The sequence below is a fragment of the Talpa occidentalis genome, unplaced genomic scaffold, assembly GCF_014898055.3.
Source record: "Talpa occidentalis isolate TD23 unplaced genomic scaffold, MPIMG_talOcc4v2.1 talOcc4.4, whole genome shotgun sequence".
NCBI classification, from domain to species: domain Eukaryota; kingdom Metazoa; phylum Chordata; class Mammalia; order Eulipotyphla; family Talpidae; genus Talpa; species Talpa occidentalis.
The window spans coordinates 55,676,401-55,820,579 of record NW_023604295.1 but is presented as its reverse complement, the minus strand read 5'-3'; the positions used below and the strand labels follow the sequence as shown (position 1 = coordinate 55,820,579).

General features: G+C 39.7%; 1 protein-coding gene, 2 long non-coding RNA genes and 1 other non-coding gene across 10 annotated transcripts; 3 read left to right on the top strand and 1 right to left on the bottom strand.

Moving 5' to 3' along the window:
* The first annotated feature begins 43,223 nt into the window (after window positions 1–43,223).
* LOC119256831 (uncharacterized) lies at window positions 43,224–46,686 on the top strand. Its single transcript, XR_005127897.1, has 3 exons — window positions 43,224–43,387; window positions 44,913–45,046; window positions 46,661–46,686. It is a non-coding gene; the product is annotated as an uncharacterized LOC119256831 (long non-coding RNA).
* Window positions 46,687–50,465: 3,779 nt separating this feature from the next.
* CD47 (CD47 molecule) lies at window positions 50,466–108,789 on the bottom strand. Of its 5 annotated transcripts, XM_037525603.2 has the most exons (11): window positions 108,680–108,789; window positions 96,660–97,007; window positions 85,571–85,660; window positions 73,452–73,559; window positions 71,843–71,935; window positions 70,751–70,843; window positions 69,314–69,406; window positions 63,657–63,688; window positions 58,638–58,662; window positions 57,982–58,014; window positions 50,466–54,359 (listed from the first exon to the last, which is right to left on the bottom strand). In XM_037525603.2, the coding sequence occupies exons 1-11, from the start codon at window positions 108,723–108,725 to the stop codon at window positions 54,355–54,357; spliced, it is 966 nt and encodes a 321-aa protein (XP_037381500.1). In that variant the 5' UTR covers window positions 108,726–108,789; the 3' UTR covers window positions 50,466–54,354. The 5 variants fall into 5 exon arrangements, with proteins under 5 accessions (XP_037381500.1, XP_037381501.1, XP_037381502.1 ...); XM_037525604.2 differs by lacking the exon at window positions 57,982–58,014; XM_037525605.2 differs by lacking the exon at window positions 58,638–58,662.
* On the top strand, window positions 96,549–96,610 carry LOC119258339 (U7 small nuclear RNA). Its single transcript, XR_005128205.1, has one exon. It is a non-coding gene; the product is annotated as a U7 small nuclear RNA (small nuclear RNA).
* A 605-nt stretch (window positions 108,790–109,394) lies between the features above and the next one.
* On the top strand, window positions 109,395–122,507 carry LOC119257549 (uncharacterized). 3 transcript variants are annotated; one of them, XR_008553880.1, is made up of 5 exons: window positions 109,395–109,498; window positions 109,632–109,717; window positions 109,971–110,001; window positions 116,942–116,977; window positions 122,328–122,507. It is a non-coding gene; the product is annotated as an uncharacterized LOC119257549 (long non-coding RNA). The 3 variants fall into 3 exon arrangements; XR_005128059.2 differs by lacking the exon at window positions 122,328–122,507 and adding an exon at window positions 120,037–120,332; XR_005128058.2 differs by lacking the exons at window positions 116,942–116,977; window positions 122,328–122,507 and having other exon boundaries at window positions 109,397–109,498; window positions 109,971–110,215.
* The last annotated feature ends 21,672 nt before the right edge of the window (window positions 122,508–144,179 follow it).

Below are 144,179 nucleotides of genomic sequence, written 5' to 3'. Positions count from 1 at the left end.
CAGTCTAATAAATGGTCTCTGGAAATTTTCAAAGGGAAACATTGTAAAATTTTCTGTTAGAAGCGCAAACCAGCCCTAAAGGGAATTTCCTAGGCTGCCTTGTGACATCAGACCTTTTGGTGGGGGCAGAATCCTCACAAAGTTCACTAGGTATTTGTTTTGGAGACACCTTGGATAGTTACTAGGAATAGTTTCCTCTAAATTTGATCCTAGCTTGCTTGAAATAAAATGCTACTTCCTGGCTACTTAACCTGAATGGAGGTTTTGTGTATTGAAGAAAATGGGACAAAGAACAGATCTACCTAAGCTACAAGGAGTCAGACTTCACACAGGAGTCAGGAAGGGTTTGGGTGGAGTTACCACACAGCTTCTAGGCAACTCATGAAACAGAGATATAAAATACCTGTTTCGTCATTTTGTTTGAAGGGAATTCCCATAATTTCAGCCTCACCAAGATTCTTAAATAAGGCAGACACGCACTTAAAAAAAGAACAAATGGGGAATATAAAAATAAAATTTATTAATTAAAAAAAAAAAAAAAAAAGAACAAACCAAAAACGAACATGACCACCGTGTCTTCAAACTTCCCACCCTCTTGCTTCCTGCCATCACTGATGCAGTTATGGAAGAGTATGTCATTGTGCATATCTGCATCTTCTCGAATGTAGCCTGGTATGCAGTCTTGTGTCTTATTTTGGGCTCAATAAACCATATGAGCATGGGCCAGTTTCATGTTGGCTGTAAGCCACAGCTCTCATCTGCATGGTAGGGGCAGGGAAACCAGGATGGTCTGTCAAATCCCTTTTTACTCTTTATATACATTTGCAATTTTTCAAACTAAGTCTGAATTCCTTTAGAAACGTTGTCAAGAGCCGATGTCTGACCAAGCCTTTGGAGGATGATGGTGTTGCATTTAATCCAATTTTTCTAATTAAAATGAATTATTACTTTTATAATTATCAATGTGGGGTCTGTCTTCCTTGCTAGACATTAAACTGCTGGAAGACAGGGACAGTATCTTCTCTCTCAGCAATATCTCCCCAGTAACTAAAATAGTACCAGGTCCATTCTACATACTCCATAAGTATTTGTTGAACAAATGAATGTGGGCACCAGGGGCTTGATTCTTATCTGCTTAACAACAGCAAATTATGATGAAACCTGGCTAGGATGAGAACAAGCAATCTTCCAAACTTCCCTGACCTCAATGCAGATAACTGTGTGGATGCCTTCCAAGAGCTGAGGCTGCAAGTGCTGTCATACTCAGTCCATAAAACCTTCCTGACCAGGACTTCACACTCTGGGAACAGGGCAGGAGGGAAGAATGGGTGGGGGTGGGGAGGGGGGTGGAGTAATGCATCACTTGAGTAACTCTATGCTTATGTGGGCTGTCGCTGCAGAAATTCTGAGGGGGTGGGGGGTTCAGGATTTAGATGCCTGCTTTCATCTCTCCACTTTGGTTCAGGTCAACAGACCAATTCGGACTTCGCTTAAGAGTGCTCGCCCTCATCTTCCCAGCACCGGTACTTTCAGTGCAACCCCAGTGCAATTCAGCAAGCCAGAGCCACCATGTGGTCCAAGGATCAGTGGGACCTGCAAGTCCACCCAGGTTTCCCTCAGCAGTAGTGAGCTTTGCCTGGCCTGGGTTACTTTTGCCCACGAGATGGAGAGAAAAATATTCACAGTGGCATTAAACCAAACTGTGATTCAGAAGGATCATGTTTTAATGCTTTACACAACAGTAACCCTACTAGAAGCATCTTTTTTGTTTTCTTTTATCTCTGAAGAATTAATTGTCCTATATACACTGACTACATTTTAAATAAAAGCAAGATCTGAACTTTATGTAAATCATAGGACTTCTTGTGAAGGCCTCTGCCTTTGTGACAGCAGTCATCAGGCATCATTGAACTCTGACTTCCAGGCTTGACTCAGAGGAGGTGGAGAAGCCCTGAGGTCTGAGAAGGCTTCACTCCCCACTGCAGGTAGAACTGGGCACCCTACGGACAGAGGAGAACCATGCACCCCACAAATATATAGGTCTTCTCATTAGCACCAAGCAAGAGTTTTTCATCCAATGTCAGGTTAAACTTTAATATTAGTTTCAAATGTAAACACTTCTGTTATGATCTCTACAAGCATTTTATTTCACTCTTGAATTCTGTGATCTCCACTGAAATTGCCAAATATAATATTCAGAATCTAGAATAAGAGCATTTGGGGGCACACTCAGATTGAGTGGGGGAGGGACGGCTGTACTTTAACAGGCTCACTCTTTGTCAATCAGGCTTGTTTCCCAGGATGAAACTCGCTGATTAGCATGTAATTTTCTCGTAAACACCATCCACAGATTATGATCAAAGGTTGTGGGCACTTAAACAAAGATGTGTGAGAGAGGGATCATTTTCCCTTTTCCTTTGCTGAGTTTCAGATGCACAATCTTAAGCCCATGTCTTATTTGACAATGTCAGCAGCCATTTTCAAATGTCCAGCCATGACACATATTTCCTGAATGAAATGAAAACAAATGAATCTGTTTTGCAAATTGCTGAATAGATGACTTGAAATTATAACTGATATCTGAAATGCACGTTAAAATTTTTAACTCAGAAACTTCAGGAAAAGGAAATTGGATTTGAAATGCACGTGTGTGCATATGTGTGCATGTGTGCATGCAAATTCTGGAAAGGATGGGGAGGGCAAAAGGACAAGTGGTGGTGGAAAGTGTTTCACTTTTAATAATAAGCAACAGAAATGGAGATGATTTGGTACGGGAAGCTTCACTGTACTTCTGGGAAATCAATTGTATTTTGCTAAGTGATTTGCATACTGCTGGGGCCACTGAGGCCCTGTACGCTTCCCCCAGGCCTCTTCTTTCCTCCTGACTTCTTCCCTCTAAGAGGATGGTAATAATTAAGCTGGCAGGAAAACAGTGAGAACAAAAGGTGAGGTGGCAGGCCTTCAAAGTCACCTCTTCCTTTTAACTCTGCAAAGATCTAGGGACAGATATACTCTGTCAGCTGCTCAGGAGAAGAGTCAGACATTATTTTCTCCCATCTAGCAAGGAAACCCATTTGAGGGATTATGAATGTTACTCCATGTCTCTGTCAGAAGTTTAAATCTTTTCAAGCATGCAGTTATTAAGATGCCAAGTTGCCGCACTTAATTACAACCTTTATTATGGTATTGAATACTTTAAATGCACTATTTATCACACCTAAAGAGAAGAGCAGCTCTGCCTTAATGGACCACTCTCAGTGGGCCATCTATTGATTATCTTCTCTACTGAATTAATTCCTAGTAATCACCTAGTGAGCAGTCATAAAGAGAATGCCTCCTGCAAGTGCAGGGGTGGGGTTGGCGGGGTGAGATGGGCCACAGATAGCAGCTTTTGCCCCTTTGACTGCAATTTGAGCCCATGTTGTTAATGAAAGACCTTGAGACCAAGCTGGTGTCTTCACTATAGAATGACTTTACTGGCATCACATAATGACAGGGATACATGTTGTTAGGCTATTTTGCTATTGTGCAAATGATATAAAGTGCAATTACGCAAACGGATAATATAGCTTACGATGCACGTAGGGTATGTTGGGACCACTGTTGCACGTTCGGTCCCTCATTGAAAGGGGCTTACATGACTTTACGACAGGGGGCACCAGGCGCAGATGGACACATCAGTTTCTATTTTAAGAGTTTCTTCTAACTGAAGAAATTTTCTCACTTCCCCTCTGAAGTTCCCTCTGACATGCAACTCTGGTCTGTTGAAGAAGGCTCAACCCCCAGGGGGAATCACCAGGTGCTGGACTTTGTTGACTCATTTCACTGAGTTTGATTTAATTTTGTAGTTAGAAAAATGGCGTACTGGTGAGAGGGATGAGAAAGTGGAGTCCAGGACTGTTGCTTTACCTCTCCTGGTGGAGGAAGGCGGTCCCTGCAGACCAGCATCTCCCAGGTGGTCTTCCCTCTCCTGAACTTTAACAAACCCCATTCAGGGATCACTTAGAGCATTGGGCAGAGCCTGCTGCCACAGGCACCTCAATTTTTAATAAGTGGACTGTCTCCCACGTTTCAGTACCCAGTGGTCAAGGAGGTACATTTGCAAAACAAGAATTGGCTGACTGCCTGTCTTCAGACTTGTTTTTCCTGTTCCTAATCAGACTCAGGCAGTTTGCTCCCTCTCCTGACCTCTTCTTCTGGAAAAAGGGATCTTAAAAACCTAGAGACTGATGTCCCATAGACATCTGACTTATAGAAGACGGAAACTTCTTTCCTGAACACCCAGCTTCTGCCACACACTACTCCCTCCCTCTGGCCCCTGGAAGCCGTGCCTGTGCTCCTGCTGGACTCCCCACTCTGCGGCCTTTACCCACCCAAACCCTCAAGGGGACTCTCTTGTTCTGGGAAAGTTCTGGGGGCAGCATGCATTTCCCAATTGCAATTCCTCTGTTATACCCAAATAAATGTGATTTTTGGTAATTTAAGTCGGCCTCAGTTTACTTCTTTATTTACGCTGACACTACCACGTCACCACGTCAGGGTTCAGGTGTCCCACTGGGGTCATGCTAAGCTTAATGCAAAGCCCGGTGGAGTTAGATTTGCCACCTTAGAACACTTCTAGGTTTGTATTTATGACCTCCAGTCTCCCCTCCTTGCTTTCTTTAGTCTCCTGTGGTATTAATAACAATCACAATAATGATAATTCTAAAAATAACAAGCCTACCATATATTAAGTGCTTATTAAGGACCAGGCACGAGCCATTAAACATGTAGTGAGATATATATATATATTTAAAATTTCACTTAATCCTGACAACAAACCTCGTGACTAAATGGGGAGTCTGTGGTATGTAGTCGATAGCCCTAGCTGTACTGGATACATATTCATGAGGGTTTTTTTAGAAGGAGGCCCCAAGTTGATGGCTGTATCTGCCCTGGGGTGGAGTCTGAGAACTAATGGTCCTTAATAGCGGATATGCATTCAAACGACCAAGGGAGATTTAAAAACACGTTGTTTGGGGTTCTATTCCCACAGATCCTGACTTGTACGATCTGCAATGCTGTCTATGCACTGGGAGTTTTAAGTCTCCTCAGGCAAGTTTTATATGCTGAAATGGAGCCAGCAAGTACAGAGGGTAAGCTCTCATGCTCTCACCATTCAGCTTAGATTATGTGACTGGCAAGAGGAAGATTTCCACAAACTTCAGTGACAGCAAACTGCCCACCATTTCTGCCAAGAAGAAGCCACCCAACTCAGAACTCTCGCTCTCTGCCAGTGAACTTGTTTCAAACAACCCCCCGTGACTCCCTCCCATGACCTTATAAAAACTAGCCTCCATCTGTCTCTTTGGACTTGCCCAGGGTGTGCCAGTTTGCTTGGCCCAGGTTGCCATTCCTCTGGTCTTCCTGATCAGTGCCCCCTTTTAAAAACCATTTTGATTTGACTCAGCCTATTTCTTTATTTAAGCTGACTGTACAGCCAGGGTTGAGACTCACAGCACTTGTTTGTATACTTTGCCCAAGATGGACACAAGCTGGGGAATGAAGTTGGGATTTGAAGTGACTGCTCCCAACTTGTTCCTGAGTGTGACACTTCTCCTTTTGCCAGCCACCCCAACAGCCAGGAAAGACCTGTCCCTTATTTACACCTGTGGATGGCTCAGTTTTAGAGCAGATTAAGCTACCCTATCTGTAGAAATAAAACCAACATATTCCATGAGAAACATTTTTGGAAAGTTTTTTTTTGCTTTTGTTTTTGTTTTTTTTTTTTTAGAAGGAGGCCCCAAGTTGATGGCTGTATCTGCTGGATGGCTGTATCTCCCTGGAGCGGTGGAAGCGTTTTTGGAAGTTAAACGGAGGAGGAATCCTGCTATTGACTATCAGCACAGCCTTTATGCATTATTCCCATTTTGCGAGTGAGTCCTGAGGGCGGGTGTGTCCTGGCAGCAAGAACCAAAACAGGGACTCAGTGTGTCAGAACCACTTGTCCTTATCTTATTCTGACATCATGTTTGCTCTTGTTTTGCAACTTCATCTTTCCTTGCTAGGCTAAAAATGTTTTAATTCCAATATAGCTGGACTTAAAAGACAAGCTAAAACGACTTCTCAATGTTTTAATCTTTTGAAGATTTCCCCCTTGAGGTGGCTCTCCACTATCCCTGTGACCCCATGGTGTCACCCCTTGGCAATGGCTGTGCTGGAGCTACCCCAGCTGGGAGTAGGTGGGAGGCTCTGTCAATTCTCCTCAAGATCTGTGTGGGAAGAGCACATCTGTGGCAACCTTCTTACTAGGGTATGTGGGCCTTTCCCTGCCTAAAGAATCACCACTTACACAATTTGTGCATCATTGTTCTGAACCCCAACTGTAAGCACTCTGACCCCAGATAGCTCTCATTGTGGTTTCTGGGAATTCCCTGGGGGAATCCATCTTTACTCTAGAATGGGCCTACTCTGACCTGTTTCTCTTTTGCTTGGTGAATCTCAGGCAGCCCCATGGGGTGGTGGGTAAGAGGCACAGCTGGAGTCACACTTTGACAAAAGGGTACAACTGGGTAAAGATCAGGCTGGGGGTCCTACAGTGGTTTCAGTGGTAACTGTTCCCTTCCAACAGTTATTTACATCTGTTAATAGACTAAATTCAACTGAATACATTTTAAAGGTCTTATTTATTCAGTGATTCATGAATTGGGCAGTATCCAATCTAGTAGGTAGAAAGGAGCTCTGAGGAAGTACACAAAATGAAGGACTATTATAGACAGAAAGGAGAGGGATCTAGGAAATTTCTGGCAAAAAGTGGGTTGGTTATGACAAGGTTACTTTCCTCTGGGGTATAACAGGGGCCTACCAGAAAGGTACCTACCTCACTAGCGCTGATTACATGATTCATGGTTGACTGGCGTAAGGTGTACTTCCCATTTCTGAAGAAGTTGAAACTCTGATCAAGTTAACTTTGGATTAGGGTGTATGAAGCAGCATAAGTGACTCCATTTTGGCCTGTCGTCTTGTTTATCATGCATCCTTCTCTTTCTCTGGAACCTGGGCAGAAGTCAGTGGAGGTCTGGGCTGGAATGAAGCTGGGTGGTCAGAAACTGTGCATACTGACACCATCTATAACTAAGGACTGTTTCATTGTCTGGGGACAATTACTCTCTTTTCCCTTGGTGAATGTTCTTTTCTGAGGAATGTCTGAGTTCCTCAAATAGAGCTCTAGCTCCTACCCCTCCTCAGTTCCTCCACTGCAACACACACCCTGGTTTAGATTGATTGTAACTTGGGAAAATCCACAAATATACCACTGGGATTGCCCATGGCTAAAAAGATTGCTCATCTGTTAACTATGTCTCTATAAAAAAAAAAAAAAAAAGGCTGAAAAGTTTACTGAAAGAAGGTTTTGGATATAGAATACGTAGCAATGTCAGCTTGATCTTCCAGTTGTTTCTGATCAAACCTCTCCTTTCTCCCCCGCCCCATTACACTGGTTACCATCTCCAAAGGATTCTACCTTCAAAACACATCCAGGGTGTGACCATTTTCTTGCCACTGCTATGCTTCCAGATACCATCAACTCTTTTAACAGCTCCTGTCATCTCCTTTCTTCTTCCATGTTTGCTGCTCTGAGGTCTAAACAGCACAGCAAAGTGATTCTGCTAAAATAAAATAGGGCCACGTCAGTCCTTTGCTTCAAACTGTCACTCCAAAGACTTTCTACCTCACTTAAAGTCAAAGTCTTTACCAAGGCTACAGACCCTAGAAGATCTTGTTCCTTGGGATCTCTCCGAACAGCCTTCAACTACTTTATACAGACTCCTTCCGCTGCAGCCTGCGGGCCTTTGCATTTTTCTCTTCCCTTTCTGGGAACTCTGTTTCCACAGTACTTGCATGACTCAGAATCTGTCAGGCATTATTCAAATAATACATTTTCCATCACTCTGCATTGCACTGAATTCTAAATCTAGTTGTTTGACCTTAAGCCTCTATACTTCACTAATCAACTCAACCTGTACAGAAAAGACAGAGGGAAATTATCTAAAATCTGCACAGTCAACGTTCCCATCTCTCCACCCACTTTTTAAAAAGAGATGCTATCTGTCCATTGAGAAAACACAATTACACACACCCAGGAAACCCACAGCACCGATGCTGTTTTGTATGTATTTGGTCACATAAAGTCTCTATATTATGGCATTATGGAAGAAATCTGGCAATGCTGGAGTAAGTATATCTCAAGGGAGTTTCTAGATGAGTCCTGGGCAAGTCCTGACAACCATTTATGACCACCGGGAACCAACTGAAGTGTGAATTTACTTTGAAAAATGACCATTAGTAATGAAAATGTCAGGGGAACCCTGACTTTCTATAACCAGAGTAGATGGATTCCCCTTTTTACAAAGCTTCAGCACGTGAAACAGAGTCATGATCTTTCACCAGGATAAAGAACCTATTTGTGACTCAATTTGTGACTGTCTGTAGATTAATGGCTTATTTGTGATTAAGCAAGAAGATATTTTGAACATGCGGAAACAGTGCCAGCTTGAATTACAGGCCCTAAGTTAAAACAGAGTTTAAAATTCAGAGCAAAATGTCTTGGACTCAACCCACTTTTTATTCAGTAATTAAATATTGCAGTATGATTTTTAATGACATAGACCCTAAAAATCTATACTCTGAAAAGTCTTCAGGATTTGGTATCAGAATTTGAATATATGATGGTTTACTTTTATGTTCCAGGTGAGATTAAAACAACCAGCAGCTTGAATTACCATCTCCTGAAGTAATGAATAAACACTTGACTTAGTTTATCTCCCTGTAGTGAAACTATGACTACTCAGGTATTTCATCAGCTTACAAAACTGCACATTCAAAAGGAAGAGAACTTAAAGGGTTTCCACCTTTGTTTCATACCCTTCCTACCACATGTCCCTGTCCTTTGATACAGCAGTCATCTGCCACAGAGATTTCTTTGAGAAAAAAGACACACTGTCCTCTTTTGCATAAGCCACGTTAAACGAAAGGGCTAGTGGCTTGCCTCTGGCTGTGCCGAAGAGAGGAAATTTAAACTGCAATCTCATCTAATTATATATTTTCTCTTATTCTTATTAGCATTTTTGGGGTTTTACCTATTTCTTTTTTTTTTTTAAGATTTATTTATTTATTTATACAAGCACTGTGTATAGTCAGAAGCACAGGAGGGTGAGAGATTTCACCAGAGCCAAAGCGGAGAGCAGAACAGGCAGAGTGATGAAGTACACTGCTGAGGGGAGCAGCAGGTGCGGCAGGAGAGGTCTGTCCCGCCATGTGGGATGTTCACTGGTGGCTGGGGATAGAACCGGCGTTGCAGGGGCTGCGGGCAGCTTCGCAGCCAGCGCTCAACCGCTGCGCCACCAAGGGAGTCCCTGGTTTTACCTATTTCTTCCAAAGGGTGAAAAGTGGGAAGGTTCTAAGTAAGCTGGCAAATCAGAGATACTGAAAATCTGAAATTTGAAAGGAAAGAGAGCCTCCATGTAAGTACCATCTTTCAGATGATTTCTAAATGATTTCTGTGTTCTTCTTTCTAAATGATTTCTGCTTTTCTTTCAAATTCAATTAGCATCACCATTTCTGTCACCTGCCCTGTGCCCTGCAGGCTTACTGGTGGTCACTGGAGATGTTCCAAAAATGAAACAGACTCCCTCCCCTGAGGTGTGGTGTGGGGACACCACATGTAAGCATCATTACAACATGAGACATGTAAGCATCATTACAACATGAGAAATCACCCCAAAATTAAGTCTCTCCAATCCCCCTAGCTTTAAACATTTTATGTAGTGAGAAGTAAAATGACAATTTCTACCTGCTACTGAGAATTGCAAACCTTCAATGATTCCAGACTCTTTTTCTATGAATATGCAAATAAAAGTATGTATTCACTTGTTGGGGGTCCATAAGACCACCACCTCAAGTTCTAAGATTTCTAGGCCAACTCACAGCACTCAGCATGTGCTCAAACTCTTGGCTATGATTTTTTAAAGTGAAAGATAACAAAGCTCAAGAAGGGGAAGGGGCAGGGGCAGGTCTGGGAGCAAGCAGAGTCCTCTTCCCTGGGTCACACAGGACGCGCCTCATTCCCCAGCAAGGGGTTGTGATAACACACAAAATTGTTACCTACCAATGAAACTCATTAGAGACTCAATGTCAAGGACTATTGGGGGGTGGGGGGGAGCTGATCACACAGGAAGCCTCTAACTGCCAAAAGGAAAGCAACTGTTCAGCAACGAAACCGCACTGCAAACCATTTAGGCACAGAGCTACTTTTATTGCTTGGGAAAAGTGAAACTCTCCTGTATTCCAAGCTCCCGGATGCCAGTGAACGATCAAATGTGAAAGCAGTTTTTTCAAAGTATTATAGTCAGGCCCTCTGTCTTCACTCTTTCCCACACAATTCAGATACTGTTGCCAAACGCCATGCAAGCTTACTGTTGAGGATAATATTGTCACCGACACCTTTTCATGCCAGTTCATCTACTTCCTTGTCATAGTATTCTGTTGGCTTGTTGGAAAAGTGATGATGTATTTTTTCTGTTTTTCAAGCAAAAATGCATCATGATTTTTCTGACAACCCAATATTTTACAGACAAGCAATTTCTTTAACCATTCCTGTATAAATTAATATTTGGCTAGTTTCCAATTTTGGGTATTATAAATTGTGATGCAGTGAACATCCTTGAAAACATAGTCTTCATGTATTCATGACCTTTTTTTTCTGTTACCTAGGCTCCTAATTTCTTTTGCATAAGCTTTTAGAAATGGTACTCCTAATGTCATTCCATTTGGAAAGGTAGATCATATTGTTGAAATTTTAGGGGATGTATTAGAATGTAGAGAGATTGTTGGAAAAGAGAACAGTTAGAAACTATAGTAATATTCAGGGGACAGTTGATCAAAGCCCAAACTAAACTGTGGCAGGCAGCTTGGAGACGAGAAGAAATGGTGTAGATTTTGCTTGAAAGCAAACAATAGCCTCTGATGATGGATGGCTAGGAGGAAGTGAGTCAGGAGGAGTTGAAGGAGGCGCCCAGTTACATGATCTCGTGGCTGGCCGGCAACTAAGTGGAATGCCAGGAGAGCAATATGGAAGCAATTATAATCATTCAGGGAAGAAATGATGGTGTTCATATTTTCATGTGTTCATTCATTCGTACATATCCAGCATCTGCTGTGTACCAGGCACTCTGTTAGCTGTTAGCATTGTTGTAATTTGGAGGGGGGGGGGCAAAAACATTGAAATAGAAATTTAATGCAATAAAGAATTCAATTAATGTGGCCATTAATTAACTTCATTGCTATTGTTTTGTGAATGGCATGAAGCTTAATACATGCTGTGAGAAAGTGATGGTGAATCAAGTCCCAGATGCCTGTATAATTTGCACACACTTTAAAGTGAAAATATGAGGAAGGAGGAGAAAAGGAATCATTAGAGCAAATAAGATTTCTCTTGCAACTAGGATTTAAAGCAGACGCTCTCCCATGCACCCACTTCACACAAATGCCCAGTGAACGGGAGCAGGTGATGCTCTGCCCGAGAGAAACTTCTTTCCTGTGGAACCACTATAGGGGCATCAAGTGTGACGTGAAAGAGAGAAGCTAGCAAGCAGTTTTTCTACTCTTTTTGCTGATTTGCTGCTGCCTTCGCATTTGTCTCTACTTTCTACCCCAATAACCTCAAGCACAACTTCCCATCCTCTGAAGCCTAGACATATGTAAATTGCTATTTGAATGACAAGGGTTTTTTTTTTAAAGGGTTTTTATGCATCCTTCAATAAAAAAGTGATGTGTTTTTATGCATTTTATTTCACAACTTGTTTGAATTTATATTGGAATCTGCTCTCTGATTAAGTTGATTTGACTAGGCAGAAAAGTCCCATTCTGCCTTCATTTGCACCCAATACATATAAGACATGTGATTTCACACATTCTTAATTTTTTTTCATAGTTTCGGAAGTCCATATTGGGGAGGTCACTTTTCCCCCTTTCTACAGACTTAAGTCTCTTTAATCCCTGTAAAAATTCAAGTTACATTTTCTGAAGATCTATGAATGACCGATAAGCACAGGAACAGATGTTTAGCATCTAATCATTATGGAAATGCAAATCAAAACTACAATGAGATACCACTTCACAACCAATGGGATATATATTATATATATATATATATATATATATATATATATAAACCACACACACACACACACAGAGAGAGAGAGAGAGAAAATAGCCAGTGCTGGTGAGAATGTAGAGAAATTGGACTCTTTATGCTTTAATGGTGGGAATATAAAATGCTGCTGGCACTGTGAAAACAGTACGGGGGTTCCACAAAAGAAGATTAAACTTAGAATCACCATGAGGCCCAACAAGTATACTTCCAAATAGTTTTTCTACCCCAAAAAATCAGAAGCAGGGATTTGAGTAGATATTTGTACTTCAATGTTTATAGTGGTATTATTCATAAGAGCAAAACGATAGCAGCAACTCAAGTGTCCATTGACAGATGAGTAGGTGAACAAAATAAGCACTGGCTATAGTCAGAAGCACGGGAGGGTGAGAGAATTCACCAGAATCAGAGCAGGGAGTAGAACAGGCAGACTGACAAAAGACACTGCTGAGGGGAGCAGCGGACAGCAGGAGAGGTCTGTCGCACCCTGTGGGACCTGCGCCGGCAGCCGGGATCGAACTGGTGCTGCAGAGGCTGTGGGCAGCTTCGCAACCCAGAGCTCAACCACTGTGCCACAGGGGAGGCCCATATGTTCTAGAGGTACAGAATTCAAGTTTGGGAAGAAGTGAAATTTCTGGAGATAAATGGTGGTGATGGTTGCATGATAATGTGAGAATACTTAATGCCACTTAATTGGACACTTAAAAATGGTGAAAGTGGTCAATTCTATGTTATGCATATTTTATCACAATTTTTAAAATGAAAAACAAAGTCAAGTGATACCATAAAAGCTGCCTGGAGAAACTCTTCTTTCCCCACTGAGACTTCCTCCCACTTCTGAGAGACTCTATCTCCCCTAGCTCTCATCCTAGTTTCTTCTCCCTGAGTTAGACTTTTGACTCTCTTTCCTTCTGCCCCACTGACAAAACTTTCTCTAAAGGTAACCTGTGATGCAATCAATGATGCCCTATAGGTATTCCAGCCAATATGATAGACGTCTCTGGCATATTTTCATCTTCAGGCTTACCTTTAATTGCAAATGTAAGCTTCTATTTCCTGGTGAAGATGCTCTTTTGCCTCCGCACTGCACCTGCACCCCTCCCCCGCACCCCCCACTCTTTATAGTTTGGCTCTGCAAAGGAGTGATGTACCTATTACAGATTCAGTTGGGAAAATGGAAGCACTGTATATATTTCAAAAAAAGAGGGGTTTAACACAGGAAGTGAATTTTCCAAGTTGTTGGAGGGAAAACAGGGCGGGGAAAGGGAGGCTACCCAGAGGTCAAGCACTGCAGTCGAGCCCTGCAGCCCTGCAGGAACCTACTTGCCCTGAGCCCTGAGGACTCGTGCCCTACTGCCTACTCAGCTGCTATGGGAACCAGCAGGCGTCAGCCACTGCCCTTCCCATGCCTCTGCAGGAGACTTCTGCTCCCTAGCCTGGCGCCAGAGAAACAATCCCTACCCCCCTGCCTACTCCCCTCATCCCCTTGGCTCCAGTGCAAGTGCCCCACACCCCATCCTCATGTGCAGAACCTGAACTGGAACCTGGCTGGCAGGGGAGTCTGAGAAGTAAGATTTACAGGTCTCTAGTCCTCATGATTTAGGGAGCATAAAAAGGTAGGTGCTGAGCAGAGCAGGCAGCAGCTGGCACAGACCTGGTGGTGTGTGGGAGTTGAAAGGAACACTTTCACACAGAACCACCATCCCCACATGATAAGGTAGCCTCAGGCTCTGGAAGGGTCAAGGCTTCCAAGTCAGACAGACCTTTCTTCCCAGCTGTGAGATCTTGGGCAATAATAGCCCAGGGCATTTACCAGGTCCCCTTCAGGAAGTTGAGGGCTCTGTGAAGTGCTTAATCTTACACCAACATTGCCTGTAGGATGATTTCACAAATTTCATTTTAACAGATGGAGAAACAAGTTAGGGGAGAACACACAGCCTTTGAACTGGAGAGCTGGGATTCACTCCCAGGTCTGAGTCCAATTAGAATGCTGAACAACCTGAGCTTCCATTTCCAACTTGTTGGCATGCTGGGAGCTTCTGGATGTGAATCTCCCAGTATAGGTTCCTACTATCTGCAAGTGTGGACTTCACCTCTGCCACGGGCCCTGTTCAGTGAACACCTCTGGGGAGACAGCCCACTGCATTCTCGTTCCCTCTGAAACTCCAGACCAGGGTCCTCACAGAGTGGGTGCATAAGACACTCCTGCTGCTCCTGGCAAGTGACACAGTCCTGGACCTCACAGGGAAGTGAGGAGTCTCAGGCATTTTCAGCCCTGAGGTAACTTCTCCCCATTCTCTCAGAAACTGGCTGGCTTAAAACAACCAAATTTTATTCTCTCAAAGTTCTGGAGGGTAGAAGCCTGAAATCAAGGTGTTAGGGAATATTTCTTTACCTTTTCTAGCTTTTGGTAACTATAGATGTTCTTTCCCATAAGACCACAGAACTCTTAAATCTACCTCCATCTTCACATCGCCTTCTTTTCTTTTCTTTTTTTTTAAATAAATTTTATTTTTATATTCCCCATACAATTGCAACCCCCTTATTTTGACCCCAATCCCTCCCCTCCCGCCCCCTACCCCCCATAGAGTGTCTCTGGTTCATAGTTTTTTGTTGATTTTGATTTTCACTTTCTTATAGTTATTCATTTTCCTGGTCCCTTACTTAAGTTTTCTAGATTCCTGCTATGAGTGAGACCATCCGGTATTTTTCTTTTTCTTTCTGGCTTATTTTGCTGAGCATGATCCCTTCCAGCGCCATCCATGTTGCTGCAAATTGCATGTGTTTATCTTTTTTGAATGCTGAGTAATATTCCATGGTGTATATGTACCACATCTTCGTGATCCAGTCATCTATTTTTGGGCATTTGGGCTGTTTCCAAAGCTTAGCTATTGTAAATAGTGCTGCTATAAATATAGGGGTGCAGGTGCTCTTTGGAATTAATGTTTCTGTGTCCTTTGGGTAAATACCTAGGAGTGGAATTGCTGGATCATATGGAAGCTCTATGTTTAGTAGGTCTAGAAATCTCCACACAGCTCTCCATAGTGGTTGGACCAGTTTGCACTCCCACCAACAGTGCAGGAGAGTTCCTTTTTCTCCACACCCTCGCCAACATTTGTTGTTGCTAGTTTTTTTAATATGTGCCATTCTCACTGGTGTAAGATGGTATCTCATGGTAGTTTTGATTTGCATTTCCTTGATTACAAGTGATGTTGAACATTTTTTCATATGCCTGTTGGCCATTTGCATTTCCTCTTCAGAGAAGTTTCTTTTTAGCTCTTCTGCCCATTTTTTGACTGGATTATTTTCGTTGTTGTTGTTGAGTCTCATCAGCTCTTTGCAGATTTTTGTGATCAGTCCTTTATCATTAGTGTTGGGTGCAAAAATGTACTCCCAGTTGGTGGGGTTTCTCTTTGTTTTTGTTATTGTCTCTTTTGCTGTGCAGAAGCTCTTTAATTTGATGTAGTCCCAGCTGTTTATCTTTGCCTTCACTATCACTGCTTTGGGTGATGTGTCTGTAAAGATGTCTTTGATGTGAATATCACGTAGTGTTTCGCATATATTTCCTTCTATGTATTTTATGGTTTCAGGTCTTATGTCAAGTTCTTTAATCCATTTTGAGTTGATTTTTGTGTATGGTGTGAGGTAGTGGTCAAGCTTCATTCTTTTGCATGTAGCGACCCAGTTTTCCCAGCACCATTTATTGAACAAACTTTCTTTGTTCCAATGCATAGTCTTTGCTCCTTTTTTCAAAGATTAGTTGACCATAAATCTGGGTTTATTTCTGGATTTTCCATTCGATTCCATTGGTCTGTATGTCTGTTCTTGTCAGAAGCATTTTTAAAAGATCTCCTTTCTTTCTGTACTGTCTTTCCCCCAGATTCTCTGGGCAGTTCCACTTAAAAAAAATAGAAAGATTTGAGGTGCACAGTTGATAGGTGCATATTGACAAATGAAGCTACGTGGGTTTCTTCAGTTGGGCAAAATTAATAGACTCAGTCAGGACTTATTTCCTGCTCAGGCCAGACAATACTCCCTGTAGCTTCCAGGTCCCAAATGTCAAAAATGCCTTATGGTCTTTACCTCAAAGAAACCATACAAGCTCTCTTTCTCCTTTCTGGCCCGTGGACCTATACAAAACAGGAGAGAAGTTTCTCCTACCGACTTATTTCCTGCTGGTTTCTTCTTTTTTGACCTTATTTTACTAAAAAGCTTCTTCATTATGCCTTTAATTCTGAATCACTACACAAGAATACCTGACGTGGAATTAACACATTTCCTGTTTCCATTCTCTTGGATCTTTATTCCCTCCCCACCCTCAACTATTCACTACATTTTTACTTCTCTCTATCTTCCAGGCTGTCAATGATAAATGCATAAAACATAAGTGTGCACAACTTGATATTCTCCTGGTCCAGGAAGAAAGGGGGTGATTGCTTTTGATTCCCATGCAGGAAGGTGACCAGCAGGCTCAGTTCCCTGCTGTCTCCATCTGGAGCAAGCGGCTGAGTCAGCAGGCTCACCTCTACCTATGCAGGGTTGATCCATGTGTGAAAGGCCTTGAAGATTCTCACCTATCTTGGCTGCACCCTGAAGCATTGGCTCCTTGTGGCTCTTTCACAATCACTCTGTGCTTGGGCCTGGCCTCATCATTCCCATCCAGGGAAACACACTTGAATGCTTCCATTTGTACAGCACTTGGCTTTTGCAGAATTTTTCATATGGATTCTCATTTTATCCTCCAAGTAAACCAGGGAAGCACTTGGCTGGATATTATTAACCTCATTTGACAGTTTAAGAGACTATGTTTGTATGATTTGTACCAAGTCACCAGCTCATAAGTGGCAAAACTGGGGACCCCCACAGGACTTTGGGAATGTGGGGAGTCTGCTTTCTGCTCCTGCCTTTTCCTCTTCTCTCTCTCTCTTTCTCTCTCTCCCTCTCTCCTCCTTTCTCTTTTCATCTTCTCTATGCATCCTGACTTAGTTCCCTACTGTGTATCTTCCTCTTTAACCTAATTATTTTAGCCATTTTCAGATAAGTAAGTCTTTTTGACTAAATGTGTGATCTGGGGCACATTTCTTCACCTTTCTGAGCATCAATCTCCTCATTTGAAAACAGAGATGAGACAAACTTCTACACAAGGTTATGGTGGAGGTTTAATAAATTTATATCTATAATATATGTCTATTTTATATTTTGTTGTTTATATTGATATTAGCTATTATATATTTTATATACAGCTAGATATTAATTTGTGTGTGTATGTATGTGTACGTGCATATGTATGTGTGTGTATCTTCACTTACATGGCGAGAGAGACTGAGAGACAGGAGTAAAGAGTCTCTGGCTCTTGGTTGGCAGTCAACAGACATTTCCTTCCTCTACTTTTTTAACAGTGTGGACACATGGCTAAGGGTACACATTTTGTCCCCCCTTCACCTGTGTCATCCTTATCATAGAACTGTTGGATTTGATTTATCAGGAGACCCTGGCGGTGCCTCTGTGACTATGAGCCGTGGCCAAATGAGAAGCGCCTGATAGATGTGGCCGGAGTGATTAATCGCCGCCTGTCTCCCGAGCTCTGCGCGCGGCGAGTGAGACGCACGGCCCTGGCTCCACTTCTCATTCTGCACTGACACACACTGCTGTTTGGCCAAGCAGAGGTCTGTGTCCGCGGCACAGCATCTGGCTGCCAGCCCTGGATTTCCTGGGTCACCGAGACAGATTCTCTCACTGAAAAAGAAAATGATGCAGGGCACTGGTATTTACCTGGAGCAGGGCTTGAACACAGGGCGCTTGCGGGGCTGCCCCTGTCCCTGACTGATCTCATCTCTGGAGAAAGTGTGAGCCGGAGAAGGCACAGCAAAGACGTGCCTGTGCAGGCTTCTTCCCCACTCCTACAAAGCCATTATCTGTGTTTTCCCCATGAGAAATGCATCACCAGGACGGCAGGCCTGTGAATGGAGGAGTCCAGAGAGAGGATGTGTCTCATTTGGAGACATTCTAGCTCCTGACCTTGACTCAACTCCGGCAAATGAGATAGCATTATTTTGCAAATCCAGATATTTCTCTTCTCTTCTGCAGATATCTCACCGCCTTAACATCAGCAGGATTAAGCAGGCAAGAACTGTGGGATGTATCATTCTTACCTACTAAATTTAGGATTTTCCTCCCCCACCAACATGTCTCAAACATTGTTGTCAGAGGCTGGAAATAAATCTTGAGGCAGAGCATTTGCTGATACCATTCAAGAGAAAGCAACAGCGAATCTGTCTTAGTCTTCCCCAAGCCACTTATCAATTTCCTAAACAGTTCTTCTGGGACTGGAATCTGTCAGAAGTGGGGAAGCTGGTATCCTGGGTCTGCTGGGCCAGCCTCCTGATCTCAGCCTAGCAGTGGAGTTGGAGAAAAAACCTGCCTGCAGTTCCTGTTTAAATTATACAGTTGGATGATGTTTCTCTTGGCTGCAGCTATAAAGACTGGTGCCCAGAGCCAATTTTTGGCAAAACTAAGAAGTATGATTTTTCCTCCTCTAACATTCCCAGCATCTTTCTTAATCATTTTTCTCTTTATTCCTTTCCAAGCTCTCCAAGACTTTCCCCCGTCATCCACATGTGAAATCTGAATGTGTTACAGAGGCATCTCTGTGAAAAGGGGAGGGACATTGCAGAGCTCTGAAAGGGCACTATTTTTCCGCCCCACTTACATGCATCTGCCTTGGGTTACATGCAACTCCCAGTATGGCATGAACAGGGCTTACTTGAGCAGGAAGCAGGCAACTGGGCAGAGCTAAGCACACTGTATAACATGGAAGCCAGGCAGGTCTGCTCTCTTGCTTTTCTGGTTTAAACTTTCAGCCAGGGACTTGGAGGAGACACATGAGGAAAGATAGGTAGAGACTCTTGGAACAGATAGTTGGAAGAGGAATGTGAGGGAGAGACATGTGGGGAAGTTATTCCTTGTGCATGGCAGAGATAATGGCAGCCATTGTCCTGACTTCATGGTGGATTATTTGGTACATTTTTCATTCTGAACCTCTCCTTTATCCCTCCTCTCTGAGATCTGCCTAACCACTTTCGGGTGGTTCTCCACCAGAAGATACCTTAGATTTGTGGCACACATCCAGAGGCCCTGCTTTGCAATGACCCTGTTTGGCTGGGCATTTGCCCAAGAGGGGATGGGTAACTTTGGAATCTTACTGGAAAATTATTAGCAGAAATAGCCTTTCTTCTCTTCTCTCTTTATGCACACCAATTCTATTAACTGAATTCTGACACTATCTACCTGGAGATAACATCAAGTTTCACAAATTAAGGGTTCAGTCCCATGAGACAACCCCCACCCCTCCCCAAGTTGAGATGCTAATTGCAAATAGTCGGCCCCAGGTTACCCACCACTTCTAGCCCATTTGGTTATAAATCAGAAGTTCCCATGACTTTCTCCTTGGATTCAACTATTTGCTAGAACAGCTAACAGAATTCCTGGAAACACTAACTTATATATACCAATTTATTAAAAGATATTGATAAAAGGTGCAAGTGAACAGTCGATGGAAGAGATACATAGGCCAGCATCTGGGAGGGTCCTGAGCACAGGAGGTTTTGTCCCTGTAGCATTTGGGGTGCATCACCTTCCTGGGACCTGGGTATATTCACCTACCTGGGAGTTGGCTAAACCCCATACCACTTAGATTTTGTGGAAGTTTATTCATAGGTAAAATCAATTATGAATTCCATTTCTAACCTCTCTTTCCTATATGGAGGGAAGGGGTTGAAAAGTCAAAGCTTCCAGTCATAGTTTTGCCTCTGATGACCAGCTTCCATGCAGGTGCCATCCAAGAACCCACCCAGATGACTTATCTCATTAGAACAAATGATATTCCTAGTATTTTTATCACTTTGAAATTTACAAAGTTTTCAGGAGTCCAGTGTCAAAAACCAGGGATCTCTCTCTCTCTCTTCTCTTTCTCTAGTTATTTCACAAATAGCAAAGTCTTAAACTAATCCTAAGGGGAGAAAATGAGAATGAAAAAAATTTTCCCTTTTCTTCTTAGGGAAGTGTGTGTGTGTTTGTGTTCTGTTTCCCATACTTTCTAATATATTTTTGTGCTTTCTTCAGAGTGTGCAATATGATCAGCTTGCTTGAGCAACATTTTCAATTAACTGCTCATGTGTCATTTCTCATTGTTACTTAGCCATGAGAAATGTAATTCTCACCTTTAGAAACTTTCTTTTTCTCAAAAGATCCAGATATCTCATTTTGGTGAAGATCAGATTTAAATTAAGTTCTTTACAAATTGTGTTTATTGTGTTTGGGGGTGGAGTGAATAGGGAGGAATTCAGAAATGTGGTTAGGACACTACAGTTTTTCCATCTCTGCTAAGGAAGGAATGCCATGATGAGGTCTAAGAACCAAGCCAGGCGAGGTTCTAGTCAAAAATGGGATTCTTACAATCCAAGCCCTTTGTATTTCAGCAGCTCAAAGCTCTGAGCAAATCCAATTCCCGGTAGACAACAAAGCCATCCAGGACAGTGGTAACAACATTTAGGGCAGGGAGTGGATCCTTGGGACAGGTGCTGAAATCCCTGGAGAAAATAGAGGTGGGTAAGGCCCCAACTTCACAGGTTATTTTGAACAAGGAAGTAAGAAGCTCTTGGTCACATTTCTAGCTTTGCAGTGTTCATATTCAGGCCCCATCACCAGCTGGCCTCAGCAGCTCTGATGTCCCCAGGGAAGGAGACCATTTCTAAATTAACTAAGACTCAAATCAGAGACCTCATTCTACCATGATTGAAATGTTCCGAGTAATAGGATTTTGAATAAATTAGTTATTCATCATGAAAGAGGTATTATAGATAAATATCATACCTCATTGCTATTCTAAGCTGTCCATCAGTCATCTCCTTTAAGAAGAAAAATAGAAGAATTAATGTGGTTCTGAACAGCGATCTGCTTAATGATTTCAAGGTTTTTATCTGGAGAGGATTTCAATAAACTACTTTAAAAGAAGTGGAATGCAAGAAAAAATGTGTGAAGGGCTTGTGTAATTGCGGAAAGGTTGGTTCTCTAGGGCTAGAAATCAACGAAAAGGGTGAATGTTATGGAAAGATTTTTAAGTACTTATTCAGGAGAAACTAAATAGAAAATCAATCAGGAAAATAAAAAATTCATAAATCCAATTGCTTCTAATTGGCTCAGAACATAGCACAGAATTCAGAATGTTTGCCTATGAACAGTTCTGTCTCTTGAAATTATGACTCTTATCACAGGAAAGAGCATTTGGGTTACTTTCTTTTTCTATCAAAGAAAATTCATCAAGCCCAAAATAATCTTACAAATGACTCCAGCTGAGAAACTCTTCATTATGGCCATTTATGAAGAAATTCCTGCCACAGATTTTCTCAAACTAGTATGAAGGTATTTTCAAGTTTTTGAGCATTTATTAAGCCCCTACTATGTACACACTACTGAGCTGGGTCCCGTGGGGAACACAAAATGAATTAGGTATTCATCCCTGAGAATTCTGTTTGGAAAGGAAAAAAAGATGAATGTTTACTTAACTTAAGAACAAGTACTGACACAATGAAGATTTAACAATAAAGAGAGCATTAGATAGTTGGGGTTTCTGACTAAGGTGTTCTGCCAAGGTTTCTTGGGGAAGGGAAACTGTATACCAAAAGGCAGTAAGATGTTTCACACAGAGAGAACTTTGAGTAAATGTCCAGTGGAAATGCAAGGTAGGCTTGGAGATTGATGGATATTTTACAATGTCTTAGAAGATTTTATTCAAGGCAAAATCCTGAAGAGCATGACACTTATATTTAGTACTGTAATCTCTGCTGCTCTATCTCATATTTTCATGGGCACTCCTAATTTATGTGCTGACCTCATTTTTCTTGTTATGAAGAAAATATCCCCCTCCCCAACACCTACACTCTTTTTTTTTTAAGATTTATTTATTTATTTATACAAGCACTGGGTACAGTCAGAAGCGCGGGAGGGTGAGAGAATTCACCAGAGCCATAGCGGGGAGCAGAGCAGGCAGAAGGACCAAAGTACACTGCTGAGGGGAGCAGCGGGCGGCAGGAGAGGTCTGCGCGCCATGCGGGACCCTCCGGGATCGAACCGGCGCTGCAGAGGCTGTGGGCAGCTTCGCAACCCAGCGCTCAACCGCTGCGCCACCTGGGAGGCCCAACACCTACACTCTTAAGCGTTACTAACAAACAGGTTACCCCTCCACAGGAGTAGTTGCTTTTTGTAAAAAAAAAAAAAAAAAAAGAAAAAATGAATTGTATTTGCTTAAGTAGTATAGAAGAACCCAAGATATGAAAGTATTCATAATTTAAATAGTAAGGGTACTTTTAAAAACTTCTAGGCTCCTTTTCTTTATCGTAACCATTTTGAACATTCTGAATCTTGCTCAGTGTTTGTTTTAAAAATTGGAGCCCGGGAGAGAACCACATTTTGTTCCAAACTGGTGTCCTTTCTAGGGTGGAGGAATTTCAGGCACCTGAATGAAGATGCTGTTTTAAGGAGAAAAGATCCCTCCACAGTTACTGTGGAAGTGGGGAGCACAGAGGGTTTCAGAGAGAGCCCAGGGTCTCAATTCCACTTCTGCCTCAGGCACAAGCTGCTCTGCTTCTCAGAGACTAGACTTCAACCTGTGCAAACTCGAAGTCATTGCTGACCATCACCAAGTCCAGGTGGGGCAGAAAACCCTCCTCTTAGCAACAGGAGGGGCTGCTGATGTCACCTGAAGTGAAATCAACCCCTCCCCCTCTCCCCCCCCCCCCCCAGACTCAGCAGAAGTGAAAGCTCTGAAAGCTAGAGCAGCTGTGACTTAGGCCACTGGGGCCTTGTGGCTTCCGGCTCAGAAGAGCCCCAAGCCCTCTCATGGTCCTTGCTGACCCGCACCCCTTTCTCATGCTAGCCAGTTTCTCCTAGCCGAACTGGCTACCTCTCAGGTCTCAGAGGGAAGGTAAGTGTTTCTCCCAGGAAGCTTTTGCTCACCCTCCAGACCAAGTTGGGCCCAGTCTTTTCTTGTTCTCCTGGCAACTTCTAATTTACTAACATTCAGTGTCTATTCCTTGCTAGATGTAAGAAGCAGATCAATATGGTTTACTGCCTGTTATGTGGTAGAGGGTCTTAAATATTCTTGAGTGAATGAAGAAAGGAAAAGGAAAGTGAAAGGTGGAGGGAGAAAACGAAGGAGAAAGAGAGGGAGGGAGCGAGGGAGGGAGAAAGGGAGGAAGGACCCTGTTAACATTCATTCATTTTAATCAGATAGGCCATCCAGAGGATTGAAGGATGGTGTGTTCAGACTGACGTGGCAGCTGGTGAGGAAGAATTAGGAGTAGCTCCCATTAATATGCTCTGATCTTTCTGAAAGAACAGGAAGGCAGCACAGGGGCCCACTCATTCATACATATGTCAGCTTTTGCTTTCAGTGCTATTCTTGCTAACGTTTAAATGCCAACAGCATGACCCTGGGGCCTCATGAACTGCACACAATAAATTCCCAAGGACTGACAGTCTCCTGCTCACCAGAGAACCTTGCAATATCTTTCACCTGCTTTGCAAACTGGGCTTCTTCCACCAGTATGGCAGATAAATATTTTTAAAGTATCCTGCAAGAAAATATAGATTCTGTCAGAAAGCATTCTGCTTTTGTTTGTAATTCAAAATATTTTATGGGGGTCTGAGAATGGAGAATTTGAATTATTCCTCTCATTCTACACTTGCTTTCAGATGTGATCTAGGGCAAGAAGGAGAAGGAGATTGGAGAGAGGTAGGACACGATGATGGCAGGGTAGCTTTGGGACTTAGCATTCAGTTCACTACAAGGAACATCTAGTAAGCACATATCAGGTTGAGTGGTTCAAAATAATTCCAAGTGTGAGACACTGTGTTATAATAATTAAAATGCTTTATGCAATTATGGTGCCAGGTAATGAACTATCTCATTTAATTCTATCAACTCTATGACTGGTATTGTACTACTGCTATCTAAATTTTACAGATGAGGAAACAGGCACAGAAATGAATAAAAAATAATCACCTTTAAAGCCTTAAAACTCTTTGATCCCCCTGTATGTTAAATAAACCCCACTATTCTTATAAAAAAAATAATCCCACCCCACCAAAAAATTTCCCTCATATTAAACAAAGTCCAACCCTGTCCTGAGGCACATTAACATAAAGTGATTAGGCCAGAGGTCCAACATAGTGTCTGCTGCTCCAGCCTGTGCTCTGAGTGCCTCTGGGAGGGCCAGGCAGGGGGGACGGAAGGCAGAGATACAAGGAAGAGATACAGTTCTCATCACTGAGAAGTGTCCGGTCCATCCCTATGCTTTGTAGCAAGAACCCAGATTCTATCATAATTCTGATGCTTCTTTGTAGTCCCAGAATCTTCTTTTTGGAATCAGAGAGGTCTATTCTGCCTGTAGGGGTTACCTTCATCCCTGTAACCCCTTTGCTCATCTGACCCTGCCATCGTGGTCAGGGACCACAAATATAGAGGAAGGAAAGCTGATCAAAGAGCCTCTGAGATGTCCCTGAGTTAATATTTTCCAGGAATTGATGTGGTGGCTTGGGGGTTAGCGGGGAGAAAGAGAGAGAGGGGGAGAGCGTGCCAGGCAGAAAGAAGAGCAAGGGGCGAGCAAAGCTTGGTAAAGCATGTTATCTTGCCCTGAAGTCCATCATTTGGCGTTCTTTAAAACTTCCTTCTTTAAATATTAATCAACGTTCATTTAACTGTGAGGCAGAGCTCTGTGTGTGAAGGGCAGAAGAGGAAGCTGTGCTCATTTGCTCCACTGTTCAAACACAATCCAGCCACAGGTTCGAAGGTTCTAGGATCTTCCCATGTCATATTGTTCCACTCAACTGACCTCAGATCTCACTCCAGTCATCAACTATCATTCCCCTACATACCTCCTGGGGGTCTCATCTTTTCTCCAATGCTCTTGAGGATCACAATCCTCCTACTTGCCCCACCAAGTGTCTTAAGTTTTCCAAAATTGTGCAGTAATCTCTGAGAGGAGATAACTCTGTTAACAATTTGGTGCCCTGTTACATATTTTTTATAGAGCTTGCTCCAGTGAAATCTCCCCATGCCTGTCCTTAAGCTGTCTCTGAGTAAAGGACAGGTGAATTGGAGTGTCAAGCTCATGATCATACAGGGTGTTGACCTAAGGAGATTGGGAGCAACTGGAGGGTTTTAAATGGAATGGATGTGGCTTGTGTTCTAAGGAAACAGCCTTAGACTCTAAGATAATGGGCAGACTCCTGTGCAGGCAGAGTTGCTGGGTCTGGAGAACTGAGCATGGAGAGAGGAGAACAGGACATATTAGCACCTCTCAATAACAAATCTTCCCAAGTCCCCAGCTATGGTTTTCTTTTTAAAATAGTAATTATTGTGGTCACCTTCATTATCACCTGGTAGATTTATCTTCATTATCATAATTCATAGAGCCAAGAAGAAAATAAAAAATCAAAGTCCCTTATTTAAAAGCTATTAAGAGTTTCAAGACAATAACAGCCAAGTGCACAGGTCACACACCCACAGAGCCGCCCTGCTAGCTGGCACTCACACCTTTTCTGACCTACTATTTTCTAGGATTGTAATTCAGCCACTCCATTTCAATTTCTTCTTTGATTCTTTATTGGCTCAACTCTATAATTTCCACTGCTGTCTTCTTTCTGCATGTCATTTGGCCTCTGTCCTTGTTGCTGAATGATGATTTTCTCTGAGTATCTCATTTTCAGAGACTACAGAAGACAGTGTCTAATATGTTGAAATAGATACTTTCTAGTAGAGATAATTTTTGATGGGAAGAACCTCAGCCATAATTAATCTCAAGGTCTTAGATTGACCCTGACTCAGGTGTCCACTTCTCCCAGGCTGGCAAGGGCTTATGGATTATAAAGGACCTGGATAGGGCAGGCACAAGTATATAATGGACTCCTCTCTAGTAAAGAATGCAGGGTTGAATCCTTGCCCAGAACTAGAAAAAATAATAAGAAATAGGATAGAATTTCTCTCCTGCACTTCAAGGCTTAGAAACTTATTGGAGAAAAAGGACATTAAAAACCTAAGTCAGGCTGGAGGCATGTGGCAGGACTGTGATGTGAACACACCTGTGAGTTGGGCCCCTATGTCCTAGCCTCCCAGCAGTGGGAGTCAGATTACTGATGTTGCCTTCCTGGACCCACCTCTTGAACATGATGTGTCTTTGGGTGAAATCTTACTTCTCTGTGCCTTAGTGTTCACCTCTGTAAAATTGGGATAGTAAGAATACAGATCTCATCTCAAGGAGTTTTGTGAAATTGCATGAGATTACCTATTCCTGGCTCAGTCAATGATTTAAAGTAATATTTTCTACCATCAATCTCTTCCTTCATTCCTGAATTTTTCTCCCCATCTTGGACAGGCAAATCTTGTCCCTCTCTGTCCAGAGGCCCATTCTTCTTTTCTGCCCCCATAATTTTGATCAGAGTATTTTCACCATTAACGTGTCCTCTCTTTCAACCATTCCCCCCTACTCCCCTTATAAGTCTGATCTCTCTTCACAGCTCAGCTGATGTCCCTAGGCCCTCGTGGAACTTTTCCTGATTATTTTAACCCACATCTGAAGACTCAGAACATAAGAAAGTGTTAAAAGTCTTAGGCCTCAGATTGCAACCCTTCTTTACAGCTCAGGAAATTGAGACAGACAGAACCCAACCTCTCTTTCTTCATCTCTTTACATCATTCATCTTTGTCATCCATCATGGCACTTAACCATCCCTGCCTCTGTTTGCCCTGCTTCCTGTCTTCAGTGCTACTCATCTTAGCCTTCAGATCTCAGTTCAAATGACTTTCATAGCCTCTTTCTCCCCAGAATAGATCAATTGTACTGGTTACCATTCCTAACAGCTACTTGTTTTCCCCATTGGAATATTTTTTATCAAAAAGCAATTCAGGGGCCTCCCCGGTGGCGCAGTGGTTGAGCGCTGGGTTGCGAAGCTGCCCGCGGCCTCTGCGGCGCTGGTTCGATCCCTGGCTGCTCCCCGGCCACTGGAGGAGGGTCCCACATGGCGTGCAGACCTCTCCTGCCGCCCGCTGCTCCCCTCAGCAGTGTACTTCGGTCCTTCTGCCTGCTCTGCTCCCCGCTCTGGCTCTGGTGAATTCTCTCACCCTCCTGCGCTTCTGACTGTACCCAGTGCATGTATAAACAAACAAACAAACAAATAAATAAAAAACATGCCTCTATAAAAAAAAAAAAATCTTAAAAAAAAAAAAAAGCAATTCAGGAATTATACTATAATTACTCTATCTTCTCTATCCACTCCAGTGCACTATATCCACTCACTAGAACAAAGCTTTTTTTTTTTTTTTTAAATATTTACTGGGTGTGTCCTTGCACAAGGTAGTATGCTGGCTGTGGGGACTCAAAATAATAAACCAGACAAATTTGTCCCCTGCCTTCCTGGAGTTCACATAGAGCTACCACCTTGAGAAGGAAGATTCAGTTCCTAGAAGTTTTGGGAACTCTCAAGAACTAAGAGAAGCTAAAGAAAATGAACAGCACTAGAAAGTTTGCTCCCACTAAACTGAAATAGTGATGTTGTTTTTACAATCAAATATAAACCAATAGAAATATCCCAGGAGCTGTAGGTAGCACAACAACAACAGCAAAATATTTTGGAAATGAAATGCCACCTTTAGGCTAGATGCTTTTTTCAAAGGCTGAATCAATATTTACTGGAATCTCAGTTATCTAAACCATCTTAAGGCTTTGTTTTGTCCAACTATTTGTTTCACAAAAACAATGTGCCTGGTTATAAAGGTGATATGACCCGGAGCCCCTGGGCAACTATCTTCCTTTGTAAACTAATCTGAACACACACAGAGCCCCTCATTTGAAGGTCAAGAGTTTCCTTCATCCCATATTTGAAGGAACCAAACTCTTGTGAAATGGCACTAAATTATAAGCATCCATTCCATTTAGGGTGAGACTAGTAATTTTCCAGGCTTCAAATTGTCCATCTCTAGAAACCACCTTCTGTTAGTCTGTTTGAAAAATACTCTCCTTAGGGATTACAATGTTTGCAACCGCAGAGTGTTAGTAGGTTTCAATGGACTAATGGGCATCTGCGCTTAGCTGTCTCATAGGCAACTTAATATCAACAATTCCAAATTGAGTATTATCCGGTTAATCCCTTTTCTTTATTGTCACTACGTAGAGGGTTTTTTTTTTTGGCATTTGCTACCTGTGTCCAGGGACACTTAGTGCATGTTGTGCAGAAGGACAGTCCAATACAAGAATTTCTTGTCCCTCCCAAACGTTCACCAAAGTTGACTCCATCTTATATCACTACCATCTTAGGTCCATGACCAGTAATCGCCCCACCCTATGAAGAGAGCCAGTTTCCCTGTTATTTCTTTCATGCTTTTCTTTGAATCTGTAACCTGCGAACCATATACAAGTCTATTAACCATAGTAGAACAAGCGCAGGTGAGGCCTGTTCCCCTGTGTAAAACATTAATTTTATTAGTTTTATACAAGAATGATATCACATACTAAGCAAAGTATGAGAAGACTTGTCTGGGGCCAGGGTGGGGCGAGGTGGACCTGCTTGCACCCAAAGTCCTGTCCACTGGCTTTGGCACTGGGGATCCTGTATGTCACCCTTAATAAACTTTAAGTGTGATTAATGGATGAGACTGCTTTGTTCTTGAGACTCAAATTACCTTCTCAGTTTGAGGCAATGTATTTGTTCTCTCAGCCACACTGCCTCCTCTGAAATCCTGTCTCTGTTCTCTTATTCAAAGACAAATTCCTTAGTGATGATCATAAACTAGGATATATAGATGTTGGTTTATATTACTATACACCCGAAACCCTTCTAATATTATAAACCAATGTCCCTTCAATAAAAAATTAAATTAAATTAAAAAGTTGAAATATAGGAGAAAAGAATTTTGTTATCAGAGGGAATTAAGGACTATTGAGACAATAAAAAAATTATCATAAAAAGAATACCTAGCCCCAAATTGCAAATTCTTGCAATTTTTATCTAAACGTTTCAAATTTGCCTCCCAATTCCCCTCCCTGGCACTTACCCCTCCTGCCATCCCTCATTCTGCTGATGAAGATGCACCTTTGCTGTACTTGACCTTAGCTTCCTAATTTTTCTCAAGCCCTCACTCCTGTGTTTCTGAATCCTGCACTCCACGCATCACAACTATCTGCCCCTAATTCCCATCTTGTCACTTCCCTGTTCAATCCTCTTCAGGGGTTCTCTATTATCACCAGCAGCTTTTCTCAAGGCAGTGGGGCTCTTTTGAATGTTTGGGAGGCACAAGAAATTCTTGTATTGGACTTTCCATTTGCACAGCATACATTAAGTGTTCCTGGACACAGCTAGTAAATGCCAAAAAAACCTCTACATAGTGACAAGAAAGAAAAGTACATAAAGCTCTCAGACTAGTCCTGGTGCCACCCCAGCTGACAATCCCCTCGAAAGGAAAAGTCAGTGCTTTATATGGTCTACCACGTCCTCTCAGACCTGCCCCTGACCTAGACGCTGGCCTCCTGTGCTCCTACCACACACTCAGCTCTCTGTCGACAGTGACTGTCCGCGCTGCCTCCTGCCTGTGTCTCCTTCAGCCTCCTGGCCCAGATACCTCCTCCTTCTTTGCGACTCAGTTCAGGGGCTCCTCCTTTCAGAAGCCTTCCTGGAATATCCACCTCAATCTTGTCTCTCTAGTTTGCTTCCTTTTGCCTTATGCCCCACTCTGGCACCTGTTGGTCAGGTGCCTCACCTCTCAGTGTACCCCACTTCTGGGAATCCCACCCTAGTACTGATCATATCAAGGCATGTGACCCACTTATCCTTGACTGCTCTACTAATATTTTTGAGGTCAGGGTGGGAGAGAAATAAGCATTTTCAGGGTACCCCTTTAATGAAGTACTTGTTATCTCTCTAAGCTGCTGTGACAAATCACCAGATATCAGTTGGCTTAAATGACTCCAATGTGTTCTCACACAGTTCAGCCCAGAAGCCTGAAATGAAGGTTTCACCAGGGCTGTGCTTTCTCCAAGGCTCGAGAGGAGGACTTTTCCTTTTCTCTTCCAGTTTCAGGCAATTCCAGATGATCCTGGCTTATGGTTGCATAACTCCAGTCTCTGCATAACTTCCTTCTTCACAAGGCCTTCTCACTGTTGTTGGCTCTTCTGTCCTTTATATGGATACTTCTCTTTGGATTTTGGGCATATCCAGGTAACCTAGGATAATTTCTTTTATATTTTTTAAAGATTTATTTATTTATGCATACAAGAGCTGGGGTACAGGCCAGAGGTGTGGTGGGTGAGAAGATTCACGAGAGACAGAGTGGGGAGCATAACAGGCTGACTGACCGAAGTACACTGCTGAGGGGAGCAGTGGGCGAGACAGGAGAGGGCTGCTGTGCCATGTGGGTTGCTCCCTGGATGGCCGGGGATTGAACTTGTGCTACAGAGGCTGTGGACACCTTCATAGGATGCATCTTAACCCCTTGTACCACCAGGGAGGCCCTAGGATAATTTCTTCTCAAAATTCTTAACTACCTTCATAAATATTCTTCCCTAATAAGGTTATAACCTTAGGGGTTATGGGGCTTAGATGCTGGGTAAATCTTTATGGAAGGACCACTACTTCCCTCTCTACACTGACCACCCGGGGGAATATGTCCAGCGAATAGCCTTTAGTCATCAGTTCATTGGAGAGTCGTGTTAGGCCAAGCGACTGATGCTGGGAAATCGGGATGGGTCACTGAGAATCAGGTCGCCCTGTCACCTGGCCATGATTGGAAATATCTACAGACACATCCTTTCTTCTTTACTTTCATCTCCTTATAAATACCATGACCCACTTTTTCTGAGTTCCTTTCAATGCATTTGTTGAGAGGCTTTTAAACCCCTCACTGAGTGTGATGTTGAGGCTGCTACAGAAGAAGCCGAATAGATTCCCATATTCCCTTGGAGCCACACTTCCTAACAGGAACACAAGATGGGAAGGAATAAGGCCTCAGGCAGAAAGTAATTAAGTACCATGACGACAGGTAAAGAAAAGTGACGGCTTCAGAAAGGGAGAGAAGTTAGCTCTGTCAGCCTCAATTTCCTGAACTGTAAAAGGGGCTTGCATTCAGAGGTCTCGCCTTTCCACACTGGCATCTGCTGTGTGAGTTCAAATAATCAAGGAAATGTGGGTGAAAATAATCCAGGAAAGTTTTACAGAGTCTTGGAACTTATGTTGGGTGGGGAAAAGTAGGACAGGCTTAGACAAGGGGGATGATAATGGGGGACAGTCTAGACTGAAGACAAGCCTGGGGGCAGGAAACACAGCAAAAGGGTCAAGGGGATCTCGAGGGGGTGGGATAGGATTCAAAGCAGATCAGGGTGGGAGGTGTGAAGAAGTAGGCGGTAATGAGGTCAGATATGTGGACACGCAGCCTGCCGGCTGGACAGTCACAGAACCACTGAAGGATTCAGAAAAGGGAGGAGTCAGGGCTATAAAAGGTGTGTTTGTTCTTTATGAAATGTATTCAAGACACAGCAGAGGTACGAGAAGGTGAGAGACCAGGGGCAGAAGCCAAGTTAGGAGGCCATGTCGTTGCTCGGGTGTGTGACAGAGATGGGACTTGGGATGAACAGAGCAGTAATATCAGAAACCCAGATGGGTTGCTGGTTGATTAATTGGTGTGAACTATAATTGGCGTGAGCTAGAAAAAGTGAGGAATCTTTTTTTTTTTTTTTTAAAGATTTTGCTGTCTGATCTCCTTAACATTTTTTTTTTAAAGATTTATTTATTTATTTATACAAGCACTGGGTACAGTCAGAAGCTTGGGAGGGTGAGAGAATTCACCAGAGCCAGAGCGGGGAGCAGAGCAGGCAGAAGGACCAAAGTACACTGCTGAGGGGAGCAGCAGGTGGCAGGAGAGGTCTGCGAGCCATGCGGGACCCTCCTCCGGTGGCAGGGGAGCAGCCTGGAATCGAACCGGCACTGCAGAGGCTGCGGGCAGCTTCGCAACCCAGCGCTCAACCGCTGTGCCACCGAGGAGGCCCAAAAGTGAGGCATCTTAAATAATTCCCCAGTTAAAAGAAATAGCAAACTTTAACTAGGAAACCCCCAAATAGCAGACTTTACCCAGATAAGAAAGAATATGGTCTTGCTTCGAGACACGGTGAGTTGAGGTGATGTCAGGAAATTCAGATAGAAACGTCTGGCTGTTTGCTCTTTGTTGAGCTGCCTCCTCACAGCCCTGTCCCCGCTGCAGCCTTGTCCTGTCACCGCTGCCCTAATGGGCTGTCTCGCCCTTGCTCCTGGGAAGACAGCCTCCTGTTAACTCCACAAAGGCATTCTCTTTATTATCTTCAATGTGACCTTTCCCTTAATTTATAACATCTACTCCCACATCTCTCAGTGTACTAGCATCCATTTTCCCCTCACTAGTGATTGAGAAAGAGGTGAGTGGAGGACAGTGTCCAGCTATTTATCTGTTCGGCAGCTGTTTATTGAGCACCTGCTTTGTGTGATGGGCTGGGTATCTAAGAGTGAGTAAAACAAACCTGTTCTCTGTGGTGATAGATGCCAAACGAAGGTAGGGTGAGTGCAAGAAAGGGAAGGGTAGGATTCTTAGACCAGAAGACAGGAAGGAAGATCTGGTGAATCAGGGGTTATGGGAGGCTCTCCAAGAAGCAGTGGCTTTTAAGCACAACCCAGCAGGGCACTGGGGAGCCATTCAGAGCGGAGTCACACAGCAGGGGCTTCTTCCACACTAAACTCTGTGTGGCTGGCCCCCCGGAGATGTGCAGGACATGCATGGCCTGGATGAGAGCTGGCCAGGGTGGAGGGGTGGAGAGCAGGTGGTGGAGGGAGTCCTGAGCTGATCAGAGTCAGATATTGACTCATGCTAACTAAACTCATAAGGCATTAGTAAAAATAAACCAGCATAACTGTTTGCTAATTTCCCTGAGAAATTAGAGCATATAGCTGTCATGCAGACTGGAGATTGACAGCTCTGAAGTGCTGACTCATGCTAACTAAACTCCCAAGGCATTAATATATGCAAGCCAGCATGCCAGTTTGTTAATTTTTCATGAGGCACAGAGTTGATCTGTCAAGCCGACCAGAGATTGACAGCCTGTGCTCTCCATGTGTGGGGGGCTCCCTGGGAAGCCCAATTATCCCAGGGTTTCGTGGTAAGCCTGGAATCAGAGGCAGGAGCAAGTAGTTACATGACCTGAGGATTTAAGGATTTGGGGCTCTGTGTCTGATGTGTCCATCTCTCACGGGGGCAAGCAGGGGAGAGTGGAATGATAGAGGCTAGCCCCACCTTTACTTCCTTGTATGTCTCATATTATTCTAAATGTGTAAATGCTAATGGTCGCTTGGAATTAATTGATCATGGCATAACCAACCTCTTGTGTTGATTTTAATAATTTAACTCCAGGGACAGTCCTGTTGTTCAGATTCCTGGTGTCACAGTCCTGATATTCTCAATCCTATTTACATTTACAAGCGAACATGCAGAATTTGGCAATAACAGCTTCCTGTATGGCTTTAGGGAAAGTTGAATGCAAATCAACCTTTAGCCAAGTAAAAAGCAGGGTATGATGTAAGTCATCTTGACAAGATTAGAACTCACACCTCCTGACATCTGGTGCACCCTCGTGCTGGCACCTGTGTGGCATGGTAAAATACTGCTGTGTTGCTGGGCAGCAGGATGCCCAGGCTTGGGCTCTACTGAGACTCACACCTTCTTGGTCTGGATACTTAGCATAGAAGGCAGAATAATAACAACTTCTCCCCCAAAGATGTCAAAATCCTGATCCCTGGCACATGCGAGTATGTACTTTACGTAACCAAGGGACTTACACAGTTAAGGGTCTTGAAGTTGGAAAGAGTGTCATGGATTATCCAAATCTACTGTCATCACAAGGGTCCTTAGAGTGTAGTGTGTGCTCCTCGCCTAAGGGAAATAGACAGGACAGCGAGAGAAAGAGATGTAGAAATTTGAAGATCCTGTTCTGCTGCCTTTGAAGACAGAAGAAGAAGACACAAGCCAAGGAGCGTGGCAGCCTTTAGAAGCTGGAAAAGGCAAAGAAACAGTTGGTCCCCCAGAGTTTCAGAAGAAACACAGCCTTGTTGACATCTTGATCTTAGTGCATCTGAAATTGAGAACTGTGGGATAACAAGCTTGTGTTGTTTTATACTATGTTTGTGGTAATCTGTTTCAGCAGCAACAAGAAACTGAAACACTCCACTTTTCCTGTCTCCAGGACCTACCCAGCAATGCCCACCCTGCTCTCTAGAATCCCATCTCTCCAGACACATCAGAGGGCCTGGAGGTGGGAGACAAGGCACCCAGTGTTCATGCAGGGTGAGAGTTATGCTTCTCACAAATAATGCGCCATTAAATTCTCCAGCTCATTGCTGCCTACACATAAGTGGTGATTTTATGCCCTCGGCCAAATACACAGTGTCTGGCTGGCACGGCCCTCCTAAGGCACTGATGAAGATTCGGGTCTCCTTTGAAGCTAACTGTTCAGATCAGCTCTACAGGGGCCTTGAGCAAGATGAGAAATAGGTCCAAGATTCTCATCATGATGCAGAGTTCGTATCAAAAATGCACAATCAACTGACTGGAACAGGAAATAATTAATCAGGACATTACAGAGCAGTTAAGTATAATTAATTCATACAAAAGAATGTGAGTGTGCAGTTTTAGCTGCCAGAGTGATTTTATTTCCCTGCAAATTTAGTTCAAGATAAACAAACATCAGAATAATCTTTTCAGGTTTTTCATGACTCATGGGTTATTTCTTCCTTCCCAGTAACCAAAAATATTATTAAATTCATACACTAACACCTCTAAGTTGATCATATTCTGGAGAAAGAGCTCTCTCTGGCCCTGGTAAATTGGAAGTTAACCCTGATATAGAAATCACTTTCTATGTGTGTGTGTGGGGTGTGTGTGTATGCCTGGGTGTGTGTGAGAGAATACATGTGTGTGTGCATGTGAGTGTGTGTGTGTTGGGAGGGAGTGCTGAATAAAAGCCAGAGGGAAATTTGATTTCTATCCAAATACCTTAAAACTTAAGCAAAATGCATAAAAAATTTATGTTGTGAAAACACCATCTGAGAAAGTGACTTAATCTCAAGGGTAAATTTATTGATACTGTATAGGTTTTCTTTTCCTCTCATCTTTTTTTCCCCTAGAGCTGGAGTCTCTATAAGGAAAGAGGTGAACAATATAAGGTGATATGAGTGGATTGCAGGAGCAGCCTCCTTGCTCTTCAACCCAGCTCTCCTGTCACAGTGGGGACATTCAAAAGGCCCCCAAGACAAGCCCTGTAAGCAGGGCTTTATGTAGAGGTGGAAAAAGTCATCATGCAGGAGTGCTGAAGGGAATATTTTCTCCCCTTGTGGCTTCCTGAATGCACAGAATGCCCTGTTGAGCTAGAAAAATAGAATTGGGCTCACGTGATAGATGATTATTGTTTAGAAGTGCAGATCCATCACAGCAACAATAGGAGAGGCAGGGCTCCCGGATGGCTTTCGGTGCTGGTGGGTTCCTCTTTCCCTGATAGATTTACTCCCTAGATTAACCTGATCACATACTACGTCCAAGGTGCTGTCTGAACACCTAAGGCTGAAATAGTAATGTCCTGTTATGTGACAAATATAAACATGCTCTGATTTCTAATCCAATTCACAGTGTAATGAGACTCCAGTCTCTTATGAGTCTTTTGGCTTCAGTTTAATTCCCCAGAATTTTCCTTTGATGCTCTTCCATCTCTACTTTCACAGTAGGGTATGTTTTCAAGATGAAAGTTATGACCCATTAATGGATTTTGAAATGAATTTAGTGGGTCACAACCAGCATTTTTTCTTACAAAGAAGTGGAATAGAAAAGAAAATATCTACATGCATCACACAAAACAAGGATGACAGCGTTTGAGACTTTAGTTTGAGTGTGTGCCTATCTAGACATTTATATCGTAGCATATAAATGCTGTGTCCTCCACAGCCAATGCTTGTTTGCACACACTTGATCATGATGAAAGTTCATGAGCAATGGCCAACCATGTTTGAAAGCTTCTGCGATGTATATTGGGCATTCCACTGCCTGTCTCACCCTCAGAGATGAGCAGAGTAGAACATACTGGGGCAAGTCTATACTGGGCAGAGAAGTGGGCAGAATCAAAAAGGGCCAAACAGTCAGAGGTGCAGTATAGTTGCCTTGGACTCAGCAGAGGTTTCCAGGATGTTGACTCATATTTGGACCTTACCCTGAATCTTAGCCTGTAAGGTCCTTCCTTCCCATTCTGCTCTGTGTGACTCCAGCACTGAGTTTCCATATGGCAAATGGGACAGAATGTGATTGATTAGCTTGGGAAGGTGAGCCGACTCTTATGACCAATACAGAAATAAATCATGCTGGCTGAGGGGAAGACCTTTTGCTTAAATGGCACAACGCCCTCACTATGCTAAAAAGTAATAGAGATGTGTGAAAAGTGCTTCACTGGTGATGACCCAAGAGATGATTCTGGAGCAAGAGCAAGATGGAATTTCATGCTGTATGTTTATATGTGCATTTAAATGTTCTAGCTATGCTTAAAACTATAAACATTTATTTTGTTATAGCAATTCCAGCAGTCCCCAGGTCACTCATTTTTTAAACTGAAACAAAAGTTTGTGCAGCACTGTTTTTGTTAAGGTAAGGCTGCCGGCGTACAGAACTCTGCCATCATGGCAGAAAACTCTACTAGAGACTCCTGCTCTTTGGGGCTAACCCCTGGGGATCAGTCCTTCTTCCTTGTAATCAAAACAACCTAAGACTGAAAAGATAGCGTAGTTAAAACCTCAGGTTAGTTATACTTAGTGTGTATTTTCTGTGTAGTTTTAGTAAAGGGGGCGGTCATTTCAAAAGTGCAGGTTATGTCCTAAGTAATCATCGTCAATATCTAATAATACCCAAAGACAGAGGTGATGTACTTCATGATGTAAGTACAAAACACTCCAAACTTACGCGAGTCTCCAGCTCTAAATATGACTTTACAGAAAATAGAGGAGAAAAAGAATTAAACAACATCAGGGATTAAAACAATGAGCAGGGGCCTCCCTGGTGGAGCAGGGGTTAAAGACAGCCCTATTGAGCTATCGCCAGCCACTCCAGCACAAGTTCCATCCCCAGCCAGGGAGTAGCCCACACAGCGCAGCAGACCTCTCCTGTCTTGCCTGCTGTTCCCCTTGGCAGTTTATTTCAGTAGATCTGCTGTCTGCTCCCCACTTTCTTGTGAATCCTCTCACCCCCTGCACCTCTGGCTTGCACCCCAGTTCTTGCACCCCATACATAATACATAATTCATGCATTATGTATGCATAAAGATATAAATCTTTTTTAAAAATGGGGCAGGAAGAGTACAAGGGACTATCGTGATGGTTCATGGGTGACTTGGTGGTGGTACTACACCTGACAGGAGAAATCAAACATTGTACAAAAATGTACAATGATGTGATATATACTTGTGTGTGTGTATGTATATGTGTGTGTGAGTGTGTGTGTGTGTGGTGTGTATATATATATAAACAACACAAATTAAGATCTTGCCTTCAGTAGAAGCCAAGCTCTGTGAAACACTACCAAAGACACTGGCTCCTCCAATGAGAGCAGTAACACAGCCAACAGGGAAAGGGAATATGGACCTTATTTGGATCCTGTGGCAAGTAGACGATCACACACACAAATAAAGATAAAGACTATTTATAGAATGGGTGGGGAAATGCAATAGCTAAATGCAGAGTGGGTGATGTTAAGGAACTATTCATATTGATTTTAAGGAGGTGCCCTGATGATTTTACACGGGATCATAATGCTGCCTTTGATGTTTGTCAAATGGGTTGTCTTTGTCCTTTTCAGATACCCAAGAAACATTTACCAATAAAATGCCCTGGTACCTGGGATTTGCTTCAAAATCATGTGGGGCAGAGTAGGGGTTGTCAGAGAAAACAGTATTAGCCATGAGTTGAAAATGCGGAATTTGGGAGACAGGAGTTTATTATAAATGCATTCTGTACATTGGTATATGTTTGAAATTATCCCTAATGAAAAAAAATTTAGCATCTATCTTATTAAGGTATTTGTCCTTTGAACAAGCATGTTGAAATCAAATTGTATGCTAGGTATGAGGGAGATAAAAATAAATGAGTGTCCTCAGGCCAGAATTCTTATCGTTATTTCACATTTGCTTTTTTTTTTTTTAAGATCCTATTGATTATAAAATACACAATTGTTTGAATTGCAGCTTTTGAATTCTCCTGACTTGAAGGTCAAAGCTCACTTGGGCTGGGGGAGAAGAAAAAAAGTCTGCCTTATTAAAGTTATAGTGATTTTAAGATACATTCCCATTTCAGACTATCCAAACTGTACACCTTAAAATCAAGGGAGAACAGTAACTCTAATTTTCTCTTATGTTTGTAGTAATTATATAGTTGAAAAACCTGAGGTTTTCCTAAAAGAAAATATTGTGTTCAATGTAATGATGTTTTTTGAACTTTCCATACCATTTCCTGTCAGTGTGTCAGAATCCGGCCTCCACATTGAAATAGGTTAATCTGGTCTTATCACCAGCAAACATGCCTCAGTCCTCTGGAAGGTGGTACTGACACAAGAAGTAACCATAGGTATACTCTTTAGAAATGATATATGCAGCTGTTTGAAAAAATACTTCCAAAGATTCAAGGTGAATTCAACAGTGTGAGACCAAAAAAGTTTTCTCCAACCCGGGACTGGGGCTTTCAGCCAGAAAGAACTGGGTTGAAACCTGGTTGTATCAGTCACTGACTGGGTGACCTTGGATGTATTTCTTAACATCTCTGAGCCTCACATGCTCCCCGGGGCAAAATGTCTGCAGAGACCTACCGTTGAGTATTCTGAGACTTAAATAAAATAACAAACTTCATAAATGCACCCAATGCAGTGTTAGGGGATAGTAGAATCTCAAATTCTTACCATTTTTCTGGAACCTAAGTTAGATTTCATCAGCACATGCTCAGCCCATTTCATCAGCCCAATCTTTTGACTGGTTCCTTCGGTTAACCAGCCATTCTGCAAGATGAATATTTGGTAAGTTCATTGCCAAAGAATTGAGTTTGGGTGATAGCTTCATCACTTGGGCTGCCATAACAAAATACCACAACGTGGGGTGGCTTAAACAACAAACACTTCTTGCAGTTCTGGAGGCTGTGACATCCAAGATCGATGAGCCTGCAGATTCAGTTTCTGGTGAGAGCTGTTTCCTGGATTGCGGGCGCCATCCTTTTTCTGTCCATAAGGGCATTGCTCCTATCATTAACCACACTCACAATGCCTAACCTAGCCCTAGTCACCTTCCAATACCTGCCTGCAAATATCATCACAATGGATTGGAGAGTCAACATATGAACACAGGGGGACTCTGAGCAGGTGAGTTGGCTGCTTGCACACTGACTTGGAACTGCTGACACTGAGCCTGTACCACTTTCTTAAGATTTTCTCCATATCTGACTCATGCTCAGCAAATAAGTTCCTCTGGGATGACATGACCTTGATCAGGAATGCTGCAGAAATTGTGTCTAGGAATCTAGCAATTAGTAAGCGCTCATCAAATAAGGATTGAATGACTGTGACTGAAGGCCCCTCCCCCAGAGTCTCCATATGGGGCTATACTTCTGCTCCATCAATGCCAATGCTGTGGGATTGCTCTTTTTCTAGTATGTTTAGAAAACCTCCTTACATCATATTATTAGTATTGCTTCTCTCCATTCTGGCAGAGCAGTCTTAGATCCATTTCAGATCTAGGAGGAGTGTTTACCCCCTTCCCCATGTCCTCCGTGCTGGGAACCAGGCAGCACTGGGGCGCCTAGGCAGAGAATCCAGAGAGCTTCTGGCTTGTCCTTGTCTACATGCAGCCAGGGGCTCTGCTGGGGACTCCAGGAGGCAGCTCCTCAAGATCAGCCTCAGTTGACAGCGGCCATCCAGCAGGCAGCAGGCCACTGTGTGCGACACCAGCTGGCTCCTCTCCTTGCACCGCCCCATCTGCTCGATGAAGGTGCCACAGGAAGAGTCTGAGGGGAGCTGGCTAGCTCACAACCAAGGGCCAGTGTGTGCACATACTGCATGTGTGCTGAGAACATGGAAGGGCACCTTGCCCTCCGCAGGAAAAGAAGCAAAGAAAGGTTCTCCACCCAAACTCTCTTTTTTAGATCAGCTGAAAAATGAAATTCCATCTTTGCAAAGAGCAAGTTCCTTACCTGATTTGTACTGAATCTCTTCATGTGTATGAGAGATGGAAAAAATCATAATAGAAATTCGTGTATTAGTACTCTAAGCAAACAAGCCACAGATTAGTTTCCCAAATTCTTACCGGCCTGAAGTCTGATGAGTGAGATTTGTTAAATTTGCTGCAGGTGATGAAGCAAGCAAGGCATAAAGTCAAGAGAACTCCTGCCAAGATAAGTTGCCAAGACCATGCCAGCACGACCCTGGATAACGCTGGAGGAGGAGGGGCTGGAGGAAAGCTGCAGACCAGCTGATCTCCATCCTGCAAGTTTTCCAGGGAGAGCATATGAAATAAATAAGCCTTTCAGAGCCAGGCGTGAGTGGAGCATGCTAAGGGTTTGCACAGTAAACATTAACTCTATCCCTCACTTTCACAAAGATGCCTCCTCTATTTGCTGATAAAACAAGTCATCTTCTGGGTATATGTTTTATTATTGGAATAAAAAAGTAGAGTTGCTTTTCATGAATTCATATGCACAGGGAAATTATTTCTCTAATATAAAATTCTCAAAAACAGGCTGAAAATGCAACATGGAAGGAGCTGAGGGGCATTGGGGGGGCATATGTTCCACCCAGAGAGAGAGAAGCTGTGCACCCCATTAATGAGTGGGGCCTGGGAATGTAGACCCAGAGTGTATTGATCTTCTTATTTAATAGAAGCAGGAAATACAGATTTAAAAAAAATGCAGGATCTCTTCTTTATGATTCTTTTTCTTTAATAGTGCAACTTGATCAAAACTTTGTGTCTATCAGGTAAAGCCAATCCACCTTGGCCCATTTGCCTCCCATTTTTTATTATGTCATACTCTGAATGTTGAAGGATTCTTGCAGAATTCTTGCAGATTGTTATTCGAGGTCATTGTCCTTGTGCAGTGACTGGAAGTGCCACATCTTTGACCTTGTCATAGGCCTGTGTTCTCAGGGGATGTCAGGGAGCTGGCACAGGCTGGGCAGAGACACAATCTTCTTTATCTCAGCAAAATTGCTTTCTTGGGGTCTTTATATTACCCAAAGGTAGAAGAATGACTGGTGTCTCCTGCAGGCCATTTCCACACCTCTCTCTAGGTGGACATTAAAGAAGAAATACCAACCTTTTTTCCCTAGTGACTGCATGGGAGAGATGACAGACCAGTGGCTCTGGGGTAAGCCGCTGAGACATCCAGGCCATGCCTCTCACTTTACACTTGAAGAAGGTGAGAGGCAGAAAGCACTGGTGAGCTCTCTGGGGCCCACAGTTCATCAGAAACAGCTAATGGATGTGGGCCTAGGCCTCCTTCCACACCACATAGTGCCGTGTTTACAATGCCATACTACCCCTGCCTCCACCATGTACACCCAGACCCTGCAGCCTGGATATCTGGAGATTAAATGGGTATTGGAACTGCCTAAATGTCTGGAGTTCAGAGCTGAGGCTGGAGGAGAGGAAGGCCAGAGGGAAAAATGAGGTGGTGGAAATTTGGACCTCTCCCATTTTCCTCAGGATGTAGGAACTCATCTGAGTTCCATCCAGAAAAGGGTCCATTGCTTATTTTGTTGTCTGGGTCTGGGGTCAGGCCTGGAATCTTTTGGGCTAGGTCAGGAAGATTCGACTGTGGGCAGGCCAGGTGAAGGGACTCCAGCAGTTTCCACAGAGCTGCTCTGTAGGCTAGCGTGGGAGAGAAGCACTGGTGTCACAGTCACTTAGGCTTGCTTTATGTGAAGGATTTGCTTCCTCTGATGGAATATAACATCCAGGCAGGAAAAGCATGGCTTAAAGAATTGCTTATTCTATGATTTCTAACTTGTCCATTTAGTCTAATTAAATAGCTCATTCTTCTAAACTGAGATCTTCAAGTCTCTATCCAACAACAACCTTTAAAAAAAATTGTTAAGGAGTGGATAAATGTATGAATTTACATATTTTTCTTTTCCTGTTTATGAGTGGGACGTGTGAGGGAAAAGTAACAATTTTTGAGCTCCTAGTTATAGTCACTAAACACCTTTATATACCTGATATCATAAGCAGGACTCAAATCACTTCTAGGAGGTGTGATTTCTTTTTCGTTTTTTTAGGTAACAAATGTGAAGGCCCAAGACAGTAAGATACAGAATTATAGGCCCTTGCTTGGAGGGTCTGTCGCAGCCTCACCATGCTCACAAACCCTTGCATAGCACCCGGTGCAGAACCTGTGCTCAATAAATAGTTGCTGATAACGTTGTTTTCCAAGGTGAAAGTGCCAGTGAGTGATGAGACCTTCGTAAAAGATGAAAAAAGACCTTGTGGGATGAGGAAGAAAAGGCTTGCATAATTAATAGTGAAAAAAGAACTGACTTTGATTTATATGTCACAACATCTTTTTTCCAAGGATTTTGAGTTCTTTGACAGTTATTTCACTTGTCTTTTCACCAATTCTGACAAAATTCCTGGTGTGTGAGTGTACATGTGACATTAGAGGATTCAGTAATGGCCAAACTCGCAGCTCAGGGAATCCTCCACCACCCCCCCTCACCCCCACCCCCCTACCCCCCGCCGCAGGCTCCTGTCTCTGTGTGCCTCCTTCCTGTTTCCCAAGGGATCAGGGGAACTGGAGACTCTTCTCTACCTCCGGGGCAGGCCTTTCTGCCTCCGGCTCCACCCCCATCACTAGCAGGGATGTCATTGAACTCAGCAAGGAGGGTGAGCTCAGATTTCACTTCCTACTCTCAGAAGATGGAGAGAAAACAACTCAGAAAAATTGTGCTGAGGTATTTAGACGACGCAGATGGGGACAGCCCCCCAATCTGTCTTCTCTTCAAAACTCTGACCTTTAGTGTGTACGTGGATGCTTAGAACATGCAGAAAATTGAGCAGAAAAGAAGCAAAGTCACAAGTAAATATTTTACTGAGCATCTCTGTATTGCTTTTATTACCAGAAAAATGGCATAATAATAATTTTAGCTATAGTTTTAGAGACAAGCTTTGCCAGTATTAGCCTAATATGATATCTGGTCAAAATCATGGAGCGAAAGTTACAAGGAAAGTGGCTTTAGAGTCATAACACTTCTAGGAGGTTTCTGTGCCTAAACTGAAGCTCCACAGACCTGTGAACTGGAAGCCATAGGAAATTCACATGAGATGCCTAAGCATACGCTTGCCACAACCAGCCTTGAAAGCTTGTATGAGACGCAGAAGTCTTGATTAAATGCAGATGACAAGGTGTCCTGAGCTGATTTTCTCATTTAACATTAGACTCTCTTGATTTAAGCAGCTGAATAAGAAACGAGACATAATTGGGTCTGCTTATAATTAGACATATATATATATATATTTATTTACTAGTTCCACTGAGATATTGCTTAATTTTCATTAATGCCGCTGATCTTTTTCTTTTCATAGAACCACGTTCTTGTTAATCTTGCTTGGATGCAGTTAATGGCGCTATGTTTAGTTTATCTTTCTGTTTCACAGTTACTTCCAGTGTAGAACTGATTAATTTACATTTTTCATTGCTCAGGACATCCTTCTCAATGAAAATTCATTGATAATGTCATGATTCAGTATACTTTTGGGTCAAAAAAGCAAGGGATTCGTTCAGAGGAGGAAATGAAAGGAAGCTGCCTGTAAAATTTAGTAGCACAGAATAGTGTTGTTTCTAACGAAGGGCAAAAGCTCCCACTTCATGATATCATTATGAGTTACCATGGGCTCTCTTCATCACTCTCTGCTTCCTCAGAGGCAGATGACAGACTAAGAACACTCTGGTATAGTTAATTACATTTCTAAACAGCTAACAAACATAAACAGCGGAGCATCTTTTAATGGACTGTGACATATTGATTCCCCATACATCTCTGGGCAAGTTAGGAGTCAGAAGCTAAACCACTGACATATTAGGGCAGTGCAGTTCTTCCTCCTCTATGCAGAGTAAATAATATTGTAGGCATTAAAGACTTAACAGAAAACTGGGGCTTTAAGTGAATTTGAGGCTTTTAATCAAGCACTCGCTGAAGCAAGTTTTTGCACTTTGCCCAAAAGACTTAGGTCAGATGGCCCTGCTTAGCATTTGATTCCTCCTTGAACTGGGCATTATCCACGGGCACATGAGTAGGCAGACAAGAAGTATGAGAAGTCTCTTCCGATTCACAGCATGTCTCCAGCTACCTTCCTCTCCACTCCCCCGCTTTCTCCATCCACCCAAGAAGACCGAGGGAGCAAAGAGTAATCGTTTTAGAGAATAGAATGGGCTGATTACAGTATAACCTAAATCTTATCAATCCCTTCTTTCCATTTATAAAATGATATTTACTAAATCTCAGTATTTTTAACATCTGTCTTCACCCCCATGCTCTTGGGTTTAGTTTCTGCTGGTTATTAGCTTACAGACCACTCGAAGTTCTTAATCGTATTCTGTCTAGAGTGATTGGAGGACCTGCTCTTAACACAATTTTAGAAGTCTTGAAAATCAGCCACTGACATGAATGAATAAATGGATGAGCTGAACAACGCTGGGAGGAGAAGAGGACAACCAAATCCCTCCATGTGCACCAGGGTGAGCTCCTCGTCCATCTTCTGTTGCTTCCAGTAAGGGATAAATAGGACTATCCAATGCCTTCCTTTGACATTAATGAATGAATGAATTATATTGTGATAAAGTTGAAATATATCAATGTATTTGTTTTAGGGGTTGTAGGTTCAAACCTCCACAGGTATGGGTTTATGTCACCTTCCGTCCTTTGGTGATATATTTTTTTAAGATTTATTTATTTATGTATACAAGAACTGGGGTACAGGCCCGAAGTGTGGGGCTGAGAGACAAAGTGGGGAACAGAACTGGAGGAATGACTGAAATACACTGCTGAGGGGAGCAGAGGGTGAGCTCCTCAGGAGAGGTCTGCTGTGCCATGTGGGTAGCTCCCTGGCTGGGGATCGAACTCATGCTGCAGTGGCTGCGGGTAGCTTCATAGGTTGCATCTTAACCCCTTGCGCCACCAGGGAGGCCCCATCCTTTGGTGGTGGTAAGTGAACCAGGTGGTGGCCTCGTAAGCAGTTGTGCTTAGAATGAAGCTGTCTGCATTGTAGCTGCACTTGTCATATTATTTTATGCTCTTATTTTGTGTTCTATTTGCTTCTTTGACAATAACCCAACATAAGCAAATATATGTTCCGGTATAGGTTATACTCATCTCTAGACAGTCATGTTAAGTTTTCTCTTCCTTAATATTTAATAAAAAAAGGGGAGAGAGAAATCATTTACACTGCTGGGAAGGTTCTATTGGGCCAGGCACTATGCTAAGTAGTCCACAGTCATTATGTACTTTAATCATCACATTTAATCTTCATTTCACAAACGAGGACACAGGGGCAAAGGCAAGTTAGGCCCCAGCTCAGGGCCACACGGCCGCTGGTGGAATGCATGGTGAGGGTGCCTGTGCACCTCGCCTCTCCCGGAACTCCTGCACCAGAGAGGCAGCTCCGAGGTCTACCAGGCGCTCAGGAAGATGATGTCCAGAAGCTCAGGAAGCATCACAACTCGGGAGAAAGAAACTGGTAGCAGAAGAAACTGAAACCTCCTTCTTTGGAGATGGAGAATAAATGTGCTGAACTATCCTTTCTGGCACTAATGACTGGGCTGCTGAACACCACTGCGCTATTATTGTTTTCCAGGCTGACACTTGGCCGGTTCTTTCTCTTCTTTACTTTCAGGCTAGTAATTAGATTTAAATCTCTGACAGCCCTCTAACCATCACCCCGGGGGGTTCTAGGTTTCTTTACTATTGCTTGCAAAGATTTCATTTTAAAAAAAGCCCTTTGAAACTGTAAGTAAGTTACACTCAGCACCAGTGTAAAATCTATTCTCTTATTGAGTCTTTTGAAGAACACATGCTGCTCTCTCTCGCCTCACCTTGAGAGCTCAACCCTTATTTTTATCTCCAACTTGAAGAATAAAACACTCAGGAGAACCAGAAAAGGTAGACTCATAAAATGTTGTTTTCCTCAGCACCAGTGTCACTGTGAGGTTCATTGGCCAGTCTCCAGGCGCTTGGAATGCGTTGACTCAGGAATTTTGTTTTGCTTTGTTTTTAATATTCATTTTCTACATGTAGTGAGAATTATTGTGGTGACTTTGCTTCTCAGAGGAAAAATAAAGAACTGTTCTTTGTAGGAATTAAATGAATCTCGACCTCAGCACCGGGTTGCTAGGAGCAAGGCATTTGGAGGCACGGTTTCGCATCGAGCTGTTTATCCACCTTCGCTCAGCTCTCCTCGGACACCCACACTGATTTGTGACAGCGATGAAGAGGCTGTGATCGTGGAAGACAGCTTTTCTCTGTATAAGGCTGCCTTACCCAAACAGGGCCCTTTAAATCCATTGAGGAACCAGAGAGGTCATATAAATAAGTAAAGGGCTCAGGCGAGGATGCTGGTCTCATCAACACATGTTAAAGCGCCCCAGTGGCCTCCCAGGGGACCCAGTCACTCAAGAAAAATATGTTTGTCGAAGTTTTCATCATTTTGTATTATGACTCCTGTGGAAAATCCCAGTTGCTTTTGAGGAGGGAGGCAAACAGTTTGTGGATCTCAGTACTAAGCCTGTTCATACGGAATGAAAAATGACTCACGCCAGAGGGCCAAAGGATGAGATTTGGTACCTATCCCAGTCAAACCCTTTGGCAAAATATTTTCCAGGAGACTATATTTAATACTTTCCCAGAGAGATAAAGATAATACGAGTATTTAATTTTACTAAATGGGATGTTTTGAAAAAAACTGAAAAAATTTTTTGTAATTTCAGACACAATTCTTTCAGACAATTAATAAATGTCGCTATCAATCAGTTTAAAGCTTAAAGATTCCACAATTTTCTGACAACTTCCTTTGGAAGGAAGTGAGAACACTGATATTTGTTGATGTTTTCAAATATATTCCCGTGTAGAATCCAGGGCAATATTTTCAGCTCCATTTACTAGTTGTTGTAACTAGAAAAATCCCTGTTGATAGCTATGCACATAGCTAAAGGTATGAGGAGACGTGGGCTCTATAGAATTCGGGATAACCAAAATTTTTAAATATCCAAGATATATGCCTAACCAATTCAACCTTGAGAACTGAACACCTGATAACATTGCAATGAAGAAAGGTTTCTTTGGGTAACTAAATATATGCATCCTCTAACCTGCAAAAATGAGGCTTATGAGCATAATATTCTAAAACTGTCTGGTTGTGTAGGGGGTGGAAAGTCCCTGGAGAGTGAGCAGCCTTCCTAGAACTGCTGCCTAAGAGGCGGGGTTGGATCCACAATGGGCTCTCACCCAATGGAGTGAGGCACAACGGTGAGGGAAAGAGGTATATATCGCAGTGGGGAGAGTGAACCTTCCAGAACTTTCCGGTTAGGCCCTAGCCTGAGAAATATATTTCCCCCACAGAATCTGTTATCTATACAATAAATAGTATGACTGTGAAAGTTCACTTCGCCTATAATGCAACTTAAATGTACTTCCAAAACAAATGTTTTTAATAAAATAATCATTGTGCTTTTTTACTTTTTAATTAAAGATCACATTTTGCTTAACCTCACAAAACAGACATTTATTCAATAAACATTGACTGAACAGACAAGAAACAATGTTTTTTAATAAAAATGACTAAAACATCTTTACGGACTGGTCTAAAGAGCTAAGTTATTATTTATTTTAAAATTAAAGACGTAAAAAGCTTTCATAGACTCATGTTTTAAACAAATACACTTATGCTTTGCAAATAATTTGTCTGGGAAGTCTATCCACTTATGTGTTGTCGATTTAACCTTGAGGAATTTCATAGGCCATTCAAAGATTAGGAAGCAAAAAGCTGCCTTTTTTGGAAATCAGGTCCTTTCTTTTTTTTTTAAAGATTTATTTATTTGTTTATTTGTTTATTTATTTATTTATTTTTATACAAGCACTGGGTATAGTCAGAAGCACGGGAGGGTGAGAGAATTCACCAGAGCCATAGCGGGGAGCAGAGCAAGCAGAAGGACCGAAGTACATTGGTGAGGGGAGCAGCGGGCGGCAGGAGAGGTCTGTGCGCCATGTGGGACTCTCCTCCGGTGGTCTGGGAGCAGCCGGGGATCGAACCGGCGCTGCAGAGGCTGCGGGCAGCTTCGTAACCCAGCGCTCAACCACTGCGCCACTGGGGAGGCCCTGGAAATCAGGTCTTTTATCAAATAAAATTTCAAGGGGGAGGATCCTAGAGCCTATTACTATCTCATGGTGTTGCAATGTCTGTAAGAGAACAATAGCACAGGTTTTGTAAATCTGCAAAACTAGGCACAAGATTGACTTCAGATTGCATTTTTCAGATGTATAAGTTATTTCTCTCCAAGTTGAACTCCTTAACAAGCACCTCTTAACATCCAAATTGGGAAAAAGATACTTGTTTTCCCACAACTGACAACTACCAGAATGAAAGAGTTGCTGCTTTTTCATCCAATGACTAATAAATAAATGATAGTTAAATAAATGAAGCTCTAACCATTAAGTCCACTATCACTTCTATGCAGTCTGTAGCATAGTCTTCAATGGTAAATAGTGAGTCCAATTATCCATAACTTAGGTTTAAATATATCAGTTTCCTCTGATTTGATGGATGGATACTTGATCCTGAAGCTTAAGTATGAAAACTAAATGCTGTGTGTAAATACTGGATATAGAGTTCCGGTAACACCAAACTCTGTTAATAGTGCTTAAATCTCTGAGCTACTGGTGAAACCATGTTCTGTGTGGATGGTGTTACCATAATCCATTATTTTCTAAAGCTGTCAAACTTGAAGCCTTGCGCTGAAGAGGTGCTGCACAAAAGTGAAATCCTGTTGCATTTGGAAGCCTACACCTCCGTGGGAGTTCTAATCAGGTTGCGTACAGTTCTGTGCCACAACGAACAGCTTTCAGTGCAGGAGGTAAGCCATTAAATGCTTTCTGAACTCCATTAGTTACTCCTGCTGAGAGTGAGAAAGTCCTCATAAATGCATAAAAATTAAATTGCTTAAGAGGTAAGGAATGAGATGGTACTTTGCTGCCAAATATTATTTTCTGCTCAAATGGTCTACAATCACCCATATAATGTGGAATCAGAGTACATACCTGTGAGGAATGCAGCATGGACCAAGGATCCTGTGCCTGAAAATCTAATGACATCTTGTCATCTGGTTAACAATTCCCCGATTTGGCTTCAGGCAAACTTCCCTTCTGTCCTCACCCACATCCCAGATGGAGCCCACATTTTCCATTCCAGGCTAGACAGGGAGCTCTGGCAGGCCCAGTTATTTGCCCAGCTGCAATCTGGGGTGGATAGGACTATTGGGGAAGAGAGATGCACTCTCTTTTCTCCCCGTTACTTTCCCTGAGTTGGGAGAGGATGGGTCTAGGCCTGTAATCAGCCATGTTGCCATGGTGCACAACCTGCAAGGGAAGGCAACAAGGAGAGTTAGGCTGAAAGCTGGCGCGATGTGGAGTCCTCATGACAATGCCTGGGGGCCCAACATCCAGTTGCACGTTTGGAGTTACATTTGCCAATAAATCCCATTTTTCTTAGGTTTAAGATTTCAGTCTTGGAAGAGACTAATTTGATTCTACAAACAGGAGGAGCCGAGAGACAGGTAAGTGCTTTGTCCAGGTCCTCTGCTAGTGAGTAGAATAACCAGGATGAACACCCACATCTGCATCTTCATGTATGTTTGCACTACATCATGGGAAAAGCTAACAGATGAAACTTGTTATAAACATTAAATTAAATCTTTGCTTTGAGTGAAGGTTTACTTACTGGGTATTATACTGTAAAAAAGAATTTATAAATCAATTATTCTATGTCATCCTTTCCATCGTTACCTAGAATATGGACAACTTGGAAATATATTAATAAACTGAATTTCTCAGAAATGTGTTTGTGTTCTGCTGTTACAGCAATAAAAATAACCCAACAAAATAGCTTAAAATGTTTTATTAAGTATATATAATATTACAGGGTAATATTTACAAAGTTATGTTTTTTAAATAAAAAAGTACCTTGGCAAAGATTGCAGATATTCAAAGCTTCAAACAGTGATAAATTGATTTAATACATATAAAAAAAACCTTTAACGGTAACACAGCTGTAAAACAACTTTGGTCTTTAAATCACTGCAAAAAATGGCTACTGACAAATAGCACACCTTTAATTGCTATGGAAAAAGCCCCCAAGAGAGGATCTTGCACATAGCAACACTGGAGTTTTCTTTATTTAGAATGGTTAATGGATATTTATACGGTGTGGGATCTAATTCTCAACAATGGCTTTTTGTAAATAATGCTCCGGCTAATAAAAACAAAAATGTTTCCCCTCTCACCAACCATGTTAACAACACTTTTAAGATTCCACTGATGTTGTCTTACAGAGAAGCTTATTACAAATGCCCTCTTTTATTTTTTCAAAAGACTAAATGTAATGGAAGGATGGTCTAAAATGATAAGAGCTGTCAAAAGCCAAATGCAGGAAAACTTCCTGTTCACTGCTCTTCTCTTGAAAGTTAACTGGATTATCCCTATTAGCCACTGAAAATGACATAACAAAGGACCTCTGTGGGTGACGGTAGTTAGTGATTTTGAAAATATGACAAATGTAAAACTAATGTTTCTAAACAAATACTCCATCAAACACGATAAAAAGATAAAGGTTGCCCAAAATCATTTCTCCAGTTTCCAATGACAGGTAAATAAACAGGTACGTATTCCATACATACACAAGCTCTCTGGTTCTGAATACCCATTTTAGGACAAGAAAAATCTATATAAGCTTAATTAATTTTTATTAATGAGATGAAGTAGTGAACTTATCACTTTTTTGAGCTTTACTAACTCAAACCACAATTTGGTTGGTCACTTACAAAACTGACAACAGCATCCTAAAATAGAACAATACTCTCAATTAGGGGGTATCCCCATTATTTTAATCCTCACATTCTCAGAAATTTAAACAGATGGATCTGAATTTTCCTGGTGAAAATTGTCACCTTTTAAGGTTTTCAGAACACATGAAATTTGTCAAAAGAAGAAAACTCTCTAGCTCACCCTCTTCAAAATAGTGGGAAATCTATTTCATATAGTCAACTCTCAAATATCAAACTTAGATACTGAGTGGCTAATATATGCAAAACACTGCAGGAAGAGAAAGGAAGAAAAAAAAGAAAATTCTTGCTGAGGAGGAATTTTTCAATTGAGTGAGAGAAGCAAGGCAAAAGCAAACAAACAAACAAAACAACAAACAAACAAACAAAATCCAGAAGAGCTATGCAGAATCACATGAAGTACTAGGAAAAGTATGAGATGAAAAAGGCAGCTAGACAGATGGGGATAGACTGCAAAAGAGAGCCAGTGGGGGGTGGAAGGGCAGGAGGATAAAGTTTTGAAGGCAAGAATAAAATTTGATTTGGCCAAAAGGCTGGAAAAGTTGTTGTAAATATGACAAATGGTGTCACTCTGAGAACATACAACGAAGAAAGTAGAATGGAGGAATAAACCACAAAAGTTGGGATCAGTGAGGAAAAAGCAGATGAGGGGGAGGGGGTGCAGATAGATGATGCTCACACATCATTAGCAATTTTAATTTGCTGTGGCAGAAAACTGGGAACCATTACAAGTCTAATTTAAAGAGAATGAACTGGCCCAATGATGCCCAAGCAAGAGGACTCCTGCTGCTATGGTCCCTTTTCCAGAGAATCTGACAACTAGTGAGAGCAAGAGTTGATTTCATCTGGAATTTCTCCTGCTACCTCTGAGAGTTGTCTAGGGCAGTGAATGCCTCAAAGGTAGGCAGCATTAAGAGAACACAAAGGATGGGGAAGTCTCAAGACTGAACCCCAAATAAATGAGAATTGACTACATATTAAAAGGTAAACTTTAGTTTATAAAAGAGTTTACTATAAAGATCGTCATACCTTTTTCTTGAGAGAATAAGAATTTAGATTTTTTTCAAGGTCAACTGTTTTTTTCCTCCTTTCATCAAAGCTGGTTTCTCAAGTAACAAATAATATTAGTAAAGTATAAATATTTTCAGAAGGAAAAAGAGCAACAGGAGTCATCTGGTTTTTATAAAGGAATATTGCCCATTCTACACATGCTATTATTTTGGCCAGCAACAGAATTAGGGAAGACTTTTTTTTTCAAGAAGAGCTGTCTTTTGTGTGTTCAGTTTTCTGAGTAACATCAACAGGTCATAAATTCAGGTTTGCCATGAGCAAACCACCTGGACCCATCATGAGATATGACAGTTAAATTTGGCGTAAAAGAGCCACATGGGAACACTCAGTGGACTAACAAGTAACTACTAGTAATGCAACTACAAATATGAATGTCTTATTATTACACAAATAGGAAGAATAATTAGTAGTTTTAGAGGGTATTGGTGAGCAGTCAAAAAACTGGGCAAATTACCTAGAAGTTTTTAATGATCAAATATAATTCCACCCAATAAAGATCTTTGTTTTTAAATGTTTTTACTAAAAGCATAAATTAACATTTGCTCTCCTGTAGGTACCCCACTTTTGTCCATACAGAAGATGCCTGTGCCTATCTTGTACATGAGCACATACGAACACACACCCACAAAGGAGGAAACGAGTGCTAATAATCTAAAAGTACTCCAGGCGATCACAACTGTCAGAATGTTAATTTTCTTCTAAAAGGGGTAGGAAACGTGGGGGTTTTGTTTTACCTTTCAATCTTAGAGTAAGGGGAGTACGAGGCAGGACTACAGGAGGAAAGTGATGAGTGTTTATCATGCAACATAGATACAACAGTAAGAAAACCACCCTTGCAAGGGCTGGCCCATTGGCCTGACGGTGACACACATTATGTTGCCATGCAGAAGACTCATAGTTCAAATCTCAATCTTGGTTTTTCATGCCCCAGATCAGAAAAGAAGTGAAGAAACATTATAGATTGTGCCTTCAAATCAGAGGAAGGGAATACATATGTTACAACCATTGCTACTTTTGCTGAAAAGTGAACATAGTTCTTTGAGAACAAGTCTGGCTCCTTTCTGCAATGATGCTACTGTGTCACTGGACCATGTTCAAAGAGGAGAAAAGGTTCTACGTCTTGTACAGCAGAAGCAAATAACAGGAGGACAAGACCGGCTTTACAGGGTTGTGCGAATAAAAGAAAAACACATCCATCGATAAAATTATCCTAAAAATCTGCAAAGGATCTGTTACACTGCAAGGTAAAGGAAGAATGGGAAAGGCAACCCCCAGGAAGGAAGACCACGACCTCCACATTGGTATCACATCACACAAAGGTGACGTACAAGATGTTCCAAACCAAATTCCTGTCCATGCTTAAGAGGCTATTGAAGAAGTGGCAGACACATTACTCAGTCAGCACCACAAGTGTCAAAGCTATTGCAAATCTGAGTCTGCTCTGGTTCACTGGAAGCCACTGTTTTCCATGGATATCTCGGTGTTACTGATCGGTCAGGTAATTCTCACCTTGAACCAATTTACACTTGTGGCCCAGAGTCAAGGGACCCTAGGATCTGAGAGACATCATTCTTGGGAGTTGCCCACTCTAATTTTTGCCCCTAATTGAGTAAAAATAACAACAAAAAAACTGGATCTCAATTGGGCATACACCACAGTCTTAATTCTTTTATTAACTAAATTACAGATGTTTTGAATAAAAACTTAACTGTAACAATCATTTAAGGGTCAATGATTTATATTATCTCACAGATGAATACCAATTATTTGTCTTCTTTTTTTCTCTTTAACAGTGAATCAAGGCCATGGTGCTTAAACACAAGAACTTTGATGTCTTACTGATCTCCATTGGGAGTCCATCACTTCAGTTACTCTGGAAAATTGAAAAAGGAACACATAATCATAATTTGTTTCTATTTTCTATGCATTAACAGGTTGATTCATTTTTGGGTTTTGGAATTGTCTCAGATATACAGTATCCAAAATTACAAAAGGTATTTACTCTTATATTTACAAGTCATTAGTCTTTTTTAGTTACAGTCAGTAGAAAACAATCCCAAATGAAAATGCAAATTGATTAAGTCTGATAATTTCCATTTCCTGGGTTAGCTGGGGAAAAATCAAGAAAGGCTGATTTTTCAAAGCAAAAGATATTGACCCTAGAATATTCTATCACATTTACTTTAGATACATCATTCATTTAATGTAGGTGAAATAAATATGTCATTAGGTGTGGTCCTGGGGTGGGGGGATGCTTTGAACCTTACTGACTGACAAAGCAGATACACTATGAACATCAAGCTGTTGTCAATAGGGAGACTTATTTTTAAAAAAAAAAATCAACAAATTCTGAACAGCTAAATATTAGCAAAATTAAGATAATTTGAAAGGTCAACATAGATTTCATATGCTATGAACACACAAAGACTGCCTTATAAAGTGTCTCCATATAGAAGGATTCAAAAAAAGTTACATCTTCAGGGACATGAATAAAGGAAACGACACTCAAGGTTTTTACACTGGTTTTCTGACAATGGAGGAAAGGAGTTTAGTTTCTTCATAGAAGTACAGAAGAATGATACCACGATAGGAAAAGCAAAGAACAAAGAAATAAAAAAATAGAACACCAGACTGTAAACATGGACAAACCACACCACAATTCCAGGTGCCAATTACTTTATTAATGTCATGTAATTTGTTCCTACCAACTATGATTTTTTTTCCCAGAGGGCAGCAACAAGTTTAACGAAAATGCATTTTTGCAATAAAGGCTGTGATAAAAGCTTATGAAAGGATTTGTTTTGTGACCTCTGTTGAACACAAGCCTAAACATGTTTTAAGCACAGTTCACCAACTTAAACATGCTTTAAACTTAGTTCACCAACACACAATTGGCATGTTTTTAATCTTATGCAAAAAGTAATTGTACTCAGGGGACTATGGCCTCTTGGGCTAAAGGCTGCTCTTTACCATAAAGGAAAGCAGGTAGGTCACAGACTTTAAAACAGAAAAATAGAAAGCAAACTATTTACATGATAAGGAATGACTGTACATATTAAAGGTATGAAGACATGAGGAAAAAACTCATAATGCGGACAGAACTGAAGAATCACAAAGTTAAAATCAAAGTGAATACCCATGGCACTCAATATCTCTGATTGCCTTAACTTTCAGAAATAACAAATGCATGTCTTTGGAATATTCAATAAAAATTAAGAGTTAAAACCTTAGTGTTCCACCAAATAGAAAATCCAGAAATAAACCCACAGATTTATGGTCAACTAATCTTTGTCAAAGGAGCAAAGAATATGCACTGGAGCAAAGAAAGTTTGTTCAATAAATGGTGCTGGGAAAACTGGGTCGCTACGTGCAAAAGAATGAAGCTTGACTACTACCTCACACCATGCACAAAAACCAACTCAAAATGGATTAAAGAACTAGACATAAGACCTGAACCATAAAATACATAGAAGAAAATATAGGCAAAACACTACATGACATGCACCTCAAAGACATCTTTACAGACATCGCCCAAAGCAGTGACAGTGAAGGCAAAGATAAACAGCTGGGACTACATCAAATTAAAGAGCTTCTGCACAGTAAAGAGACAATAACCAAAACAAAGAGAAACCCCACTGACTGGGAGAACATTTTTGCACCCAACACTAATGATAAAGGACTGATCACAAAAATCTACAAAGAGCTGATGAGACTCAACAAAAACAAAGAAAATAATCCAGTCAAAAAATGGGCAGAAGAGCTAAAAAGAAACTTCACCAAAGAGGAAATTCAAATGGCCAAAGGGCATATGAAAAAATGTTCAATGTCACTTGTAATCAGGGAAATGCAAATCAAAACTACAATGAGATACCATCTTAGACCAGTGAGAATGGCACATATTAAAAAAACTAGCAACAACAAATGTTGGCGAGGGTGTGGAGAAAAACGAACTCTCCTGCACTGCTGGTGGGAGTGCAGACTGGTCCAACCACTATGGAGAGCTGTGTGGAGATTTCTTGACTTACTAAACATAGAGTTTCCATATGATCCAGCAATTCTCCTAGGTATTTACCCAAATGACACAGAAACATTAATTCCAAAGGGCACCTGCATGCCTATGTTCATAGCAGCACTGTTTACAATAGCTAAGCTATGGAAGCAACCCAAATGCCCAAAAATAGATGACTGGATCAAGAAGATGTGGTACATATACACAATGGAATATTACTCACCAATCAAAAAAGATAAACACATGTAGTTTGCAGCAACATGGATGGCGCTGGAAGGGATCATGCTCAGTGAAATAAGCCAGAAAGAAAAAGAAAAATACCGGATGGTCTCACTCATAGCAGGAATTTAGAAAATTTAAATAAGAGACCAGGAAAAAAGACTAATGAATACAAAATCAAAATCAACAAGCAACTATAAACCAGACACACTACACTACGGGGAGGGGGGTTGAGGGGAGAGAGGGGAAGGGAGAGGAAGGACTAGAGTCAAAATAAGGAGGGGGTGCAATTGTATGGGGAATATAACCAAAATGAAAATGCATACATTGTCCAAAGATGAAAACTGATGTAAGAATTATATAAAATAAAATATTTAAAAAAAAACCTTAGTGTTACAAACAAAAAGGTGAAAATTTGAATTGTTGAACATTTTTCTTTCTTTTCTAAAAAAAACTTCCCAAAAATGTTAGAAGCAATTTTTGCTTGGCAAAGCAGAGACATTAAGTCCCCATGGTTTGAAAGCAAAAAAATCAACAACATCAGCACAAAAGAAATTGTGAACATGATAAAGATTTGGGCCAGCAAACCTATGTGTCTTATAAAAGGGATTTGAAAATTATAGTCACCTGGCACTGCCTCTAGAAAATGTTTTTTGGTTTTTTTTTTTACAAAGTGTGATTGTTCTTTGCTATGAGCAGCATGACTAGAAAGTCTAATTAGTGATGCTCTCCAGTTTTTATATGACTAGTTTTGCAATTTTTAACAGAAAATTTCAATTTTATAAATTTAGAAATGTGGATGATTTGACAAAATCCCTTTGATTTAAAAGGGATTTTTTTTTTATAGAGGCATGTTTATTTATTTATTTATTTATTTGTTTATTTGTTTGTTTGTTTTGTTTATACATGCACTGGGTACAGTCAGAAGCATGGGAGGGTGAGAGAATTCACCAGAGCCAGAGCAGGGAGCAGAGCAGACAGAAGGACCAAAGTACACTGCTAAGGGGAGCAGCGGGTGGCAGGAGAGGTCTGCGCACTATGTGGGACCCTCCTTTGGTGGCAGGGGATCAGCCGGGGATCGAACCGGCGCCGCAGAGGTGCGGGCAGCTTCGCAACCCAGCGCTCAACCGCTGCGCCACCGGGGAGGCCCTTAAAAGGGATTTTTATTGAAAATCCTTTTTATTCAAGAAACTGTTTGATTTCATTCTTTTTCATTGTCCATACTTCAATCAATTTATAACTAACTGTAGGTACATTTTGTACTTACCATCATTCATCATTCCTTTTGGTTCTTTAAATGCTAAGAATTAGTAACAAGCCAAGTAGACAGTTAGTAGGAGCACACAATTAGAAATCATTTCTAAATAAATAAATATGCACTAAGATCATGCCAACTATTTCACAGCTACAGAGCCAAATTAAGTTTAAGGCTTCTTTTGATTACAAAAGCATTTCTGTGAATCATATCCACAGCATCCACAAAGGAAACAAATTCAGTTGGGAATATAAATCCAAATTTAGGGAAAAAGAAAGTAAGATGTTTTGGTCTCACTTCATGCTAAGACCCTGTTTCTTTCTGAAATTTGTAAATCAGAAACTAAAATTAATTGAGATGCTTCTCTGTGGGATGTTACTGTTCATGTTGACCAATATAAAAAAGGCAACGGTCCTCTTGCCCAAGTATTACTTGACTAGTACAAGCCATGTGGGCAACAGAACAGTGAGTGCATTTTGTTCCAGAGGTGAGAACATTATAAAAGTACTCCTCTTAATTCTTGATGAGTAATCAAGAAAAGATTGATCAAGATAAAAAAAATTAGATTTTTCCCAAGGCATAGATGGAATCTTTTTACTTCTTGGGCCAGTTCAAATTATGATCTGGTAATGGATCAAGAAAAATACAAGTTTATAATAACCACATACCATTAAGGGGTTCCTCTACAGCTTTCTGGAAAATATTTAAAATATATTTACATAATAGAATCTTATTTCAAGTCCTTTTATACTAAAATTTATATATGCTAACATTTAAACTATATATCAAGTATGAATCCTATAGTCTAAAAATAAAATAAGACAGCAAAGGTCAAAAAAGCAAGCTTGCCAAGTCTACTTAATAGCTTAATAATAACTGTATTATTCTCTTAGTATTCTTTATGCAGAATTTCCCATCCCGCCCTACCTATGTTCAAGAAATTCTAACTTCTCAAATTATTAAAGTGCAAACATAAATAGCAATACAATAAATGAAAAATATAGTTAAGCAATAGATGAGAGCAAAGTAGAATCATTTGCAAGTCATGCAAATTGAACTTAGTTACAGGGAAAGAAAATGTGTTTAGGATTTAAAGGTCTAATGGTTGAATTATCTTTAACACAACCATGTTAAAAACTGCTGGCTGGCTGTGACCAATGTAGCTATGGCACCAGTCTTTTCTGAATAAACATCTGTAACAAGGCACACATCATTTGACTTTTAGTTGTGTCTGCTGAGGCTTGTTGGATTTAGGGGCACATGTAATCCTCACTTCCTACTACAGAGTCTTGCTTTGGCTTTCCAGATAGACCCATCATTAATCCTTTATAGTGAAATGAGTTCAATATTGTCCTTTGAAGATCTTTTCATCAAATAACTCTTGAATCTGTCCCATGACGAGTCTCACTTATAACATTTTTTTTCCACCTACCTCCCATTTATTCCTCTCAGTTTACCACCTAATTTTTCTTCTTTCCTTAGGATTTTCTCAGATAGCTTTTAAAGTTTCCAAGATACAGTAGTTCCCCCTTATATGATGTTAATGCTTTCTATGGTCTCAGTTATCTGTGATCACCATGGTAGAAAAGATTACATATAAAAAGATATTTTTGAGAGCGAGACTACAGTCACATAAAATTATTTATTATAAATGCAAACTTTCATTATAGCGTATTTTTTATAATTGTTCTGTTTTATGAATCTTTTACTGTGCCTAATTTATAAATTAAACTTTAGTATAGATATGTATGTACAGGTGAAAACACTGTGTATATAGGGTTCAGTACTATCTGTACTTTTAGATCTCCATTGAGGGTATGCAAAGTATCTCCATGTATTAAGGAAAGCAATCAAGGCATCACGCTTGAGGCACACAATTGGAGGCTCCTCACTACCTTACTTTTTCAGGAATATACATTTTACTTGCCTTCCCTGCTCCCAGAATCTGGTAAAGGACAGATCCTGGAGAAAAAATGTATTGCAAACACCATATGGATTCACCATCCGGTGAATATGAGTAAAATCAATTAAATTTTCTGTATAAACTTTTAAGATTGGGAGGGGCATGGAAAACAATCCTATCTATTATCTATCTATCTATCTATCTATCTATCTATCTATCTATCTATCTATCTATCTATCTATCTATGTATCCAACATAGAGTATGTTTGTATGTATGTGTATGTTGTATATGTATGTATGCATAACAAATATTAACAGATCTAAAGGGAGAAGTTGATAGTAACACAATAATAGTAGGGACTTTAACACCTTACTCACATCAATAGATGTATCTTCTAGACAGAAAATCATTAATGAAACATCAGTTTTAAATGATACATTACACAAGTTAGACATAAAAGATATAAATACAGAACATCCCACACAAAAGCAGCAGAATATACATTCTTCTCATTTTACATAGTTCATTCTCAAGGAGAGATGACATGAACAAATCTCAATAAATTTAAGAAAATCAAAATAGCATTAAACATTTTTTCTGAACACAACCAGCTGTATGCCAACAAATTAGACAATCGAGAAGAAATTAATAAATTCTTTGAATTGTACAACCTCCCAATGCTGAAACATAAAGAAACAAAAGATTTGAAGAATGTTCATTGGTAAAGAAATAAAAAAACTTTCCCCGAAACAAAAGTCCAGGGCCAGATGGCTTCATTGGTGAATACTACCAAATATTCAAAGAAGATCTAATACCCATTCTTCTCAAACTCTTCCAAAAACTCAAAGCTAGTGTCACTCTGATGCCAAAGCCTGACAAGGACATCATAAAAAAAATTATAGGCCAATATTTCTGATGAATATAGATGCAAAAATCCTCAAGAAAATACTGGCAAAATGAATTCAACAATAAATTAAGAGATCATATACTAGCATCATGTAGAATTTATTCCAGGGATGAATATATGTTTCAACATGTGCAAAGCCATCAATGTGACACATTACATCAACAAAACGAAAACGAAGGATTAAATATCATATGATCATTGAAATAGATGCAGAAAGAGTATCTGGTAAGACCAAACATACATTTATGAAATAAACTGTTAATAAAATGGGTTTAGAAGGAACAGACTTAAATGTAATACAGGCCATAGATGACATCATACTCAATGGTGAAAAATTTAAGGCCTTTTCTCTGATATCAGGAACAAGACACAGATGAGTACTATCACCAGCATCATTTAACAGAGTACTGGAAGTCCCGGTCAGAGAAATTAGGCAAAATTATAAAAGAATGAAATGTAACTACATTGGAAGGAAGACGTAGAACTGCCATTATATTCAGATGACATATTATACACAGAAAGCCCTAAAGACCTCTACACAACTATTAGAAATAATGAATACAGTAAAGTTGTAGATAACAAAACCAAAATATAAAAAATGTGTTGCATTTCTATATGCCTACAAGGTACTAGCAGACAAAGAAAAGAAAAATAAATACCATTTAAAGTCACATCAAAAAGAATAAAATATTTAGGCATGTATTTAACCAAGGAAGTGAAAGAGTTATACACTGAAAACTATGAAAGTGTTGGGAGAAACTGAAGAAACCACAAAGAAATGGAAAGTCATTCCATGCTTATCGATCAAAAGAATTAACCGTGTCGAAATAGCCCTTTTACTTAAAGTAATATTCAAATTCAATGTAACACTATTACATTGACATTCTTTACAGAAATACAAAAAAATCCTGAAATTTGTAATGAACCATAAAAATCTTTGAATAACAAAACAATCTTGAGAAAAAAAGTACAAAAATGGAAGCATCGTGTTCTCTGATTTCAAAGTATAATATACAACTCTAGTAATCAAAAGTTTGATAATGAAATAAAAATGGGCACATGGATCAATGGAATAGAATCAAGAGCCCAGAAATAATCCCACACTACATAGACACCCGATTCATAACAAAGAGCCAGAAGCTTGCAATAGAGAAAGGAAAATATCTTCAATAAATGATGCTAGGAAAAGTATATAGTCATATGTAAAAGAGTGAAATCAGACTACTACTTTATACCATATAAAAAGTTAATTCCTATTGGTTAAGGACTTGAATATAAGATCTGAAAACAAAACACACAGAAAGAAACACAAATGATAAGTTCTTGGACATTGACAATAACGATGTCTTTTTGGATTTGTCTCCAAAAGCAAGGGAAACAAAACATAAACAAATGAGACTATATAGAACTAACAGGCTTCTGCACAGCAAAAGAAACCATCATTAAAACAAAAAGGTAACCGAATGGAAGAAAATATCAGCAAAACATGTATCAGACGAGGGATTAAGATCTAAAAATAAAAAAGCAACTCAATAACAACAAAAATACAACCTGATTAAAAAATGGGCAGAAAATCCAAATGGCATTTCACCAAAGAAGACATACAGATGGTCAACAGACACATAAAAGGAGTTCATCTCTTAGCACTAGGAAAATGCAAACTGAAATCACAGTGAGATTTTACATTACACCTATTAGAACAGATAAAGAAGATGCGGTACATATATACAATGGAATACTGTGCAGTTATTATTAAAAAAACGATGAACTCTCGTCATTTGTGAGAACATGGATGGAGCCTAAGGAGATTATGTTAAGTGAAATCAATTAGAAGGAGAAAGACAAATACCAGATGACTTCACTAATATGTAGACAAAAAGGAAAAAAGCAAACCTGCAAACAAAAGGAACCCTTAGACACTGACAACTGAATGGTAGTTCCCAGAGGGGAAGGGGTGGGGGGTGGTAGAACATGTAGAGGGACTTGACTGATTGGGGGTGAATGGTAAGTGGACATGTGGTGAGGCACATAGAGTTGACGAGGTGTGCAGTCTGAAACTTATACAGTGTTGTAAGCCAAAATTACCTCTAAAATAACAAACAAAAAGAAAGATAGTTAAGACTTTTATATAATTTTTAAGATTTGTGAGGTGGGTGTGGAAAACTATTTGTCTCATGGCCATACTAGCAAAGCCTCTATGTAAGTTTCCTTGGCTCTATAAAACCATCACCTACCAACATGGAGTGGTGTGCTTTTTTTCTTAGGTCTCCTCTTGCCCTCCACATATAATAGCCAAAGTCAGATTACCCCTGAGTTGTGGCCCAATACCCTGGATAAGGAGGGACTACTGTATTGTGAAAACCATAATGTAATTGGGAGGAAGAAAAATGCTTATAAAATGGGGGAATGATCATAATTCAGTACAGGTATTTTTAGCAATATTTACATTTGCTTAGTATATTATTATTTTGATAGACTCCATTAATGTAAATCAATTTAATATAAATTTCTCCTCATTTTCAAGTGTGACATATTTTGTATATGCACATCAAGTGGAACAACAGGTAAGGCAACATCAGTATTAGCTTCCTTCAGCAGAGATAATGTCTCTGGGCAACAGACTTGCCAGCTCTGGGCAATAGAAGTCAGCACAATATTAAGGAATCATTCATTCTGTCTCAATGCCACTAAATGAACAAACACAGGTTTTAAAATAGAATTGTATCCATTCATGCAAAGGCCATGAAATGACTTCAATATGCTCTTAATTTGACATTACACTAAACTGATAGCTGAAACGTTCAATATCCCAATTACCACTTCTCAGTCTACACATCAAATGATCATCTCCAATTCATTAAGAAATTTGAACTTACCCTAGGAGGTTGTATAGATTTCTGATTGGAAGCTGATGAAATTAAAAAATAAGAAAGTGAATTAATAAATAAGAAAAATTAAGGCAATGTTAATATATAAGATAAAATGATCAGGGTTAAAACTCCATTTCAAGAGTTCCAGCTTAGACTATTTAAAAATACATAACATTCATGATTATATGCATTTATAGTATAAAATGCAAATAATATGCCTATATCAAATAATAAATATACATGGTCTCTCACTTGTGCATGCATATCCACATATCTACCCCTCACCCTCACCACCCCCTTACCCCCCTCCAATCAACACTTGATAATAGTTCTTGAGGGGAATAGGTCATTATTTACGGACCCCCATGGTAAAATCTACATCCCTCCTTATTTTACCCAGTTAGAATGTGGAGAGAATGTGCCAATAACCAATATCCACCCATACTTTGTTGCCCACCCTTAGCTCATTGCTCTTGTTTTTTGTGACCCATTCTTTTCCCCCCTTCTTCCAACCTTCCAGTTTTTAAAAATTTCAAACTGCTAACAACCTAAAGAAAATATTCAGAACCCTTTGAGTTTGCAGAATTATTCTAGGTGGGTGGCTAGTTTTAGTTTCAATCATGTCCTTTTCTGTGTATTCCTTCTTAGTTTTCCAATTTACCCCTTTTATTGCTTCTGACTGAATTGGTTAATAAAGATAAAGGAATACAGGGTCAAAAGAAAGTGATGAAAGAGAAAAGACGTGCTCTAGTTGTACAGGGAAGGAGGAAGAAATTCCTTATAAAAATCAATGAGAAGGGCCCAGGGCAGCTAAAACTAGTTCTAAACACAGAATCAGAGTTCTATAGATACAAAAGCAGCCATGAGCAACATCCTCTGAAATATTTTGTAGGAGGGTGATGCTACTGGATAGAGCAGTCAAGCTCACTGTCTATGGACTGGATGCTAGCACTGGATTCACACATTAGCATCTTGAGGCATGCCCCCAGAACTGCTCTAATGTGTTCTGGCATTTACTTACTACATTTGTCCATATTTGCTTTATCAAGATTCCAAAGTTAATGAGAAATGGGGTTAAATCTGAACCAAGGACTCTCTGATAGAAAATGACAACTGACTGGCCTGGAAATCATTTCCCTTCCACTGGAATATGAAGAGGAATAATAGAAAGAAGACTAGAAAGTCTTCTTCCATGAGGACATAAAAGAGAGGACAAACTAATTAGCTAGTAAGTAAAGCACCAAAGAGAGAGGAACTAAATAACCATAACCTTCTTGTTATCAAGAGGGCAACATAATGACTTGGGTTTTAAGAGATGTATTAAATCACCCCAATTCCTAAACCACTTTCTGGGAGGTCCAGTTCTGTATTTGCTTTCATAAGATTCCTTTCTCCCTTAAGTGGCATGCATTGCTTTAAAGTAAATCTTCCCTACTGAAGGCACTTGGGCCATCATTTGGTGCTTGGAACCAAACCAGAAGGAAACCTCTTTTTAAGGAACTATGGAAATAGTGTGGGAATATGAGTGAGTGAAATTTAGCAGACTCCCAAATAAACCAAGCTAAATTACAGAACTTTATTAGTGACCATCACGATAGTCACTTGTGTATACGACTTCAACTACACTGTGCTGTACAGCAATGTTCTATCAAGGAAAAGAGAACTGATTTGCTATCTTAATGGTTAGTGAAAAGTCAGAGGTAAGATTTGAGTTAAAATTTTCAGCTCATAAATTTATTTATTAGAATTAGTATGAAGACTTGTCAATTCACTTCTTTTCTGCCCTAATGATGTGTAAAGAACAGTTTCTGAGTTCCAAATCTCAGGTCCAAGGAATGTCGCATATGGCTAGTTCATTAAAAAATAGCTACAAAGGACCCAAAGCGGCCATATGTGAGCTCACTTGCAATGCTTCTTCTTGATTTGTTCTTTTCTTTTTGAAATACTTAACCATGTGCCATAAATATACTTGTGTGTTTTGAATTTTCAGAAATACTTCTAGATGCTGATGCCAAATTAATCTCTCCCCAATAATAGGCAAGAAAGCATTGCTGAATTACATGCACATATACACACACATGCCTTGTCACCCTGCGATGACATGGCAAATAAAGCTTCTGACTGCTTCTAGGTTGATTTGTATTAAAACACGATTCAATACCATTATACTGAACTAACTGGTAATGGCTTTAAAAATATGAAAAAGTACTAACCCTTATAAAAACCCTATATAAATAGCAAGCCCAACTAGAGTGAGTTTTAGTAAGTTCCCCTTAATCTTCTGTATTTTTGCATTGTTATTGTTCCTAGCCCCTATTTCATTTTACAAAATTTAAATGTGTTCAGTAAGAAGCAAATGAAGAAAATCCAACACAGTTAAAAAAGAAAACCATAGAAAAATGAAAGTTAAAATCTTACTTTTTAAAGTAACAATTAAGGTTACAAATTTAAACTTAGAAATAATGGAATATATAAAAGTTAAAATTCTTTTTGGAATATTAACTTATTCTTAAAAAGACAGCTTAGTTTTAAAAGAAAAAAGTATCTGAGGATTTTCTTGCATTTAAGTCAAGCCATATTCATTAGGCTTTCCTAAAACAGAGCATCTTCAATGGGTAAAAATTATTTTGGAAACATTTTCAATTTTTACAACCTACACAGTCAAAACTTGTAACCTTAATGTTACATATACTCAGATTTATACATTCAGGTTATATAAGAAAAACACATCAATTTTCCTAGTCTACCACATTATCTAAAGAGCAACTTTCCTGTACCTTTTCTCTTCTTGCCCTTCAACTGACCGAAGGTGTGCCTCTGAATTCTGACAAGTTGATTTGAAAAGTTAATTTAGAATATTCTTAAAATGTCAATAAAATTGGACTAAATTCTTATCTTACATAGTCTATACTTACATGTTAAATTATAAATAAAAATAATTTTGGGAACTTTTCATGATTTCATTTTCACTTTGTTTTAATGTGAGAATAGCAGTTTGCAATTGCACTTGTGTCACAGGTTTGGTTGACAGATAAGCAGTGGAGAAGACAGGAGGATATGGTCAAAGGGGTGGCAGCGAGACAATGCCTGTTTCACTTTAGTCAGCATCTCCAGACCTGTTGGTGACTATGCTAACATTTTGTTAAATGTAGTAGGCATGGGGAAGGAAGGAGAAAGAGAGGCCATTAAGATAATAAGGGGGGGAGGGAAAGAACAAAGAACTGACCATCAGTCAAAGACACCTAGCACGACCTGGCACTGTGTGGGTACTGAAGGTCATGTGCTGCTGTCAAGCGCTGGTAGGGAGCAACATAATCAGCAGCGTCATCTCCAGGAATCAGACAAATGGTGATTAGAAGACTCAACAAAAATAGAATATGTATCAACATTTATAATGTGATGCTTATGATAGCTACCAAATGAATGCCATTTTGCTTTTAAAATCTTAATTGTGTTTCATCGATTTATGAGGCATAACCTAAGAAAATTTTACTGAGTAAACAACTCTAACTTTTGAACAAATAAGCTAAAGCTAGGAAGATTTTAGTAAAGTAGTTCAATTATTTCTCTAATAAGCATTAATTAAAGAGGGGAACAAAGAATATATAAAAAATTGAGCTCAATGATAACTCAGCAAAAACTGAAGTTCAGGGATAAAAGTAAAATTTCTTTGAAAACAATATGCAAGTCATGTGGGAAATCACATTACTGTAACAATTCAAGGTTTACATTCACTTTTAGAAACATGGTTCACCTAAAGCAAAATAGAAACGTTAATTTTTTTACTCTATTCATTTGAGTAGTGTTTAAGAGTTTGATTTACTTCACAAATTAAAAAAAAATAATTTTTTTTGAAGGGGATTAATGGAAACTAAATGGTAGGTAACTCCTTCAGCTTAACTTTCATAATATAGTAGTTTTAGACAAAAATAAAAACTTATGTATATTGTCATGTCATTAGGAAATAGTGGTTTTAATTCTGTCCCAATCTGTATTATGTTTATATCTTTGTCTTGCTTAACTGCTCTAGCGAGGACTTCCATACTATGTTAAATAGTGGTAAGACTGAACCTTATCTTATACTTCATCTTAGAGGAAAGGTTTTCAGTTTCTCACCATTTACCATGATATTAGCTGTGGGTTTGTCATATATGGCCTTTATAATGTTGTGATATGTTCATTCTACCACCATTTTGAGGGTTTTATCATAAGTGGATGTTGAATCTTGTCAAAAATTTTCTATGAATCTATTGATATGATATGATTTTTATCTTTCTTTTTTGTTGATATGGTAATTTGCACTGATAGATTTGCAAATGCTAAACCATACTAGTACCCTGGTGTAAATTTCATTTGGTCATGATGAATGATCTTTTTAATTTATTTTTGAATTCAGTTTGCTGACATTTTATTGAGGATTTTTGATCTAATTCATCACAAACAATGGTCCATAGTTTTCTTTTTTGTGCAGTTACGGTCTACATTTGGTATCACAGTAATGTTGGCCTCATAAAATGTATTTGGAAACATTCTCTTGCCTTCTATTTTTTGAGGACTATGAGAAGAATAGATACTAGTTTGTCTTTGAAGGCTGATAGAACACACTAGTGAAACCATCTGAGTTGTTTAAGAAGGTGTAGTATATATACACAATGGAGTACTACTCAGCTATAAAAGAGATAAATTCTTGCCATTTGTAACAACATGGATGGGACTGGAGGGGCTTATACTAAGTGAAATAAGTCAGAATGAGAAAGACAAACACCAGATGGTTTCACTCATATGTGGAACAAAAGAAAACAAAAGAAAGGAACAGATAATACAAAACAAAACAAAACTTCCAAATAGGACCAAAATTGAAGCTAGCAGGAGACAGAGGTGGGGAAAAGAAGAGGGAGGGGCCCAATGAACTGTGATGGACTGTGGGTGCCTCGGTGGTGGGTGTGGTGTGGTAACATACATCTGAAAAGTGCCATACTATGCCTATACTCTGAAGCATATGCAATGTTGTACACCAATTCTACCATAACAAAGCAATAATAAAAATAGTAAGAATTTTTACAGAGACCTGTTACTTGAAAATGGCAAGTTAAATTCAAAGTGCAGAAATAGTAAGTTATTTCCACACTTAATAATTGATTTTTAAAAAGTGAAAGAATAAATTTTAAAACAATGTTTTTATCACATTGGCTTTAATCAAAAATATGTTAAAGTTATGTGTAAGAGGACACTGCACTTCAATTTACATTTCAATTCCTGCTACTTAGGGTAGTCAAGATCTACAGACATTCTGAAAGAAAAGCAAGTGACAGGTTTCTGTGAAAGTTCTATCAACCATGGACTAGCTATGAATTAACATGAATCCTCAACAATCTCTCCTTTTACTTAGAATAAAAAATCTATACAGTATATAACAGAAAGCCATTTTATTTTAAACTGGTTTATAATCTATACATTTCATTAATTCATGTGACTCCTGCTCCTTTTCGTTACCCCCAAGTCATTCCAATTCTAAAAATACAGCAGCACTCATTGTATTTTCTCATTTTTGGTGTTATCAGTCTATTTGGAATTACCTTAACTATAAGAATGAACCAAAAGCATTTTCCAAATTATAAATTTGAAATTCCTGGCATAAGCTAACAAAAATAAGGGTGACTTACCAACAAATTTCATATAAACTAATCCAAGTAATTCTGCTAGAGCTATAATACCCAAACCTGTAATCAGAAGAGGGCCATGTATTGGGGTGCACTCTGTAAAAACAAATGAAATTTTGTATCAGAAACCCATTTTGTATCAGAAACCCACGTGAAGTAACGACTAATGATTATTTCAAAGCTCATTAATAACATACTAAAGCAATGCTTTTTAAAGACAGTAATTCTTTTTCTAATTATCAAGAAGCAAAAATTATCTACACATATTTATCAATTATTAATTCAGTCACTCAGTCAGCAAAATAACTCCAATTATTTTTTAAAAATGCTTTTATTGTATAACGTGTCATATCATGACTAATTACATCAAAACTAGTGAAAAATGGTATATAAAACCAAGGTTCCAACCACTTGGGGCCTGGTAATTTTTAAAATTCTCCCACAAATATAGGCATAGCAACTTGGCTCCTAGAACAATAAGTCTGTAGCCAAAATTCTCATAGTCATATGGAAAGCACTATTCTCAGCAAGGTGGAAGTGAGAGTTAAAAAAGAAAATGCCAAATGCTGACAAGGATGTGGAGCAATGGAACTTCCATTTGTTGCTGGTGAGAATGAACAATGGTGCAGACACTTTGGAAAGTGGTTGGCAATTTGTTATAAACTGAAATATATTCTTAACATATAATCCAGGAATCATATCTCTTGGTATTCACTCAAATGGAGTTGAAAACTTATGTCTAAACAAAAACATGTACATATTTTAGCAGTTTTAAACATTATTGCCCTGAACAGAGGGCAACCAAGATATAGGTAAACTGAGGTACAAACACACAATGTAATATTATTCAGTACTTTTACAAAAAGGCCAAGAATCTGTGAAAAGATACTGCAAAACCTTACATGCGTATTAGTAGGTGAAAAAAGTCAATCAGGAAAGGCTGCATGTCCAACTGTAAGAGAGTCTGGGAAAAGCAAAACTATGGAGGCAGTAAAAAGATCAGTGGTTGCCAGGGATTTAGGGCTGGGGAGGATGAATAGGCAGAGCACAGAGGATTTTGGGAAGGGTAAAACACTTCTGTAGAATATTATTAAATATATTTATGACTATGATACATGTCATACATTTGTCAAAATCATAGGATACCAGGAGTGAACCTTAATGTAAACTATGGATTCTAGGTATAATATGTCAATGTTGGTTCAACCTTTGTGCAACAAATGTACTGCTCTGCTGGGGGATGTTGACAGCTGAGGATATTACAATTGTCTATGGTATATGGGAACTCTCTGTGATTCCCACTCAATTTTGCTGAGAACTTAAGACTGCTTTAAAACATATTCCGTATGTCAAAAAAAAAAAAAAACAAAACCCAACACCTTTGCCCAAGAAAAATTCATAGTAAAACAAGTTGGGTCTAAAGAAGGGTGTAAGCCTTACCTGTGACACAGAGGCTTAGGCCAACCAAAGAGAGCACATAGCCCACCACCTGAAGGATCAATATGCCAATGGTGAAGGAGGACATCCCAATAGCTGGAGGAAGGAAAAGCATGTTGAGAGCATTTAATAAGCAACCATTCCTTCTTGTATTTTGTGCAATCAAGAATATTATCTCATGAGCTCAGACTGATTCTGGAATTACTGGTCAGAGAGTCGATGCTTTCTCAGGGATCTAAACCTTCCTTTCTACTAAAATTAGTCAGCTCCAGATTCAGCAGCCTTCTATTTTCACAGCAGGCTGAGCTAGACTGACAGTGTTTATCCAAAATCTTAGAACAATTCTGCCTTTGCCACACATGCATTTTAAAGTATGCATGGCTTTGCCACATACTGGTGGAGAGAGCCATTATATAAATGTACCTTTGTAAACATGATAACCTTTATCTTGTGTACCTAGATTGTGATTTTATGACAACTGTATAGTAAGTCAGAAGCTCTAGGAGCAAAGGTTAAATGTGCAAATAGAAAAATAAAACAACTCTTTAATAAGAACAAAAATGTTAGTGATTTACTTCCCAAATGCAGGGAAAATGACACCAACTATATTGAATAGCATTTTCTTTTAAAACTACAATACTGTTAAGACTAGTCAATAAATAAAAGAAAATAGGTATTTCCACTATTTGTGATTCATAACCCTATTTTATAGAACTAGTTTTGTTTTTTTTAAACAGGAGGCTTAGCAAAAGAAGTATATATGTTCAATATATACTTATAGTTCAAAAAAATGAAATAAGAATATGAAGATGATCATTAATAAATCTCATTACAAAATTTAAAAAATCTGAATGGTGAGAAATATATATGAAAATCACTTTTTACGAGATAATTGGATGCCATTTAAACCTAAGTTAGCCTTGAAATTAATCCATAAGGGGAAAATGTCACTAAGAATTGCTTGGGAAATTTATAATAAAATGACTTTTATTGAATTGTTAAAAAAATACATGAACACTTAAACTAGAAATGCTCAGCCTTTCATTTTTAAATGAAAAAGGTAGGAAAAATCATACTATGATAACAAATACTCACCTATCATAAATACACAGAACTGAAGTAATATTAATATCGCTGTAGGAATTACAATTAAACCAAGTCCAGAAGCATTTTTTGCTGAATATTCACCTGTTAATAAAAGCAACATTTAAAATCTTTTCCTGGGAGGTTAAAATATTTTATTAAATAAATTAATCTCAAAACTACTCTTGTAAACCATGAAATATAGGCATACTTCATTTTATTGCATTTTGCTTTATTGCACTCTGTAGATACTGAATTTCTCACAAATTGAAGGTTTGTGGCAACCCTGAGTTGAGCAAGCCTATTGGTGCACTTTTTCCAGCAACATATGATCATGGTTAATATTTTTAGCAATAAAGCTTTTTACATTGAGGTGTGTACCTTGGTTTTTAGACATAATCTATGGCACACTTCACAGGCCACAGTATAGTGTAAATATGACTTTTATATGCACTGGGAAACCAAAAAATGTATGACTGACTTGACTGTGACATTAGCTTTGTTGTGGTAGTCTGGCACTGAGCCTGCTGGCTCTCTGAGGAGTGCCTGCATGTTTTCCCTCCAGCTTCACACAAAATAGGTAGTTTTTTGATGGTTGAAGACCAAACTTAAGATGTCTAATTGTCAATATCTAAGTTTTCTACTTGTTGAAAACTTGAATTGGCCCTGCCTTCTTACAGAATCAGAGCTGAGAAACTTTGGAGTCACCTCTGTAATGTCCTTTCATTCACTATATTCAGTCTGCCGTCAGTTAAACAGCTGTTCTTTCAAATTGCTTCTGAATTTACCTTCTCTCTCCCAATGTCCTCACTAACTCCAGTTGCAAAGATATAGCTGCCAAATTCCTGTTCCGAAACACTACACATATACTGTATTATGTTCACAAAAAAATAGTGCCTTTCTATGGTTTACACTCTGAGTCTCAGCCTATCTTTGCTGTTCTTCCCACATGCTCTGTAACCTCATTTCCTATTCCTGTGCGCCACCTCCAAATACTACTTCTGTTTCCCACAGCTCTGTTCTCCAAATTCACTCTCACTTCCACCTGATGGCTAATGAAGTTCTCCTCTGTAGTGGGTTGAATGGTGTCCCTTAAAATATGCCTACCTCCTAATCCCTATAATCTGAATATTAATTTCTTTATGGCAAAAGAGTGAGTATTATGGTATAGAGCAAAAGCTAAGATTAAGTCAGGATCGTAAGAGGAGGAGTTTATCCTGGGTTATCCAGGTGAGCCCTAAATGCAACAAGAAGTAACTCTGTGAGTGGAAAAGGAGATTTGACATAGACACAGAGGCATGAAGGAGGCCATGTGACCAAGGAAGCAGAGATTGACCATATGCTGCCACAAGCCATGGAGTTGTAAAGATTGACACCAAGCACCAAAGTACAGAAGAGGCAAGCAATGGCGTCGCCCCTACAGCCTCAGGAGAGAGGATAGTCCTGATGGCATCTTTACTTCAAACTTCTAGCTTCCAGAACTGTGAGAGAAATTTCATTGTTTGAGGGTACCCACTTTGTGGTCATTTATTATAGTAGCCCTAGGAAACTAATACGCTTCCTCCAGGAATGCCCTTAGATGCATCAATCTGGCTTCCCTCATAATAACTCTATATCTTACCTGGGACAAAAAGAATGGCTCCAACGATGACAACTATAGTGAGCACTAGTCCAGCAACGAATAAAAGAATGGCTTTCTCCTTTGTGTGACTGGATTTATATTTAAGTGCTTAAAAAAAAAAAGAATTATATGAACTTAATCACAAGAAATAAAGTCAATTCTATAACGTATAAAGTGTACAAACCAACTGTTAACTTACTAATTGAATAATCTTTGAAGAACAATTCCTTCACATCATGTTAAATCACATCAATTCTTTTTCATAACAAGGCAGTGGCTTAATAATGTCATGGTAGTAGGAATATGGATGCTAAATTTAGAGGTGATGCCTTATTCCCATTATACTTTAAAGAATGATGTTTATATATATCAGGATTTCTCGACTGAGGTATTATTAACACTTTGGGCCAGATAATCCTATTTGGGTGTTCTCTTCATTACAGAATGTTCAGTAGCATTCCTGGGCTCTACACATCAGATGCTAGTAATGGGCCCCAGTTGTGCAAAAATGTCCCTAGGTATTATCAAATATGCCCAGAGGAGTAAAACTACTTCAGGTTTACAAGAGATATACATAACACTGATGGGAAATGAGTGGTTCATTAGCAATCTCTAAAAAACGAAATAAGTGGTCCACTTTTTATGAAATTTTAAAGTGTATGGAAATCTAGATATTTTGTAGTGAAAGAGTAGAATAAACATTGGACAAGTCAAATCTTCTTGAAATCCTAATTTGGGGTCAGGGTGGTGGTGGTGGTGGTGGTAAATGCTTAAATTGTTCAGCTAAAATAATTTCATGAAAATAAACTAGAAATACTCAACAGAACTCATTATACATGTTGCTGATTTTGATCTAGATCTACTGTTAAGTACCCAACATTTCCCTGAAAGAAAAATGTAATGGATAAACCTAAAAAAATATGTTCCTTTAAATACATATTCACCTTTGGGGTTTTGTTTTGGTTGATATTATATATAATTTTTCACCAACAAAGTTGTTAAAAGTAAATTCCAAGCAGACTGAGTAGCAGAGAGAGATGATGCACGATTGCAATTCTGCTGTGTTTCATCTACACATGATATTCTCTGTGCCACTAACCAACTGGTGACTATCAGGAGGGCAAATTTTTTAAAAGTTATATTTAGCATTTAATTGGCTTCCACTAAAATGACAAATATACCAAATATAGTAAAGACAAGCCTTAAGTGACCATGATAAAACTCTGTTAAGGTATTATACCTTAAGGTTATATAATAATCTATGGTTAAGGTATTTAAGGTAAAATATAGATACCTATTTTTTTTTAAATCTCTATCTACTCAAACTGTAAATTGTAACCTCAGCATTATTCTCTTTAAGGGGATATGAAGAGTTACACAATAATCAGCTCTGAAGCTGAGTAACTGAAATCCATATTTATCATAAAAGAGAGAGAACCAATGTGGCAGGTTCCCCATGCTTTCATTTGATCCTTCCAGCCTTGGAAATTATTTGACTATGACTCAGCCACGTCCCTGCCTTCTTACAGGGCACAGATTTTTATAGCTATCCTATTTTCTAGGTTCATATAGTAGCTAAGAGGAAATTCAGTGTATAGGTTACAAAAGGCACAGCCACAGAAAAAAAAGAAATTTTTCTAGACATATGTCAGGTTTTTCATTTTAATTCCATGTATACTGTTATCTAAATAGAGCTTGAAAGTTCTGCAAAAGGGTTATAAAATAGAAGCTGTTTCAAATGTACCTCACAATCAATCAACCACTCATAAGAGACTCTTCTAGTTTTAATTCAATACATAAAAAAGCTACTGAGATCAAGCAGCAAAAATTCACCTTATAATATAGCAGACGTTCATACAAAAAGACTGACATACCATCCTTAACAAAAATAAGAGTTTGAACCTCATATAAAATTCAGCCTCTTCAGGCTTAGAAGAGGTGTAGCAGAAAAATAATGCCAACAATAGCAACAAAATAATGCCAATAATAGCAACAAAAATAAAATACCGTAAGACACTACTATTGAAAAATAACCTTTTCAAAAAACCTTCACATAAAAATACACTACATGTTGTAGGTAGTTTATTTTTTGTAGATTAGCTCAACTACTGCTTATTTTTAAGGCTACATAAATTCTTCCTTAAATTAAGCAAACATCTCTAACAAATATATTAGTGAGTTCTACTTAACAACAGGTAAGTAAAGTATCTTTCCATGTTTTCTTTAATGAACCTTTAAAAAGTTTCTTTCGGCAAATTTCTTTGCTGACAATGACATTTTCGCAGGCCCCACAGCAAGCATGGAAACAGCATCTTGTTGCTAGGCCAGCTGACCATTATTTGAGTGAAGCTAGAGGGTCAGTGACCCGGTATAGATACCATAGAACCCAATCACATCAAAGATTTTTTTTTTTTAAGATTTATTTATTTTTATACAAGAACTGGGGTACAAGGTGTGGGAGGGTGAGAGGATTCACCAGAGACAGAGCGGGGAGCAGAATAGGCAGACGAACCGAAATATACTGCTGAGGGGAGCAGTGGGTGAGATAGGAGAGGTCTGCCGTGCCATGTGGGTATCTCCCTGGCTGGCTAGGATTGAACCCACGCTGTAGAGGCTGCGGACAGCTTCACAGCGCTGTGCTCAACCTGCTGTGCCACCTGGGAGGCCCTCAAAGATCTTTTACTGGTGGTGTTTTCTTGTACATGTATCCTTATTTATGAAACCTACCAAAACTTTATATATATGAAAGAGAAATAAATTCAAGTAATTTCCCAAACACTTAGCATTAAGATAAAGATAATTTAACAGCAGCAGGCTCTATAAAACTTCCTGGTATGATTTTTCTATCTGCTTGGCAAACAATCTATATAATTTTTAAAATACTGCATGCTTTAGAAAAGCACCTTCAGCAAAAAGTACTGAAATCAATACACAAAATGAAATAGGAGAAATAACAGTATTTGTACTTTTCAAAACATAGTTTTACATTTACAACAAAATGGAGAGGGAGGTACAGATCGCAATTTTTTAAAAACCAGGATGAACCTATATTGACACTCATAATCATTCAAATGTCATAGTTCACCTGGTTTAATCTTGGTATTATATATTCTATGGGTTTGGACAAATGTATAATGACAAGCCCATTAATATAATACAAGAGAATTTTCACTGCCCTAAAGAGTTTCTATGCTCTACCTGTCTCCTCCTCCCACCCCTCTGCTAGCATTAGGATAAAGTAGACCACATCTTTTATTGTTTCCACAGTTTTGACTTGTCCAGAATGTCTTATAGTTGCAATTGTATAGTATGCAGCTTTTCAGACTGGCTTCTTTCAGTTAGTAATATGTATCTAAGGCTCCACCTCCATGTTTTTTTTTTCATGGCTTGATAGCTCATTTCTTTCTAGCACTAAATAATATTCCATTGTTTGGATATACCACAGCTTGTTTATCCATTTGCCTACTAAAGGACATCTTGGTTGCTTCTACACTTAGCAATTTGTGAATGAAGCTGCTATAAACATCCCTGTACAGATTTCTGTTTGGACATAAGTTTTCAGCTCTATTTGGGTAAATACCAAAGAGCACAATTGCTGGATCATATGGAAAGAGTATATGTTTAGTTTTATAACAAATTGCTAACTGTCTTCCAAAGTGGCTGTACCATTTTGCATTCTTACCAACAATATATGAGTGTTCTGGTTGTTCCACAATCTCTCTAGCATTTGGTGTTGTTCATATTTACTTTTTCAACAAAAATTTTCTTTCTGTTGCATGACACAGGAAAAACAAATATATGAGCAGACAAAAACTTATTTTTGTCAACAAATTAGGAATTCTAAAATTTCCCCTTCTCTATTGTCTGTAAAATAATTAAATCTAGCCAGCTTCTCAGAAACAAGTTAGGTTTGGTTCATTCATTTGCTCTACAAATATTTTCTGTATGCCTACAATGAATCAGGCACATTTATCAGTCCAAATCATACCACCTAAATCAAGGTACAAGTAGATTTCTTTATTCACTAATAATTGAGTACCACACAGAAATCACTTTTCTAAGTGTTGGCAATGAACAAAGAAAATACTCCTACCTCATAGCCCTTATCTTCCTCTGTGTGTGTGTGTGTGTGTGTGTGTGTTGGGGGATGGGGACAGAAGAGAGTGATTAGACGTATACTCCCCTCTCTCTGATCTTCTTCCCCAGTTAAATAAAAGATGTGGTCTACTTTATCCTGAGATACATAAAGATATGCTTTATGTATTTAATCTTTCAAATGCATGTGAATGAAGAGGTGACATGTCCCTCTAGCCACCTGAAGAAACAGCTAATGTTCTGAATAAATTTTCTCATCTTGTGACTGTAATACAGAATGAACTTTGTGGTGGAAGAAAATAGTGAAATTACCAAGACAATTAGGAGATCAATAAAAATCTATCATCTTAGTTTTCATGATATTCCAAGAAGGGACTGATAAGTCCATATAGGCCCATACCACAAAAACCAAAAGTCAAAGAAATCAATGCCTCCTCAAAGACATGACATTTAGAGGGTCCCTTGCTAAATAATCTGTAAATTAGTGGTAAGACAGAAGGGCTAATAAGTGAGGCATAATGCATATCAAATCAAGAATAAATCATAAAGGCAAACATGTTTTATTTTATTGTTACAGAGCTATTTTCTGATAACTCTAGGAAAGTAATTTGAGAATCTTTTTGGTATCTATTGAGCGACACATCAATATTGCCTTTGATACAGAATAAAGCACATCTGATAACTTTTCAAATGAAATTATAATTTCAAATTTTTAATTATTTAAATTTAAATTACTATTTTAAAAATATTTAACATGCTCATTAAAAAAACAATGAAGGCTTTGTGAAACTAATGCTAGAGAAAAATGAATATTAATGCCAATTATAAATGGAATACCTGCCAGAAGGCAAGTAAAGTAATTTATAATAAACTCTATATACTATCCAACTTGTTTTTGATGAAACATCTTTATCAAAATGAATATTGGTAGAAATCACACTCTTAGCCTAAAAGACCCAGAAATAAAAGAGCCCAGGCTTTGTATAGCAAGTGCTTTGAATATAAAAGATTAAAGAAAAGGATGTCCAACACACTAACTTCCTTTCATAGGTTCCAAAGGTTCCCTCATCTTGTGGATGGTGCCATAACTTCAAAGAGTATGCAGGAAGTTGGGCTGTTTCAATTTGGAAAAGGTCAAAGGAATACCAACTACATTTCTACATAGTTTTACATAGTGCCTCCTACAATAAAATCAGCATATAAAAACATTTAATAACAGAATATAATAAATATGTAAACAGGACCAAGGGAAAGTGTTGGGAGTTCAAGATTATTGAAAAGAATTCAGAGCAAACTTAATAACAACATCCTAATAGAGGCCATTAGCAATGTCACAAAATGATTATTTGCAATACTTATTGTAATATTTTATTTCTTAGATAGAAATTTCCTGGTGCAAATTAGCATATGTCCTCATTTGTGCAGAATGATTTTTCTATTCTACAAAGAAATCTCCTGCTTCATTACTTATTTTCAAGGTGCTTTCATGGCCTTACTTTCAATATTAAGCTAACCCTTGATTGCATTTAAGACATAGTAGGATCTCAAGGTTGTTGTGATAGAGAATTTTTTTTCTTGAGTTACCAAACAATGATTTCTATAGGTGAATTTAATCAAATACCTCTGAGTAGTAACCAAAATCCCTGCAGACTAATCTTGGGCAGGGACTGAAAAGTTAGGAAAGAAGATGAAAGATGCCTATAATACAAAACTTGAAATAAATTACAGTGGTTCTCAGTATAGTTTTCATATACATGAAATCCAGTTGCCAATTAATACGAGTCACCCCCTTCCAAAAAAAAAAAACAGTTCAAATATCAGTACCACAATATAAAACTGAGTAATTGTATAGTGTATAAACTCACTGCTATCTCTACAGACCACATATCATGATGCAAATAACAGATATACATTATAGTCATTGACCAATCACAGAACTATTTTCAGGGACTGTCAGTGCTTAGCCTCTGTATATGTGTCACTCAATTCACATACAGAAAGCAAAGCATGTGTGGTGTTATCTCTGTATACCAATGATAAACCAATGTGACACTTTACAATAGAAGATGAAAAGAAGAAAGTGGCCAACAAAGATGAAGAGTGAAGTAATGAAAAGTGATAATGTGGGAAATGAACTTTGAATTGAACATAAATATCACTATAGAAGGAAAAGCTGACTATGGGAATGTCAACACTACTGACATTCAAAAGACTCTAGACAGGCAGGGAGAGGGACTGGGTAAAAGTGAACTTAATGGCATAAATGAGAACTTAAAAACAAAAATGAGGAGGATGTGACAAAAAGAATGAAGATATCCCAGAGGAAGTGACTCTGGCACAATACTTCACATGAAAGGAATTTCTGGAGCTATTTCATGCTTTGTAAGCACAAAAGATAAAATGGGAGAAATAGATCTGAATTTAAAAAGGATTATGCCAATTCACCAAGAAAGATGCTTGTTCTGTATTCAAATTCACACACAGTAAGGCAAGCATTAGTCAAACTTTAACCTTAAAGTTTTTAATGTTCTAATTTACATTGACAAAATATTGTTTTTACTATAATTTTTCATTTTAAATACAGCTATTGCTGATAGTAGAGTTTTCAATGTTTTTGACAAGAATTATAAGTCATGGAACATTAGTAAATGTTCACATTAATTATTACATTGCTTTGTAGAGTTTCAGCTTATATGGTCAAGTTTATAGTCTCTCCATTCTGGGTAAAGTGAGGGCTTCCTGTATAAAGTATACAGGTGACATTTCTGGTATACAAGTTTGAAGGATAAGTAAGAATAGATAAAAATGTCTCAAAGAAGTTCAGAGTATTAACCGTTTCCTGATGCAGAATTAAACCTTAGTCCTATTGAAACTAGAGTCCTAGGTTGGCAGAACTTGAAATCATTTATCAGATATCTAAATGATGGAGAGTACCTATTATTTTGTTAAAGAATGAGGAAGAAAACCTTGAAAATCAGCAGGAAATTGTCAGTGGAATGGGAAACTGTCAGCTGGTTAGCTTTCAAAGTGCCTAAAATGCAGTACTATTAGAGATTTGTTACTTTTATTAAGCCTTAGTATTTGAGTCTATTTATCCCTGAGCTGTTTGCCAAGCATAAGAGTCTACTGAAAAGTTCATAAATTAAAGCTAAAAGCAAAGGTATTTAAGGACATCTCCTTGTAAGAGACCTTTTCTTCAAAATGTGGCCTAGGGCTCACCAAGTCCTGCTTGGCTTTGGGAGTTTAGAAATCTTCTCAGGCTTCTTCCCCAGTAGGATTGATAGCATCCTAAGATACTGTTCAAGATACAATTCTGGTAAAAAGATAATTCTGGTATAAGTACAGAATGTTATCCTAGGGAAAGTCTAGGTTTCATCTTGGATAACCAAAGGACAGACATGGAGAGCTAGAAAAGAGTTACTTGCCCCCTGATTCTGTCATGGTCAAGTACAGATTATAAATGGTAATCAGAAAAAGTTAAGAACTAGAAATCTAGAAAACAAAAACCATGGGTCTGAGTTACTATTAATACTTTGAGGCCTGCAAAATAGTGCACTCTAAAAAACATGTAACCAATTAGTGAGTGGAAAACAGAAGTGCTCTCCTGCTTGGTGGAATTCCCAGGCCATGAACAGGAGGCCTCTTACAAAGGGGACAAAAGGAGATTTAGCTCCATCTATGCTAAAGGTGTGACAGAAGGCACAGAGCATGCACATTTACATGTCTTCTCAAATGAAATGTGGGTGCTACAAAGCCAGGGGCAATATGCATTTCACTCCACATCTCCAGCCCAGTGCCTAGTAATCAGTAGGCACCCTGTCAATAGACATTTATTGAATAAATAAACAAAATAGGTCAAAATTCTGCTCTATTAATAACAGTTCCATCTACTCAGTGTGTGTACTTGGATACAGGTTCACTCTTCATGGGAAAAAATTCAAAATAAATTCAAAGACACGAAGGCAGCATATAGTGATAAATGGCACTGGTTCAAATTCCAAAACAACAGGAAACAGCAAGGTAGCTGTGAGAAAATTACTTAGCCTATTTGTGCTTCAGCTTTTTATCTATAAGATGGGAATGATAACAATAGCACCTCTATTACCATAGAAGTTCCTGGGGAAAATAAATGTGATTTCAGATATACAGTATTTTGAACAGTGCAAGAGTCCCACAAGTGCTTAGCTACCATTATCACCAAAAGTTTTCAAATGTGAGCTCAGACTGAATGGGTCAAGTATATAAGTACAATCTATACACACGCAAACACACACATGTTCTAAGATGAGCCTAAGTAAAAAATTGCCATGAAACTTTTTTTCAGCTCATAAACACATTCCTTAAAATATGACCAGTGCAATAAATATAAAAAAGAACATTCAACTCCATTAACACAAAGATAAAAACTAAAACAAGATGTTTTTTTCACTCATCAAATTAAAATTAGCAAAGGTTTTAGAATAACAGTGCTGTCAGGACTGGGAGGTGAAAGACAGCTATTCTCATTTGCAACAATTGATATAATTTTATGGAAAACATTTTGGCAACATGTATCAAGAGCCTTAAAATATTTTGCTATTCTAGTCTTATGTAACTTTAGCAGAGTTACTTCCATAGTATTAAAAAAAAAGGAAATAGCCTTAATATCTATCCATATAAGCATTAGGTAAATTATAGTGTATCTCCACCAGTAGAGCACAGGCAACTATAAAAAGTCTTCTGAAAATACAGGGTAAAATCAGGTTGTACATGTATATAAGCCATATGAGTCCATTTATGGGTTTTTTTTTTTAAGAAAGATAACAAAAATACATAGAAATAAAGAGGGAGGGGAAGCAGAAAATTCACTAGACTATACCAACTTTATTTCTAGGTTGGGGGGCTCTAGATAATTTTTGTGTTTTCTCTATAATATCCTATATTATGTAAGATATTCCAAAGTGATATGTATTACTTTTTTTAAGTCAGGGAAAAAAATGTGTTACTTTATAAAAGTATGACTAACAGTGAACACTCACCCCTGGTTCAGTCTGTTACTGGATCCATCTGGTAATTCTTGAGAGTGCACTCAAGAATGCAATGAGGATGCAAGACACAGAATGGGAGTGACAGCACCAGGGTTTATTGAAAGAGAACAAGCAAGAGACAGAACTCCAGAGAGACCATGTCACAGAGAAGCAGCTCTCCAACCAAAGGCTCTGTCTGGTCTTTTTTTTTTTTTTTTTTAAGATTTATTTATTTATACAAGCACTGGGTATAGTCAGAAGCATGGGAGAGTGAAAGAATTCACCAGAGCCAGGGGCGGGGAACAGAACAGGCAGACTGACGAAATACACTGCTGAGGGGAGCAGCGGGCAGCAGGAGAGGTCTGCATGCCATGTGGGACTCTCGCGGGTGGCCGGGGATCCAACAGGCGCTGCAGAGGCTGAGGGCAGCTTTGCAGCCCAGCATTCAACACCTGTGCCACCAGGGGAGGCCCTCAGTCTGGTCTTTTATTGAGATTTGGGTCTTTGGTGGGAAAGGGGAATGGGTCACATCACATCTGAGAGGTCTTTTTCTTGTGTCTTTGGGGTGTACTTTTCATCATTGTAAATGCCTTGTAACAGGACACACATTCACAAAATGGAGGCCAGATCCCACAAAGGGGCAGAGATATTAGTCGTATAGTGAACCTTCAGCTATGATAGGTCATATTTTGCAGTTCTATACAAGTCCTGTGTTCTGGTTTGTTTCAGCTAAAGTAAGGGGCTCAACAGCTACTCCCTTTTCTACCCACGGGTTTCCATGAACTGTCATTATAGATTTAGAGTGACTCACCAGGAAAGGTTAAATCAGTTTAGCAGGGACTTTCCAAATCCCAGGCCCCTCCTGTCTCAAGTCCACTAAAAATAACGTCAGTAGTGACAATGCCATGATCAGCAAACTTCAATCGATCTAAATGCAATAAATGACACCCCCATGAAATCATTCCAAAAGCTTACAAGCAAAAGCTACTCCCTACTCAAATCATGATATAAGCCTTAAGGTTTACATGTCCCAACAGGGTTCAAGATTTCTCTAACAGTGAAGACCGAATAGGTCTTCATGCTATATACTATTCTTTTTCTTGATATAAAAGGTTTACTGAAATTTAAAAAATTTTTTCCACAAGTATAGAAACTGTTTTGAAAGAGCTGTGACTTGTCATGACAGCCGTCTCTGTTAGTCTTTTCTTCCTTTTTTGCCTTTCAGACAGAAGTTGAGAATAGCTTTAAAATCACAAAGATTTCCAGAACTAGAAGAGCCCATAAAATATATAACCAGTCACTCCCTCCCATTTTTATAACATTTTGGATATGCACGACTTACACTACTAAGTAAAAGCAAAATTTATGAAATATACAGTAGCCACTACAAAATTTTACTTGATTTCACATTTTTAAAGTTGCAGAATGAAATCAGCATTATCTACTGTTGTGCCTTGAATAACTGGCCTTCAATGACTATGTCAGGGACTACATGGAGAACAGAATCAAATGTTACCTTTTGAAAGTTTAGATTATCATCTCAGAACTTCACTAATTTAGCAAATTTCCTTCACCAAATTGGTATGGAAACATGGTCGGGTATAAACATGAATCAGAAAGTATATTAGCCTATTTACCTAGTAGTGACAATTCTACTGTATCTTTTTAAATTATGACTCCAGTAGTTTTAATAAAGAGTTTGTAAGTTGAAAAGCTTGGGGTTCTTATTCAAAGTTAACCATTGTTATGCTCTTGGTGCTAAGCAAATAGCTTTCATAGCGTCAGTTTTCTCCTTTTAAAGGAAAAGTGAAAATAATGATACTTTTTCATTGGGTGGAAATACTTACAAAAAAAGACTAAAATGTAACTAGTGGTATGGTTAAGAATATCTTATGGTGTAAGACAGAAATTCTGTAGTTTAGCATAATATGCCTCAAATATCTCTGCGCAGCTTGTTTCAATTAAGGCTTTTAAATGTTTTTTTTAAATATTTCCCAATTAAAAATACATTTATTGAATGCTTTTCTGCTTACAAAATAATACATATTGTCAAAAACTCAAAAACTGCAAAGAAGATAGAATAACAAATGTTCTTGTTCTCCACCCCCACCCCCAGCTCACCATCCCTTGTACACCCTTGTCCCTTCCCCACCCCCCTCCACATTAGTGATGCTAAACTGATAAGGCATCAAGATTTGACCTGAGCAGTTTGGTCCTGTGATTATTTCAGTGAAGCATGATGGAAGAACACAACTGTCCCATAGCCACTTCCTTAGACACTGTATAATAGCAAGGTAAGGATGACAAGATGTGTTTCAAGCTGGATTTTCCCATAAATGAACACATGCATACAGAGGAGTTCAAACTGGGAAAATAAAGGGAGGGAAGTCTTAATGCTCAAAAGTACAACATTCTTTTTTTTTTTTTTTAAAAGATTTATTTATTTATTTATACAAGAACAGGAGTACAGGCCAGATTCTCGGGAGGGTGAGAGGACTCACCAGAGACAGAGCAGGGAACAGAACAGGCAGACTGACAAAATACACTGCTGAGGGGAGCAGCGGGCACAACATGAGAGGTCTGCCAGCGCCATGTGGGACCCTCGTGGCCAGCCGGGATCCAAGTGGCGCTGCAGAGGCTGCGGACAGCTTCACAGCGCTGCGCTCAATGGCTTGCGCCACCAGGGGAAGGCCCCAACATTTTATCTTAACACTAACTAGTCTGTGATGATTTCTTTCTCAAGATAATAGTATAAATGTTTTGAAAACTTTAAAATCTACATCATAAGTTTAAGATTTTGTTATTACTATCCCTTATTCAGTATTAAAGAAGTTAAAGAAGTTAATTTAGCAAATTATATGAGGCAATAATTTATTTCAAGGAGAATAGGAAGATAGTATATTCTTATTTATCATATTTTATACTTCCTAATACAACTTAAATATTTCACTAATATTGCCTACTTGAAATTACAATTTCAAAGCTAAAGCATAAATGAAAACATAAATAGATACTTACTCACAATACCAAACTGTCCCCAGGACAGAAGTATAGCCAAAATTGGAAAAATAACAGCAAGGATATTTTCATTTGGAGAAAACCATGAAACTAGGAAGAAAAATAAAATTACAATTAGTGCTTACTTTAATCACTTTAAATTCTGCCAATGAATGGTTAACAATACATTTGTAATATATTTCAGTATATAATGGAAAATAAAGATAATCAATCAAAGCTGTGGTCTTAAAATAAACAAGTAACAGATTACATATGTAATTAATTTATCAATATAACGTAGTCAGTCATGAAACAAGAGGCTAGTTATTTAAATGTTCTCCACCACATTTTCCCTAACCTAACATATCATTTATAAAATGAGGCAATTTGGTGCTGGATCTGAGAACAAGACTCTATAGCCATCATGTGAAACCCAATGTAACTTAGAATCTTTGTGACTTTGCACAAAAATTCTTAACACCTCTGTTTTATGATGTCCTCAATTTTAACACCAGTATAACACAATACCTACACCTTGAAGGATTGTTGTTCTGACTGCTAACGAAGTTAAATGCAAAGGACTTAAACCAAAGCTTGGCACTTTTCACATGCTCAGTAAACATTAACTACTATTATTATCATGTGCTCCTAAAATGAATACCTTTATGTGCCATCCACCAAGAATGCTCTGTAAAGCAACAATGAACTCTTCCCATGAAAACTGACTCAGGGAACAGAAAGATGTTGTAACAATGGGTCCCTTCACCTTATTGTGACTAAGATTGAGACCCATATGAGACCTGCCTTTTCTCAAACTTATTCTAGAACAGAAAACATATTTATGCATAAATAGGTTTCAAATGATTGTCTGCATGAAAAGCAGCATGAAGGTTTTGAGGTGTTGAGGAAGTTTCCACCACACACTCACATGTCAATGAATATAGAGCAACATAGTCTATATAAAAGACCTCATAATGTTAAGACTTCAAATAAGATTTGTTGAGAAAATTAAGCTAAATGGCATCTTATCAACTCTTCACAAGATAATCTATCAATTAAAAAATTTTCCAATAATAAAATCAAGTAAATAGCCTGAAAACATTTCAAAAAATTTGCCTGTACAGGGGGGGATTTGCAGTCTGAAAAACATTTCTGAATACTGCCCAAAGTGAGCACTTGAGTTCTCTGAAATCAACCCTGGTCATTCAAATTTTCTGCTGCCCTGCATCTCCATGTCAGAGTGTGAAGACTCTTGTGTACTTTCATATCATACTGATAGCTATGCATTTATTGTGTTAAGCTTATACTGTTAAATTCTGGTAAATGTTCACAATAATTCTGAGACTACAGAATTATATATAATTTCTATCTTTTCAGGATCTAGTATTTTGCCCTACTTATGGTAGAGACTCAAGAGGTTTGGTGTTGCAGATTCTAACAGTCTTAAAATAGTTTAGTGAGTGAATGATAGTTTTTTTTTTTTTTAAATGCTCATATGGTGGTATATCTCTACAAAGAGATAAATGTTTCAGATACTCTGAGTCAATACCTTAATTTCCAACTGTATTATGGAATATCTTCCCAGACCAAAGAAAACGCATTTGAATTCAGTATAAAATTCAACCAGGAAAATCTTTATGAATTATGCTTTGGTTTTTATATGAAATGTCCAAAGGATTTGATAAAAGGTCTGTGATCTAATGACTATTCATAGATACATATTTAGACACATATTTCTTCCTATCCACTTTATAGTTTTGTTCTCAGTTGTGTACATTAATTCCTCAAGTCTCACAATTAATTCATGAGGAATGATTAGCCCTTCCTTAGAGTGAGGAAACAGATACTATGAACTGTGGATATTTAGTATCTTAAATAATCATATCCCAAACTGACTCCTAATACACCCCTGCCCCACCCCCCACACCTATTCTCTGTTTTCCCCATTTCAGTTGTACTGACTCCATTTCACCAGGTGCTCGGACTAAAAACCCTGGAGTCATCCTTGACTTCTTGGCTACTCTCACATCTCACATCTGTTCCAACAGCATCTCCTGCAGGTTCGACCTCAGTATATAGCCATCATCTGATCTTTCATGTTCAAGATGAGCTGACAATGAAATATATTGTCATTGGTCTCCTTCCTACACAATAAAACAATTTTAGGATATATTAATAAAAGTGATATTAGGGAAAATAAGAGGTGTATTTGACTCTAGTCTGACACATGTTTTCCACTTATTGTGCATTTCTGGAAAAGCCCACCATTGGTAGGGTACTCTTCTAAGTACTTGAGTGCCAGTAGCAGAAAAGGCATGTGAAGCCATAAGCCTGAGGAGGAGAGATGAACAGACTCTTGTAGGTAGTAAGGAGTGCTCCTATGTAAAGAAATTGGCTCAGAGCCTTAAATGGGAAGGAACTTGCCAAGCAGGTAGGAAAGAAAAGATGTCAAAGGAAGTTTAAGCAACTGAATGATAGCTACTGTGGCTGGAATTCAGTGATACAAGACTCAACTCGAAGAGTTAGCTAGGGTAAGATCATGTAGGGACCTAACAGTTTGCTAAGAGACTTTGAATTTTATTTTGAAAGCAATAGCAAGGATTGAAATGTCTAAATAGGGAAGAAAAATGACCTTATATATTTAAAATCTTCTTTGGCAACCATGTGGAAAGCAGATTTATAGAGAAGCGGGACCTGTCAGAAAGTTATGGCAGCATCCAGGAGTAGCGGGAAGGTGGGAAATGACCCACAAACACCTCCTGATTTTACTCATCACATTTAGGAACATAACAAGGAATCATCCTGAAAGAAGGGAACCAGAATGGAGATACTGAAACCATGAGCAATAGCTGAAGAGCTGAGGATTTTTACCCTACAAAAGAATAATCTTTGGAGAAAAATATAGCCCTCCTAGTGAGTGAGGAATCACAGAGTTGTAAGTTTTAGCTTGATGTAAAGGTAGACCTGATAATAACAGTCCTGATAATAAAATAGACCAAGATTCGTGGAAACAACAGAGTCTCATGATGACATACATTTAGGTAATAGGTTTGCACGACCAACTACATGGGTTTTGATAGAAGTAAGTCATGAACTGGATGGCAATATAGACAGGATGACTACTAGATGCCTCCAAGCTTCTACACAAAAATAAGACATGTAAAAGACATATCAAAGGCAGAGGGTAGGATTACATAACAAAATAAAAATTTTTGCCTAGGGCTTTGATTCTTAACTGCAGCTTGTCAGAATTCCCTGGAGGTTTACTTAAACTTCACATCCTCTCCTCTCAGCTACACCCAAGATTTTAATATGTTCCCTAACCTACTGAGTGTGTGTGCCTGTGTGCATGTGTGTGTTGTGTGTGTGTGTGTGTAGTGGGGGGGTAATGATTTCCTTGATTTAGTTTGTAATAACCTCTGTAGAACTGTTGATTTTACCTCTCTCACACTGATATGAATGGGTAATCTTTCTTTAATTTGTTGAGGTGGGATGGAGAGAGTTTGAGGATCATTGAATTGGACATGTAAGATCCAAATGAGGTGCAGGGGGAAAAAAACCAATGTTTTATATAAAACCACTTATCTTCCCATTAAGCAATTGATTTATTATGGTAGTACTGTCGGAAAACCTTAGCTCTTGTTTCCCAATAGGAAAGGGAGACAAGGTACCTTCTCTAAGGTGTCTTCCTACTTTGAATCTCTACGGCACAAAGAATATAAATTTAAACTGGAGCAAGAACAACATCAGATATTCTTCCACCTCAGGGTTGAGAAAGATATCCAAGGTCATCCACATTCTTGTCTAGTGCTGCCCATTACTCTCCCCCAATTCCTGATCAGGTAGAACAACTCCTAGGAAAATGTTCTTATTAGTGGAAAAGCAAAGAAATCATACTAAGGCAATAGTGGTGGCCCGGGGGTGAGCATTTATACTTTGCTCCCAAGCCTAAGTATTACTAAAAGCCAGGTCCTCACTTCTTCTATCATTGTTTACAAAATGGAGCAACCTGAAGAAGTGAGGGATCCTTCCAGGTAATTGTGTCTCTCCTTCATACAGACACATGATAAACCTCCACAAATACAAAAAATACCAGCTTCCCCAAAAGTTCACAATAAAATTTACATTAAAATTCATGCCAAATTTTTACTTGGTGATTCAGAATTGTGATGACTTTTTGATGTGTCAGCTAGGCTAGGCTATCATCCTGCTATTTAATGAAACTCAGAATTCTTTTATTTTTTTAAATTGAGATAACATTGGTTTACAATACTATGTAATCCAGAGGTATAGGATTGCACCTCCTCAGCAGCACACCACCACACCACACCCACCACTTTATCTGACCCTTTTATTTCTTTTTTTATATTCCACATGTAAACAATATTCTTTGGGGTTTGTTTTTCTCCTTCTGACTCCGGTTCCATTCATTTTGGTACAAAAGTGAAGAGTTTTTCCTTTTTTCATAGCTGATCAGTATTACAATGTGTATATGTGCCACATTTTCCTAATCCATTCATCTATCTTTGGGTGCTTAGGTTGTTTCCATAGCTTGGCTACTGTAAATAGTGCCACAGTGAAAATAGGAGTGCATATATCCCTTTGAAAAAGTGTTTTTGCAATCTTCAGGCAGATACTTAGAAATGGAATTGCCAGATCATAAGGTAGACCTATTTTAAATATGAAACTCAGAATTCTAAAATAACTCTCCCAGATCCCTGCCCAAGGCAGTAAGACTTTTATAATTCCCTCACTCCAGGGACGGCACTGTAAATATGACAGATTTCAGTCCCATGATTGTGTTGTGTCATGTGGCAAAAGGGTTTCTGATGATGTAATTAAGATCCTCAATCAGCTGACTTTAAGAAAGTGAGAACATGCCTTGGGGGAATGGGGGATAACTTAATTAAAGTAGAGCTTAAAAAGGTCTGGGCTTTCCCTGGCAGAAGAAATCCAACCTGTGAAAGGGATTCAACAAGAGAGGATCCTTCTTTTCTGGTTTTAAATGTGGACAAGGACATATGGCAAGGAATGGGGACAACCTCTAGGAGCTGGGAGAAGCCTCTGGCAGACAAGCAACATAGAAACAGAGAGCTATGTCTTACAACCACAAGGGAATGAGATCTGCTACAATCATGTGAACTTGAAACAGGAACCGCAAACTTCAGATGAAAGCACAGATCAATGTTTTGATTTTAGCCTTGTTAGACTGAGTGGAAAATTCAGTCCATGCCATAAATTAGATTTGTGACTGCCAAAATATGTTGGTTTAAGTTGTTACATTTGTGGTTGTTTGTTACACAGCACTAAAAAAAACTAATACAAATATCTTGCAATTAGTTAATGTTAACATTAGGAGCATAATGTATATTGTGCCGATAATGATGGAAATGGCAACTGTGCTGAACTTGAATTGACCTTTTAAAATAAATCCTTGTAATTTACATGAGAAAAGTAAAATTTTAAACTTCCAAGTTTTTGTATTATTAGCAATACAAATATAAATAACATTTTATGACTATTACTATTTATATTTAGTATTTGGTTGTTTATAAAGTGTTTTCACAGAAACCACTACAGTAGTAAATGCACTGGGTTTTAAAGACTCAGTTAAAATCCCAGTTACAACTCTGACCTTGAACAAATACCCTAAGTTTCTCTTGCCTCTTCATCTGTTAAATGTTAAGACCTATATCTATCTCCCAGAATTCTTGAGAAGATCACAGGATGCAGCAGTCATATACTATCTACCATATGCTCAAATAAATGTTGGGTTATTTTTCTGTTCTTATTTGTACTGCTACCACTTCCTGAAAACACCTTAGTCATCACTGTGTCCACAGTGCCTAGCACAGTGCCTGACACATAATAACATTCAATAAATCCTTGCAACTAAGAGAGATACTAACTTATTTACCACAACTGAGTGCCAGACAAGTTGAGTTTATTACCCAAGATTTCTTAAACTAGAAAATGGCAAAGTACAGAAAAAGTTTTTAAATTTCAAATCCTGTGCTCTGGAAGGAGCATGGGATAGTGCCAAAGTATGGCACTATGCCATACATAGGCATCAAGGCATATAAAATTATATTTCATAGACAGTATTTTCCACATATTCAGTCTTAATGCTCCAAAAAAAGGACACAAAGAATGGCCACCCTTAATCCACATTCCCCTAAGTGGAATTTTCTATTAGTTAATTTCTAGTCTTCATTTATGCCCATATTTGGAAAAAAAAAAAAAAAAACCACAAAACAGTAAAAATGACTTCCATATGGGTATCACTATCACAATAAATTTGTATTCCACAGTAAGAGTCCCGCCCCAATTAACCATTTTTTTTTTTTTTTTGCTGAGGAAGTGGATTTAGGTGGATTTTTGCTGTTATCAAAAATGGACAAAATCAGTGCAATGCCAGAGGCTGGCAAGAATGTGGACACACTAGATCACTCACATGTTCCTGATGGGACTGTGAAATGATACAACCATTCTGGAAAAAAGTGCACACAATTATATACAACACAGTAATTGCACTTCTGAACATTTATCTAGATAAATGAAGACAAAAACCTGTATACAATTGTTCATAGCAACTTTATTTGTAATAGCCCCAAACTAGAAACAACTAATATGTAGGCAATAGATGAAATGGTTCAGCAAGCTGTGATATACTCACACCAAAGACTATTACTCAGTTTAAAGAGAGTCAGCACTGAGAGCAAGAACAGGAAGGGGGGACATACAGCAACTTGGATGGATCTCCAGGGCATTGGGTTGAGTAAGAAAAAGTCAATCTCAAAGGTTACATACTGTATGATTTAATTTATATAACATTGTTAAAATGACAAAATTACAGATAAGAAGTACAAATTAGTGCTTGACAGATTAGGGATAGTAGGGGTTATGAATATATAAATGGATAGCATGAGGGAGATTAGTGTTAATGGAATAGTTCTACATCCTGAATAGTTTTATATCCAACCATGATGACAGTTACATAAATATACCAGGGTGATAAAATGACAAAGAAATACACACACATTATACCATTGTCAACTTAACGGCTTTGATACTGTCCTAGAGTTACATAACATGTAACTATTGGGGGAAAATGCGCTAAGAGTACACAGAACCTCTCTGTTCTATCTTTGCAACTTCCTATGAATCTATAATTATTTCAAAAAAGAAAATAGGTACACACTATGGAGAGCTGTGTGGAGATTTCTGGACCTACTAAACATAGAGCTTCCATATGATCCAGCAATTCCACTCCTAGGTATTTACCCAAAGGACACAGAAACATCAATTCCAAAGAGCACCTGCACTCCTATGTTTATAGCAGCACTGTTTACAATAGCTAAGCTTTGGAAACAACCCAAATGCCCAAAAATAGATGACTGGATCAAGAAGATGTGGTACATATATACCATGGAATATTACTCAGCATTCAAAAACGATAAACACATGCAATTTGCAGCAACATGGATGGCACTGGAAGGGATCATGCTCAGCGAAATAAGCCAAAAAGAAAAAGAGAAATACCGGATGGTCTCACTCATAGCAGGAATCTAGAAAACTTAAATAAGGGACCAGGAAAATGAATATAAGAAAGTGAAAATCAAAATCAACAAAAAACTATGAACCAGAGACACTTTTTGGGGGTGGGGGGCGGGAGGGAAGGATTGGGGTCAGGCGTTTGCAATTGTATGGGGGAATATAAAATAAAATTTAATATTAAAAAAAAAAAAAAAAAAAAAAAAAGAAAATAGGTACAAAAGCAAATGTCTGAGACCTCCTCTGGTAGACTTTTCTATATTCTCTATAGAAAAGCAATATTCTCTCATTTTAATGGCCCCAAAGTAAGCATAATTTATATTTATATATATTTTTTTATTTAAAGAACAGGTTTATTAGGAAGAGGAGACTTAAGAATGAAGGACACTTGTACAGACACAGATGGGCAGGAAGAGCTGCCCCGAAAGGGACAGGTTTGCTGAGAGATGCCTGCATGATCACAGGCAGGCGGCCTTGAGAAGAGCTGCCTCTGCTGAGGGAGGTCAGTGCAGAGAAGCCCCGGCATGGTACAGGTCATGGGCAGGCAGGAAGGCTGCTGCCCTGCAGAGGGACAGAGAGTTGGAGAAAAGAAGCACCTGCACAGTCACAGGTGGGTGGAAGGACTGTTGCAGTTTTTATTTTTATAGGAAACTTTGAAAACAAAGAAAGATAAAACAATCACACTTAAAATGATAAACTTTGACTTCACCTTAGATACTGGTATTCCTTTCTCATCCATTGTCATTCCATCCTCTGGCCTTTTAAGTCTCATATTTTGCATTATTACACTCTAAAATTATTGCTCCCTCATGTCTTAATGTCTTATTTTTTTCCATTCCCATGAAACAATATATCCCCTCAGAAAACTTGTAATAAGTATTATAATCAATTATTAGATTATCTAGTTCCAGTTACTCACAGTGCAAATGATTATATGATTAGCCTCCTTCTGAAAGTTGAACTTAAAAAAAGTTCCCCAGCTCTAATTAACATGAAATTAACAGAAGTTACAATGTTAGAGAGATTTGGGAGTAAAAGAGCCTTCCAAATTCTACTAGCATACTCTAAGCAATCTGCTCCCCATTTCTTAGTGTATGAAAATTTCTCTCAAAACACTCCTGGCCACATATTAAAAAAACTAGCAACAACAAATGTTGGTGAGGATGTGGAGAAAAAGGAACTCTCCTGCATTGCTGGTGGGAGTGCAAACTGGTCCAACCACTATGGAGAGCTGTGTGGAGATTCCTCAACCTACTAAAGATAGAGTTTCCATTTGATCCAGCAGTTTCACCCCTAGGTATTTACCCAAAGGACACAGAAACATTAATTCCAAAGAGCACCTGCACCCCTATGTTTATAGCAGCGCTATTTACAATAGCTAAGCTTTGGAAACAACCCAAATGCCCAAAAATAGATGACTGGATCAAGAAGATGTGGTACATATACACTATGGAATATTACTCAGCATTCAAAAAGATAAACACATGCAATTTGCAGCAACATGGATGGAGCTGGAAGGGATCATGCTCAGCGAAATAAGCCAGAAAGAAAAAGAAAAATACCGGATGGTCTCACTCATAGCAGGAATCTAGAAAACCTAAATAAGGGACCAGGAAAAAGAATAACTATAAGAAAGAAAAAATCAAAATCAACAAACAACTATGAACCAGAGACACTCCATGGGGGCGGGGGGGGGTGGGGAACGGGGGGATTGGGGTCAAAATAAGGGGGTTGCAATTGTATGGGGGATATAAAAATAATAATAAAAAAACACTCCTGGCCAGTTTCAGCAACTTGATATCTTACTTCATAAAATCAACATTTCAGGAATACAACTAACATTTGCAAAGCACTTTGGTTTACAAAGATCTTGCACACAAGGGATCTCATTTGATGCTCATTAGATGGTGGAATACTTAGAAGCATGGATCTATTTTCAACTCCATTTTAGAGATGAATTGACTTGCAGTAATAAAGTAACTTCTTGAGGTGATTAGTTAAGTTGCAGATTAATGATTCCTAATGTCAAAATATTCCATAAAACTATATTCCCAATGAAGTAAAAGATATTTAATAACAGCAAATGCTAGACTAGAAAGCATGCACAATCTAATCCAACTGTCCTGATCCCCTCTATAGCAAAAATTCTCAAATCATGGTCTAATCCTGAGATCAGTAATATAGCTGGTGATTCCAAATAGAGCTTTTAAAATAGAAAGTCAGAATGCACTTGTACATGGCTGAAGAAATCAGCTGGCACAGCAAAGAACAGAAAAGAAACAACTAACATACTGCTTTATGCAGTTCACCAACCCAGGTTTATGAAGAAAGAGCAGATCATGGTTTTATAACCAAGACTAAATTAAAATAAATTAAATTGGATTCTTAGTTCTTCACAATACTGACCAAGGAAAAGAACATCAAAGGCTTAAGGACAGGAAACCTCAAGGAATCATCCACAGTAACCTGATTTTTAATCTCCTGATTCTCCTTCCAATCTATTCTTTCCAGAGGAAGCATGGCTTACACTTGTCAGCAACCCGGGACCAAAGTATAAGGTTGAAAGAGAAAGGCTGGAAAATTAATCACATGAAAGAAAGTACTTTTGATAGCAGCAAAGAAAAGTGTAGAGTAGATGACCTCTGGACCTGTTCACTCAATAAAATAGTCCTTAGACTAAAAGTTTGAGAAGCACACAATACACAGATTACTTAACAGGAAATACTATAAAAAAAGGTACAACTCATAATCTTCAAAGTTGCTAAACGTTACATCCACATTTGGTATTAATAGCCTGCTTTTTTATGTTTTAATTTTTCTTTTTAAGATTTATTTATTTATACAAGAACTGGGGTACAGGCCAGATGTGTAGGAGGGTGAGAGGATTCACCAGAGACAGAGCAGGCAACAGAACAGGCAGACTGACTGAATTACACTGCTGAGGGGTGCAGCAGGTGAGACAGGAGAGATCTGCCACGCCATGTAGATTTCTCCCTGGCCGGCCAGGATTGAACCCACGCTGAAGAGGCTGCAGACAGTTTCACAGTGCTGTGTTCAACTGCCTGCACCACCAGGGAGGCCCTGATAGCCTGCTTTTTGATTGAAAGGAGTTAACAGCCTAATTTTGCTCCCTTCTAATAGGATCAGGTGAAATAAAAAGGGAAACTTTCACTTATTTATTTTATTTAATTTTTGCATAGACAAACTGGGGTGTAAGTCAGAAGGAGGGGAAGTGAGAGGATTCACCACAGACAGAGTGGGGAGCAGAACAGGCAGATCTACCGAAATACACTGTTAAGGGAAGCAGGAGGAGAGACATGAGAGGTTGGTTGTGCCATATGTGGGTTAACTCACTGGCCAGGTATCGAACTTGGGACATAGTGGTGATAGTGCTGAAACTTAACACCTAGGCCACCAGGGTGGCCCACAGATATAGGGAAACTTTTAGTGTTATAGCTCTTTTAGAATTTGTCTAGCAGGTTTTCTGGTCCTCACCAGAAGACCCCCATGTTAAAAAAAAAAAAAAAAAAAAAGGAAACTTTTATAGAAGGCTTACCAACACGATATTTCAGTTCCACGATGGTTTCACCTTCTCTGCTTAATTCTGTTACTTCACAAGTGTAGTTTCCAACAACAGCGTCACTCTTACCCATCTTCAAAGAGGCAATCCCATTCAATAATTCTTCTGGTAAGATTTTTGCACTCTGAAAATTACTGCTGGTTAAAGTCACATTTTTATCTCCATTATAGGTGAGAATGTCTTTTCCTTTAAATTTCCACTTTACGTACATTTCTTTAATGGACTTCGCTCCCACATTATTAACAAAGCATGGGATGACAACAGTTTCATTACAAATGGTGTATTCTGTTGATTTTGTGACATTAAATATTAATTGAGCTGAACCTAGAAAGAGAAAAAAATGTTTCATTTCAATATAGAATTCTATAAGATCTTAGGTATGTTACAAATCCTTAAATTTATAAAGAGCAATACTTCAATTATTCGCTAGAGCAAGCAGTACAACTATAGAGAAGACTGGAAAGGTTAGAAAAAAGATAAACTAATTTAATATTTACATGCATAGCTGGCAGACAACACTGTAACTTTTCCTTATTCACGTTCAGTAACAAAGTATATATTACCATACATCTTGGAAATAAATTCAGCAGCGATATTGGAACATGCAGGCGTAGTATCTGATTTTGGAAGCTTTAAGGTAATCATTGCTGTCTACTGATATATCTATCTATCTGCACTGATTTATGGTGTATATATATATATATATGTGCGGTATATATACATATATATGGTGTGTGTGTGGTATATGTATGGTATGTGTGTAAACCATCTATATATATGTGTGTATACATATATGGTTCTTACCATATGGGAAACTTTTAAACAGAAAATCAAACTAAATATTATATTCAGCACTAACTTCTATACATTTCTTCCTAATAGAACTTGCTAAACTGATATGAAGTTTATCTCTATCCCTATGTTGCATTTACAAGATAGGTGGCAGACTCTATTGTATTTTATTATAAAAGGCAAATCAGATGAATCACATCACCTCTTTCCACTAGGATGGAAATTCTTAGAATGCTAAGGAGAAAAGAAATAATTCTCTGTGGCTATTTTCCTATGGCAAAATACAGACAAGAATAGATATTTTGTATGCAAGTATTATAAAGGAATATGTACATTTGAAAGGCATTTTCTCACTCCCATATTTCACTGAAACTACAGAATAATTTTCAAATGTATATTACAGCCATTTCTTCCACCTAGAAACCATAAACCAATCAAAATAAGGCTAAGAAACCAGTTTAAACCAAGAGCAGATGCTGCCAAAAAGAAGAGTATATTCTATCAGCTCTTCTCAGTAGGATAAACTACTACGTTATTGCCTATAAAAGAAAGATTGGGAAAGTAAATGCAATCACTCATCTTTCATCTAAAATGTGCAAGAACATGGGAAATTATAGTTGTCTTCCATTTTCTTCAGCCAATTATCAACTTTAGTTGGTTTTTCCCTCAAGAAACAAAACACTAATATAAATAAAATATCAACTTTAATAGTTCACCATTAAGGTTTCCTTCTGCTATACAAACTGGGAATAAAAATCAGGGGCACAGGATGTTATTATTTGGAAACATGACTATTATTAAACAAATGCCTATATCATTGAATGCTAATGCTAAGATGCAAAGTGGAATATGAACTGGACAATTTAGAAAGTCTGAGTACTATTCAGAAATTCTATTTCTGTCACTTATCAGTTATGTGACCCTAAGCAATTCTCTTAACTTTTCTATGTCTTCATTTGCTGGGCAGCTTCACCGAATTGCAGTGAGCATCTAAGGAGAAAATACATGGGCAAGTGTTCTCTAAACCATACTGTGCTATAAATACTCAGGGTGATAGTATGAAAACTAGGCAATGTGGCTTTTTAATATAATGATCTGAACCTTCTCTGACTGGCAAATCCAGGTTATATTTCTAGAAACTTGCTGTCTGAAACAACCTTCTGGGTGTCACAACTCACCTCTATCCAGTTTTACACATTTATAGCCAAATACTGGGAATTCCCAGGCAAAATCTGGACCACTAATTGCATCCTTCAAAACCTTGGAGTTGTAAATTATTTCCCCTAAGCAAACATTCAGGGCAGACTACAGTAAAAAACAAGGAAAGAAGAAAGTACTGCGATTTTGGAATTAGAAAGGAGGGAAGATGTCAGAAAATATGGTGAATGATTTTGAAGTGGACAAAAAGATTACTGGGTGTCCTTTCAATTGAGTAGAGGGCACTGTCTAATAGATTCTTTGGGAGTCTGCATCTATAGGGGCCTGTGATTTCTGCCATATTTGACTGGGATATTTTATAATTTTGTAAGTTGTACCAAACTGATGGTGTTGCAAATGATTCGTGTCCACAGAGATACAAATGAACTTTGTTCTACATTTGATTTTCACCTGGTGGAAGAAAGGATTTTAAAAAATTACATTTCATTGCTATGAAGATATTGACCAATTTTACATCTATTAGCAAATTCATTTCAGCACTCCTGATTGCCTACAAATGTGTCTGTTCTTCCAAAATTTTGAAAACCAATATGATTTTACTAACATGTTGCCTTGCTTGTTAATTAATGCATGAAATAAAATCTTTAATGTATGGTTCATTTTATATTTATTTGAACCAAGATTTTACCTTGTAAATATTATCTTTTAATAGAAGAGATGGATCAGTGAAGAATTTAGTCATCCTAGTAATCATTTTTAAAAGCAGGTTCTACTTAGAAGTAAGTGGTCAACAGCACTTTACAATTTCATAACTTATGTTTAGAGAAGAAATCTTCCTAAAGAATACAGAAAGCACTAATTGTATCACATTACTTGTTGTAACAAAAATTTATAGTTAAAGCAATTTAAGGAGAATAAATACTGTCAATAAATTCAAGGTAAAGCCGATCTGCACAAATCATAACTTGACTAAGCCATGCGCAAACGATAAGTTAGGGCGGCCCCAAAATACAATTTTATCAGTTGTTAACTACAATTTTATCTCCTACAAACATTTACTTTAAAACTATCAAGTAGCAAATTATCTGATTTGACTTTTCTCTTTTGCTTGTGCCTGCTTATAAAATAGCAAAGCAAAGATTTTAAATCTAGAGGGCAAATAAAGGTACATAGATAATTAACAAGAATAAGGAAATTCTGAATAATCAAGATATGCCTATAGCTATTTAAATCACATAGGAATAGACAAATTTAACCATAAATGATGACAGAGTTACAAATAAATTAACAAATTAAATGAGGAATATATTTATTTTAAATGCCAAAAATACTGGTCCTTACAATATCTGTCAACACAGCAGACCAACCCAAACCACCCTAAATCACAGTCCTGAAAGTATACTCTATATGTACTTGCAGAGAGAACTCAATATGTGGTGGTCACAGCATACAAGTACAGCTCAGAAATTTTAAAATGTAACATATGTTGATTGAGAATTACCTGATCTGAAAAATCGTGATAATGTGTAGGGATACAATGGTGGAGAAAAAATGTAGGAATTATTTTAGACGTTTACAATTCCCACTTGGGAGAATGATAACTACTTTGCATAACACAAGGTCATAAGTGCCATCCTTCTGGCATAAACAAACTGCTATGGAGGGGCAGATAATAATGAGTCTTAAGATTTCTAAGAAAAATTTCATTGCTATGAAGGAAACACCAAAAAATTGCCATAGTTCCCACCCATCCAGACATTTCTTTTCATATATTCTGTGTAAATTTTCTCTCCTTTAAAAATCTTTGCAATCGCCTTCCTGTGTCAAGTGCTTATCCTATACTTTCCAAAGGAGGCCCCCACTCGCTTTCCCTTTCTTTCTCTCTCTCTCTTCCCCAACCCCTAGGCTGAACACAAATTGAGTACCTTCACATAAGAAGCTCAAAGCTGCCAACCCTTCTTACTTATAACTTCACCTGCAACCCCAACTATCCCCATCTACCCACCTCCCACTGCAAGTTCTCCTTTTCAGGAATGAATCCCTTCATCTAGCAGTAGTTTCTATTTCTGCCTTGGCATGCATCTATCTCCTTAAGGACTTTCCCTGGTTGATTTTTAGCTTCCTACGTCTCACTATTTCATTTACATAGGTTTAAAAATTTTTTTTAAATGCTTGAATATTTGCCAACTTTAAAAAAATTCCACACGGTTGTCTCTCTCTTGCCTAGCATCTTAAAATAAGTCTAAACGCATTTCTTCACCTATTCACTTCTTAAATCTATGCCACCTCACCTCCGCCTCTTTATCTTTACCTTTTCACTACAACAGCTCTTGCCAGAGTCACCAATAATCCCTTGTGAAAAATCGTACATGGCTCACTTTCTGTCTTGACTTCTCCACAGTTCTTGGGTATAGGGGCAGCTCCTTTCTGCCCCTGTCCCTTGGCTTCTATGGTATCTCTTGACTCTGAATTTCTTCCTACTACTTTGTCCACCCCATGCCAGCTTACTTTCTTTATTGAAATTCTAGATTCCTTGACTCACAATAAATATCAGTGTTCCTAAGGACTTCATATCCAGTGCTGCCTTCTTCGCTTTCCCCAACAACACTCCCAAGACCAATATTTTCCCTTACCCCATGGTTTTAACTACTTATACACTGTTTTAAAAACAGGCACATTTCTCCTTAACTTCAGATCTTGGAAAGCCAATTGTCTGCTTTGCATTGCCATTTGAATATATTATAAAAGTTTCAAAGTCAACATGTCCAAAACCTATTCATCTTCTCCATGCCCTCCTCCCAAACCTCACCTCCCTAAAGCATTTTGTATTACCTAAAAATCAACTAGCTCTGGACCTAAATAAGAATAATGCTGGATAAGCCATGAAGAATTCTTGGTAAATTCAACCTATTCATCCCTAAATCCAATGTGTCATGTATGAATGAATTGGACAGTCATCATTTCTCCACTGAACTGTTGCCACAGCCTCCTAACTAGCTCCCTGCCTCCAGTCTCAATGTTTCCCCCATTCCAGCCCCAATGTACTTTCCACAGTTCCCAAAATAACTGTTCTAAATGCAAATGTGCACTCTTTTGCCTAATATACTTTAAAAACACCCTCCCCCTACCTTTTAGGCTAAATTCTAAGTGCACTGGCAGGAAACACAAAGGAGGTCTTTGAGATCCTTTCCAATCCCAACACCTATATACCTTCATTTCCAATCATAATGACCTTCCCGCAATTTCATGAATATCCATATGTACTCTTATCTCCAGGCCTTTGCACATGCTGTTCCTCTAACCTAAATTGCAGGCCCATACCCTTCTTTGGATGTAGAAGAGGACACTAGCTGTATGACCTCAAGCAAGTTACTTAGAGTATATTACTTACAGAAATTGTGTTAGGATTTAGCAAGGTAATAGACATGATATACCTGTTGTAGTGCCTTTCAAATATATAGCAAATACTCAATAAACAGCAGCTATAGTTTGCTAACGTTGGCTTTTCCTACTAAAGCACAATTTAAATGTTCAATCCTGTTTCCCTACCCTACCACTACTCAACTGTATTCATTCCCTCCTGATTGCTCACATTGGCCCTGTTCAAATGATGTCGCTATACTTACTATCAAATCCTATAATTATTACTTCACTTAGCTGATCTTTTCCTTAGGCTCAAAGGGCAGAAAAGGAGGACAATGTTTTCATTTGGTATCTTGTGGATATAGGGTTCAAGTAGGACTCAATGCTTTTTTTTTTTTTTTTAAAGATTTATTTATTTATTTATACCAGCACTGGGTACAGTCAGAAGCGCAGGAGGGTGAGAAAGAATTCACCAGAGCCAGAGTGGGGAGCAGAACAGGCAGATGGACCGAAGACACTGCTGAGGGGATCAGTGGGCGGCAGGAGAGGTCTGCGCACCATGTGGGACCCTACCTAGCCCGGTGGCCCGGGATTGAACCAGTGCTGCAGAGGCTGTGCGCCACCAGGGAGGCCCTGCATTCTTGTGAATGTAAAAAAGTTTAAGTATGAATCCCAACAAAAGAAAATTTAAAAATCATATCAGAGAAATTTCACTGTACTTCCACCTTTCAAAAGAACCCTCTATTTGTTCTCACTTCTATAGATCTGATTATGGAATCATGAAGCTACATATTTTAATGGGAAATCTCAGTTGCAGGTTGAGTTCCTTAAAAATTATGCTCAGTGAAATAAGCCAGCAGGAAAAAAGAAAAATATCGGATGGTTTCACTTATAACAGGAATATAGGGAAACCAAATAGGACATCAGTGTAAAAACATAATAATTACAGTACAAACCACAACAAAGCAGAAACAGACAATTGTAAATCAGAGACATCCTGCAGGGGAGGAGGAGGGAGAGGGATCAGAGGCAGGGAGAGAGGAGCACAGGGGACTGTGGTGATGGTGCACGGGTGCCTTGGAGAAGGAAATTCTAAGGGGACTCAACCTGAGGGGGTGCGGGGAAGCAAATATTATCTAAAAAAATGTAAAAAAAATTTGATAAATGTTAAAATAAAAAAATAATTTAAAAAAATTACTTGACTGTGCCTAAGAATGATCTTCCTAAAGGGTGATGTATAAATTGGGTCCTAAAGGGTGAGTAAAAGTTATAGAAAAGGAAAGACTTTCTAGGTACAGTTAGTAAGATGTACAGAGGAATAAAGAAAGGGAATAATTGAAAGCAAAAGGTTCTTCAGGTGAGCTCTAAAAATAGGAGTAGGAAAAGAGGGTTAAAATATTATAAAGCCTCCCTTGAATGTCATTCTGAGGAGTCTAGACTTGATAACACAGGCAACATCAAAACACTAAGATTTATTTGCATTTTAAAAATTAAATACAGAAGTATGAAGGGTGAACGGTGGGGGGGAGGGGGGGAGGGAAGAAGGGACATGGAAGGAGAGTCCCAGTAAAAGATCACTGCAACAGGCCAGTTAAATGACTACTAGAGAGATGGCCCAAAAATTTCACCAAAGTAAAAAACAAAGATCTAAGATTAATCTAAGTCAGATGAGGAAAGGGATGGATAAAACGAGGGAAGAATTAAAGTTGCTAATTAAAGTGTATATGTAGCTAACTAGTTAGACTGAACTCACTATAAGAGAAAGTAGATTTAGTATATTTTAGGGGAATATTCTTTCAAATATTTAACAGGCTGAGTGTTAAAACATCTGTGGTATAATGAACTGAAGATGTCCAGTTAGGTGCCAGGATATAAGGATTGGGATTTAAGAAGATCAGAGTGACGACCTAGGAATAACCAAAAATATAACTGGTAACTGAAATTGTGGGTATAGACAAGATTTCCCAGAGAGTCTTGTGACTAAGACCAGCAGGAATTAGAGGATAAAATGTTGGGGAACACTAATATTTAAGGAGCAAACAGTTAAAGAACTAAAGAAAGAAGTGAGAAAAAGAAGTAAAATGGGTGAGCAATAACAAAAACTACTGCAGACACCAAGGAAGAGTCTCAATATGGACAAAATAGATGTTAAATGGCATGAATAAAAGCACCCCTAGGATGGAAATTACATCATTAGCTTCTTTATCTGCAACAATGTCAATAGACTAATGGGATCAGAAGTCAGACTGCAACTGGGAAGTGGCTGGAAGGGGAGAAAAAAGAGTCAGTGATTATCTTTCAATAAACTCGGCAGCGTAAGAAAGCAGAGAAGACGATAAAACAAAGAGACTGGAGGTCTGGAAAGGGTAAGATTTTTGGTTCTTCTTGTTTATTTTTAATATGGGGTAAAACTTGTGTATGGCTACAATTTAAGGTAAAGGATCCTATGGAGAGGGAAAGATGTAAGGCACAAATCTGAAGAATTAAATTGATTGGGCAGGTCTCCAAGATGCTGGAAGTTAAAGAGCTGGAGATAGGTGGTCCTTTCCTTGGAAAGGTGGATAGATATTCTTCTGAAACTGGAGCAGGGGAGAAAATGATTATAGATAACTACAGTAATGGTGGGAGGGAAGTTGAGAGAATCCACACCACACATCACTATTTTTTGCAGTAGAGTAGGATGTTAATTATCTGCTTAGAATGGACATTCAGGAATGGGGTAGGAAGTCCCAACAGTCACTAAGGTAAACAAAGCAAAGCTCATGAGTAAAGATACCTGTCAGAAATTAATCCTTCCAGTTTTTACCCTCAGACTTCAGACCTAACCCCAGCTATGAATCCGGCTAGAATTAGAGACAAAATTCAGATTTCTTCTCAGAAGGTACCACATAAGTACTGGGGTAAAGTGGGCTACTCGCAAGTTATTGAATTCTGACTCAGAGGAATCCCCTCCACCAAATTTGAAAGAGGCCTTATAAGAATGCAACCTAGAATTACAGTGGGCAGGACCGTTTAAGCTCAGTGACATTCAGAAATATAGTCTTATCAAGTACTTAAGATATATTAAGTACCACTGAGGTATAAAAATAAAAAATCCCTACTCTCTATAAACTGCATGCTAAGTAATTGAGAGGCATGCTTCCTGAAATGTTTTTTTTAAAAAGAGATTTATTTATTTATACAAGAGCTGGGGTACAGTCAGAGGCATGGAAGGATGAGAGAATTCACCAGAGACAGAACAGGGAGCAGAACAGGAAGACGGACAGAGGACACTGCTGAGGGGAGCAGCGGGCGAGTCATGGGAGTTCTGCCGCGCCATGTGGGTATCTCCCTGGCCAGTCCAGGAATCGAACCAGAGCTGCAGAGGCTGCAGACAGCTTCACAGCGTGGCGCTCAACCCGCTGTACCACCGGGGAGGCCCCATTCTGAAATATGTTTATATACTCATGAGGGTCATGCAAAGTGCTTAGAACATAGCATGGATTCAACTTGCTTGAAACAGAAAAAGCAATTTTGACAGAACCTGCACTTGCCAAATCCCTTGCCTTGCTTTTAAATCTGCAAGTGTGATAAGTATTCAAATATGCACATTTATTCTCCTAATCTAAGTCTCAAATCCTGAGGTTCACCAGATTCTGAGTCTCATACAACTGCTCTGTAGATATGGAATGAAACATTCAGAAGAGGGTGTAGCATCCAATACATGTTTCATCTCCATGTAACCAGACAGAGGAAAAAAGCAGGTTCTGTTATCTTTGTCTAGGTATATCAGAGTCAAATTTCCTGAATGTTCTGTATTTTCTTTAGTATTGCAATTAGTTTATGAAAGCTGATCTTACATCATTATTATTTTTATCACAGGGGAAATAACTTCACTGAAACTCAAAGTTAAAGTAGCTTTATAACAGCCAAAGACTGCATCATATTAGGCTGAGACCTAAGATATACAAATAAAAATAATTTATCTTGTTTAAAAAGTTATACTAACAAAAACTTAGACAATGGGTAAGATGGTTATATGAACATTATGTAACAAAAAGGACCTTAATGAATTAAGAATAATGCATATACATTAAGGAAGGTAAACTCATTTTTAAAGATATTTTGGGTAGAAAATTTATCAATTTGGGGAAAATACTTATTATTTAGCTTTAGAACATGTAATTTGAAAAATTATCACTAAGAACTCAGTGATAAAGATGAAACATCTGCCAAAATAGAGATGACAGCATGAGCAAGTATCCTAATGGTAGGCATTTAGTGTAACGCTTTAACACACTGCCTCTAGCCTGCTGGGGTGGCCCCATAAATAAGTACTTTTAAATAGGCATTTACTTCCTTAAAATGGCCACTTGTGTTTAAAAGTAATATATTCTTTAGGATGAAATAAAGCATTTTCATTTAAGCAAGCCAAATTACCACCAGATTTGGGGTTGGGGGAGACATATTTTAAATTAATCATGTGTCCTTGATTTTAAAAACTCACTTTGAACAAAGAAAAATCATTCAACCACTGAAAAGGCAGTTCATATTGCTGTCATTATTTGAGTAAGGTTTTATTTGCCAGTTAATGAATACCACTGAAACTGTTGATATGCTTTTAAGCAAACTATAATTTGACATATGGGAGAGGGGGTAGGAAAGGAGCATAGTAATTCATTCTGCATCTTCTCAAACAATACTGGCAGTTGCAGTTAGCCTGTACTTGGAAGGAAAGGCATTTTAAATAACTTATTTTATTACAGGGTTAACAGAAACTGTAGAGGCTACTGGAAAGTGGTTTTGGTTACCAGTCATTCATAAATACGCCGAAAGCAAAAATCAGACTTCAGTACAAATGAACATACAAATTTGTGACTTTCTTATTCTAGATTCTAAATTCAGTCTCCCAAATATCTTGGTTTACAACTACTGTGTTTTAAGACTGTTAATATCTCTTCATACATGTCCTTTTAAAATTACATATTAAAAACAAAAAAATCATATCTTATGACAAACACTATCTTATATTCAATACTTAACAGAAAAATGCATAATGCCTGTTTTCTTTTTTCAGATCATTAACTAATTACAATAAAATACCACACATTTTTAATCCTATGACTGTAGGGATTTGTGCACATTAACATTGTATTTAAATGACTGCTAATTTAATGTGATCCTAACTGTTACTAAAGGAGGCCTAATAGAATGCCTATCCCCCAAAGCACCATTCCAATAGTTCTTTCTAATTTACTTATTTAAAAAAAAACAACAACAGAATAAAATATACACTTTCTGCTATTCAGACTTGCTTTCATGCCCCTGGTCTGAGAATTAAGGATATTTTATTACAAATTTATAAGCTGGCACAATAAGGAGGCTCTCTGATCATACAACAGGTTTCTGAGAGCAGTATTATTTAAGCTACAGGGATAGTAATGGAAGCAAACCATTAATGAAGATGACAGGAAACACTACCTTATCTAATCAAACCTTTAGATGAGAGAGGTAATGATTATTAACAGCTCCAAAATTCTAGGATGTTTCAGAGTGGGGTAAGTGGTAAGCAGGGACTTGAGTACATTTTGGAAATAGCTTGAAGTCACAAACGTTTATGAACAGCACAGTAAAGCTAATAATTTAAAATCTTATAAATTTAGCACTCTAGGATTAAATGTAAGAATTGCTTGTTACTGTTGCTCAAGTTCAATTTTGAATCTTACAAAAAGTCCACAGAAGGCTCTATAAATGTGAAGTATGACAAGCACTGTGGAACCACGAAAATTCCTATTCCTTCCTCAGTTTTACGAGACAAGCATACGTTATAAAAAAGCGAAATGGATTCCAAAGGCTTGTGTTGGGGAGTGGGGTGGGGGTGTAAAACGCCTGTGGCATTGAGGGAAACCAAATCCCACTCTGCTCAAAAGGGTAATGACTAGAGGTTATTGTTTTTCTGTTTCATGCAAAATCTGAATTACTTTAAAACGGCTCCCCCAAATAAAGTGGGAAAACTTGGAACGCGCAATTAGGAAATGCATTAAAGTGGCTGATGGGTGGGGATATCGTGAAAGAGTTTCCAGGAAGCTTATTTCCAGGGTTAAAATAAGGGGTGGGGGAGGAGGAGCTTCTGACTAAATGCTGGGTTGGAAATGAAACTTAATTGTGTTCTTAACTCCTGTGTTCCTGTGGGAGGGCAAACAGGAGAAACCCCGTCTTGCAGACTTCGCCAAAATGCGCACTTCCCTCTCAAGAGGCCCGGGGCCTCCCACTCTCTCGCCTTCACCCCCCAAATGCGTGGATGCACTGAAGGGGAAGATGGGTGCGAAAGAGAGGAGACCCTAACAGATGTCACCCCCTCACCTCCTATCGCGCCTTTTCTCTCTACAGTTCATTTTTACGCGAGCTGGAGGGTTTGGAATCTTCTTCGGTGTGTGCGTCTGAAGCTGGGAGCCGAGGGGAGCCCAGTTCTCACCCCGGGGGAAGAGGAAGAGGAGGGGAATAATGCAAGAGGGAGCTCGATGGCCCGCGGGGCCTTGGCCCGTCCGCACTGGGGGGTGCAGGAAGGAGAAAGTAGCCCTTCGGGGTGCCGGCGGAGGGGGGAGGGAGGGGACATCCGGGGTGCAACCCACACACCCGCGAGGGCGCCGCGAAAACGCCGCCACGCCGGCTGCAGAGCCCGAAAAGAGAGAGAGACCACTCACCGCAGCACGCCGAGCCCAGCAGCAACGCCACCACCAGGGGCCACATCGCGACCGCCGAGGGGTCGCCACCGCCGCCGCGGGCGTCTGGAGCAACCCGCACAGGCAGAACCCGCCGCCGCCGCCGCCTGTCAAAAGCAGGACCAGACGCCCAGGCTGCCCGGGCGCGCGCGCGCGCGCTCCCGCCGCCCCACGCCCGCGCGAACCGCGCACGCGCACGCGCCCCCGCCCGTCACCGCGGCCGTTGACGCGTCGCCCTCCCCAGCGGCGGGCCCCGGTGCCAGCGCGGCGGCCGCTCGAGCGCGCTCCCAGGCGGGGGCGCGCCCCGCCGCTCCGACCCTCGCTCCCCCCACGCCGGGGTCGGCGTCCCGGCCGCGCACTGGAGGCAGAGCGTGTGTTCCCGCCAGAGACCTCATGGCCCCGCCTCTGTCCTCCGCCCTTTCCCCGCGCCCTCGCCCCGCCCCGGGCCCCGGCGCTCGCCCCTCGCGGGCGCTCTCCTCGGGCCACCCCTCCGGCACGCGGCGGGGCCCCGAAACGCCACCCTCTGGGGCCCAGGGTCCCCGCTCTCCTGGTCCCGCGGGCTGCCGGAGCGCGGCGACCCAGCAGCAGCAGCAGCAGCAGCGTCCCCTTTCACCGCGTTAATTTCCTCCTGAATCCGAGTGTAGACCGCGTGGGGGCGTCTCTACACTTCCCGCGCCGTCAGGGAGCCCGAGGGAGCCGCGCGGCGGCGCCATGGCGGGTGCCTGGCCGCAGGGAACGGCCACTCGGCCCGCCCGGGGCTCGAGCGCGGTCTTGGACCGCCCGGTTTTTGGTTCCGCAAAGGTTCTCTCTCTCTCTCTCTCTCTCTCTCTCTCTCTCTCTCTCTCTCTCTGTCTGTCTGTCTGTCTCTCTCTGTTTCTGTCTCTCCGTCTCTCTCTCTCTCTCTCATTTTTGAATGTTTTCTTTCTGTGTACAGGGCTCACAAAGTGCCACCCTGGTGGTAAACCGTTTGAGGTGTGGTTGACGCCGGAAACCTCAGGGGCATGAGGCCAGCAGCCGACGGTGAGGCGCCATAGCCAAGGCATCTCCTCCAGCCACTGTCCTTGTGCCTCGTTTGTGACCTCACCAAGTACCGTCCTCAGCTCTGGGGAGGGGGGGGTTGCTTTCTTGGGGGGGGGGGGAAAGGTTTTAAAATATTCCAAGCCACAAGGTGGACAAGGCCTTTGAACAGCTCACTTTGCCCCATCATTTATCCCCAAGCAAAAGCCCTTTAAGAAACGACCTTTAACATTTTCCAAAATGAACTCTCTTCCAGAAAATCAGGCTCTGGTGGCTGCTCTAATGGGGTGCGTATCCTGCCTGCCCCCTGGGTGCTTTGCTCTTACCTGCTGGGTGGGGGAAGCAATTTCCTAATACAATATACCACTTCTCCTAAACTCTAACCTGGGTGTCTTTTCTGTTGCATACCATTCCCATAGTAACAAAAACCAGGAAATAAAATCACCACACAGTGAAACTCTGAAGCAGGCTACTATATAATATGTAACTTTTCCCTAAAACTGTGTTCCCTTTAAGCCTTCTTCACCACAGAACCAGTTCTTTAAAATCAGAGGGTATTTTAAGTATTCCCTCTTCCAAGACATACCACTGAACTAGGCAAACAGAAGGGGTTTAATAAATGTGTTGATGTGACTGGAGGCAAGCTTTGCTCCAGTGAAATTTGATTGTTTTTAATGATTTTTTAAAAAAAAAAAGAAAGAAAAAACTATAGCTGGCAGATACTTCACTAAAACAATGGTTAATAATTATGGTGGTAATGATTTAAATGGCAGCCTTGACATCCCGAGGCTACCAAAGGGAGATCGATTCTCCTCCAACTGCTGCTTATATGGATACAAAAGAATCATCCACCAGACTTTTGGGACATTGTGTATCACAGAGCAGCTGGTTGGCTAAATAAGGCTGTCAGCTGTCCCTGAGACCAACCTTCCCCCCTAAAGCTGAATAGTGACTAGGAAGGACTGTCCCCAACCTTCAGAGGTAGAGACTGAGTAATGCTCTAATTTATACAGGGAACTGCTGAGGTTATGTCCTTAAGTGACTTGATACAGAAAATGGAGGAGGCTTAAGTTAGATAAATAAGAGGTCCTCTTGGGAATTTAGCAGGCATTTGTTTTGATAGTGGGTCAGGAAGAAATCTATTCCAGAAGCGACAATGCAACACAACGTGCCTAGGCCTGATGAGCTTTCTGAGATAACTTTGGACTACTTTCTCTACTATCTAACCACCTTACATTTGTTTCTTTGTTTGACGTCTCCAAGCATTTTTATTTGGAGTTTGAGCTCATCTTTATGTAAGGTGTTTCTTGGATGAAAGGCAAGAGAGTAATGCATATTAGAATGTTTTGAACTGAGGTGATATCCATTAGATAGATTGCCTAAATTAATCTTCCTAACTGATTTGGATAGGCATTATGATCTTGGTAGTAGAGATGAAGAAATAAAGGAAAGAGGGGTAATGAGCACCCCATCCATGATACCATAGGATACTTTTGTCTCTTTCATATATGTCTATAGTCCTTGTCCTCTTTTCCTGAATTTTTTTTTTTTTACCCATAACATCAAAGATGGCATAGTTGCTCCTTTACTATCAGTTCACCTAGGACAAGTTACTTGAATTTTCTGATCCCTAGTTTCCTCATTTGTAAAGCATATTAATAAAACTCTTGAAATTAACTCTTCAATTTTCCTTGAGGATTTAGATAACACTTTCACAGTTACACAGAATAGTGCCTGGTGCACAGTAAGCAAACAATATCAGCCCTTATTATTACAATCTCCTTATAGTGACCTGGGTCTCCTGTAAGTTCAGTGAAAATTATTTCCAAAAGGTTCACCAATTGCTGATGTGAAGCCTTGAGGGAATACTGTGAGTTGATGAAGTGTCTACACTTTTGATTCAAGGTAAAGGCACTGTCAATCGCCTTACTCCTCTCAATCTTTTGCATACTTTGTTGGTGATTGAACCCCAGGGACTCACATATCTGACATCTGGCTCAGGGCCAATATTCTAGGGCATTAGTTCAAGTTTTTTTTTTTAATTTTTTTTAAAGATTTATTTTATTTGTTTATACAAGCACTGGGCACAGTCAGAAGCGTGGGAGGGTGAGAGAATTCACCAGAGATAGAGCGGAGAGCAGAACAGGCAGACTGACAAAGTACACTGCTGAGGGGAGCAGCGGGCAGCAGAAGAGGTCTGCGTGCCATGTGGGACCCTCGCCTGGCGGCTGGGGATTGAACTGGCGCTGCAGAAGCTGCGGGCAGCTTAGCAACCCAGTGCTCAACCACTGTGCCAGGGGGGAGGTCCCATTAATTCGAGTTGACCCAGTTAACACAGTATAGAAGCTCCAGTCATCAAATACAGCAGTGTAGCTATGGAGGACTGTGTTCCTGAATAAGGACTGGGCTTGGGTGGTAGGTAATTGGAAGATACCGATGTACTATTGAAAAGATGGGTTTGACTTAGGGAAACAGAAAGAACATGCCAGCATCATGAAATAATTTTCTTCCTAGACTGTGCTTCAACTTGGGGCAAAGATTAGAAACTGCCTCACGGTAGGAGGGTAATAAGACTAAAGATTTCCGGTAAGGGATATCTTACCAGAGTGATGACAGTGTGGTGTGGCATGGTTTTCCTTCTGAATGTCAGATGTACTCAGGGTTCCTTTCACCTAAGTCAGGAAGTAGCACAGCATTTGCTAGACTTCCTCCTGCCACTGCTGCCAGAAGCTACACATGTAGGGGGCCCCACACTCAAGACAGCTTGAGAGTGCTAGAGAAAACCAGCTTCTAGGTTACCTTGTAAAATCACAGCATGCTTATTTCTTTGAGAGTGCATAATGTTTGGGCTCCTGGAAAGGCCCTTTGTGTGTGGCCTAACCTTTCCTCTTTGTAAACAGATCACGTGCATGTAGTGGGTCTATACTATGCATGAATACACCATGCTAGTGTATTAATTTTCTATTCCTGCAAATGTACGGATTTAAAAGACTACCCAGTGATTACCTCATAGTTCCATAGGTTAGAAATCCAGTGCTCTCAGTTCTCTGCTGGCCTTATAAGGCCCAAATCAAGTCATTTTCTGACTGTTTTCTCTTCTAGAAGCTCTAGGGAAGAATTCTTTTCCAAGTTCCTTTAGCTGGTTGGAAGAATTCAGTGCCTATATGACCACGCTTTCTGTTTCCTTGCTGGCTGTCATCTGGAGGGTCCCCTTAGCATTTAGAGGTCTCTTGGATCATTGAGTGTGGCTGCACGTAGTCTTCGAATGTCCTAGAACTATCAATGGTATATTACATCCTTCTTGTGTTGATGCATCTCTCTGTCTCCCCTTCTCTTGCCACATTTCTATGACTGACTTCTTTCTTCTACTTTTTGGTGCTCAAATGATTAGATTGGGTACCTCCAGTAATCCAAAATAATCTCCCTATTTTAAGGTCTGTCATCTTAATCACATCCTCAAAGTCTCTTTTGCCCTTCTAACATTTGCAGATTTCCAGGCATTTTAGGACTGGGAAATCTTGGGGGGGACATTATTCTGCCTACTACAGTTAAGTTCTTTTCATATTTATCTCCCTTAATCCTCATTACAGTAGGAAGTATTGTTAAAACCTTTGTCTTAGGGCCTCCCTGCTGGTGAAGCTGTAAAGCTGTCCACAGCCTCTGCAGCACAGGTTTGATCCCTGCCAGCAGGCGAGAATCCCACATGGCGCAGCCGACCTCTCCTGTCATGCCCACTGCTCCCCTCAGCAGTGTATTTCAGTCAGTCTGCCTGTTCTGCTCCCCACTCTGTCTCTGGTGAATCCTCTCACCCTCTCATGCATCTGGTCTGTATCCTGGTTCTTGTATAAACAAATAAATCTTTAAAAAACAAAACAAACAAACAAACAAAAAACAACCTTTGTCTTAGTGGTGAAACTGAGGCTCAGGGAAATTTATATTATAACTAATAAATGGTGGAACTGCAGTTCAAATTTCACCTAGGTCCTCACCCTATTTCCTCTGCCAGAGAGAACAAATAGTGGAAGCAAAACAATCTTATGATCCAGGGCTCTTACTGCAGTCCCCACTATCACTTCACTGGTTCTGCTTTTCAACTTAATGAGTGAGTACCACTGTGCTCAGCAAATTTCCAGTGCTCCTCCTAGGTACATGATATATGTATCCACTGGTTCTCAGCAGAAAATAGATGGCAAGTTCAAATAGTTATTTAGAAGAGATTAATAAGGGGACTATTTACACAGGTTAAGGGAAACCAATGAATAATGATGAAACACTGTGAGCGGGCAGTAGTTACCCCCTTTGTTCCCAGTCTGGAGGTGCAAGGGGAAGAAATGTTCATCAGAACCCGGAGAGAGAGAAAAAAATGGAAGCAAGGCAAGGGCTGCCTGGCAGGAAGTTGTCTCTTTGGTAGAACATTGCTACTACCACCAGCCTAGGGGAGGAAATGGTGAACGAAATATTCTGACTTCACTCTCCTCCGGCCCCCTCTCAATTCTGAACTCTTGTTAGGGGCAAACCACAACCAGAAAACAGAGGGGAAGGAGCTTATGCAGTTCTTGCAGGTAAGTTTTCCAGGCTCAGAGCAGAGTATGGAGGATGGAGGTGAATCTGAGTAACAGCAGCCTGGACTGCCCCTCCCTTGACACTGGATATGATGACATGATTTGCTTTACTAGTGTATTAGTTTCCTAAGCACAGTCTTATTATAAGCAGTAGGTGCTTAAACCAAGAAAAACTCATTCTCTCATAGTTCTGAAAACTAGAAATCTGAAATCAAGTTGTCAATAGAGCTATGTTCCCTCTGACGTGCTAGAGAGGTATCTTCCCTCGCTTCTTCCTAGCTTTTGGTCAATTCCAGCAACTCTTGGACTGCTTTGGCTTGAACTGCAACACTCAAGTCTTTGCCTCTGTTTTCACTTGGCCTTCTTCTGTATCACTTCTTATAAGAATACCAGTCATTGAATTTGGGGTCCACTCTAAACTCAGTATATCATCTCCAGATTCTTCACTAAGTGCATGTGTGAAAAGTTTATTCAAATACGGTCACATTTTGAGGTTCTGGGAATGCACATGGATTTACTTGGGCAAGCCATGAAACAAGATGTTACTTCTGGGCAAAAGCATCAAGAACAAGAATGCCATTTGCTACTCTCTCATTCCTTCCATCATGGCAATCAGCAATTCTCCAGATAGTGACTGCTCCCTCAGCCTAGGTCTTGAAGTGAGGATGAGGCAAAGCAGGGCCCCAACTGACCTACAAAGGAAACACAACAGGAACAGAAATTAATGTGTCATCTCTCTTGACAGATACCATCTACAGCGTATAATGACCTTAGTTCAGCCCTTCAGAGATATTCCCAGCAGCTAAGGCAACTCTCCACTTCCTTCTTGACATGTGAAAACACCTTCGAATGATGCTTCTTCTTTCCAACTCCACTGGCATCATTTTTCTGCACTACAGTTCCTCTTTGGGGTCAAGGTAGAGAAAGAAATAGTAATCTTAAAGGGGAAGTTTTCTAGAAAAGAAAGAATGAAGGGCCTCCACGGTGGAGCAGCGGTTGAGCACTGGGTTGCGAAGCTGCCCGCAGCCTCTGCTGTGCCGGTTCGATCCCCGGCTGCTCCCCGGCCACAGGAGGAGGGTCCCACATGGTGCGCAGACCTCTCCTGCCGCCCGCTGCTCCCCTCAGCAGTGTACTTCGGTCCTTCTGCCTGCTCTGCTCCCCGCTCTGGCTCTGGTGAATTCTCTCACCCTCCCACGCTTCTGACTGTACCCAGTGCTTGTATGTATAAACAAATAAATAAATCTTTAAAAAAAAAAAAGGAAAGAAAAGAAAGAATGCAGACTAAAGCATATACAAGCTCTGAAATTAGCTGCAGTGTAGCTGTCTGCACTTCAGGCTAACAGTCTCACCTCTGCATTCAGCACAGCCGGTAGCACTCGGGCATGTCTGATGAGAAACCTGGGTTCCCTGCCTAAACCCAGGCTCTCAAGGTGCGCTCTCCCCTGCTCTACTATGACCACGTGTGCAAAATCACTCAAGACACTGGGCTTTATGAAGTTTGTTTATTGATGTTACGCAAGTTCTCGGGGTACATCTGCCAACCTACTTTTCTCTAATACTGGTCTAATTGTTATGGGTGTGGGCCAGCGGACTCAGGCTATCATCAGATGGGCTTTAAAAGTGAAGAGGATAAACTAGGATCAAACTGCCAGACAAGACAGATGTACATATTTGGAATCAAGAGAAAGGTTGCTGGATTCCACGTGCCTTAAACTTCACTTATCCCACTGTCTTAAATGGCAGCCGGACTTGAAGACCCCCTCATGCTCAGCTGCAGCCTCCATCCTCTCTTCCCCAACTGCAAACCCCATGCTCCACGACAGTAGGAGGGAAGGACAAAGGGATAGAACCAGTGGGCTTAGAGGGGTGGTTCTCAAAGTGTGTTAGCTGGATCAGTAGCACTGGCAGCACCTGGGGACCTGTTAGAAATGCAAATACTTGGGCCCTGCCCCAAACCTACTGAAACAGAAACCAGATGGCCTGCCTAGGAGGTGATTCATCTGGGTAAAAATGTCATCAGCTCTCTGTGCCCTTCAATTTGGTGGGAAGACACACCTATAGTGGCGAGTGCCTGGCAAGCCCACTTGTCTTCTGGCCCACTGGGCACTTTGTATTGGCTATAGGACACAGGTGCGAGTCGGGCCATGGCAGCATCCACGAGACAGAATCATGCCAAAGAGGAGAGAAGTCGCTCAGGTGGAAGCAGGCTCTGTCTAACATCTCATGGTGAAGGAGCACATATCCTGCATCCTTGCTGTTAGAAACCAATATGTACTTCATAGCGGCTTGAGGGTCTCTCTAGTTTTATATTTAGTGGGTTTAGAAGTAGGTTGAGAAATTGTTTTCACTGAGGTTTACAAACTGCCTTTTAGTGTGTGCATCAAGTTACTTTAATCTGAAATCTGCCCTAATCTCTTGTGAGTTTCCACTTGCAAGATGCCATTTTGATAAAATGCAGAAATCCTCCATATAGTTATAAGTGCAACTCTTTGTCTAGAGAATGAAGTAACAAAAGGAAACCAGGGGATTCCCTGGAGGACTGACAGATCAATACCCATTTCATCAGCTGACTGATTCAGAAGCACCTGCATGGCAGCATGCAGAATCAGAGGGGACGAGTTATACTCTGTCATAATGCAAAAGGATATGATCTGTTCATTTGCAGCAGCTGCATGGACCAGACTCTCTGCACCTGGTTCTGGTAAGTTAAGGTAAAGGGTGTGTCGACTGCCTATGTGGGCTAGGTACATGGTGTTCCACGTGTGTGCCGTGTGTGCTTTCCTCTGGGAGGTAAAAGGGCTCCTAATGGACAAATCAGTCAGATTTGCTAATAGATATGTTGTTCTTCTTTGCTTGTTTAGATGTTTCCCATCATTTGTTCTGGCAGTACTAGATTGCCTGAAAAAGGCTAGTGGTTTCCTTGCACACCACAAATTTTCTGCATCAGGAAGTTTTTTTCTTGTCCTTTTTTGGTGAAAAGGTTGCACATGTCAGTCTTTCTCCTCTCCACTCTCAGAATCCTCCATGTGTTTCGGAGCGTGGTAAGAGTGACCCACAAGGCCAAAAGAACAAGGTTGTGATTTGTGCTCCATCACCTCTTTCTCTGTCTCGCTTCTTTGGGGCCTGAGTCCTATGCCAACCCAGCTTCCTTTCCCTTCCTAAGAAGTGGCTTTGTGCCAGAGGGACTGCAAGCTAGATGAAAAGTTATCAAAGCACTAAAGGAAAGAATCGATAGTAATATATGTAAGTGTGTACATACATCACAAGTGACAGGCTCATTTCCATGCAACTTAAGATGTCCTCAGTGACACTCTTGCATATCTGCGTGCAAGCATACGCTCTTGGACTCAAACATGGCTGGGCTCATCCTGCAGGGACCAAGTGGACAGCTGCCCCGGGCTGTATTTGATTCCGCTGCAAGGACTGCTCCATGACCACCCCAGCTGGCCCAGGCCTTTCGCCTGCTGGGAACTCCCATATCACTGGCCTCTTTGGATTCAGGCACTGAAAGTTGTTTAAATGCAAATTATTTTCTAGGAGGTAGAGACATTATTATTCATTAATATTTGGACTTTAATGAGTTTATCAGCTTAGAAGAGAATAGGCCAAAGTCTTTTTGTAATAGAAGGCAGAGAGAGATATTTTAATAATGATAAGTGGAACAGAAAGAGTGTGATCTGAAATACTACAGAAATTATAGCCACAGAATCAAAGAATAGCATGAAGACGCTGGTTATATGGCAAGAAATGAGATGGAAAAAAAAGAAAGTGGGAAATAAAGTGCCTCCCCAAGTCCACAGTTAATTTCTGCCTGGAGTTATTAGCATTTTTTTCTCTAAGCAGGGGTTTTTGTACAAACTCTTGCTGAGACACTGAAGCATTTTGCATTTGCTATAATATCACTGCTTCTAAGGACGTATTTATTTAGTCAAAACCAGTTATTGAGCATCTAGTTCATGTGTAGGTGCTATAGGTCAGCAAAGCAAAAGAGACAAAACCCTTGCCCTCCATCATGGAGCTTTTATCTTTAGTGGGGTGGTGGGGAGAAATAATACATATAATTATTAAAGGATATATGGTAGTATAAATGGTGATAGGTGCCATGGAGAAAAATAAAACAATAAAAGAATGTGCCACTTTAAATAAGGTGACCAAGAAAGCTCACTAGAAAGTGACTTTTGAAGAAAGTGAGCAAACCAGGCAGATGTCACTATAGAGTTCATTTCAGGCAGAGGGGTGGTGTATGTGAAGTCCTATATCAGGAACATGTGGGCTTTGTTTGAGGAGGAGCAGGGGTTGGTGGGAGGCAGAGATAAGGGGGTGGAGAGTAGACAGTGTGGATAGCTGAGAGTGAGAATGGGCAGAGGGGGAAATTAGAGGGGATAAGATCAGAACATCATGGGAAGCGTAGTTCACTCGGGTACTTACAAGACGTCACTCTTATTCTGAGCAAGAAGCTTTTGAGAAGGGCAGTGATACTTTTCAGGTTTATTTCAGAGGTTACTGCAGGGTCAACCAGAGACAATAAATGTTTTTTGCCGGCCATGAGGTCTCTTTTGCAGCTCCCTTGATACAGCTGCCATAGCATCGGCCAAACTCATGAATGTGGCTGCTTGCTAAAAAAATGTTATTTACAAAACAGGTGGCTGGGCAGATTTAGCTCATGCTGATCCTTGGACTGTTGCAATAATCCACAGGAGAGATGAAGGTGGCTTAGAGCAGGGGGTTTTTGCAATGGAAGTGTTAGGAAGGGGTTGGATTCTGGCTACATTTTGAAGGTTGTGCCTGCAGGATTTGCTGTTGGAGCAGACATCCGGTATGAGAGAAGTCAATCAGTCAAGGGTGACTCCAAAGTTTTAGACCTGAGCACCTAGAGAAACAGCTGGAAACAGAGAGGGCCCAGATTAGTGGGAGGCAGGAGAAGGGTATCAGGAGTCAGTTGGGCACTGAAGCATTTAAGATGTTTATAGGGTGAAGAGATTGGATTAGACATTCCCTAACTCTCCTTCCAGCTCTAATATTCTATGATTCCACAACTGTGAGAGAATAAGCATCTACCCTAGTGGCTTCTGCTGTGATCACTGTCTTCAGGGGTACCTTCCACACTGCATTGCTCCATCTCTTCCAAATGCAATTGGCTAGAGATCAGTTGCTGGAAGGAAGAAACACTGGAAGGAAGGTAACTGCCAGCTGAAACTAGCAGGGGGACTTGGAAGCGTTGCATACATGGTGTATGTGCCTGAGGAGGCTTTAAGGGCTGGAGGCAAATTCCTGTGTATCTTAGTTTCCTGGAGGTTATTCTTAATGGAGGGTTGTCAGCCGACCAGCTAAGAATGTTCAACTCATTGTCGGAGAAAAAGGAAAGCAACTTCTGCAATTGCACCTCTGCTCCACTGTCAGAAAGGCCACAATTCAGACCCGCTCACTCTGCACAGATAGCCCGGTGCCACGTGATCCTGGGGGCCCCCTGGAACCCACAGGACACAGAATGGTCTCTGTCACTAACTTCTCCAGGCGGCTTCCTCCCTCTTCTTTCTCATCTTGCTTCACTGGGAGATAGGTCTTTTGTCTGCCCAAATTCTTTCCACCCAAGAAATGGCTCTGTGCCAATGGGGTTGTTTGCTGTGTGGAGAGCCGGCAAACCACTTTGGGAGTGAGCTGATAGTAATATATTTAAAATATGAGCATTTATCAGAAGCAGCAGATGGAGGCAGCAGAGTGGAGCTCCCAGAACTGAGGGCAGGGAGTGTTTCATTCCAGAGAAAAGCACACACTATCTAGACTCAGCTGCCACCGGCTTGTGAAACCAGTGAAGAGAAGGAGGAGGACCAAAAAAAGCCACCTTTGTGCTAGATTCTGGAGGTCACAGCATTCCCTGACCAAGAGTCCTTGCTGCCTCAAAGACCACATTCACTCCAGGATGGGAAGGAAAATCCTTTCTGGCTTTTTCCTTAACATGTTTGACTTCCCTAAAGGCTAATTTTAATAAAAATTCTGAAGCTCAGAGTTAATGGAAATATAGATCATCTCATTTATGTATGCTTATCTTAATTCATTCCACAAATATTTACTACATGCCTCAGACATGCCAGGAACCGTAGAACACTCGGGGGCAGAGTTTCAGGCAGACAGATATGTTATAATTCTAAAATATTAGAGCAGTCAAAAGTATTTCAGCTTTAGTACTTTATACCATCCCCAAATCTATACCTAAAAATACAACCATATCAGGATGGATTCTATTTACTATTTGAACCACAGAAGTATATCTTTTAGTGGTAAATTTCCACAGGGCAATCCCAAGCTCAGTACATTCATGGAGGAAAAAAATCCAATGTTGTTCATTTTGAGTCACCTGTTTGAGAAGAGAACTATGACAATAATATCCCTCTTGAAAACACCAATTTAAAGTTGCTCTTGGGGCAGTAGAAGGCCCCCAAGTCACCCAACAAAGGGCAGATGGGTTATGCTCATAACAATGAACCTTTGAGAAAAATGCCTGCTTTGCCTTCAGGTTTTTTTTTGTTTGTTTTTTTTTTTTTTTTTGTACAGACTTTGAAAAGTGTATCAATGAATAAATCACATTATTTCTTCAGATTCCTTTTTATAGGATAGTCCCAAAATATGAACCTTTGTGCCATTATATATGGGAGGTGTATATCCCAAATCTCCTGATGAGAATTAATCACTCCCTCCCTTGGTGCCACCAGGGAGGCATAAATTCACATTTCAATATATCAGGCTCTGTCCTTAGCTGCTTCTCATGATGTATTGTGAATTCCTCAAGGGTATGTGCAGCACAGTGCCTGGCACACAATGTGCAGGGAATACAATGAAATAAGAAATAAAGCCTGCAGAAGTTATTGAGGTTATAAAGAAGAAAAAAAGGAACAAATACAAAGTGTGCACTTTTATCATGTTATCTTTAAAGTAAGTAGATAAATTAGAAACAACTCATTGTTATGAATGATAGTATCTCTACTTGTTCCCAAAGTTGCTCTTTTTATTTTATTTAATTTTTAAAAGTTATTTATTCAACACCCTTTGTTGTGTATTTACTCAGTTTCAAATTGTGCAAGTCCCTGGGGGAGGAGTTACAAAGATTAGAAGACATTATGACCCTAAAAACATGCCCTTCTACACTATAAAGGGCTGGGTCATAACTATGTTCTGACGAACAAGGAGAGCACCCTGGGGAGAGCCAGGGAACGCTAAGGATGAGAAGGGGGCTATCTAAGGGTGATTGAGGCTCCAGGGAATCTAGAACAGATCTGACAGATCAACAGCTGTTAAAGGGAGAGCTATCGTCCCCTTAGGAAATTTAGAAACTACAGGAAGTTTAGAAACTTCAGGTCACTGATGGGAAGTCACCCCTGAGGGTGGTCAAAGATGCTGCAGGCCCTACTACTCCCTCCGATATAACAAAGTGTTAAAGAGCAGCTCCGATATAAAACGGGTTGCCTGGCTGTGGGTCCTCACCCGGCCCCTTAAAAGGAACTTATTAATACTCCACTGCAGGCACACACAAAAGGTTAATAAAAGGTTTATTTACAAGGGAAAGGGAAATGAGGAAATGTACAACTCAGGGAGAAAATAGGGAAATAAAGTCTTTAATGCGTCCTACCTGATCCGCTGACCTGGAAACCCAAAGGCACTCTCAGAGCTGGCCAAGCGCTGCGAGCTGGAGGAGAGCCAAAAAGAGACCCCCCAAAGCCCATGTGTCTGGTTTTATACGAAACCTGGCTGCTTAACCTCACCCTCAGGTCCCAGCAACCTTCTCTTTGGTGGTGACGGGATTTGTCTCTCCCAATGTCTTTTGGCTTTGGTCTGGAGTGGGGGTGGAGTCCACAAAGCCTGTATGGGATTAGCTTTAGGACATCCTTTTCCCCCTAACAAAAGAGTCATCCTGCATCCAACATATGTCTGAGTGTCCTTCTAGACATTCATGTAGGTGAATATTTTGTTATAATTATCTGAACTAAAGCCCAAGTCATGTCTCAAATAAGCACAAAGCTGCTTTGCAGAGTTTTAATAAAAACTGCATTTTCCAGGAATATGACTCCCTTGTGAGTCAAAGGAAGATTGGATCTTGTTCTCTTTGGAACTTCGCCAAGAGTCATTCACCATCTTGTAAAGGCACATCACTGACTGTCTCATTGCTCATGGTATTTGTGTCATCAATGCAACACACCAGAATCTGTCTTCATTTGTATCTATCAATCCCCAGTGATTCTAGGTAAACATTTGACTGTCTTGTTTTGTCTCTGAGTATACTTGTGCCTAAGCATTTTAACACATACAAATATGTATATAATTTCATATTATACTGGGAGCCATTCTACTCATGTCATCTGACAAAGGTCCATCATAGAGCAGATTCCTGAAAAGTCAGGAATCTTGTTAGCTGACTCCTGCTAGTTTCTCCTCATTTGTTTATGGCTAGTTTCTACCATTGTTAAAATACGCATTTAAAAGTAAAATTGCAAATGCTATTTGATCAATTACTGAATAACCAATTTGATGGCAAATGGCACTGCGTGATACAAATATTACATTTTTTATAGAATTAGTAATTCTCTGCCAAAAGGCAGTAATTCAACATTAGGCCTTACATTAACAAGTGAAAAAACTTCTGGGAACAAAAGGCTGTAACCGTCCCTTAGCCAAGTCTTTAATATGGATATGTGGTCTTTTGAGGCAAGGGCTAATTGAAGAAGGAAATTCTTTTACTTTAAAGTTAAAGGTAGCAGTTGGGTGGCAGACTGAGCCATGCTCCAAGTGTAAGAAAATTCCTAATAAGCCAGGAGGCGCTATAGCCGGCTCCTGCAAAATTCTTCCTGTTTGTTTAGGGCTGATTCCCCTGGAGGTGACAATGGGTATGGTAACTGTTAGAGTACGCATTCAAGAATAAGTCAACAACAATTTTGTGACTGGTTGAGCTAATAACCAAGGCAGCACAAATAATGCACTTGCAAATAGTCATTGTTACAACTACTGATATGTCACATATTAACCACTTTGAGAACCAAAAGCTATAACCATCTTTGGCCCTGCCTCTGATGAAATATTTGTAGTTCCTTAAAATAATAATCAGCAATCTTACAGAGAAAGGAATTTTCCCTTGATCTTAAAGTTAAATACGGAGGGCCTCCCCGGTGGCGCAGCGGTTGAGCGCTGGGTTGAGAGGCTGCCCGCGGCCTCTGCAGTGCCGGTTCGATCCCCGGCTGCTTCCTGGCCACCGGAGGAGAGTCCCACATGGCATGCAGACCTCTCCTGCCGCCCGCTGCTCCCCTCAGCAGTGTATTTCGTCAGTCTGCCTGTTCTGTTCCCTGCTCTGGCTCTGGTGAATTCTCTCACCCTCCCGCACTTCTGACTGTACCCAGTGCTTGTATAAACAAACAAACAAACAAATAAATCTTTAAGAAAAAAAAAAGTTAAATACGGAGACTAAGCTGACGAGATAAGTATAGGAGTAATGGGTGGAAAAACTCTTCTGTTAGATTAGGAAAATGCGTCCTTAATTGAGAGCTTGGGGCTAGGGAAGAGTCAATCAATGCATCTCCTGTCCCCCAGGAAACTTCCTGCCCTTTGTTTCCCCTAGCCCTTAGTTAATCCTTCACTATGGCAAATGTAGAAATGTTAGGTTCAGTCACATAAGCTTTTTGCTAGTAATAAAATGACTGTTTAAGGTAAATGACTACTCTAAGAACACTTTTGTTTAGCAACTGTGCCTTCTTTAAATCAAAAAATAATAAATGTCACGACCTCTGCAGATGGACAAATAGACCCTTGGCTATTCTTGAGAAAGATGTGATGATTGTTATCTTCCTGTCTTAATGCATATGCTTATGCACTCTCCTGGTTTGCTTGAAATGTATAAACAAAGGGCTGCTGAGACCCTCAGCAGGATGACATCTGCACCCTGATCAGGTGTCTGCATCTCCTCACTCCCCTTACCCACTTCCCCCAATCCCTCAGATTCGTCCATGCCATCTCATCCTTACAGGAACCCCTGACACGACAGTTTGCCAAGGCTGGTCCCCGGCAATATTTCTTGCTGTTTTTTATGTTACAGTTAATGTGTCATAGTGGATTTTTAAGAATTATGGATATAGATATGTTATTCATGAGAATTATTTTAAAATGGTAAAGGGCAGGATAGGTTTTTTAATATATGAAAAAGAGAACATTGGGTTTCAAAGGCTGAGAACCGGTGAAGTGCGTAAGGTAATGGAAAGAGTATTGTAGGCAATAGTCTAAAATCTTAACGTGTGAGAAATACCCGGTGATCCTGTTAAAACTTGAATTGCGATTCAGTAGGTTTTGGAGGCACGAGAACCAGCATTTATAACTAGCTTCCAGGTGATGCAAGCACTGTTGACCCATGGACCAGCTTTTGAGTTGCAAAGTTCCAGACAAAGAAGACTGCAGGTGCAACAGGTCTGAATGCTTGGAAGAGTTACTGGGAGACACTAGTATGAATAATTTGCTATAATCAGAGCCCAAAATGCAAAGTGTTATGTGGTAGGCGATAAGGTTGATACAGTTAACAAGTTTGTCTTTCCCCCATTTTTTGCAATTCCCCTTATCTAGCATTAACAGGATTGATGACTTGTCTTTCCCATTTGTTGCAGCTTCCCCTCCCCTTGGGAAGAAAAAAAAAAGCTGGCGCCCACCGGTTTCCCTGTAGACCCTTCCCCCTCGCCCTAAGGAAAACAAGTTGGCGATCACCGTCTCTGTGCCTTGACACCTTCCCCTTCCCTTAAGATGAATGAGCTGACACCCATCCATCTCCCTGTTGAGCTGGCGCCCACTTGTCTCTGTGCAGACCCCTTCCCCCTCCCCTTCGCGGATGCCTACCCATCTCCCCCTGTATAAATACCCCTGCCCACTGCCAAAGAGCAGGACGGTGGTTTTTCGGACATGAGTCTGCCTCCCTCCTCATTTGTCGACAAATAAAACCGCTTTCCTTTTCCTCAAACTTAGTTTCCTTTTATTGGCTGAGGGAAACTGAGGCCGGCGTTCGGTAACAAGGTTAGAAAGGAACACAGGGTCAGAGCAGGAATGACCTTGTCCATTCTAGACTTCATTTTGTAGACAACAGAGTGCCCTGAAAAGGATTTTAAGTTGAAATATATATTATTAGATCTCTCTGCCACCATGTGGAATGGCTCTGCTGGAGGCAGGGAGTCCATGAGAAGGCTTTTACAATTATGTTGCCTGAACATGGAGATAATGAGGACCCACACAAAGGAAGCCACAGTAGAAGTGGAAGGAAGAAGACAGGCTTGTTTTTTGGAGTTGCATTTACTGGCACTTGGTAATTGATTGAGTGTGCAGATGGTGAAATAGAGGGAGGATCAAAGGTGACTTGCAAGTTCCCAGCATGAATGCTGGGTGTACAGTGATGCATAGACCAGCATAGGGAGCAGAGAAGAAGGTGCAAACTTGCAGGCAATTTTCATGGGAGCTGGTTTTCAGAAAAATGAATTCAAGTTGCTCATCGTATCAAATAATGGAAACGTATCCAATAGGACTTCAATGTGAGGACTTTTATAAAAGACACTGTTAATGAGAAAAGGGAACCCTTAGGCACTGTTGGTGGGTAAATTTGTGCAGCCATTGTAAAAAACAGTATGGAAATTTCTCAGAAGATTACCAATAGAACTCCCAAATGAGACATCAATCCCACTTCTGGTTATATTCTTAAAGGAATTAAGATCAGAATTTCAAAGAGATAACTATACTCCCATGTTCACTGCAGTGTTAGCACAATAGTCAAGGCATGGATACACCCTAAGTGGTCATGGGTGAGTAAGTGGATAAATAAGATGTGGTATTTACATACAATGGAATATCTTTCTTTTGTTTTTCTTAAAGATTTTATTTATTTATTTATTTTTGCTTAGAACTGGGGTGCAGACCAGAGCTGCGGGGGCGGGGTGGTGAGAGGATTCACTAAAGACAGAATGGGGAGCAGAACAGAAGAGTGACTGAAATACACTGCTAAGGGGAGCAGCAGGCGAGCCAGGAGAGGTCTGCTGCACCATGTGGGCTAGCTCTCTACCCAGAGATCGAACTTAGGCTGTAGAGGTTGTAGCACTGAGACTTAAATAAACCCTAGGGCATCAGGGAGTCCCCCCATTGTGTTATAGGACAGGGAGAGGGTCAGCCCAAACCCTGCAAACCTGCCTATTCTACATGGGTTCTGCCATCCGCCGCATCAACACAAAACATAGGAGACTTTAATGGGAAGGAACTTTAATAAAACTAGGAAACAATACAGGTAAGGCAAAGAGTCTAGTTTCTAAATGAAGCACCCAAAGTTACCCATCCCCTCGTGGGTAAAAGTCCATCCATATGGGATCGGCCCAGAACAAGGCCCCAAAGTCTACCACAAGTCTAAAACATCTTCCAGTGGGGACCCACAGAAAAGGGTCACAAACAACTGGACAAGCCCGGAAGGAAAAGAGCAAAATCAACATCAAGATAAAAGCTGCCATTGTCACCTCCCCACGGGTCTCACCCACATCTGTGTCACCTAGTCCACGACCAAAAGACAAGCGCAGTTTCTTCACGTGTCTCTAGGCTCCATGTGCCTCCTCCAGGTCTCCTTGCTCCATCCTGCTTCCTTCCTTAGTCTCTTCTCCCGCTTCTCCTCTTCCTGCTCAGCTCCACCCTCCCTTGGGAGGGGCAGGGAACCTCCCCCTTTCCTGGGGACCACCCTGTTACAATTGGACTATCTTTCAACCTTAAAAAAAACTATACACCGCCATTTGTGACAACATGATTGAAGATGGAGAACATCAGACTAAATGAAATAAGACAGAAAAAAGGACAAATAAAGCATGATGCTGTTATAGGGCAGCCCCAATATTGAACGGGTTGCCTGGCTGTGGGTCCTCACACGCGCGCTTACAAGGGACTTATTAATACTCCACTACAGGCATACACAAAAGGTTAATAAAAAGTTTATTTACAAGGGAAAAGGAAATAAGGAAAATGTACAACTCAGGGAGAAAATAGGGAAATAAAGTCTTTAATGCGTCCTACCCGATCCGCTGACCTGGAAACCCAAAAAGCACTCTCCGAGCCGGCCAGACGCTGCGAGCTGGCGGAGAGTCAAAATGGGGGACCCCCTCCAAAGCCCACGTGTCTGGCTTTATACCAACCTGGCTGCTTAACCCCACCCTCAGGTCCCAGCCACCTTCCCTTTGGTGGTGATGGGATTTGGAGTTCCCAGTGTCTTTGGGTTTGGCCTGGGGTGGGGGTAGAGTCCACAAAGCCTGTATGGGATTAGCTTTAGGACATACTTTTCCCCCTAACAATGTCACTTACAGGAGGAATCTAATCTAGTTAAACTCATAGAAGCAAAGAGTTAAATGATGGCTTCTGGAGCTGGGGGAAAGAGTAAATAGAGAGCTACCAGTCAAAGTGGTATAAGATGGATAAATTCTATATCTCTACTGTATAGCAAAATGCTTATAGTGTAAGTATACTATTTGTAACATAGCTAAAATTTAGCTATGATGGCAAATCAAATGTTAAGTGTTCTTAGCACACATGAAAATAATAAATAAAAGAAGACAAAACTTTTGAAGCTAATAGTCAAGCTGATAATGTCATAGAGTGCAGTGGTGATTTCATGGTTGTATATATAGGGGTCAAAATTGTTTCCCTTTAAGGTTTTTTAACTGGCCTAATAATTAAATTGATAAAATAAAAAACAAAACACTGATTACAGGAGAAAAACAAATTTAATTTCATATATATGGTAATCCCATGTAAATATGAGACTCAAAATATGGGGCCATTTTGGCATTTTATATAATGTTTACAAAAAGAAACAATAAATTTGTGAAGAATTTACAATAAATTTGTGAAGAATTTACTTTGGGCTTGGGGTAGTAGATTTGTGAGGAAGAGCAATATTTGTCTACATAGCCTTTTGTACCCTAAATTCCCTATCTTGGTTGATAAGAAAGCCTCTTTCTCTTCCTGGTACAGAGGTATACTCATTACATAGGAGATTTGTTTCCTGCTTTCAAGGAACAAAGTAAGGTCATCTGCTTCTCAAGTTACATTCACTCAAAATAATCAAAATCCTAAATGACACATTTTAGGGTGACTTATTCTGTTCTTCATATACTTATCTTCAAGTGGTATACATCATGTACATCTTTAGTATGTCAATCATGCCTCAATAAAGTGGTCATTAAACAGTGCTTTGTATTTCATGCTAACAGGTATCACTTTCACAAATACGCCCATACTCCACTAGATTTCCAAGTTCCATGGTTGTCCAGACCAGGTGTTAGTATAAACAAATAAACAGAAAAGGAGCAATATTAACCTACTTATTATAGAAAATGGATTAGGTATTATAAACAGGTGATTATCCTGATATATTTTGTTAGAGTAGATGTCAATGAAGAAGATTGTTTCCAGGACAGTCTCTTACTTTCCAGAGAGAGAGAGAAAGAGAAAGAGAGAGAGAGAGAGAGAGAGATCTGTGGTCTGTCCTTGCTCTTTCCCCTGGTTTATAGCAGATAGTTCAAAGTGGTTCATCGGAGGTCGTGAACCTGATGTCCCCCTCCCTGCACATAATTGTGCCAAACTCCATGAATACCATGAGCAACTAGTCTCTGCTAACAGGACCAGGTCCTTTTCTATAACCTTAAACTGCTTTCTCATTCAGTTTTCACAATAACTCTTAGGAATTTTATAAATGAGGAAATGGAAGCTTATGAAGGCCAGGTAATTTGCCTAAGGTCACACAGAGAAGAAACGACAAATCTAGCCTTGACACCTTTTCTTTTCTCATTTATGCAATTCATTTCCTGTAACCTCTCCCAGTTACACTGAAATAATTGTAGTCCCTTTAACACCCCATGCTGCTCCATACTCTGAGCATACTGAGTTCTTCTGCCTGAAATCCGCTCTGATACTCAACTGTCAAAGTCCTGCCCAGAATTCTGTCAGAGGCCACTGTACCTGTGAAGATTCTGAGCCTCCTGCCTACATGCCATTCCCCGTGTCCCCTCTTGCACGCATCAGCTGCACTGTCATCATGAGTTTATACCCTGCCCCCTCCAGGCCATGGGTTCTTGAAAGCAGAGCCATATCTTAGTGCTCTTCCTCCCCATGTCTGTACATATTACTACCCATAAAGCCTTTTGATCTAAATTTGTGTGCAAAGTCACTGGTGGCTTCTAAAATAAATTTCCCTGAATATAGTAGTTCCTGGGAAATATAAGTCAATTTCTAATGAAAGTAGACACTAGCAATGGACAAAAAGATGACTGGGAAAATCACGAAGTTTTAACACTTTGCTTGAATGTAAAACTTTTTTAAAAATGTGGATTTCATAATGGAACTCTTCTCTCTTGTAATCTACCATCAATATTAGGCTTAATTATTTAAATGTCATTTATTTGGATTCAATATTTAATTAAATGTCAAAATTTTTAGGGCTTTAATAAATAATAATATTTAATTACTGCCAATAACATATAAGAGCATTCAATTTTCACATAATTAATTTTTAAATAAAATATAATGGAAACAATTACTCTATACACAGCTCTACACCTTGACAGTGTTTTGTTTGTAATTCTCATCCTTGATTCTCTTACATTGTTCTTGTCTGCCCTTTCTCTCCGTTTCCCCCTATTATTTCTTTAGTGAGGTTTATGTGAAAGAAAATGGAATTTCTTTAATCCTGCAGTAAAGTGGGAAGACATTAACACTTAGGAAAAACAAATAAGATAGAATTACTTTTAATATATAGAAAGACATAAAAATGTCTGCAAATAAGGATATTTGGGTTTGAGTATTAAATTTCATTTTCTATAGGATGTTTTCAATTTTACTATAAAGTAACATATATTTAAAACAACTAGAATGCTATCTGTTCTGGCTTTGGATTCAGAAGACATTCTGCAACAAGGTTTACACACATATACACCAACACACACTTTTATAGTTCCCTAAAACCAGTGCATTCATTAGAATATTCAGGGAGCTCAGATAACCTTAAGTAATATAGTTTATTGTAGGCTATGGTTCTCAAGCTGGTGTGGCCGTAACACAGGAGATTGCACAAGTGAACAGCCAGGAGTAACAGGAAGCAATAATAGCATAAAATAAAAATGAATAGCATATCTCATTAAGTAACTATTGTAGATTAATAGCCTAAACATATTTTATATCAGAAACTGGTACAGGGGCCTCCCCGGTGGCGCAGCGGTTGAGTGCTGGGCTGCGAAGCTGCCCGCAGCCTCTGCTGCGCCGGTTTGATCCCCGACTGCTCCCCGACCACCGGAGGAGGGTCCCACATGGTGCGCAGAAGTCTCCTGCTGCCCGCTGCTCCCCTCAGCAGTGTACTTCGGTCCTTCTGCCTGCTCTGCTCCCCGCTCTGACTCTGGTGAATTCTCTCACCCTCCCTCGCTTCTGTCTGTACCCAGTACTTGTATGTATGTATGTATAAATCAATGAATCAATCAATAAATAAACCTTTAAAAAAAAAAACTGGTACAGTTCTTTTTAGCAGGAGAATGCAAATTTCTCAAGAAATTTTAATAGTAAAAATAATATGAGACTACAAAGCAATGTTCAACTTGTGATAAGTTGCTTGGACTAAGTCCCAAGGCGTTAGTGGTATCCATTCTTTCCTTCAACTAAGTGGAAAAGTCAGAGAAGTACAGTATGAGATTCACATAGAAATAAGGATAATAGCAAGGGCTGCACAACAGTTAATGTTGGAGATTGGAATATTGTTAGAACTGAGTTAAACAGTCCAAGATGACTCTAGCAACTGAATTATCTTGACATCCCTTAAGCAGTTGAATGCTTTATCCTTTGCCCTTAAGCTAACTCTAACAAGAATCTGTGTATCTGCTTTCAGTGATTCTTACTCCTACCAGTGTAACCAACTACCCTCCTCACTTCTTCATATGTCTCTCAATTTCTACTTCATAACTTTCGCCTATGACTGATTTCAATATATCCAAGGGACTTTCATAGTCTACTTTATTTCTGGGTCTCTTTTGCTTTTCTTCATCTCCCAAATGCCCAAACCAATTCTGTATTATATGTAAACCTCTCCAATTAACATCATTATCCCTATTTTGACATAGATTTTGTGCCCAGCTTCCTGATAGGGCACAAGCAAGTCCTTGAGTTCCATTCCCACTTCTGGCCAGGTTGGCTGGTGATGTGTCAATGGAAATAACACAGTTGAAGGATTAAACTCATGTCAGCTTAAGGAGTCACTATGGTCAAGTTTCCCCTGTGGGAGATGGTAGAACTACATCATGGACATTCTGATGCTGGCCTTCTCTGAAACAGCCACTCTAAAAGATATCAGAAGTGGATTCCTTTGGAAGGATGGACAACTGATATCACTAGCTAAGGATATGAAGACTTTACACCAAAACTAAAATTCTGGGTAAATATATTGAGAAATTTAATAAATGGAATCTTTGTTTGAAGGGGTTTCCTACACAATACAGGTAACCTTAAAAAATTTTCCTTAAAAAATGTTTTGTATTTCAGTTACAGATGACTGAGTTATTTCTTATCTCACCATCACTATTGACCCATGCAAAACTTCCCATTTGATTCATTTATTGATTAATTGGAATCTTTTCCACAATATCTCTGACAAGTGCTCTAATCTACTGCGGGAACTCACTATTTAAAAGGGGAGTAGCCGTATCTAGAATCCTCAGATCCGTAGATAATTCTTTCTTAAATTAAACAAAAAATAAACACTACTATAACATTGCCTATAACAGACCTATCCTCTAGAACCATAAAGAAAAATGTCAGTTCCTTTTCCCAACTGGATAGCTTTTTAACTTCATAAAGTCAGCTATTATAATGTGTGAATCAATAGTTTCTATGTGGAACATTTTTTTCCTTAATTTATTCTTTATATGATATGTGTTTACGATCTGTTAGTACCTTGTCATCTTCCCTTGGACACGCTCTAGTTCGACAATGTCTTTTTAAAAAATAAGCATTTAAATATTTTTAAATAGATGTGCTCTGGTAATGCAGGACATTGTGGGTATACTTATATTCCCCCATTTCTAAATTTCAGTTTGTATTAATGCATTCTAAAGTTTGTATTAATTTTTTTTTTAAATAATACCCCATTTTGACTCTCATTGAACTTTAAATCTTTTTCAAGTGAACTGCTGTCAGTTCAGAGCTTTCCTATCTTGTATTTAAGTAGTTGATTATTTGAACTTAGATGCAGAACTTAACATTTAACCCTATTAAGTTGTATATTGTTAATTTCATTTCATCCCTCTCCTTTGTCAAGGTCTTTTTCAAGTTTGATTCTTTAATACAATTTATCTCTATCTTTCCATCACCTACAAATTCATAGTCAAAATTTTCATATAAGTCATCAGCTTCATTAAATAAAATGTTAAGGATTTCGGGACACAGGGCACAGAATCACCTTCAGCAATGATTTTTCAAACTTCAGTACGCAAAAGAGGTATCTGGGACATTTGCTAAAAATGCATATTCCCAAGTATAATTTCTAAAACTTTTAATTTGGTAAGTGTAGGATGTGATTCCAGGAATATGGATTGCTAACAAGTAGCACATGTGATTTTGGTCCTGACTCACACTTTAGAAATATTTTCAAAATTTCTTTTAAGTCTCCGTTGATGGTAACGAGTTCACTAATTCTAACAGGGTTTTGTGGTTGTCTAGCACAGTGTTGGACACATGATTAATATGAATCAATGAGTGAGCAAACAAATGAAGGAAGGAAATGAAAACTCAGCTAATAACCCAGTTCATGTATCTGCATTTTAATCACACAGCCAATAATAATGACTTTTCCAAAAGATTTGTTGTAATTAAATTGCATTAAACCTTTGATTTTCCCCAATGGGAAGGGTATATTTTTCATGACCCATTCCTAAAGAACATGTGTTGTCTCCAGGGGAACACTGCTTTCCTTTTTTAAGTACTCACACATCACACCTTTAATTCCTCTGTCTAGAATTTCGTTGAAAATTACAGCGTATCATATTAAAATCCAGAGATAATCCTTTACTAATTCCTGTTTGACTAATAAATTAAGATGTCGTGTTAGTGTTTGATATATTTATTCCCCTTCAGGTCACGTTGATTGTCTTTTCTGTTTCAGCATGTTTGCAGATAAATAAGAGTCCATGTGGCAAAAAGTGCAGCAGGAAGAGATTTGTTGTTTTCCCCCAAAATTTATATTTTTGAAAACTTTCAAAAACCTGCAGAAAGAATAAGTGGTGTATTTCACCTATATCACACTTGTTAGCATTTTGCCATATTTGTTTTTGATAACTAGTGATAGCTAATTAGGTTGTCTCCCACCAAACCAAAAGGTCATTGTGCTTCTTTATTCTAGAACAATTCTTCTACCGTGTTTTTGCCTTTCAGGATGGGCTCTGAATTTTCTGAGTGTTCTTCTTTATTGTTGTTGTTTATTTCTTTGTGTAGTACTTAGTTTTGACTTTTGATCACATACAGTTCTCAATTTCAAATAATAATATAAAATTAAAGAGGATTTAAAAAAATGATAAAATTTGTTCCAAAAAGGGGATTGAGGCAGCTCATCAAGGTGTTCACCACAAATTCCTAGTAAAGGAGAAAAGGAACAGAAGCCGGTGCACAGCATCCCAGTCTGCGGGGCAGCCTAAGGCCAGTTCAGCAAAATGGCAGAAGAAATCAGTCAATGGATCTGCCTGGGGTCCTGGGGAGCACAGATCTGATATAGAAACTAGCCCTGGGTCTGCAGGAGACCTGGGAAATTACCAGGGCTGTCACACCAAGGTCACCCCCCGTTCTCAGGTGGCCCTCATCTGATTGACTGCAGGGGCCTGAAGGCCCTGCCCTCTTGCTCCTACTCACAACAGATAGAGAGGACCCACTGAGCCTCTGTTAGGACTTTGCCACAACTCATCTCTCCTGCTGCTCAGCCCCACTGCCTTCCTTTATCCAACCTGGTGCTGATTTTAAGAGTTCTTCCCAATAAATGGCCCGCAAGTGCATATCCAAGTACTGCTCCAAGCTTGCACTGTCTATGAACAAATGTAATTGTTACAATGCTATGAGGTAGGTGCTTTTAGCATTTCTATTTTATATGTGAGGAAACTGAGGTGCTGCACCCCCCCCCCCCTGCACACTGCAGAGTGGTCAAGCGACTGCTCAAAGGTACTCATGGAGCTGGGAAGTGGCAAAAGCTTGATTCAAACACAGGTGGTTGACATGCTACCACCCCAGATCTGCTAGCTGGCACTTCTCTGACATAGAGATTGTTTTAAGCATACTCACTATCCTAGCTCTCTCAGGTTTTCAAGATTCTTTCCTACGCAAGGATGTAGAAACACTTCCTGGAGATTTAGCATAGGAGGATGTTTGTCCTGCTGCTGTAAGAAAGTCAGGTAACATCACTTCTAAACCCAAACCTGTTTTCCCATAGGACCATAGCCCTAAATGGGGAACTCACTTCTTCCTTAAACTGATTCCCTAAAGCTCAGTTTTCCTGCAGTGACATGGTACACCTGCCACTCCCTCTCTTCCAAAGGAAAGAAAATGCACAGCACAAAAACCTGAAATGAGTGAGTCCTTTTTATCCTAAAAACAAGAGATAGTTCTTGTTTCCTGACCTATTTGAGTACACATTCAGAGACTGTATAAGGTAGCTTAACCAGCCTACTTAGCATTTATGCAATCTGCTTGTTTTTCAACAATCTTTTTTAAGACATGACTTATTCACAAGTCTATAAATTTGCAAGGTCAAAATAGCCACTTCTATAGGGAGAATTATGGAATTATAAAGATGACTGTTGTTACATTCATCTTACAGTTGGGAATCTTTACACTCCAATGATTCTTTCAGATCAAACAAAAGGGTGAGCAAAGGTCAGAGATTTCCCCTGAGGCTGACAAGGTTCTCAGGACATAAAACTTTTATTAATGAAACTGGGAGAGTCCCAGAGAAACTGGAATAGTTGATCATCTACAATGGATACATTGTGCCCCAGCATTATTAAGTTTCAGGAAGTGTTCCTTGTATTGCAGATATTTTTATTATTAAAAAAATTATATTTCATTATTAAACTGGAAATTTAGAAATCATGAAAGAAAAGGAGAAATTAAAAAACATACCTGAGCTCGAATACAAAGATCACTTAAACGTTTTGATGTCTATCCCAAGTTTTTCTTTGTGTGTGACTATGCAGGCACTTACTTTACACATATTCATACACGTATATCCAGAACTGTAGAGTACAAATGATTTCTTATACTGACTTTCACTTAGCCTGAGCATTTTCACATATCAATAAATGCTCTTTGAAAACACAATTGCTAACGATTGCATCATTTCCATTGAGAATGTACTACACTTATTTAATCATTCTGTTGTTCAACATCTAAGGCTAATTTTTGCTATTAAAGTTAATGTAAATATTAACATCTTTGGGAAATGTTTCTAGGGCCTTACTGGGGGAAAATTTTTGGACTTTGTTAAAGCAACTGAATCCTGTTTCCAAAATGCTTCCAGAAACATGGGCCATCAATAGTGTTGATACCTGCCCGTCTGAACTCCTATCAGCAGTGAGTACCTTCTGAAAATTCATCAATGTTTAGGTTTAAAAAAATTAGTTTACAATTTTTACAATTAGTTTACAATTCTTTGTTTGCAATTCTTTACTTAGTAATGAAGTTCAAACCTCTTTTGAGTATTTTTCATTTGAATTTTCCCAGATATTATTTGAAAATTTATTTTCCCAGATTAGGTTAATTTTAATATCTTTTTTCTCAATTTATATGAACTATTTACAAACTAACTGTAACAACACTTTTGCAATGAATTAATTTATTTTTAATGGAGACAGTATCTGGATACCTGCATCAGGTATATCCACCATAGTGCACCCAACTTCAGATCACCTAAGTCTACCCCCATGCTCCATGTGCTTCCTTTCCTCTTTGTTCTTAACCCACCACCATACCCTCCCTGCTTGGTGTTTCAGTTCTGTAATCAGCTATCAAGAGTTAATCTTTAAGCTTGTCTTCACCTGACTCTTGGTTTAGTTCCACATATTAATGATCCATCTGGTATTTATCTTTCTCTTTCTGACTTAGTTCATTTAAGCATTATCCCTTCCAGCTCCATCTACTCTTTATGTCACACTTGTTTCAAATACTTCTCTTGCTTTATTGTTTCACTGATGTTTTAAAAATACTAATCCTCAGAAATGGAGATGTTTACAAACTGCAAGCAGTATATTAACTTCTGCTCACAGGCACATATGCATATACAATGCTTGAAGGTCTACACTTTCCTTTAAAAGCTGTTTTTTTCCCCTTTTGCTATTAGCTAAAGAGATTTAAAATTATTTTGTAATATTTGAAAAGAATACATGAAACAAGTTTGAAGAAAAAGGGTAAAACAGAATCATCTAACTTCTACCACCTAAAAAACTAAAATATTCCACAGCTCTGTTCTCACAAACATTGTGAGAACAGTGTTTCAACTTGACTGCATCACAGGGGGCCCAGATTAAACATTATCTCTGAATTTGTCTGTAAGAATGTTTCTCCATGAGAATAACATTTTATATATATATATATATATATATATATATGAACCATTTATGTATATTTTACATCATTGTTCATTTTGGTAAAATGTTTGCTTTCTCCTCTATGGTGTAATCTCCATAGAATTCCCACCACTGATTCCCCAGTGCACCTTTGCCATAGTCCCTTGTGCTCTTCCCTGCCCTGTTTTGATCCCTCTCCCATCCCCTCCCCTGCAGAATGTCTCTGATTTATAATTGCCTGTTAATTTTTTTTAATTTATACTTATTATTTTTCCCCTATCCCTTATTTGGTTTCCCTGTATTCCTCCTGTAAGTGAAACCATCCATTAATTTTCTTTTTCCTTCTAAGTTATTTCACTGGATACAGAAGATGTGGTATATATACACAATGGGATAATATTCAGCAATCAAAAAAGATAAACTCATGCCATTCACAGCAGCATGGATAGAGCTATAAGGGATTATGTTCAGAGATTAACATTTGAAGGGCTCAGTAAAGCAGATTGCTCTCCTCAATATGGTCAGGAGTCATCCAAGACTTTGAAGACCTGGGTAGAACAGAGAGGTAGAGGAAACAAAAATGTATCCCTTTAGCTTCCTGTACTCCTGCTTGTCCTCCTGAAACATTGGTCTTTTCATACCCTTGGGCTGAAATTACATGTCTCCCTTTTGTGACTCTCCAGCTTGCAGACAGCAGATACTGGGACTTCCCAGCTTCCACAAGCCAATTGCTTGTTATAAATCTTTTTGTGTATATGTGTGTGTGTGTATCCATGTATATGTATATGAACAATCCTTAAATGTAAATATAATCCTGCTTTTGCCTTTAACATTACCTTACTTTAAAAAATTTTATCCTGTATATGCTTGCACCTCTAAGTATATGTTTAATTTTTATTTAGTTTAGTTTTACATTTTTGAGCTTTCCAAAAATAGATTCATCTTTAATTTCATCTCCTCAGTTCTGCTTTTTTTCCCAATAAGTACTACATCTATATGGTTTATTCATATTTAATGTGAAAATATAATTCATTCATTTTCATCCTGAATAATATTTTTTTCATAAATATGTATATACATAATATGTATACATATGTATGTGAGTATGTACATGGGAATGGAATTGCTGGAATTTCACGAGCCATTGCTAACTTGTTTTCCTGAGTGGTTGTACTAATTACATTCCCAACAGCAGAGGAAAAGATTCCTGTTGCTTCACTTCCTTGCCAATACTTTGATATTTTCAACTATTGAAATCTGGTTGCCATTTTTCACTTAGGAGATTAGCACTAACTTTTTAGGCATATTTGTCCAAGTTCGCAAAGACTAAAAAGTAGTTTTCAAAAATAAACCAACCCTTTTGTGATTTAGTCTTCTTGTTTCTCCTTGAGGTCATTCACCTGGGTGACTTTGCATGAAAATATTTAATAAGCTTTTTGTAATGTGTCATGATGGGTCTAATGTTCAGCCCTTTGAAGAAAAGAGCACATCATCTTGGACAAGTGAGCAGCAGACTGAGTTAGGAATTAGGAAGCCTTGGCTCTAAGCCTGTCTGTCCTACAGCTTCGCAGGACATGCAAATAAGTCACTGCACCTCTTGGTATCCCATCTGCTCACCAGGCATAATAGAGCTGACCTTACTCTCTGCCCTGCAGTGACGATGAAATCCTGTTGTGCAGCATTTTGAAATCTTTGGATGAAAAACAGGACAGAAGCGCCAAGTGTGATCGTTACCCATGCCAGCAACACTATAAGACAGCATAAAAATAGGAAGCAAAGAAAATTTCATTTTACAAAAGCTTCAGTGAGAAAATTGGCCGGTCAGAATGTCACTCCCTGTTTTTGTTTCACAAAGACGCTGGCTTTTATAAAATTAAAAAAATAAATAAATGTACACATTGTTGCCTTTGCCAGGCAGCAGCCCTTTGATTAGCACTGTCCCTGTGATATGAGATGAGTCACTATGCAGAAGGAAGACCAGTACCTTAGGAGACCCTAGGGCATCCGTTCTTTGTAGTTACCCCTCAAATCTCATCTCTTGTTACAAGACCCTGAAGCCATAAAGTCTGAGGGGATGACTCAGGTTGAGGCTGGGGGAGGGCATCAGCCTGGACATTGTCACCACACAGGTTCCAAGACACCTAACCCTTGAGAGGCACCTAACCCTACAGAACTGAGACACCAAGGGGGGCACTGGTAGGGAGGGGAGAGGACAGGGAGGGAAGGAGGCACGATGATCTGTGATGGTGGATTATGGGTAAGTTGGTGGTGGGTGCACTATAATAGTAATACTTGATGGGATACCCCAATGTTACCTCAGTTACCTATAAATCAATCAATCAAATAGAGAACACCCTTTCAGACCTGGCCTCCTCTCTGATGTTCTCAGATTCCCCCATACTGCTTTTTTTTTTTTTTTTTTTTTTTAAGATTTATTTATTTATTTATTTATACAAGCACTGGGTACATTCAGAAGCGCAGGAGGGTGAAAGAATTCACCAGAGCCAGAGTGGGGAGCAGAGCAGGCAGAAGGACTGAGGCATACTGCTGAGGGGAGCAGCGGGCGGCAGGAGAGGTCTGCGCACCATGTGGGACCCTCCTCCGGTGGCCGGGGAGCAGAGCAGCCGGGAATCGAACCGGCGCTGCAGAACTTTTCAACCCAGTGCTCAACCGCTGCGCCACCGGGAAGACCCCCCCCATACTGCTTTTAATTAGAGAACATGAGCAATGCAGATTTAAAACCTCATAGGGGACCTTTGCAACAGTCTTACTCCCAAATAAAGTGAGTAATGCTACTGAATATGATGGTTCATTCTGGAAATGACTTAGCCATAATTTTAGTAATTTATACCCACCTTGGCTCTATGTGAGTTGTGATGAGCTGCAGTCACTTTACCTTTGAATAGGATGAACTGTGGGATGGTTGTAAGCCACAAAAAGACATTTCAAACCCTCATCTTACCATTTGGGATGACACTCGGAGAATTTGGAATAAGAATTTTTGATTCTGTTGTCATGTCTTTACCTCCCAAGTTTTTTAACTGGAGTTTTAAAACGTCAAACCCTTAAGGGTGGTTTGGTACCTACACCCCACTGAGTAATTGAGAAAGTGAAAGGTAAGGAGGTGTAGCCATGGGCGGAAAGGGGACATGAGTGACATGAGTCCACCCACGACAATTGTTCCCTGATGTTATGAATCACGTTGTACTCGACTCCTGATTGCACCCAGGAGCACTATTGAAATATTTTGTTCAAAAGTTTCTCAGAGAGAAGGACCTTGTGGTATTTTGTGGAATAGTTTGCACTGCAGTTGGCATAATTAAAGTATTGCCATAGCAGTGGTATGGCGAAACTAAAGTGGGAATACTTTCCAATAGGAAATGCTCCTTAGGGAAAAAATGCCCAGTGTACCCTGTCACATGGCCATCTCTATTTATTCTATTCAGTAACCCCTTGAGAAGGGTCATTTGCACTGGATTTTCAATTGCTTAACTGAAGAAATTCAACCTGCGGACAGTTTCTTTATCTGCCCACACCTAATAATTGGCTTGACTGATTTTTCTTTTTAAATTGTCAGATTATTTACACTTCTGAGAGTTACAATGCTGCTAGTGTCTTTATTTCTTTAAAAAAATTTTTTTGGAGGTTGGAACTGCCTGTAGTCAGCTAAAATTCCATTCCCATCTTCATAATTCTTGTTTGTATAATACAAACTTACAACAATAGCAGGATAGTGGGTTATATGCACCCATGAACAGTGATAGTGGGTTATATGTGCACTGCTCAAGCCAATGGAGCCCACAGGAAAATGAAGGCATATTATATGAAAAGGGATACGAAACTATGTCCATACCATGATTTTCAAGAACATAAATTATGTATGGAGCATAGAATGAAAAGGGAATATGGGAAAAAGAAACAGATGGTTGATGGTTGATTGATATGGTGGGATTATGGAGAGTCCCTTTTTTTTTAAAGTTTTCTATTAACATTCCTAAATATTTTTTGTGTATTAAGCAAAATTGCAAAAATATTCTGTTAGGAGCAGAAGAAGGTATACAATGGAATTAATAAAGTGAAAATTACAGGTCCCCACCCTTGCCTGGGCCCTGTCAGTGCTTAGTTGATAAGAATTACAGAGAGTTCCAGGTGGGGAGAAGAACCGAGTTACAATCAGAAACAGTTCTATGTCAGCATTTCTGGCAAATTGCTTGAAAAGAACTCAGAAGAAAGGTGCCTAATTCTCCAGCGCTTCTGTAATTTGTCATGATCTATTTTCTTACTCTAAGTAAATATTCACTTTCATGCCTAATTTTGTATTTGTAAATCTGTGTTCTTTTTCTTCAAGAGCGCGTCTATACTTGTTTAAGCTTCATACTGCACAAAACCTGAAGATGCTTTTGATAAGCTGGGTCATCAGAACACCGAGTACCATCCAGTGTAAAATATAGCCCTGGAACCCACGTCCGACTTTTCCTTAAAACGAGCATGAGTGTGTTGTACAGACTGCCATTGAGCTTGGTGCTTTGCACACCACCACACTCCTGATTTCACTTTTGTCTCTTCCTAAGCTTCCCTCAATTCTTCATCTTGGGGATAGCAGCTTGAAATACAGTTCAGAATCTCAGCAGGAAGGAACCTACCTGGGTCTTGCCGGCCACGACTGGGATGCTTGATTCAAGGCCTAAGCTCCACCCCTTTGCCTGAGGTAATCATTAAAGAGGTTTTTCCTTGTCTTGAGCCAAAACCTGTCATGCTAGCATCTATCTATGCTATTTTTTTTTTTCAGTTGAATAAGTGTAACCTTCTAGATGATAATAGTATAGGAAAATAGCTTGAGGTTTTTCCTCTAATTCCCAACTGAATATAGGGTTTGATCTAATCATCATAGTAATTTACTGAGGTAGGTATTATTGTTCTTATTTAGGGTAAAAGATCTTGCAAATAAAATAGAAAATGTCCAGTGAAATTTGAATTTCAGGTGAGAACCTAACTCCTAACTTTTTAATATAAATATGCCCCCCCACAAGTGTGAAATTCAGTTATCTTTGGAGAAGAATCACTAAAGTGTCACATTGTACCTGGCAGCCCTATTATTATGCCCATTTTGGAGCTGAGGGAAACAAAGTTCAGAGTCCAGTTACCAACAGAGTTGAAATCCAAGCCTGGATTTTTTACTTTATTGCTCAAATTTTCCATTATTGCATGATGCAATTAAATAATATCCCCTCTGACTCACCCTAAGCATAATGTGGAATTCATTTGTCCCTCAGGAAGACTACAAAATACATTAAGACCAAAAAAACCAAACATAAAATAACATCAACTGAGAATCCCCAACTAACTCCCAATTTATTTAATACTTTGGACCAAATTCCTGGAGAGAAACCAGCGAGGGCTTCAGCACGGAATGAATACTGGAGGGAAGAGGAGACCCTGAGAAAGAGACTAGAACAGTGGGCTGAAAAGCCCCTTCCATGAAAGCAGATATTTTTAAATGTCTCTGGAATGACCCTCCTTTGTCGCTGCAGCAGAGGGGAAAGGGAGGCTGGGAGCCCCACTCAAGCCTTTCCACCTGGGCATTTCTGGAAACTGATGTCCTAATCATATTTCCCCCTCACCTCTCAGCACTGATTTACTTTCTCCTCCCATTCTACATGCTGCAGAACTAATTGCCTGCCTAATTGCCAAAACTAATTGCTGTGACATTCATTGTTCATCTGCTCTCTTCTCTGGCTTGAGCTCAGGCAGGTGGCTTGTGCAAAGGCAAGGATGGGATTACTCCTGGGTTGCTTTGGGACAGGATGCTTCAGAATGATGTCCCAGCAATTGTTTTTTTCATGGAGGTGGACCAAGGAACCAGATACCTCACTACATAAAGGATAGTTGTTCTTGGCAGAGATTTACTTCTTCTGGCTTGAAATACGATTGCTTTGACTTGTTTTGAGTCTGCTAAGTAGTATTTCTCAGGAAGTCCCTCTTTCCCATTTAGAGACTAGAATTAGATTTGTTGATTAAAAAATCAAAACCCAGAGAGATGAACCTGCTACTTGCTGGCCACAGAGCTCGTTAGTAGCAAAGCTGAATCTGGCATTTATATTTCCCAAATCATAGCTCAAGGTGATTTCTATTGCACCACCCTAAGTACTCTTTTACATTTCCTATTACGTTTTTAGTTAAGCACCCTCAAGTAGTGTTTCTTTATATGCAGAATAAAAATCATTAATATTTATTACTAACAAGTATTATCATGCAATGTCTCATTTAATCCTCAAAAACATTAGCATGAAAAGGTGCTATTAGTATCCTTATTTTACATGTAGGGAAACTGAGGCAGAGGGAGGTTTATAATTTGCCCAGGTTTGATGCTGAAATCATCTGACTACAACAAGGTCTTGTGCAGCATCTGCTGATTGCTTCTCGACTCTGAAACTGAAAGAATTTCTGAAAACGCTTGAAGGTTGGCGTTGAAGTCACTTGAAACTAATTGACCAGATTATGAAAACTATTTTGTAAATGCTTGAGGTGGGGCCAGGGGTCATGACATTCCCCTTCTTCCATCCTGCTAATATGAACACAAATGTACCGCAATGCTAGTTTGGGATCAACCTGGGGAGGAATTCCTGGGATATAATGGGCAGTGGAAAAGATGATGTGATGGAAGTCAAAGGCCTGAGGTTGAGACTGGATCTGCCGCAGAAGAGCTGTGTGCCTAGAGAATGGCCTGATTGCCTCCGTTTCTTCATCTGTGAAATGAAGGGGTTAGACTCCATGCTCGAAAAGACCACTATCTCCCTTTGCATCTGAGACTGGCGCATCTAAGGTGGAAGCAGAGGCCCACAGTGATCTCCAGGACAGCTCTCCAGCAGCTCCAAATAAAAGTCTTATTGTTTGGTTCTTGATCTTTCCCTCCCCTCAGTGACAGGAAGAATAATAAAAGCAATGGCACTATTGTATGAAATAAGACTTTTCTCAGACAGAAGAAAACTATGATATACACAATAGCAAAACATCTGGAGGGCAAAAAAGTAATTAATTATGCAATTCACTGAGCTGGGTAGGAAAAGTGAACTGTGATAAGAGAGAAGAGTTAAGGGTTAAAAAAATAACGATTAAAAAAATTTTGGAATTTTGTTTGCTGAAAAAGGGAGCATTGTAAGGCAATTAATGTCCAGAAAGAAATAACTATTTCAAAAGATTTAAAGAAGATAGGCCTAGGCACAACTAGAAGTATACCAGGGGAACAAAAGAGGAAAAGTTTGATTGTATCTAAAGGGGAAAGAGTTG

Bases quoted from the DNA above. Each gene is read 5' to 3' on its own strand.
- CD47 (XM_037525603.2), bottom strand. From the start codon at position 108,725: ATGTGGCCCCTGGTGGTGGCGTTGCTGCTGGGCTCGGCGTGCTGCG. The intron at 70,844-71,842 runs GTGAGTATTTGT...TCCTTCCTCCAG, and splicing joins GTTCTGTGTATTTATGATAG to CTATTGGGATGTCCTCCTTC. The intron at 58,663-63,656 runs GTAAGTTCAAAT...AATATTTTCCAG, and splicing joins AATCTATACAACCTCCTAGG to AAAGCTGTAGAGGAACCCCT.